General features: G+C 44.1%; 3 protein-coding genes across 10 annotated transcripts; 2 read left to right on the top strand and 1 right to left on the bottom strand.

The window, feature by feature from the left end:
* Positions 1-23,455: 23,455 nt before the first annotated feature.
* On the bottom strand, positions 23,456-34,216 carry ACTR5 (actin related protein 5). Its single transcript, XM_075059225.1, has 9 exons — positions 33,724-34,216; positions 32,586-32,815; positions 31,612-31,781; positions 30,553-30,770; positions 30,032-30,214; positions 27,256-27,378; positions 26,572-26,711; positions 25,545-25,677; positions 23,456-24,104 (listed from the first exon to the last, which is right to left on the bottom strand). The coding sequence occupies exons 1-9, from the start codon at positions 34,105-34,107 to the stop codon at positions 23,847-23,849; spliced, it is 1,839 nt and encodes a 612-aa protein (XP_074915326.1). The 5' UTR covers positions 34,108-34,216; the 3' UTR covers positions 23,456-23,846.
* Positions 34,217-34,394: 178 nt separating this feature from the next.
* ADIG (adipogenin) lies at positions 34,395-40,563 on the top strand. Of its 3 annotated transcripts, none has more exons than XM_075059246.1 (3): positions 34,395-34,675; positions 37,741-38,042; positions 39,291-40,563. In XM_075059246.1, exons 2-3 carry the CDS (start codon positions 37,746-37,748, stop codon positions 39,534-39,536), a joined length of 543 nt encoding a protein of 180 aa, XP_074915347.1. In that variant the 5' UTR covers positions 34,395-34,675; positions 37,741-37,745; the 3' UTR covers positions 39,537-40,563. The 3 variants fall into 3 exon arrangements, with proteins under 3 accessions (XP_074915347.1, XP_074915356.1, XP_074915339.1); XM_075059255.1 differs by having other exon boundaries at positions 34,591-34,675; positions 37,746-38,042; XM_075059238.1 differs by lacking the exon at positions 34,395-34,675 and adding an exon at positions 35,777-35,956.
* Positions 40,564-40,915: 352 nt separating this feature from the next.
* Positions 40,916-84,815, top strand: ARHGAP40 (Rho GTPase activating protein 40). 6 transcript variants are annotated; one of them, XM_075059190.1, is made up of 16 exons: positions 46,624-46,783; positions 47,338-47,477; positions 64,669-64,871; positions 69,274-69,494; positions 72,676-72,751; positions 73,387-73,538; positions 74,171-74,336; positions 74,686-74,777; positions 74,908-74,985; positions 75,247-75,406; positions 76,161-76,243; positions 77,440-77,646; positions 77,919-78,059; positions 79,725-79,885; positions 80,916-80,971; positions 82,221-84,815. In XM_075059190.1, the coding sequence occupies exons 3-16, from the start codon at positions 64,691-64,693 to the stop codon at positions 82,325-82,327; spliced, it is 1,881 nt and encodes a 626-aa protein (XP_074915291.1). In that variant the 5' UTR covers positions 46,624-46,783; positions 47,338-47,477; positions 64,669-64,690; the 3' UTR covers positions 82,328-84,815. The 6 variants fall into 6 exon arrangements, with proteins under 6 accessions (XP_074915284.1, XP_074915291.1, XP_074915312.1 ...); XM_075059183.1 differs by lacking the exons at positions 46,624-46,783; positions 47,338-47,477 and adding an exon at positions 40,916-41,013; XM_075059211.1 differs by lacking the exons at positions 46,624-46,783; positions 47,338-47,477 and adding an exon at positions 50,792-50,814.
* Positions 84,816-113,328: the final 28,513 nt, after the last annotated feature.

Here is a 113,328-nt window from a genome sequence, read left to right as displayed (position 1 = left end):
ACAAAGAGAGGCAGATAAGAGCCTTTGCCAGGAGTCAAAGCCAGTCACCGGAGCTGGGAGAGAAGCCAAGAAGCCTCCTGGGCCAGGGAGTGGCCCTCGGGAGCCCACGCTCACCCCTGCATGGGCTGGGAGCGCAGCAGAGAGGATTCCTCATGCTGCTGTCAGATATTGTGTCTGGGATCAGTTGCCTTTTCTGGGGCGAAATAGGTTTCAGAAGGTTTGGAGGATTAATCACCATCAGCCCTATTTCTCCTTGAGAAAGGGCCTCCGCCCAGACCTAACAGATCAACGGGGAGACAGCTCTGACCATCGAGCTGTGGGGTTTCATTAAAATGTTCTAGCTCAACAAATGCCTTTTGGTTTGAAATGTGACTCGCTCCTGTTCAAAGGACAACATGTTGGAAAGTGTTTATGGGTAATAAACCTGGATCTTTGCAATTATACATGAGTGTAAGAGTGCATCCAGAGTGTGAAAGTCTGATTAAGGTGGGAGTTTACTCTGACGAGTGTCTGGGAGCTCTGTCCAGAATTCACACATTACTGCTGCAACGTGGCAGAACCGTGTTTTAAGAGCCCAAGTGACACATGGAGACGTGCCTTAACTGTACAAACTTGTCATGTTGCTGCATTTGTACATGCAAAAATCTGGAAAACAAAGTTGATGAGAAGAAAGTACATCCATGTCCTCCTCCTCACTGGATCCACAGAGGTGTGGGTGCAGGATGGGAGGCATGGGAAAACTGTTAGCCAAGTTAAAGTTTAGTTATGGATCTAGGACTACACTTAGATCCCCACCAGCCAGAGACCTTGGCAGCTCTGGGCTGTGCAGGGTGGAGGAGGCTTTCCAAAGCGTGAGTCTGGCAGCCAGAGCCTTCGCTCAGGGCACTGGAGAGCTGAGCAACTTTGGACCAGTCTCTGAAGTCCATAATTCAGTTGTCTGTTTATTTAAAATGTGTTGTAAGCACAGCTGCTTTCTGAGGCACGTATGGTAATGATGGGGGGAGTCACATAAATAAACTGGCTCCGCGCCAGACCAGTGAGTCAGCGTAAAGAGCTGAAATGCATGTTAACAGTTAGAGGATCAAAAAAAAAAAAAAAGACGACTCATTTTCTGTTCAAATTTGGGTATGAGCATTGCGATTGTGAAGATAAGGACAGCTACCACGTCAGCAGGCTCTTGTGGTGCCCAGAGCCCAGGAATGGAGAAGGTGCAGATCTCCAGGGCAGAGGGAGGGCTGAGCACATCAGAGAGAGCCTGCAGGCATCCACATCATCCTCATTTTTGCTGGGAAATCAAAGCTCTTCCTTCAGTTGCCAATACAAAGATTTGGAGCTAGAATAGAAAGACAATTTGTTTGTTTTCTAATACAGTCAAAATTTATTGCATCAAGTTTTCTTTTTTTTTTTTTTTTTTTGGTGGGGTACAAATTAAAAATATTACAAAGATCTGGGTTAAGAAAAAGGATATTTCAAAAGTAAGGTTTCATAAAAAGCACTACTAAAACATCCAGCATTTTCAAAGACCCAGTTCTTAGCGTCTCCTTCCTCATCCAGTGTTCAATCCGATTTCACAGGTAGTTTTGGTCCCTCAGATTCCTTTCTTTAGCAAATTAGTATTTGCTGGAAAGATTTCACCCAGGTCTAAGAACAGAATTTTTCTCTTGTGCTTTTATAATACATAAGTTACTCAGCCATCAGAGTAGGTACTGGCAACTGACTGAGTCTTCTGGATTAAAAAAAAAGGTAGGAAGCTGCAGTGATTGAAGGACACTGGGCAGACCCCGTAACTTGGACACACAGAAGGAGCTGCCAGTCTTGGGCTGTGCTGGGAGTTAAAAAATGTAGAAGCGAGGGGACAGTAAAAATCACGTCCTTGTTCTGCAGGCATACAGAGCACGTGTGCTCGTGATTGCTGCTTCATTGTACGCTCGCGTGGTGACAGCTTGTCAAAACAGAAACCGGCTGAGCGTAGGTAGGCTGTAGCAGGAGCCGAGCGCCGTAGGAGGAGCTGTGCCAGCGGCCCCACGCACGAGCTGAAGGTGCTGCCCCACTTTTCCCCCCCCTCTCCAATTTACACTTCCATCTCTACAATTTTAATTCCCTGGCAAAGTTTTCTTTTCATGATCTTTCAAGGTCTCCTGACGTATTTTATTCCAGCTAAGAGTTGCTGCTACTAAGAAGCAAGGCTGATGATAGTAAGCAAGTAGACCTTGTCCATGCTTAAAGCTACTGTGAACAGACACGAGCCTCTGCAAAACAGAGGCACAACCTACACTCCGGTGTCCCAGCACCACTGAGTAATGCTCATGAGCAACATCTGGCAGCACAGCAAGGACTGGGGAGAAGAAAACAAGCCATGAGACAAGAAGTGAAGGCAGAAGTTGGTGACGGTCAGTGAACACAGGCTGCTTTGAACATTGGGGCTTGCCCAGCGCAGGAGGCAAGGCCAGCTGGGCAGAGGAGGCACAGAAAGCCCTGGCAGGCTGAGGGACATGAGGGTGGGAGAGATGGCGATGGGGGAACAGAAGGAAACGGGCAATCTCACAGTCTTAATAGCGAGGGCATGAGGTTTTGAACGGACAGTGGGAGGAAATCAGTGGTGCAGCGCAAGGGGAACCATGAGGTGCTGGCAGGGGAGAAGCAATTCAGCTGTGGGGTGGGGGTTGTCTAGAAGGAAGTAAGGAGGGACAAGAAAAGGAAACGACGCTCAAACTGGGGAGCTATGAGTGGTAAAGCACTATCTTAGAGAGATACATGAGCAAAACCACTGGCATTGGTTATTGTCTGTAAAAAAACAAACAACAAGCAAATAAACAACAGATTCAAGGACTTGGAAAGTGCTGAAATCAGTGAGAAAAGAGAATACACAGGAGGACACCAAGGGAAAGCTGAAAGTAACAGCAGAAATGTGAGACTAAAAAAGAGAGAGGGCTATATGTGGGATATTCATGCTGATTTCAGTAGAAGGCTATGAGAGGAAATCAAAGATTAAGTGAAGAATAAACCAGGAGGTGAAAAGAGAGGGTGCACAGATCTGGCTCCAATGTGGTACAAGCAGAACAAAAAAGTGCTGTAGCAAGAGAAGTCAAAAGTAACCCACCTTTCATTCTTGAACATCAAATCAGTAAAAAAACAACTTTGCAAAGGGTGGCAGGAGGGGCCCTGACCTTGAGGACCGTTACGCCATCTGTGCCAGGAAAGCCTAGGCCAAACTGGGCATGAGCCAGTAAACTGGCACAATGACTTCATAACAGTCCAACAAGTCATCCAAGTGTATCCTCACCACTACAGAAAAATTAAGACATGAGATAGCGCCAATGGCAGTTTGTACCTTGTAAATATACCAAAAGAAGAAAGAAGATTAATTGATCAACCCCCAATATTTGTACAGCTCACCCTTATCAAAGACTGCCACTCATTCCTCCTCTTTTCTGGAGGCAGAAAGGCCAACTCCCTACAAGCAAAATGTTCAGTACCAGCTCCAGCAGCAGCACTGACCCAAAGCAATGCTGTGGTGTTAGCATCCAGGACTCTCCCAGAAGGACCACTTGCAGACACAAAAGCAGGTTTGGAGAGTAAGCCTCTCCAAACACAAAAGGAGCCAGGACCAGGTTGACCTATGGAAGATTTCATGCCTTGACCGGAAAGAAATATTACAGACTGGTGGGCAAAGATCCACGGCTTGCAAGGTTACGAGTTAAAATCCCTGTGGTTAGGAGCTGGCTGCCTGCCCAGCACTGAGTGTGAAACTGTATTCCCGTTATTAACCACGTGCTCCTCCTCATCCTCCGCCTTCGGCTGAAGGAATGGGCACCTCTCGCCCCACCTTGCTGATGATGCCTGTACCGAGATCTTTCATCAGAGGCACTCCCTGCATCAGGTGATCATGCCCATAGAGTCACTTGAGTGCTTGGCATGAAATCCTGTGGGGGCTTGCTTTCGGGGGGGTGGTGAGGGGAGGATTCCTTTGGTGGTGGTTTCCTCCTCCCAACTCGGCACAGACACTGCGGTGACAAGTGAGCATTACACTGCAGCGGAGCAGAGCCCACCGGGGCAGCAGCAGACCTTCAGTAATAGTGGCTTTAATCTCATAATTAATCCCTACATCTTCTCTAATGCTTAAAGTCCCCTACTGTGGCCTCTCTCCTGCTACAGCAGAGCAATGTGTGGGGTAGGTGCCATCTCCAGCAGTTTCTGGGGGAAGACCGCCTGGACAGCACAGCATTTCTTTCTGCCTATGGTTTGGGGGCTGAAAACCTTTTACATTATCACAGCTCTGCATCTTGTTTCTTTCCTCCAATTCTCAGATGGCAGTTAGTGCCTGTTACTTACCTTCTTCACAGCAGGTCGGGAAGATTAATTAGAAAGATTGTCTCAAGGTGCAAACTTTGCATCTGGCTGGAAATTCTGAAGGTCAGAAATAAGCTGGTTTAACCCACTATCTCTGTGCTTGTGAGAAGCTTTGAGGGGAAGATGGGCTAGATACAACTTACAGTCAAGACATAAAAGCATGGCACACTTCTGGTACTGCACAAGCTCCTTGGACTAACATACTAGCAGTAGATGTTGTCTTAGGGAGTTTAAAAGTGACAGCAACTCATGAGGAGGGGAACCTCAAAAAACACCCTCCAAAAGGACTTTGAATCAGAAGCAAGACCCTCTGGCTACCTGAAAACAGGCATTTCTGGACAGCCCTATGGTCAGTGCTGAAGGCTTTTAGGAAGAAAAGATCATATTAGGCAAAACAAGATGCTCCTAAAACATCTCAGCAGCAGACTTTACTGAAGGATGGTTTAGCTTTTAGATAAAACAATGCTATTTTATTTACAGCCATGTCCACTCCCTTCCCTTGACCAAAATAAGCAATCACTCCTGGTAGTGTCCTTGAATTTCTCAGTTTCTGGCCTTGACACAATCACCCAGCCTATAATTCACGTGTGAAACAAGGGTGATCCTTCACCTATATTTCACAAAGCTGAGAGATATTTGGAAAATAATTGCCATGCTCCCGTTCTCCAGCCTGGGGTCTACACCTAGAGAAAGCAGAGACTTGCACAGAAACCCAGAACGGAAAGGTGCTAGCAAGATTGGTACATCAGCAAAATGGGGTCTACACCATCCTAAGAAACACCTGCAGCACTACGCATTTCTCTAACCTCTGGCTTCTTTTATCCGTTAAAAGTAGTAAATGCATGGAGACAGTCCAGACCCAAAGATATACCCCTAGATCACAGGAACAGAACAGCATTATTAAGTCTGGCAATAAATACAGAGAGCAACGTTGACTTTGAAAGCAAACATCAATTTTAGAGAGGACTGTGGTAGTTAGAGGGAAGGTCAGAGCACTACCAGGGGAGACACATGACATTTTCTACCCAACTATCACATACTGGTCCCATTAAAGGGCCTTCCATCTTCTATTGGGCACCCGTTGATTGGCAATTAATTCAAATATCTCCTGTGCACTGCACTTGAAACTCATCGGTGCTTTGTCATCATCTGTGAACTTTCTCCCCAGTTTAAGCAAATACTGTATGATAATCTGATTTATGCTAAGTGCACAGAACTGGCACAGTTTAGCCATAAATTCCTCTGTGGCATTCAGGTATTTGACAAGCTGAAGTGTTTAAAGGTGTGCCTGGCATTTCTGTTTAGATATACAACTGTTTAACGTATTTTTTTAATCCAATCTCAGAGAGAAACTTGGCCTCAGATCCCTTTGGAACAGAGAAACTGCAAACAGGTTTCCTGAATCATAACCCCAAGCCCTTGGTTTGGGCAGGCACTTGCATCATGTAACCCTGGAGGCGAACCAGCCATGCTACGTCTTGAAGGCAGCTCAGTCCCCCAGTTCTGTTGCCGGAGGAGCTTCATCTTCTGCTTGCCAGATAAGTTTATTCATGGGGAGTTTCTCTCCATCCACTCCCATGGCTCTGGTGCTTTCACTCAGGTCCTGCTCCTCTCCTGAGAGTCACTACACACTGTTGGTTTCCTGGACCAGCACCCCAAAGAGCAGCCCATGAACAGCCAGCATCAACCCCCTCGACTCCGAGCAAATCCTTACATCAGCGTACCAGATAGCTGTACTTGGCTGGTCTGACTTCAGAGATGCTCTGAGTTCATGAGATCTTGACCATCGGTGAAGCAAAAGAGCACAGGGAGACTTTTAATGCTGGAGCTGCTGCTCCGAGCCCTGGGCAGCAGACACACCTGCCCCGAAACAGTGATCCTGACGGTTCATGCATCTTTAATAATGCTGCTCAGCAGAGTACACATTTGATAGCTGAAGGCATAAAAGCCTCACCAGGAGCAAGAGTGTTAGAAGCCTTTGTCCATCTTTCAGGGTCAGATCTAGTTTCTACAGTTAATGAAAGTCCCCCCGTTAATTTTAACAGGACTGGACTCAAGGCCTGAGCAGCTACACGCAAGGAAACCCACAGCTCGGACATACAGCTGTGAGAATCAGGGACCGGGTTATAAGGATTTAAACACAGATCCTCCATGTTTAGGACTTTCTCTTCCATAAGAAGGGTGGCTTTACTGGTTGGGTGCCCTGATAGCAATGTTACTGTACAGACGCAAGAGACTGCTGCAGCAGCACTTCGATAACCAGGGTTATGTTCTCGGCAGTATCAGGGTCCAGCCTGTCACACACATCCAGTGTTTCCAAATCAGGATACAATGCCTTTGCTCTTTAAATCCATAAATGAACATTTAAATAATCAGCAATTAAGAACAGTGAGAACTACCCAACACCAACAGACACATCAGGAGCCACCAGAAGCTCAGCCCTTTATCAGAGTTACTTGACATTAGAAATACAGTCTCAAGGTTAAGGAATCTAGCCTTAATTGTATATTCAGTATTACACAACTCACACAGCACTAAAAGTAACACCGGGATTTTTTTTTTCCCCCTGAGGCTATTGAGACCTGGTTTAATGATGTATCAAGACAACCTAACAGAGCAGGAGAACATACACAGAACAAATCCTGTGCATAAAGAGTTATGGGAACACACAAGTCACTCCTGCCATGAACTTGGGTTTTATTTTGCAGCATCACAGACTTTTCCCACTTCTACTGAGCTTTTAGCAAAGCAAATGAACGTTTTCTCCTTTCTTAATGCATTCAGCAGTCAGTCTGGGCATGGCTCTGCATCTATTGCAGGTCAAGAGTTTTCTAATTGCTTTCATATGTATTCCAGTTAACTAGCCTTGTTAATGTTGTAGAATAAATAAAAGACCATCTTTTCATTGAGATCGTAATGAGTAAACAAAATCAAGACAACAGCTGTAACAAGAAAAGTGCTGATGACAATGTACACTGTGCTACAGTATTTACAGTGAGAAAAATTGTTTCTAATCAATAGTAATTGGAAGTTTCCTGCTCTGAGAGCTTGAGTGCTTGTTAAGTGCCTGGTTCCCTGTTGTACCAGCTAGTCTGATAACAGACATCACTCTCCTACAGAGTTTGTCTTTCTAATATGTTTTGAGACAAGGATGAACTTACAGGAAAAATAAATACTATGAAAAAAAGGAACAAAGAGCAAGATGATGGCTGTTTCACAGATGAGTTTTGTTCACATACTCCTCGGTTTCCAAAAAATAAGACTGTTATTTCTTAGTTCCTTCCAATTAGAAGATTTGCTGTCTGATCAGGCAGACTGCAGAGGACTTCATTTCAAGTTTTTACTGACAACCCGTGTCCCATCCTCCCTGCAGGGCACTGCTGCTGCTTGTTTAACAACAGAGTTTAACCATGCAGTTATTCAGCTGCTATAAAGGTGACTGTATGGACGAAAACTCACACCACTAGGGATGAAGTTACCAAAACCAAGCCTTTGCCACTTATGTTATGTTACATAAACATCTGCAACATAAACACCTATTTCAGTCTGAAAGCATTAGAGGTTTTGATTCATTAGTGAGGACATAAACAGAGAGCTACCACACTGCTCGAGTTCCCAGGAAAATAGAAGTATAGAAGGGAAGATGGCATTATAGAAATATAAAAGGACATCGGGTAAAGTTATTACAAAGCACATGAGACACTTCTAAATTTTGATAACTGCTTAGCATTTAATTTATCTTTTTTTTTTTTTTTTAAATTCCACCCACAGGCAAAGGAATAAAGCCCTGATTCTTGAAATAAGTCCTCTCTTGAATGCTCAGTGTAGAATCCCAGCAGAGTTAATGGTGTAATGACTCAGTGCTGGTTACCAGCAGAACTTGATCTGGGGACTTGCGGCACTCAACACATCCCGAAGAGATGAGCTCAGCTTGCAGCAGTACCTGGTTGCCCCCAGTGCTCTGCAAGCCTAACTAAACTGCTCTACCCTAAAACCACTCATTTTCTAAGTGTTTTTGAGAAGGATTATTCTGGAGGAGAAAGAAAGAAAGGGGAATTTGTGATGCTTAATCTGAGTAGTCTTAATTTCTTAAGGAGTTACAATATTTTCATGCTCTCAAGAGAAATACAACTCTGCAGATTCTCTACCTAGAGTTGAGGAAGAATTTGGGACTGCTGTCTCCCTGGCTGGCTTACAACAGGCTGGACTGTGAACAAGATGTTCCTCAGTTTGATAAGATGCTTTAGCATCCATGTTAAATTATTCCCAAGGGGCACTTGCAGTAGTTAAAGTGGGAGACTTCTGGTCTGCTTTGTGCCAACAGACCTCAACATCCCGGTTTGCCAGCCTGGGATGAAGGCTCTCAAAAAACAGCCACTGAAGCCTTCAAGTGTGGTGGATTAAACTACCCAGCTCTTCCTCAGAAGTCCCTACTCAGCATTTCAGGACACTAAATAACATATAACACAAAATGCTATAGCTAAGCTTCTTTGGTAAGGTCTTAAATTTTCTTGGTGATGGTGTTTTAGAGGCATATGGAGAGGGAGGCATCAGTGAAATCACCAGAAACACAGATTTATGTCCAGCAAGTCTCACAGCTGTGGCAAGTATTCTCAGTAAAAATTAATGTCTTGGCTGTGCCTTAAATCGCACTCCAAGAAATAATTTTGATACCTGGACTACAGCAGTCCAATGTTAAAATATTGGCACCTTGTATCAAGGAGATATTCCTATCCCTGACCATGAAGCAGTGAAAAAAAAAAATCTAAATCTGAAATAAAGTAGGAAGAAGTAAGGCTTCCAAAAGCAATGAATATTGGTTTAAGTCTGCTCCCACGGATATCAACAGAAGCCTTGTCTTGTTATCAATCTGAGTACTTACAAATCCCTTAGTAATGCCCAGTCCTGAAATATCAGCTCTGCTGAGGCAAGGGGCAAAATCTTGCCTTTTGCTGTATGTGGTAGGTTTTAAGTCCTCAGTCAGGGGTGTATGTGTACATAAACATACATATACCCACAGAGTGTAACAGAAGTTTCAGGTTTGAATTTCTTAAAAAAAAAAAAAGTCACGGTTTCATGCAGTTCTCATGAATGCACAGATACTGAGACTCACTTTGGAAGGCAGGCTTTGGCACACCTCCCAGCTTGGCAGCATCGTGCCCCAGTATGTGGACAAGGCCCTGGCAGCCAGCTCGCAGAGCGCAGCCTGAAGCTGGGGGAGATGTCGCAGTGCTCCCCCAGGAGCGCGAGGACTGCGGCGTTGAGGTGTGCTATTGTCTATTAAAAGGTGTAGAGAGGGTTATAGAAAAATCCTTTCCTGCTTCTTTTTACCAATTCAAGTAGGCAGCTCTTGTTTCATTTCTTAGGACAAGAACTGGAGTTAATGGGTTGCTATAATTTCCTTACTACTGGAAAGCTGATGCTTTCGCTGTCTCTGCTCGACACAGGCATGGAGCAGTATTGGAAGAGAAAAGTTAGTGTGGTTTCCTTTGGCTCTCATGCATCTATGGCAAGTGGCACTATGGCCTGGGGAAGACCCAATTTAGAGATAACCCAGAGCTCTTGAAATAACATTGGACAGGCATGAGACCTGCCCCTGCCTGGAGGGGCTGCAGGGACGCAGCAGTGAATAGGCAGAAATCCCAGATGCAGACACACTGGAGGTGTGTACCTGGTTGGCCCCAGGCTTGCCCTGGGTCACAGCCTTATTTGTCCTCTGACCATCTCAACCAGGTGCTACAGGAAACCTCTGTTTGCCCTGAATTTAAAAACAACCAAAAAGACTCCTATTCAGGGCTCTGAGTGCTCTAGCATTGTGCCCAACATAATGAAGCCTCAGCAGCGTTAACCCCTCAAGAACTCAGCCAACACCCTTCCACCTCTTCTCCACTGAGGGAATCATCCATTTCCCCTCCTTAAAGTCCAGCCAACTGATGCCTTCCACGATGTGCCAAGGTGGCCAAATCAGATTTGTGAGCATCATCAAAAACACCCAAGGTCAGCCACACCAGCATAGCTCAAGCCAGCGTCTAGAACACAGGGCATCACTAACAGAAAAATAACTTGAATAGTTCATTTGTGTCCTCCACAGTGTTCGCCCTTCACATGCATTCATGCAAGTTGACGGTCCCTTCCCTTCAGCGGCGGTGGCCAGCATGGCCACTGCCAGCCTGTGGCTCAGCGAGGCCCCAGCAAAACTGGCAGGACCATAAAGGAAAGCGCTCAGGTCTCTGCCACACCTGACTAAACTTGTTCAGCCTGAATACTCTGTTTCAGCCCAAGCCTTAACATACCCACACTACCACTAACAGACAGGTCCCTGACCTCCAAGCACCGCTTGGCACCGAGCCCGTGAGAAACAGGCGCTGGTTTCATCAGTGCATTCAGCAGCACTGCCAAAGACTGTTGCAATAGAGATATTAATTCTCTATGGGGCCACTAGGATGTTGTGCAGACACTGACAGACATGTCAAAGCAAGAGGAGAAAGCAAAGCTACAGCAGCTCTCTGGCTTTTTTTCCTTCCATTTTATTACCCTTAGCCACTTCCAGTGCTCAGCCTGGCCATGAGCTGCTAAGGCAATAGTGTAGGAGAGTTTCTGGGGGAGAAGATCAACAGCCTCAGCAGCAGGAGAAGCAAAGCATCACACAGAAGACTCCATGCTACATATCATTGTCAGCCAGCTGAGAGCTAGAGAAACAGTCGGTTGTTCTGATGCTGGTGATCCCTGGTGAAATGCTTCCCCTCCCTTCTCTTGGGAGCTCTTTTCTGAGGAGCTACAGGAAACACTGCCTGAGAGTCATCGTTAAGCCTTCTCTTAATTCAAGAGTTACCAGAACATTGGCTTAGAACTGTCTGCAGATTTCTTTCCTGTTGTTTTCTGTCTGGAAACCTGTATCTTCTATCTAGACTGAGCCTCCTTCAAGCAAAGCAGAGGGAGCCTGTGACCCTTGCAGGGTTTCTGCAAGCAGCTCTGCTCAGCTGGAGACAAAGGCCAGAGAGACCTGTCCAGCAAAAGCACCATTTGAATCCCACCCTCAGCAGCCACCCATCCACAGAGTTTAAGCCAGGCAGGGATTTGAGCCAGGGGCTTAACAGGAGTTAGAGCACTCCTTGTGAGCACCCGTGGTGGGATGTCACTGGGGTTACCCCAGTACAGAAGGAAAAGCAACAAGTGACAAAGAGGACCAATACCTGTTTCCTACCTCTCCAACAGCAGTCATCAACAAATGCAAATCAACAGACCCAGAATTTCTGAAATTACATAGTTGAGAATAAAACCTCTGTGAAATAAAGCTGTGATTCTCAGCTGGACACCCCACACAATCATTTTCCCCATGCTAAAACCCATTGCCCATGAGCTCCCCTCCTGCCCACCCACTAACTGATCCCACCACCAAGAACTCAAACCCACCAGATCAGCCACACACCCAACACAGCCACAGCTGGGCAGAATCACTTTTACTCTGCAAGGATTAGATATGCTCCAATCAAATGTGCCATGTAATTACTGCAGTAATGTTATAAAGCGAAGTGGAGGTGATGAATAGTTCATACTGCCTTATTTAGTGGTAGGTGATTAGTTAAGTTGCAGGTTTTGGGTTTTTTTCTTCATCTTTCCCTCTTCTGTGAAAAATTCAATTTGCCTCAAGGTAGCACTGAGCGCTGATACTGACCTAATCCCTCAGCAGCCCAGACCTGACCTGCTGCAAATTTCCATCTCTATCAAGAGCACAAAACCACATTCCTCTCTCAGACAATACAATGGCCCATGGATCCACTTACCTTCAGGCAGTGCTTAAAACCTGGGCTGCAAAACATGTTATATAATTGTGAATCAAAAGTCAAATCCGTGTGAGCCAGCAGGTGAAAATGCTATAATGTGTTTTGCTGGTTTGGCAAGCTCTAAAAAGCGTCATTAAATATTTTCTATAGTTTGTTCTTTAAGGGCTTACAGTTTTTCCTTCTCCTCCCTTCCCTGCTAGGGCCTTAAACCCTTTTTGCTCAGCAAACATTAATTTTCTTTTGTCCTGCTAGTGCTAAAATTGATATCTCTGTTTGTTGCTCTTCCTCTCTTCCCGATACACCTAATTGACTATTATTGCTAATAATGTTAGCAGAGATCTGGGAGGGATACTTAATACCAAAGCACTCCTGGGGAATCAGCTCAGGGAGCAACTGCAGACAGAAAAAAAGCACTTCTTTCAGCCCTGCAGAAACAGATAGCTTGAAGTACACACTCCTCCCTCTACAATCAGAAGTTTAAGCAAATAATTTGAAGGTCGTATTCTAGAGCACAAGTTGTTTCAACACCCTCTTAATGAAGCCCTGCTCAGCTGTATTCTCCCATGGGTGAAACACGACTGTAATAGTGGCCTTTTCCTCTGGAGAAGTGGACGCATGTGTGTTAGTGTGCAGGTACATAGACAGAAAAAGCACAAATGTATTTATGTTGCACCAAAAACTGGGGATGGTGGCTAAGAGCTCAGAAGGAAACCAGCAATGTGCAGACAAGGCTATACGGCACTTCGTATCAGGGTACAGATGAAGCACGTTCCAGTTGTGTAACTCTGCTCCTCCTGAAATCATTTGTGCTGAATTTCCACCAGGAGAAGATAAATGCTCCCAGGCTCAAGGACTCGATGGCAGAAGATGTGCTGTATGGGAATTAAAGGGATGGGGTATCATTGCTGGGATTCTGAATCTCGTGGGACTTACCAGGGCGTTGCAGGACGGGGCGATGGTGCCCGCTGCATGGGTTGCTTCACCTGCGGGCAGGGCAGCTGGCATGGAGGGTCTCCCTGGTTTGTACAAGTGCAAATTGTAAAGATGCACCAATGCACCTTTCCAGAGCACCCCCGATTTAGATGGCCACACCGGTGTGCTTGATGCTGCTGTGCAGGTAGTTGCAGGTGGGTGAAAATGTCTCCATGCAGTCAGGCTCCCACAGTTCACAAGCCTTTGCTGAGCTGGTACACATGCACCAGCTATGAGCCACTCTGAAAAGAATATGCCGAGGGGCTGGGCGTGACGGCAGGGTCATTTCTACTTCCCTACAAATATTCTGCTTCCCAAAATGGCGAGTAAATGTAGCTTAGGAAAAAAAGGGAGAGAGTAGTGAAAAACCAAGCATGTCTTCTGGAGATCTCTGACAACCAAAGGCTTTTCATTCTGTGTTTTCCATGAAATGAAGCTAGGAGGAGGAAAAGGGATGACTTGGGAAAATCCCACTGCTCCCCCCATGCCTCATCTGCAGCCAGGGAAGGGGGATGCCACAGGCATGAAACGAGGCTCCCTGGGCTCTGCTCTCCACATCTCAAGCAATGCGTTTTGCATTTCATATCCTGCTTCGATCCTATCGAACAGCTTAAACTTTTTCCTAAAGCTAAATTATTTAAAAAATCTTTCCATTTAGTCACTTGAGGAAACTCTCTTTTCTCTGGAGAAATTATTCTATCTTTATGTTCCGTAAGGAAGAAATTAAACATGAGCGTATTAATTATGGTTCCCCATTTAACATAAAACTATAATCAAATGGCTTATATGTCTAAACAGTTGTGGCAGCAGTATTAAGAAACTATGACATTAAAAGCTTGCACTTAAGTTCAAAATGTTTAAATTATACATCTCAGAAGAAACCGATGCCACATTTAGAGAGCTACAACCTTTTTATCTTCAAGTATGAAGGACCAAAACACTTTCAAAATACACACTTTTGCTTTAATTTCAAGGAAGTCCTTAGGATGCCTATGAAACAAAAGTAGATTGTTTTTTTTTTTTTGCCTAGATTTAAGCCACAGTGCCTTCTTTAAAAAGGAAGGGGCAGCGTGGCTGAGCATCTTCTGACAAAGCCCATGAAGCAAAAATATGCTGAGGACATGAAGTTTGCAAAATTGTCACTTCTGGCAGGACTTGGCTCACTAGGTTTCTACCAGCCTGGTGGGGACTTCTGGTGTCTGTGGCTCCAAAGAAATCAGCATCAGATTTGAGGACTGATTTCCTGAGCCAGAAAACCCTGGAGCATTTCTGTCTGCATTTCAGGAAAAGACTTCCTTCAATTCAGGAGCTGGAACTGCTCAAACACCCTTCTAGAAGGAAGAAAAATAGGAAATCGTCGGTATAGCTGCCCAGAACAAGCCATAGGGGGGTTCCTTCTGTGGGAAATACAAAATTGCTATTTTGAGTTCAAAATCAGAACAGTGGGGTTTGGGGGATATTTTTTTGTTGTTTTCTTAATATCCGCTTCTTGCTGAATAGGGATGTTCACACTTCCCACGTGGCTCTGTGCAGTTCAGTCCCTCTGCTGCCAGCCCATGCAGCGGGGTATTGGAGAGTACTTGAAAGTTAAAGTTCTCCTTGAAATGGTGACCGTCTCCTTAAACTTTCCCCATAAAGCCTGGAGCTTGCGATAAAACCCCTCTTGATGAGCCCTACTTCCCAGATTGTAAGGGCGTACTTTGATACCTGATAAAATCAATTGTTCGTGACTGCTGGCTCCTGTGATTGAAATGACGACTGCTTGTAAAAACTGCCATCCATAGCTCACTAAATTTACAATTAAAGACTCTCTGTAAGGCACACAGCACAACCAGTGCTTATACATATTTCAGATCCCAGCCTGTAAAATAGCAGAGTAGGTTGAAGGTGATATAATATTATAAAGTGCATTTTGAGTTGGGTAAACACAACAAATTGTCGTCTTTGCTGCCTAGGGAATCTGTTGTGTTGTGAGAAACAGTATTCGCTGTGATTTTTAAAATGCATTCAAGAGAATGGGCTCAGGGGTAGTATAAATATAAATTATCCCCTCCATTTTTGCATCATTATAAAAGTTGTTTTCATTCAATACTCAGACAAATGGATTCAGGCAGCGAGGGGCAGAAAAAAAGCCTACTGTGAACAGGAACTATCGCAAAAGGTATGGATGTGTAAGTTTTAACAGCACATGGGGAAGCCAAGCCCCCAGGAGCTGGGGAATTATCCCTTCCAGCCTCAATTCAGCCCTGACTAGAGGGGTCGGTGGAGCCGTGCACCCCCAGGATGCTGCGGGCAGGAGGCCTGAGCAAAGCTCCCCCAGATCACGCGTGTTGGGCATCTCCCAGCTCTTCCAGGCATGAATCTGCAGCCTGAACCCAGTACAAAAGCTCTGCAACCCCCTAGTTCTTCTCTTCCTAGAAAAATCCGACAAATTCCCATAAATGCCAGATTCTTCTTTGCATCTTTTCCACCCTCTGGTAGCACAGCACAATCAGCTGCTCCTGCCTGAGCAAGAGCTATGGGCCATGGCTGCTGCTGCTGACGTGGGATGCTGCTGCGGCCGAGGAGGGCAGATGCTGGGCACAAGTCATCAACTTGGGGACAGTCCATAATAGCAGGTGACTAATTTGTCTTCCCCAGGTGCTGGAAAGGTCCATCGCTGCATGGTGCCACCACAGCAGGGCACCAGCCTTTCTTCCCGGGCTGGAGGACGCCTGCAGGCAGCTGGGCTCAACAATTCCTGTTCCCAGGCCAGAGGACACTCCCGGGGCTGAATATCAAAGGCCTGCTGTGAACAATGTCAGCCAAAATGCATAAACAAAACCTAAAGAGAGGTCACAGCAGTTCCCACAACAAGAAGTTACCAGCGGCTAACAAAGGATAAAAGCAAAAAAACGAGCCCCCGGCCCCCAGTTCCTTCCATCCGCACCACCCTTGAGCAGGAGAGTGTCCACCGCTGGTGAAATCAAAGCTTTCCTCTCCATTGTTTCCTCAGCAGCGAGAACAGCTCATGGCCCTCTGCCACCACAGAGCCGGATAAAAGCAACCCGGGACCCCACACAACGGGACCCAGGACTCTGTATCTGCCCGGCGGAGCTGCAGTAAAGCCCCTCTCCCAAAGCAGGAGCCAGAGCTGGGCTCGCTGGCCAGACGCAGTGTCCTGCCCCGGCCCTTCACTGCTGGAGCATGCCTTGGGGCTATCACAGTGGCTTCGCTGCAGGCTCAGGAACATCGATAACACGGCGCAATGCCTCCAAGGTGGATGTTCAGAGTCCAGCGTGGTGTTGCCACTCCAAAATCCCCGTCCTTGTGGAGCTCTGTAGTTTGGATACCTTAACCTGTCCTTCCAACACATGTAAGAGGGCACAGTCCTGTGATGGTGATGGATCGCATGTACAGACAGACTCCAGGAGCACCGCGTTCGTGTGCCTCCCTGGCTATGTAGTATTAACCAGCTGTAATTATTTACAATCTTCTTCCTGTTTTACACACCTATCGCTACTGCTCCTACTCTTATAATCCTCCCTCGACATCTCCTCGAGTTCACTACCAGGACCAGGCTGCAGGAACCTTTGATCCAATGCAGCTTTATGTTTATTAGGGTAAATTAATGACTGAACCTGGAAGAAAACTATTTTGACTTAATAACCTTTATGTTGCCATGTCTATATGGAGAGTTTGTCCACATTGCAGCAACTGGTAAAACTTCAAGTGCCAACAGCCCAGGAGTTCCACTGGTGTCCCTACCTACCTTTGCAAGGATGTGAGTCTCCTCGGCTTCATCCACAACACCAGGAGCTTGCTCCAACGCAGTCTCCATCAATGGCAATACTTACAACAAGGCCCAAGCAGAAAGTAGCTATTGAACAAGGAACTAAAAAATCTGTTCACCATTACCAGCAAAAGCAAGGTTTGCCATGTGGGGACTATCTTTTGGGGAGATTTGTACACTAAATGGGGCTTTTCATGAGAAATCCACTTAGTATTCCTCTAAAATTCCAGGAGGGTGAAATCCCCCACTCCTTCATCTCATTAAGGATGAAGGAATGCCAGGTATGTGGCAGGAATCTGGGGTGAGGAGGAGGAGTGGGGTATATTTTAACCAAGCTGTAGGGGGGGGGGGGGGGGGGGGGGGGGAAGAAAAAGTGATCCAAGGATCAGGATTTGAAATATACTTCCCAGTGCCGAGAAGCAATGCCAGCCAGGAGCATCACGCTAATGCACGTGCTTAACCCAAGGGACACAAAACTAAGTTTAAAGATGACAAAAAAACCCAGAAAACCCAACCTTGCCACGTTCAGAAATCAGAGGCGCTTTTCCTAATACTAAACAAGCTATGCAAGGTGTTATGCAAGAAGCTCACTAGTAGCTCAAACCCAGCGCTAGCAGATGGCATCTACCTTGTGACAACCCTCCTCATGCACATGGTGGAATCCCAGGGGCATGTCATTGTGGATACATCTAAGAAAACAGTTTGGGACCTTCTTAAGGCATTTTGCCTTTGGAGCACTAACAGCCTATTAGTTGATGGCTTCTAGATCAGGTGGATTTATCTAAGTGTAGCAGATGAAATGCTGGAAGGCAGCTGGTGCTCAAGGTGAGAGTGGTGACAGGGGAGGTCACCCCCAAGGAACCGGAGCCCGTGTGCCCCAGGGGACTTCTGGTCATTCTAGCAGCGACTGAAGTTGTTTCTAAAATTGTGTGGAGGAGCCCTGTGAAAGTCCCCGCTAGCCCTCAAAGCAGAGCAGGAAGATCAGACCAATAGGACTGTTTCTTATCTAGGTGCTGTTGGGCTACCATTCAAATGCAGAAAAAAGCATCAGTGAGGCAGGCTAGTTTTTCTTATTTATTAATATTCTCCTTTGAAGAGAGTGAGAACACCCTGAAGAACAAAATCTCCACATCAAAATCTTTAGTAGAAAGATAAGAGTACTCAAAAACTGTTTGCACAGACTAGAACTCACCTCCAAACAAGCCTCAGACAAGGCAGCGAGTCCCCAGTCTCCCTTGCTTGTAGGGGACAGTTTTCCCACTGGGCATACAGAGACATTCAGGAGCATGGAGGATGCTCCAGGAAGAGGTGCAGAAACAAGGTGATAGTTTAGAGAGGAGGAAAATCAGCCTCAGCTGCAGCCAACAGGCTCCCACCCCTCCTGAGCATCAGGGCACTCAGGAAAGTGCCTGCCTACACAGCAGCCCTGTGTGCCACCCCTGTGTGGCACCATGGCAGCTATGAGGCTTTTGGGGCTGCAGGTTGCCATCACCCCTCAAAACTTCTCCCATCCAGAGGTCCACCACGCACCTTTTCCCTTCATCTAAGTAAGGAAGGCACACAATGCACCGTGATCTTCCTGCTATCCAATACTCTTATCATCCCTCTGTTCCCAAGTAGTTCAAACATGAGGAACTTAGATGTTTTCCAAAGGTGTCTCTCCTTTGGAATTCATTTGACATAGGTTTGAATAAAGCCGCACTTTTTCCTTCTATGTTGTAAAGCTCATTTTTCCAGCCAGACCTGCCAAGAGCAGTGCACCGAGCTTGCCTGGAGATGAGCTTCCTCTTGATGTAACAGCCCGACTATGGCTACTGCAAGTGCAGGAACCTGGATGCCTTCACAGAATCTCACTGGCAACATAAAAGATGCTTTCCCCATTGGCACAGCACATTTATTTCCTGACAGATGCTTCATACTTCACCTTAGTCCTGAAATAAATAAAAAGCTAGAGAAAATACTGTCCTGCCTAAACCCAGGAATTTTAAGAGCATAAAAGCTTCTGAGTCAGACCATAAATCCAGCTTGCTTCACATTCTAACTGACAGTGGTCAATAGCAATTGCTTAGGAATAAAAGCATACCTGCACGGAGTGATTCTTGCCATACTATATGCTTCTTCCAGCTTCAGGCAATGAGTGGTTTGAAAACCTTCCACTTGCCCCACTGCATATTAAGCATACATGGACCTTTCTCCATGATTTTCCTTGACCTCCCCTCCTTCCCCACAAACCCCTTTCCAGCCTTCCCACCACCCTTACTGTCTTCTACAGTAATTATGCACTCTGTGAAACCCTCCACTAGCACCATTCTCAGGTTACCTTTGCTGTTACAGATGCTGAGGCACAGAACTGAGAGCAAACAGCAGCAAATTATGGTGAGTAAACAGACATGAAAATGGATCCAGGTCTCCTGATCCTTGGTGCAGTACTCTCATCACAGTCTCTGCTGCATTAGGAAATGGAAACCAAGCCCACTGCTCAAAAAGAGAAAGAAAAGATCCCTAAGGCTGTAAAAAACCCAATACAATTAAAAAAAACCAAACACTACCCCACTTCCCCCCCCACCCCCCCAAAACTATGGCACTCTGCAGCCCTAAGAGGTAGGGCTGGGCTCCTGTGATGAACAAGGGGGCGGGGGAAGCTGTTTGTCTACTAAACACAGGAAACCGAGTACCTGAAAATAGGTAGCAAAAGGAGCCTGAAGAAGTCTTGGCTCAAACCCCCGGCATGCTTTGCCATTTAAAACGGAGAAGTTTTGTTGAAGCTCATGCTCAGGGACCAGCTTGCTATCTGCACAAAGCAGTGGGAGTGAGCAATGGGAATCAGCACAGCTGCTCTGTGCCTGATGTATCGAACTGGGGTGGAAATCCCACCATATGACTTTGGGGATAATGTTAAATCCATTACAGCATTCTCCCCTCCCCTGCTCATCCCACACAAGCTTCAAAACTTCTGTTGTATGACTGGCTGCTAGAGGATCATTGCAGGCTGTCTCTGGAGGGATAATCCTAAATTTTAAGTGACAGTTCACGGGCATCTTCTCTTTCTTCTGAAATGCTGTCTTACACAGCACATTAAGTATTTCAGAGATTAATAACTGGAGCAAAGAGTTCTAATCTTGGTGTCCTAGCGGAGATTTAGCAAAGAACGGTTAGTGTTTGAAGTCGCTATGGCACAGGAAACCTAAGAAGCCTTGAAGACCAAAAGCAAGGCTCTTATGCAGCTCAAACGGAAATCTGGGACATTAAACACGTGATCTATGTTTAGTCTCCAGGGCTTCTCACTGACGTGGTGTTTCCACTCGGAGCAGGTCTTAGGGACCCTGCAAAAGGTGGAACCCAGTTTGAGCTCTCTTTTAGATTAAATAGACCAAGCTCACCATGCCTGTTGAACTGCAACTTCTACTTTTGTATTTTTTGACCTGAATTAGATGATAACTGAATTGTATAATAAGGTTACAGGTTGCTTTGAACTTCATATACTGAGGACCAAATGGGAACCACTTGACCAGCTCTGAACTTGCAATTGCACTTTGTCAGCTTGCAGGACACCCGCCAGAATAAACACACTACAGATTTTGAGGCTGCTTGCACAGCAGCTCACTCAACAGCAGCCCTACAACCACTTGGCAAAGGCCCTCATAGCATCAGTTCAAGTTTCCTGTCCACAGAATGATCTTTTTTTTTTTTTTTCAGTAAACAGTTTTCTCATTTTAACAATTCCTCCTACTGCTCCTCACACAATCAGTAGTCCCATTAAAAAGGAGTTAAGCAAGTGCCTTTTTGGCCTGCTCCCCTCTCAGGTGGCATAAGCCAAAGCACAGAAGAAATAGCCCAAGCCCCTTCTGGGTTTGGTGAGCCCTATACCAATTATATGGAAAACAACCATATGAACAAAATTCTGCACATGGGTATGACAAAACCTTGCCACAAGTGTCACAGTGGTGGAGCTCCACAAGGCCTCCAACCAGCACTACTGCCAAAATAACGCCATTGCATCCTCCTGCCCTCAACTCCACGCACTCCTTCCATTTTTCTCCTGCCAGCACCAATGCTCACATAGCACCACAGCAAATTGTATCAGGGAACTGAACTTAAATGGGTAAAGTTAATCCTGTTTTGCAACATCCATGTTTTTCATGGTGCTACTCCAAGCAGCTGAATGTCCACCAGCACACTCAGAACAGCCTGTGACTGTGATCACGTTGTCAAAGTTCATTAGCTACTCCAGCTATTGTGGGGATACGGGAACAAATTAACAGCTAATATTTAGGAGATTATAAAATTATGCTTCCTTGAAGCTGCTTAAGCAGCTGATCTGGCATCTCTGTACAGAATTACACAGCTCTGCTTTGAATTAATGCAAGTGAAGTGGTTGGCACAATTTGGCCAAACATTTAAAAGCACTATAACCAACCATCCACTACAGACACCCTTTTAGGCCTTCATGCCCTCTTATCTATTTAGCAACCAACACCAAGTATCGGAACAGACTTCTACATCTTGCATAGCAACTCTGCCACGATAGCTCAAGAGGCGTCAGAAAGGGGTCAAATAGCAATGGCACATCATGTATTCTACTCCCGGTCACTGATATGAACTGACATCAGAAAAGACATGTTGGGATGTAACTTTGCCATGTTTCAGCACAGCGTGTTTTTCCACATTCTTTACCACCCATAGAATTGCCTTAATGGTCCTGAAAATTAGTATGCCTCCAGGCAGCTAGGGATAGGATCAATAGTCCAAACTTGAGGTTACCTGAAGGCAGCAAGCTCCCTTCTCCTCCTCCTCCCCCTGCCCAACAGCCTGTAAGGACCAGGCCAAGGGTCCACCAAGACCCATATCCCACCTGAGAGCAACCAGTGGTGGGCACTGCAGGAACCGTGCAAGACAGCAGGTCTGCAACAATACTTCCCTCATACGCTCGCCAAAGAATACACGACTGCAGGACCTCCTACACACAGGTGAGACCTCTGTGCTTGATAGCAGATTTTTCTTTTTTAAAATTGTAGCTCAGGTAATACTTTTCGAATCCAGAAAAGTGTGTATCACATCCTGTGGCAACAAACTCCTCACTTCAGCACCAACAAGCACCTCACATCCTTTGTTTTGAATCTGCCAGATGACAACTTATCTTGATGCTCTACAGCCCTTGGGGACAGTAAGCTGCTGCCTCTTCACCTTCTTTATAGCAGTTCTGGCCTGGATATTTTCACCATAGACTTACCTTTTCCAGCCTAATAGTTTACAGCTTTTGCCAAAGTGATGGAGTCTGCTTAGGTTTCAGTTCAGCATTTAGCATTGATTCTTCTTTCGGGAAAGCAATAGCAAGTTGTTCAGTGCAACAACTGAATCCCCAGTCAAATTTAAGCTGGAGTATGTTGTGCAGCAGGACAGGGGCCTGTCTGCAAACCTGCATTTTTCAGCAAGGTACAACCAATCAAATACATCCCCACTGCTGTACTGTTTAAAGAGGTCAAATCACTAAAACACGTTAAGTTAGTGGTAAAGCAAAAAGGTTGCTTTATTGCTAAAACAACTTTTGATAAAAAAAGTCCCAACAGTCAAGAGCTGGCCTGCTCAGCCACCACTCTTGTAAAACCACTTAAGGGCTTGTATTGGGTTTGGCTGAGATGGAGTTAATTCTCCCCGTAACAGACCTCGTAGTGCTGTGCTCTGCATTGGTAGCTAGAAACATGTTGATAACATACCAGTGTTTTGGCTACTGCTGAGCAGTGCTCCCACAGCATCAAGGCTGTCTCCCCAGCGTTTTTGCCCCCCCTCAGTGGCACGCTGGGGCTGGGCAAGATCTTGGGAGGGAACATAGCCAGGACAGCTGACCCAAACTAACCAAACAGATATTCCATACCATATGACATCAGCTCAGCTATAAAAGCTAAGGGAGATGGAAGGGTGGGCATTTTCATCTTCTGGAGCAACCACTACACGTACTGAAGCCCTGCTTCCCAGGAAGTGGCCAGACATCACCTGCTGATGGGAAGTAGAGAATAACATCATTTGTTTTCTTTTGCTTTCGTGTGCATGACCTTTGCTTTCACTTTCTTAAACTGTCCTTATCTTGACCCACAAGCCTTTTGTTTTATTTTCTCTCCCCTATCCAGCTGATGAGGAGGAGTGATAGAGAAGCTTTAGTTAGCACCTGGCACCCAGCCAGGGTCAACCCACCACAGGACTGCACAAGATTTGGCAGTCGTTCTGGACTGTGCTTTATGGAGAGTTCTGTCTGTATAGCTGGACAGTGCTTTATGTCACCAGGTCTCCAGTTTCAACCAAGACATTGATATTACTGACATAAATTAAGTCAAAAAGTATCTGATATCCCACTGCTTATTGGGCAGTGGTTTAGCAGAAAGTGTGTAGCAGGCAGGAAGTCAAACAAGACGTGAGTGCAGGCGGCCTCAGGAAGAAAGGCACAGATCAGCCTCTCTGGCCTCCAGCAGCAGGATGCATCCTGACCAACATGTCCTGACAAACGCTCGCTGCAGCGAGCGAGGGTGACGCCTGCTGGATTGACTCGCTTGAAACAAGCCCAGCTTCTGGATCATGCAATAAAAGCAGTAGAAAACCTGTACATTTTAATTAAATTTAAAAAAAAGCTGTAAAACATATACTCTCAAAAACCCCTGAGTCTTACTATGACAGTTTATAAGATAGTATTTTTCTCTGGAATGCACTTCTGTTGTGCTCCTCCTTGCTGATGCATACTCCTGTGCTATGCATGAGCAGCACTAAGCGCTGCCGGTGCTATGACCATGCCAGCTGTCACCCCAGCATGGTTTGCCCTCCTCCTTCAAGCGACTGGATGAGATGCTCAGTGTTCTTTGAGCAGCCAGCAAGGCTAGGCTGAGGCCTGCACTCCATGCACAGCTCGTACTGCACACCAGTAACTCTTCTTTTCTCTGCACTCTTATCTCCATCTGAGGGTCTGAGACAAAGGCATGGTGCTATGCCTGCTCACAAGGATTGCCTGTGCTGGATGTCAGCGCTCTGCTAGGTGCTAATGCCTCTGCTGTCCGTGGGGCCTGCTTTGGAAGGCGAATGGGAACATAGACATTTGAAGCACAGTGTTCCTTGAGGTATTCTCCCCCTTTTTCTTCATAGTCTTTTCTGGTTATCCAGCCTTCCTCACGGGTCATGTATTCCACTGCCCAATCCCTAGCCCCATACCAGGCATCTAAAACAGGACTGGAAGCAAGGTGAACCTGGATGGAAGGAAAACAGAACAACCATGTCAATTCAACACAGGAGAGAAAAGCCCTTGTTTCCCTGATTACAGTGGTATATGACACAAACCACTGAATTTCAGAAGTTTGAGCTGATTATTCAGTGCCTCTGGGGAAGAGTAATGTAAGGAATAGGTTTGAAGTGTGTTTTCACCTCGAGATCAATTCTCCATGAGCCTGCTTTTTTTCTACAGGTTGAGAAAGCACGTGGTTGTATCACATTCACTACCAATGGCCCTCACAGCTGGAAGCCAATGCTGGAAGAGTTGGTGGTACAGCAAAAGAAGTATTAAGTGCTCCAGTAAAACTTCCTCCCTGCTTGAAGTAGCAGGGAGGAATACTGCAGGCTAAGAAATAGCAGTATGTGGGCAAGAACCACACATGCTCTTTCCACTGGTGTAGATTCATACTTCCATTTAAACTACTCCTACTACTGTAGCATGAACTACTTCCCTCGTTCAGCTATGGGCTCACTAGTCTACACACCATGTAAATCCCATGTGCAATATCTGTGAAGTGACAGAGTTCTGATAGAACCACACTATGGACCATATTTTAATGGAAAGAAGGAAGCTCTTGGTCAGTTCCAAGCAGTGACATTAAAACCAGATGAAAATGCATTCATTTTCTTCCCACAGACACAAGTTACATACTCAAATCTTAGCAAGCAATATCCTTCCTAAAAATACCAAGTATATGGCTGTAACTAAGTTTCTGTCAGTCACACCTGGCTCAGAGCTATGTACAGTAACTGTACAAAACATGGCTTGTGGAATCACAAGATTATATTTGCACTGATTTTTTTTTCTCTCCCCAGTTTATAACCTGATTTTCTATTCAGGAAGATAGTAGATTTGAGGAGACAAGGTGGTTCCAGAACAGCAAGTCTCCTTACAAAATGCATGGCAAACTCTGGGACCTGCACAACTTGGACTCTGCTCGCTACTAAAAAAGTTGCAAAGGATCACAGGTTTGCAGGATACCCACTGAATCCCTTGCTGCTGTCCCAGACAGTCATTACATGTAACAAACAGAACATGTAACTTAGTTTTGAAGTGAGCAGTTTTTCCCAGCAACTACCCCTAACAAAGGTGACTTGTTCCAGACAGTAACTGTCCCAATCCTAAGAAATCAATCTGTGAATTCCAGCCAAACATGCTTGTGTGTGCATGGTCCTTTAGCTGAAGCAGGTTTTCCTCTTCCAAGGCATCGACCCTACTCTAATGTCCATAAAGAGCAACTGTATCTTTGCTTAACCTTCATCTTCTCAGGTCAAAAAAGCTGTTTGCAGTGTCTTGTCATAAAACACTATCCATTCCCATGCATGAAGTACACCTGCTCCGTACCTCTCCCAACCCAAACTACTTTTGAACATAGATGAACAGGCTGTTCACGCAAACATCATGTCAACACATGTACCTGAAAAGACGACTGGAACGGCCTCATTTCGAGGAGTTCCTTCTGGACTCTGGCTTTTAGTCCAGGGTACATTGTATTTCCACCAGTGAGAAAAACGTTCTGGACAAGAATAGCTTGTTGCTCCTTTGGATACCTACAAGGAACAAAAACCAACTTCAGTCTTTCTCAAGGACATCCCTCCTATGAGCTGAACCGCTATAAGGAATACTGATACCTTATATTCAGGATTCACTTTGAGAAACGTCCTTCACTTCCCTAACATGAAAACTGTGTTTGCTTTCTGGAAAAAAAAAATTCCTTAACCCCATAAATCAAAAACTCCGTAGAGCTGGAATTCTTACATTTCAGAAAATGCAGTCTCGTATGTTCATATAGTTCAGAGGCGACATTCTGCTAATGCTAAGTTGTCTAGAAATAGCTGTCCAGAAAGCATGCCTATATCATAATTTAAAATGTCACCCCTGACTTTGGTCTCGCACAAACAGAGAATGCCAGCTCATTGTTTCGTGGCATGGATGTTTACAACGGTTTGTTGTTTCCCTCTATAACAAGTTGGACCCAGGGTCTCCAAAGTGGGGTGTGTGCCAGACAATCCATCAGGGTACAGGAAGAAGATATGTTTTGTACCATTAATAAATAAATAAATTTAAACAGTGTTTATTTCACCTTTATCACATCATTTTTTAATTTTTATTTTTGTATACATTTTAAAACGTACATAATATATTAGTCGAGTAGTACCTGTATGTAATTTATAAATATAAATATATTGGAGGTCTGTGCCCCAAAATTTTTTACTGATGGAGTAATCAATCAAAAAAGTTTACAGACCACTGACTTAAGACAAGCAGAGTTACATGTGGTTTTCAGAACAGGAAGACATGTCTAAACTGCAATGCTCAACCCCACCAAAAAGAACTATTCAAACATTTTCTCAAATTATTGTTAAGTAACCAGTATTGCAAAAGCTGCATCAAAACAAAACTAGCTTGTCTGAAGTAAGTGCCAAGTAGCTTTGTAAACTCACCTCTCAAGGACATATTGCATGGTTTCTGCTATACCAGCCTGGTCTTCTCCTATCAGGGAGGGCTGGAAGACAATCTCTGGAGCCCTGATTCTTTCAGTGCCAAGGAAAAGCTGGTGATATTCTGCCAGGTTAAACACGGGCTTTAAAAAGATGAGATTGAAAAGTGGTGGGAAATTACCTTGAAGAACAGTAATATTCTAGAATAAGCAAAGGTTACAAACAATTCTGTACAAGAAAGAGATCGTAATGCTCTCACAGAGAAAGAGCCATGCTGTAGAAGGTTCCAAAAGGCCAAGGAAGCTGGACTTCTCCTATACTTTATTCAGTTTGGAGCCACTCAATCCTAAGGCTCAACCTCACAAGTTGAAAGCTGTGTCCACTGGGATGTGATATTAGGCTGCGGATCATACACAAAAAATACTTGAGCAGGACTTTTTTTTCCCTAATAACATCGCACTGCTACAACAGGCACTGCCTGCAGAGTGACCCAAGTGGGTATATTCACGTTCTAAACCATCAGCTAAGACTGCAAGGACTTCTCCTCTCAATGTCCTGTTCAGATAGTTTAAGCATTTCTTCCAAGAGCAGGCAAACAATATTTGCATTTGGAGAAATGTTAGCAGACTCGCTGGACAACCGGGAGGCAGCAACCTCTGGCACGAGGAGTAGATATAGAAATCAAACCTGCACTGCAGCAACAGGCTTCTCAACTTCAGGCTGTTCCTCAGCAAACAGAGGTTCAAACTCATTAATACTTTCCACATCCTCCAGTGACTGTTCACTGCCTAATGGATCCAAATCAGGAGTCTGGAAACAGAGAAGGTATATTATGGTAGGTTAGCTCAGGTGTGCTAGGCACATATATGACTTCCATTCTGGTAACACGTTTGGAAAATTCAGTGCAGATTTCCTCAAATCTCAACTTTTAACATGCCTGAAACCAAACAGGCCATTCTCCACACTGAAGACGACAATCAAAACGGCGAACAACCCAGAAAACAGACGTTAAGACAGACATTCACTCAAAGCATAAAAATCAAACACTTTCAATAAATTTATCATGATGCCAGCTCAGAAATTAAAAGGCCTCAGTCAACAGGCTGACTGCCAGGATCCTAGCCAGCCACGTCTTAAACATAACAACACACTAAAACTTAATAAAATAGCTTTTTAAATTGGTTAAAACTTGGTGCACTCCCAGCACCTTTAACTGCTCTGTAATTACCATTACATTCCCAGCCTTACTTGTGTGGGACTGGAAAACAAATATTTGCTAGCTACAAAGTCACCACACAATTCTTGACAGTTTCAACCACCTAGCATTTGCACATGGAATATACCAAAAGCCCTTATATTTTACAGAGATGTGAAGGTACTCCCAAAGCTCCTTCTTAATGAAAAGCATCACTCAAAATCCTAGAGTACTTCACTGTTGTGAAGTAGGAGCAGCTTTTTAATTATATAAATTAACTTGTGTTACAATGTTACCTTTGTGATTTCATTGCTAAGTATTTGGTTTTGTTATTTTAAACTTGAAACATTTGTTGCAATGTCTAGCAATCAACACCAGGATGAGATAAAGCTAGATTATTTAAATTCTCAAGTATCTAGCTTACATCCACTTAAAACGCAAGCAATTACTCAAACCGAAGTTTAAGCAGTGTTCATTGTTACAGCAAACAAACGGTAGTCACCTGAAGTTATCTCCAACACTTATGCTTTGCTAAATCCATTTCTTTTCATGTCTTAAAGAAAAAAACCAAACAGCAGCAACAGAAACTCGGCTAAAGACCTGGCACAGACCCGAGGACAACATAATTAGCTTTGAGACTCCTTTACACAGCCACAGAGGGATGGCCTATCTTCACAAATGGATCCAGTGATAATTGTAGGTGCTCTCACAAAGCATAGACCAAATAAAAAGGCTTGTGGATTGATTCCAAGGTCTGAGACTATTCCTAGTAAAGAAGCAGAGCGTGGGATCCAAGACAGACATGTTAGAACTTAGGCATGTTGGAACTTAGGCACAACCACTGAGCAAAATTACAAGCAGCTGATAGTCTTTCAATTATCTTTTTCTAGAACAACTTTTTTTGACAGAAGGCAGAAAGATTCTTTACCACAATGGTAAGACCATCATCTACCTCAATTTTGCTCAAACGCAGTCACTCTGATTCTTACACAAGCTTTTCTGATAAAGATAAGCAAAATATAACACCCAGAAGATATCAGCTCACCTGCTAGTTTTGGCTACACCTCAAGTTCCATATAAGACATAAGAACTTCTATATCTGGCACCACTCTCCTCTGTGCTTCAATTTTGGTTTTTTTCTCTACCTTTTCCTGAGCAAAGACTGGTAAAACTAAAAATGGTCTACCTCATGTGACTTGAAAAACAATTACAAGTAAATGCATGAACAGCCTTAGACCATCTCTTAGAAGCAGCTGCTGGGTGCTGGGCCTGTATTAATCAGGCAATGCAAACAAATAAGCTGCTCATCTTCAAGACAATTCCAACAACCAAGTGTAGCAATTAATCTTTCATTGTTAAGTAAATAAAATAGACCATGCTCCTCAGCTGCACCAAAAAAAGATAACCAGAGTGAAGGCAAAGGGTTAGTTATTTACCATAAAGTTCTCTGCACCTGAAAGGGAAGAACAGAAAGAAAAAAAAAATGCTGTTTTTAACAAAAAGCTTGATAGGTTCTTTTATACCTTTAATAGAAGGCTACTGATATTTAAGGATGGTTGTCTTAGGATTATAACCACCTGGGGTTTAAGTACTTAAAAATCCATGTCATTTAATTGTCAGATACCGGGGCGGGGACACATACACGGAATCTTTAACATACCAGGCCCACATATCTCACCAAAATTAATGCAAAAGCAGAGTTAGAAGTTTGTTTAAAGTAGGAACAAAATCATTGTGGTAGCTGCTGCATTTGTAACCTCTAAGCAAGTCAACCTTAAGTAAGGACAATGGCTGGCACATGCTGCCATGAGTTAGCACAAAGGAAAGCAGTGCTACCTTCAGTGGTACCTTCTCCAACCCACTAGGGCTATTTTATTTTTTCTCCAACTTCTTAAAGATGTGCAAGAAATTTTTAAGGAAACTTACTGATTTCACATAACTATACTTCAACTACTGTCAGGAAGCCTAAAGATTATGCTTACAACTATACGGAATCAAACTATAAGCTATGTCCCAGAGCACAGTGCAGAACAGCACTAGAAGGGTTACTGATTTCAGGCATACTCTACAAAATCAAAACTGTCACTTTCTGTAGCTGCATAGGAAAGCTAGAAAAAAGAAAGACAGTTGCCAAATTAACAATGAGTTGCAGTGTGTTAAAGGAAAGGCTTAGTTCATCAATAAAAGTCTGAAGGGGTACATTTTCAAGCATAGAAACTTAATTCGCCCAGAGATAAGAAGAGGACTGACTTGGTGAAAACATTATACCTCCGGCTTGCTGTCCACAACATCTACTTCGATATTGACTTCTGCCTGTAGGATTTTCTGCTTCGTTTGTTCAACAGACAGACTCAATTTGTTGATGTAAGACTGAAGTTCTTCTGCAGAGTCCATGTTCAGCTCCACCAAAGCTTTGTGGAATTGATCCATTTGACCATCTTCTAAAAGTTCCTACAGACAGAGTTAGCTGTGATGAACAACACAGGGTAATCGATTATCTGTCAACTGTGCATGTACAGACACTTTGCCTTCATTACTAGGTATTATGATGTGCACACTTTGGCAGCATTCAAAATACTTCACAAAAGCAGTATTGTTCAGAACCTGGAAGCATCCTCTGCATCAGTAATCTCTCCCTCTTATCTTGCAAGTAACCTTAAAAAGCTCCTATCAGAAAACACATGGGATAGTCGGAGCTTCTTTACGGTGATGCATGACCTTCTGATAAAGCTCTGAGGGCAGCCTGCCCTCCTCACAAAAGATCACACAGAAAACTTTGCCTTCGTTACCTGTACGTATAGTAACCTATCCAGCCTCTCCTGGTCAAGTTGCAGCTTCTCTTCTCGACGACGCGCATTCAGTTCTTGAAGTCGACGTAATTGCTGCTGCCGCCTTTCCTGCTTTTCCTCTGACGTCAAAGTGCTTCCCAGCAGCTTGTTAGAGAAAGGCAGCTGCATCTTGTGCATGTTGTTCTCGTAGTACTCTGGGGACCGCCACTTCTGTAGCTCTGAATGTTTTGAAAGCAAAATAACTGTTTTGCCAGGCTGAAAATGATGATTCGCATGTTGTACGCGCTCCACGCTAAGTTCAGACTTAGAAGAAAGAAGGCAACAACGGTGCAGTCTAGGATTCTGTCACCTCTTGGCAGCCAGCCCCATATTTAGCTACCCCCTCAGAGCACTACCTTCCAGCCACATACTCAGTGCACATGGTTCTTAGTGCTCTGATCTCCAGCATGCAGGAAACACAAAGTACTAAGAAGTCTGAAGTGCATGCTACTGTCTCTTCTCTCTTCCCAAGGTAAGGGAGAGTTCTCACATGTTTCTAAGGACTTCTGCAAGCTCTTTCATAAGTGACAAATTTAAGAAAACTCTTTTCTTCGGCCACTACTTAAGATGACACTTACCATGGAAATTTTAAAACTTCTTTAATTCACAAAAAGTCACGAGAAGTGTCTCTGCAATTTTGGAAACCTTAAAGCAGTTAAGAAACATGGCCAGATGCAGAAATAATCCTAACCAATTTAATGTTTTGTTGGAAGTATAAAGTAACTAATAAACTAAACTAATTTTAAATTCTTTTCCTCTGAAATAATCCAAATTCTTATTCACAGAGAAATTTGAACTAATACAGATATTTTTTTTTGTAATTTAATTTTGTTTCTCTCTTAATGTTAAATTCAAAACTGTTGTCAGGCATTTTCCATGAGGCAGATTACCAGAAAGACAGCTATAAATAGTAGTAGAGTATTTCTGCCAGAATTCCAGCCAACTTGAGAACAAGGGATAGAAAGGACAAAGCTAAGTTTGAATGAACACTATCTAGTGGTAAATTACAGCTGTTTTTACCTTCTATATAGTCCTCTGCAATGTAGCTGTGCTCATGCAGTATTTCCTCCATGCGACTGAGAGTGATGGCAGCAAAATGTCCTGGGTATTTCAGCTGAAGGAGGCGTTGAAGATACACAGCTGCTTGACACCCTCCAAGATTAATACGCTTACAGTTTTTAGCATCCAACCTGAAAACACAAAGAGACACAACTGAGGTTGGAGAGATCCACAAGTTCAGTGTAAAACAGACCTACTTTGCCCAGTATTATTTAATTTCTGATATGGTCAAGTAGACAGATAAATATTCACAGATAAATATTTCAAGATTCCGTTACCAGACAACAAGTATAATCACTACTTTGTTTATTGCAGATGCTTTCTGCAATGCTGTTCTGCTTTAAAAAACCCAAACATTAAATAATTTTGGCTACAGCAAGGAAATGTTCTATTTTAAGAAGGGAAGTGATGGTTAGTGGAGCTAAAAGTAGTTCCTTTAACCTTTTGGCCAGGTGTAACCCTTGAAAATTTGAAGCATCTACCAGGTACCTCCTGCAGTAAGGATTTTAAAAAAAAATAAAAAATAGTAGAGCAACATAGCAGCATAATCAGAATGATAAAAGCCTCAAGAACTGCAGAAGTCTCACAGAGCACTTTCATTTGTTCCAAAGCTGCTTTAAAACCTAACACATGTTTTTTAATGCCTGGTCTTACTTGGGGCAGACATCCCCTTCTACTTTTGAAAGTACAGATCTATGCATGAATAGTAACTAAAAATGCAACACATACAAGGACAGCACTGCTTTTTCAATTCAAAGTAACTTAGCAAAATCTGCAGACCTAGTTTTAACTCGTCAGTATAAATTAAGACCTGATAACAGCTTATACTGCAGGAGCTGGAATACTGAATGCTAGAGGAATGGGTATTTGCATCACTGAAAAGTCAATGAGTGACAAAGAGAGGCTGCACCGTACTTAACACGCCAAGAACTCACCTGCCTTCTAAGACAGGCAAAATGTGCGTACACTGGTAACCTGAAGATATTACCAAACCACTGCAGGGCCAGTTCTGCCTTTTATTGTGGTAAAAACTGTACAAGCTATCTACTCCATAGGACACTTTTGGCACTTGATAACATTCGAAAAGGAGTTCTGACATCATTTGTCTTGAATACAGAGGATTGCATACCGCTTCTGTCAAAACAATTGGATGATCAACGCAACCCTGTAAGAGACAAGCGAAAAGAAAAATAATAAAGGTATGAAGGGAAAATTCAGGGATACTTATCCTTGCTGCTTCTTTCGAAGGTCAGCAAGAACTCCTCCAAAACAGCAATGAAAAAGCACTTCATGTGCAGGCTATTAATCATGTAAGTTAAATTATATCTAGTGTCTAAGAGGGTAAAAAAAGAAGTCTTGTCTACAGCGAGACTTCCAATGTTAATTCAAAACTCCAAAGGGCAGAGGAGACTAGATTTTTAAAAGCTTAAACAAATTATTAAGAATCTAAGTAACCAAAATCTATGAAATGAAGAGGCGAAGCACGAGTGAAAACTGGTGGAAGTTCAGTTCGGCACCAGGTAAAGCTTCCAAACTGGTGGTGTCATGCAGGCAAAAGGCTTCACGGTCTGAGGAGCAACTCTCAACTCAACTGGGTGTAAGAAACTAGTAGTCAATGAGCACTTCAAATAAGGGCACCATACAAAATTAGTAATGCTTAAAGTCCTTCTCAAAAACCGATCCTGGACGCTGGCTCTCAGCCACAGCCTGACAAGACGCTGCAGTCCAAACCTCTCGCCCTGCATCCGCATCCTTGCGTTTTTGTTTTACCACAAAACTATGAAGAAATCATGAGAATAGCGGGGTTCAAAAGACGCCCCTGGGGAGCACCTGGCCCAGCCAGGGTCGCCACAGCAGGTTCCTCAGGGCCCGTCCACCCAGGCCGTGAGTATTTGCGAAGAGGAGGACAAGACACCGCCCCAGGACAACCAGGGGCGATGCTGGACACCCCCCAATTCCCACTACGCACCCAGGCACAACCTCCCCCAGAGAGCAGGGCCGGCCCGGGTTCCAGCGGCGGCTTCAGGGCCTCCCCCCGGCCCGCCGCCCCCCTCGCTCCCCGCCCGGCGGTACCTGCGAGGCGACGCCGAGGCGCTGGAAGACGTGGTCGAGGAGCAGCTCCTGCAGCTCCAGCTGGACGGGCACGTTGCGGTCGAAGGGCGAGCGGAGCAGCCAGCGCAGCGGCTCGGGGCTCCCCAGGTCGTTGCCCACCTGCGTCTCGGCGCCGGCCCCGCCGCGGGCCCCGCGGCTGCGGGCCGCCAGCGAGCGGAACCGCAGCAGGGGCTCGGCGGGGACGGCGGGGTCGGCGGAGGCCCAGCCCGCCCGCGTCTGGAAGGAGCCGTTATCGATCACCAGCGGCACCGGCTGCGGCGTCCGCACGGCCGCGCTCGGCTCCAGCACCGGGTCGGGGGCCCAGCGCGCGTCGCGGAAGGCGAACACCCGCGAGGCCGCCGCCATTTTGCGCCCTCCCCGGCTCCCTCCGGCCGGGAACGCCGGCAGCCGACGCACGTTCCGGAGCGCGGCGGGGCAGGGGCAGCGCCGGCTGGCGGCTGCGGCTCCTCGGAGGGCCTGCACACACACACCCCCCCCTCAGCTGCCCTTTCACGCAGGGACACCCGCGCCCTCCGGGTTGAACTTGGACCTTGAAACCTCCCCAGTGCCTGCTACCTGCCTGGAGCCCAAAACCCACCGCCCCGGCCTGTGCCAGACCACCCCGCGAGATCGCGCCCACGGCGTGTGCTTCCCCCAGGCCTCCTCAGCGTTCAGCCTGCACGTCTCCCTGCCGAAGACAGCCCTCCAGCCGCGGCTGAGGCCTCCCGGCCTTCTCCAGGAGCCTCTGCCGGATCAGCGCCCGGCACCGGGAAGACGGGCAGGCAGGGCGGGGGCAAGGGAGGCCGCCGGCCGAAGCCAGCCCTGAAGAGCCGGAGCGGAGCCCGAGAGGCCCCGCTGACGGGACTGGGAGAAACGCTTCAGCGTTACACCGGAGGAGATCACAGCTCCCGCATTCTGCACGGACAGACAAACGGTTGGTTTTCATTCAGCAATGCCACCAACCCGCAACCCCCCCCCTGTGCGAAATGGGGACTGCAAATACTTAGCATCCTTGATGCTCAGGTCATTAATGGCTTTTCTCCCTTGTTTACTCAATGCACAAAGTAGGGATAATAGCTTTCTTTTCTCACACAGGAGTGTTATGAACCTGAATTAATAAGAATTTGCAAAATTCATTTAGATCTTGGGATTAAAAGGCTCATTTCAAGGGGCTGTTACTACGTAAAACCAAACACGTGCACACAAGCAAGAACGTTAAATGCATGCAATCATTCATAATGTGCACTTACATAGCTGCTGTCTTCTCAGGTTTACTGAGAGCTACACAAACAATTAATCTAGCCAAACAACCCCCTGTGAGGTAAGCGATAGATAATGGCTTTATTTTATTGAAGGAGAAACACGCAGTGTGATGAATATCAAGTTACCAAAGTCACATATCTGTTCCTTCTCTGATCACTACTGAACTCCTTTCCTATTAAGCAATGCATTTATAGACACATATCCTATGAACCATGCTAGCTTGCCTTTTTTGGAGGGAAGGGAGATAGAAAGGCAATTAAAATACAAAAGTTTATTTTCCTAATGGATTAATTAATAGATAGAAACATAGAGAGTAGGCTAAAAATAGAGTCCACGTTAACACGGGACGTATTTGTGCTCCATGTCAAATAATAGAGCCTGGGAGAAGTAATTTTTAGCTAGTCATCCTCTACTCATCTCTGCAGTGTTGATTCTGTTTTACTGATTTCTTAAAAGCAACCTTGGCTACCCAGTTTCAAAGTGGCTGAAGTGCTTGGTTATCTCCCCTATATCTGAGGACATAAACATACCTTTAACTATTGTTTTAACATAAGCTTTGAAAGCTTCCTAACTTGTATTTATCCTTTAAACAGCAACTGAGGGAAGGACAATCAAATCCAATGTTTTCTCAGTTGTTCTTATCCTGTGTTTAAGCCTTATTACTCCCTCCCTACGTAGCACAGGGCTGCCCCTTTTGCTAACCATGCTGAGTATATCAGCGGTCTTCCTGTGATTAACACAGTGATGCAATGAGAGTTATTAAAAGCTAGTTAGTAAAGCAGAGCAGGCAAGCTGTTCTAAACTTAGTGTAACCTGAAGCAAGCAATGAAGTATCCTCTGGTTCCTTTGGTGAATGAGCTGACCTTTCCTCTTCTTTTCTTCTGGTTTTGTTTGCCATTTGTAATGCTGTTGATCATAATGATTATCTGGCTACAGCTTCTACTTAATGAAGGTAAGTTCTGCAGTTGGTCAGATAAAATGCTGCTGCATAAAGGCTTTATCTATTAGCTTCATCTTTAAAGTGCTCTGCTAACTATTTTTAGGCTAATGGCACTTGTCACAGAAGGGAACTAAAGGGTTTTTTAGTACTGTTGGTAGCATATGGAAAACCAAACTCAAACTGTTATGCTTTTCTGTTAAAAATGGCTATAAGAAAAGCTGCTGCCCACTGTTCTTCCTTACTCTCTCCCTTTTTCTCAGAGGTAATTTAATTTAAGAAAGGCAAAGGACAAGTAATTTGTGTAAACTTCTATTTTGAAATCCCCTAGAAAGCAAACCAAACCCTCTAATTTTGTACACTTTCAAACTCTAGCATTATATTTCTCTTACACTTCTCTTTTTTGGGGCGGTGGGGAGTGTTACCATGGTCCTGTTAAGGGATTCTTTTATCAATGCTGAGGCTGATATAAAGTTTTTGAAGGGAGCAGGATGTGCATTTTCATTTATTTGTGTATTTTGCTCCTCTTTCCAATCCATCACTGATTGTTATTGCTAACATGTCAGTAACTGATGACAGGCTTTGGTTTAGGCTAATAGTAGCCTTGTTGATGTACTCATGAGGATAAAGCCTTGCTAGTTTGCTCTAATGCTGGAGCATAAGCAATCCCAGCTGAGGAATCAATCTTAAGTTCAAAAGCAGTGATTTTGCCTTTGCAGAACAGCTATAGGAAGGAAAATAAGAACAAAATTTTATTTCAGCAAGCTTTTACTTCTGTTTGGTGCCCTCTGTTCTTAATAATGTGGTAGCCAGTCCTATAATAGATCCCATAGGAATAGCAACAATGAGACAATACCCACAGACAGCAGATGAACAGGAGATACTCACCACACCAAAGGCTTGTACTCCTCCCTCCTTTCCTGTCCTGCCATGTGTGTGCATGCTGAATTTTTTACTTTCAGCTCCCGTTTTGCAGGCTTAGCACACAGCTGATGCTCAAACAGCCTCTGCTTGCTTCAGTAGTAAAGTATCTTCCCTCCACACGTTCCAGTGCTCTCTTGTGGGTAACTGAGCACAATAATTAAAAAGTGCAGGTTATAAGAGGTTGTGACAATTGTACAAGGTACCCTGAGCAGCATAGGCATGGCTTACTGCTGCTGTCTGATAAGCAGGATAAAATACCTATTTTACATAAGCAAAGGATAGCTGTGCCATGTACTTAACTTGAGCATCAGCTTTTTGCCTGGACAGAGTAACTCTGCAATGTCTTGATTTTCAGGTTATGCTTACTACATTTACCTTCACAATTTCCAGCCCTGCAGTGTATATTATTAGCACCAGGCCTCCAACTATTTCCACAAATGCTCTAAATTGCACTTTAATCAATAAGACTAGACACATTACATTTTTATATACTAGTGTGCTTAGAGGATTAGAACATTGAATTGTTTCTCAATCACTCTTAAGACAGAAAAAAATGCCAGTGCTCTTTTTAATAACGTCCTGGCTAATTCAGTCATATTCACTTATTTTATGCTAGTTCACAGCAGGTACAGGTAAAAAGTGGTATATAGTTCAGCTCCTCCTTTAATACAGTTGTTGATTAAGAGCTAATTGGTTAAAAACAACCACTTGTATAGGCATCTTATTGCCTAGTTGGGTTTGGAAATCCTTTATTTCAACTGAAGAAGATTCAGAAGAACCTTGCCTAGCTCCTAGATGGAACATGCAAGGCTTGTAGCTAGGGAGAAGAAGCCGCGTGCAGGTATTTTACATGTTCTTTTTAAACCTATTTCCAGCACAGATGCCCAGTGTAGAAGAAATAAAGAAACCATCTTCTGATGATCCTGATTCTGACTCTAAATTTGAGGATGAACCAACAGAGGAAGAAACCCAGAATGACACATCCAGTACAGAAATGCAAGAGGAGATGCAATCCAGTGGATCTGTGGAAAAACTGAGGCCCAAGCCTGCTTATCTGAGTTCAAATGCAAAAAGCCAAAAGCAAAGTCTTTTTGCTGTAATCTCAGACAGCTGGTCTCAGAGCCAGAAGATAAGATATTCTCAGGTTGAGAAGAACAATTTCTGTAACATCGTGATGGTGAGTAGTGTGACCAGGCTACCTCTTTGCATATCTACTGCTTTTGTGCCTTAGCTCTGATTTTTTTCACCTCTGCCTGACTCCCTGGCATCGTGGGTAAGAGAAAGCTGCAAGATTGGTTTCTGCTTGGTTAATGACTAACAAGAGACTTTTTCCATCTTCCCTATTTGGAATGACTCCTGTTGTAGACAAAGTAAAGGTAACACAAAATTGTACAGAATAATTATCAAATGTGTGTACTGTATGAATATGTGTGTATATATATATTTAAAGGTATGTATATGTATTTTTAAAGTCCTTGAGAATTGCATTTGAAACAGTGAAAATTGCTACCTATTTCTGTAAGATTAGAAGTTTAACTCAACTGTATATAGAAACTCTCCTGGCATGTATGGCTGATATTATGTATTTTTAAAAGCTGCTTCAGATTTCTTATAGTGGAGTATGTGACTAAAAATTAGACTTATTTCACTTGCTCAATAAGAGCCAAAGCCAGAAGTCTCTTTGCAAACATGGCAGTCCCAATCCTCTTAAGCTTTATACAAAACCCCAAAGATATATTTGAAGCAGTGGAAGAGCTTAGTGTCTTGTGTGTCTTCTCTTTCCTGTGCCTTGACTGTATGTTCCTTTGCAGAAGGGGCTCAGAAGGGAAAGCTGGTCTGTGCCTCCACTGTCACTATTCACAGTCCTGTCTACTCATTTACATTGCTGGGATTTTTGAATTGCAGCAGCTGAGGTACTCACATTTACTTCCACCAGGTTTGCTGGAGCAGCAACCTTTGTTAGGCTAGAATAGCTAAGGACTGGTATAATTTTAAATTGCTGCAGTTGTTTGACTAGCGCACCCTGAAGCTGGAATAGCTCAAGTCAAAGTATTTTTGACATCGTTAACACCACCAAGGCAGTACCAAGTCAGTGTGGTAATTTTTTTTTTTCTTCATTGTTGTTGTTCAAAGGCTAGAGAAACAATGCTAAGAATGAGCTTGGACTTGCCTAGGCTACCATTTGGTTCTCCTAGAGCTCTTCACATGTACAAGTATTGATTTGAACACAGCAGTTTGAAGAACTGGGGTTTAAACTTGTCTCTTGTGGGACATAATGCTCATACTGAAAGGCTTGCTAGTTATGTTGGGTGGATGAGGGAAGGGAACAAGCATTCATGGTCTCAAATCATTTATAGCCTACTGAAAATTGAACTTCTGAAAACAACATTGCCATGACAGTTCTGTTCCTCCTTTTCTTCACCAGCTGTTATGCACCATGCTTTCTTCTCTCACCTGGAACTTCGGCTGCCAGTTGCTCCAGATCTCTAATGTCCTGAGGATTCAACTGCTGCCCTCCTCTCTGATTATCTACATGGCTCAGCTGTTTGTTTTGCTGGGTGAAAAAGTTGTGAAAATCCTGGGCTCCCTGAGGCTAGAGTTGGCTTCAGTCCTGGGGAGGAAGCTGGAACAGAGTGACGAAGCTCAGAGAACCACCTCAGAGTGGAAATAAAGCAGGTAGTCCCACGACTGTTAGTTAGCAGCAATCTTGCTCAGCATCAGTGAGAGCTACTGCAGCATGGCAGAGGGAGGTAAATTCTCTGAAAAGGAAACTTACTCGAGACTAAGTGGACAGGCACTTGGGTCACAACAGCTGCTTTCAGAGTGAACGGTATTGACAGGCTAAATATTAAATGGATGACAGCAGCCAGCCTCTTGTCCAGTGCTTGGGTGTGTACCCTGCCCCCCTTCGACTTTACAGAGGGATGAGTTCCTTTTTTCATAAGGACCACAGTGATACTCTCTGACCATTTTGAAATCTTCGAGGCAATAGCTCTTGGTAGTGGTTCTTGCTGGAGCTTAAATGCAGTATAGCCCAGTGATTATTTTACTCATACTGCAATTAGCACTTTTCTGATCTCCAACTTGTTAGTTCTCCAAGTAGGAAACAAATTTTCCATGCTCAGGTCTAACAAATGAAACAAGCCTACCTCCAATTAACAAGAAATAATTATGCCCTTAGCAGATACTGTGCATGCATTTCCTTCATTTCTGTTCAGGATATGCTTTTCAGTACAGCTGACAGGCTGATAAAAGGTTAGATTACAGCCCAAAGAGGCACTCACACCAACAACATGATTTAACCAGTTAGTGGGACCACAAGGATGTTGGTGGGGCTGGGATGAGCCACGATTTTGTGGTTTAAGGGTTTATCCAGTTGTTGGGCTATGAGCAGAAGAGCTGTTTGCTCCTGGTGTTGATGCACACATTCAACAAACTCTTTAAAAAAAGAGGACCTGAATTAGGAAGTCGCAACCCAAAGAGCGCATTGCTACTTGTGAAGAATGTTTGTCTCTGCTCCTGGTGTGAAGTAACTGTGTCCCTCTGGAGCCTTGCATGGGTAGATCGAGTAACAGCTACACTAGCCTGCACTAATTATGAAGCCTGCCTTGTTTACGTGTATTTGTCCTTCCATCCCCTGACCTCCACATGTTCAAATATTTGTCCAGAGCAGTATGCTCTTAAATAAAACTTGTTTGTCCACACCTTTATTTTTGCAGGTCCTTTATTTAGAAAAAAAAAAAAATTTGCCGTTCCTCGGCTGTTTGCCGAGGAAATCTCCGTCTCTCCGCGGAGGGTGACCTGGGCCTGGGGTACTTCTCCTTTGGCGACGCCCCGCGTCTTCCCGCTCTGCCAGCGGGGAGCGGGGCCGCGGTGGATGCTGAGGGACCGGTTACAGCTGCGCTTCTTCGCGGGGGCGGCGCCGGGCGAGCCCGGGCAGCAGTCCCGCGTGGGGTCCGCCCCGGCCCTCTCCCGCCTCCCCCGGAGCCCTCGCAGGGGCCGGGCCGGGCCCCGGGGCTCCCCGCGCAGGCGGGCGGCGGCCATGCCCCCCCCCCCCCCCCCCCGGCCCGGCCCTCTCCTCCGCCCTGGGCGGTGCGGAGGGAGGGGAAGGCTTCGCCTGGGCGCTGAGCTCCGCGCTTGTCCCGGGGGTGAGTCCTGGCCAGCGAGCCCGAGGAAGGATTGGAGCTCTCGGAGAAGCGGCGGGTGGGTGCGGGCGGTACCGCGGGGCGGCTTCGGCTGCCGTGCCGCGGTCGGGTGTCGAGCGAGCTCCCGTCTCTTCTTTTTCTCTCCTCCGGCTCGGCAGCAATTGTCTGCGGCGCTGAGCTGACCAGGTAGGCTGATGCTCGGTGGTGGTAGGGAGACTGGCTGCGCCCCAGGGGCGTGGGGTTTCTGTTGCTTGAGACGCCGTAACGGGACTCGGTGCGAAATTGCTGCTTTTCCTGCAGAATTTGGCTGCTCGTGCCCCGTCGGGGAGTGGGGTTATTGTTTCAGCTACAGCCCCCGTACCGACATCTCAAAGCTGTCTTCCCTGAGCCAGCGAGAAGAACGTTTTCTGGTAGTCCCAAGGCTTTTCTCTTTTCCTTTTCCACCCAGTCTGTGTGCGCTTAAAAACATGTTGGCAAGAAGGACTTAATCTTGCAGCTGAATCGCTGGGAATGCCTCCTGTCTCTATGGGATTTCACTTGTTTAGGCTACTTGAATACGTTGGACTCTTCATTAATCTCAGTTCAATAAGAAACCTTATTATCTTGAGGCAGTTGCCAAAATGCCACAATTCAAGTTAAAACCATTTTACTGGGATCATCACCGCAAAGAAGTAGATGAACTGAGGTGAGTAGGTAAACTATCTAAAGGTCAAGTAGAATATTGCTGCTTCTTGTATTGCATGGTGATGTTTTAAAGCCTAGTGATACCAAAGTATATGCTTTGGGTAGGTTTAGTCTGTGTAAATACACTCGGAATAGTTTTAGCTTGGCTGGGCTGGCTGTTGCTTGCAATGTCACTGTAGTAGCAGGGAGGTGGGTGCCAGCATGCAAAACCTGATTGAGAAACCTACTTTGAGGATTACTGGTTCCTGTGGAGTTCCCCAGTACCGCAGCTATGCTGATGGCAGCAGTGGTTTATACCTGGTTTTCCTGTTTCTGAGCTTTGAGAAATAATGCACGACTAAATATTTGGCTGGTAAGAATAAAACTTTTGTGTGTGAGTTCAGCTAAAAGTAGTATGGAAAGGCCATTTTGGCTCTGCTGTGGGTCCATGCTGCTTGCAAGAGGTTGGTGATGTATCAACCTGACCTGGAGAATGGGCACAGACCTACAGGCACGGGGACTCAGTTTCAACCCAGTAGACTTTGTTCTGTGGTCCACCGTTGTTAAAATATTTCTTTCCCTGAATCTAGCTGTAACGCCTGCCCCCGTGCCTATTTTTGCTGAGGATTTGGAGTTCACAGTGTGAATGTAGCATGACTTCTCAGCTGCCTTGTAGTCTGCAAGCACTTGAATAGCATCAGTGAATTTGTGCTTTAATTTCCCTTCACTGTTTTGTGCAAAAGCTGTTTTCTGGGCATCAGCAGGAGCATTGGAGCTTGCAGACTTGGATATTGTAGCAGAACTCCTGCCAGTGTGATTGTCTGCAGTGACTGCAAATAGATTTTTTTTTTTTTTTTTGAATGAAGACTTTTCTGTAGTTTTGGATTTGATTCACCAGTAAGGTCTCTTGTTCACCTGGTGCAAAGCATCATTTCTCATATGCACCCAGCAGCCTCCATCCCTGGGCGCTTCTTTACTGTAGCAAGCATGTAGTTTTTTTAGCTGAAAAAGTTTGATACCAAAACCTGGATTGAACATTTCCAAGCACAGCATTAGTGGGAGCTGTAGTTTGGTAGTTTCTTTTGGCTGAGGTTAAGCCTCCTGGGAGGTAGAAGCCTGCATTTCTATATACCAAACTGTACCATAGATGTTTTATGATCTTTTGCACATCACTTAATATCTCTTCCCCCCCCCCCCCTTCTTATTTGTAAAGCATTTGCTTTGCAGGCATGTTACAGAGGTGGGGGCTTTATTAAACATAAGACCGCGTTGGAAAGCATTTTACATTGAAAAACGTAGATACCCATTTCTTTCTCCTCTGAGCCCAAAACTCTGGAAGAAGTTGGTAAAAGATCCAAAGTCTCATCTACTGTAAGCTCAAGTGACCTAATGTGTTTTGATGGATTTAAGCGATAAACATGTCTGAAAGTAGTATGTCAAAGCATTTTGGGATAAGGTCTTGCAGCATGTTGGGATCCCTAACTTGTCAGCTGGGCCTCTCTTAGTAACAGCTGGGCGAGCTGTGGCTGTTTACATCCTTCTCCTGGAGGAGTCATGGGATGATTTAACTTGGCTGACATCTGTTCTTAGTAAAGAGGAATTGGGGTTCTTCGGTCCAGCTGCATGTAGAAAAATAACGCTGAAGATTTGGCTCATGGTCCCTTGTGCCCCAAGAGGGCGCAACGGCAGCAGCAGAGCTCTTGGTTTAATCAAGACACGGTTTTTGAGATGGTGGGTTTGATGCTGAAAGGAAAAACCCCGAAGTGTTGTCTTCCAGTTCATAGCATCTTTGATTAGTTGGATGGAGAATCGTGTCACTTGTCAAAGCTTTATAAATTGAAATGGGTGAGGCTCCAGCGTGCCTGAAGGAAAAATATCGCTCCCTGCGAGTCCAGGGGAGTGCTGAAACGGGGGCCCACGGAGGTTGTGGCACCTCAGCCCTTTGCAAGACTCAACTGGCGAAAGCCCTCGGTGTCCTGGTCTAGCTTCTGTTTTGACCTTGCTTTAAGCAGGAGGCTGGATGAAGTGGTGACCTGAGGAGCCCTTCACATGTGCTTGCGTGTGTAAACTGCTCGGCGGAACAGTGCCCTGCCCTGTCTGCACGGAGCGAAGGGCCCCCCGTCCCTCTAGTGCCGCGTTCAAAATCACTGTGCGATTTGTGCTGGGGTCCTCTGCTTTGGCTGGGTGAGGCGGGCACTAAAGGTTAGAAGTGTACATGCTGTACACTCTTAGCTTTTTTTTAATCCTTTAAAAGTTAGAGGCTACAACGTATGACCGAGAATACAGTATATTCTAGCTTTGTGTGTCTTTTAGGCTCTCAGTTCAGCAAAATGTTTGCTTAATTGGGGATGTTATGGCCCATATGCTTCTATTCCAAGCAGTTTAAGCGCTTTCAGTTGGAGACATAAAAATGTCTTAGTTGTGACATGGTGTTTGAGCCTTCCTGCTGCAGATGTAAAATCCATATGGCAATGAGTCTTAATTGAAACCTGCTGGAGTTATTTTTCTCCTGCAACATATTATATGAAATATTTTTTACGCAGCTGGCTTGAAAGGACTACCCTTAATTAGATATTTCTAATCAATTAGTGCTATTCCTTTCTGTAATTCTGTTCCTTTCTAAGAAACATGGTTTTGAGTTATATAAGGCACTTTGATTTGATATTCTACATATCAAATATGGCCTATATGATTTTTTCATTATTTTATGCCATGGACTTTAGGTAGAAGTCGTTCACCACAGCATTGTTAATCAGTAAGTCCTTCCAGGTGCGTTGTGTAGTGAAAAGCTTGTCTGAAATCAGAACTTGTTGCTTGAAAAGTTAGGTCTCTAAATAGATTTTGGATTCAGATGTTTATAATACTTTGTAGTATTTGTTGCTGTTTGGTAAGACCGTTAGGTCAGTTTGCAGGGGAGTGTGTTTGGTGATTGCAAAGAAATTTGGAGAAAGAAATACAAAAGCTGATGTAGCTTAAAGCATATTCCCCAAAGTAAATGACTCTAAGAGTCTGGAATGTGTCGGTGGGAGGCTTCAGTTTTAGTGAGATGTTGCTCCATGCATGCAGGACTCCTTCCCCTCCTAAATAATTGTTTCCATCTGCATAGCTTATTCCATCAGCCCCAGGGCTGCTAGTGCTGGGACTGTTGAGCTGTCTGCAAAATTTGGGTCTCTTGTGAAAATGAGGATCTTTCTCACTAAATCCTGTGTGCTAGCTAAGTATGAAGGGAACTTTGCTGTTGTCATACAGAAAAATAATAGGGCAACCCTCACTGGGGCACCTTTTAAAATAAACAATACTCTGGTCTTTTTTTCATGTCTTTTTAAATTTTTAGAGGGAGAAGTTTCAGGACCCTTGAATCTTCTTGCATAATGTCTAGCAAGCCTGTTATTAATTCACTAGTTGTCTGAGAGTTGTTTAGTTTTTACATGATATGTAATTTTGTCCATCTATGACAACTTGCGATGTCCCTGTCTACTTGAATTGAATACTGTGGCTTATGGTCTGTGAGATGGCCATGTGAACATACAAGCTGCCATCGTATGGTGGAGCCTGAGCGTAGGAAATGACACGGAGTGCAACATACAGTCGAGACCTCAGTGTTTCAGTAAACAGCTTGGCTGAGACCCAAGCACACTTCTAGTGCGTTTATTGATTTTGTGGCACTAATGTATTTATCCCTTTGTCCTCTTTTGCCCTTTTATAGAAGGCTCCTCCTAGGATGATGGACTGTTAGCAGCGGATGTTGGTACCGACACATGTTACTGTCGTGTATTTTGGGAAGGGACTGCCAAGGAGGTGAGGGCAGTGGCAAGACCCTGCTTGACCGTTATACACTGATGGTTCAGTGGTAGCGTAGCAGGCAGGCTGTGCACTGATAAAGCAGTGACAGGAGGCTCCTGACCAAGAGTTACCATTTTATACTTCTCAGTTATCCCTCCCTGGGTCACCTAATGAAGCATGGGAGAGACATCATTGTAACTAAGAAACAGGGGAAAGGCACAAATGCAGAGTACTCTTCACTCCCTTGCCTCTGCACTCTTCTCCCTGAAGGGTGTTATTTCTGAATTAGTTGAGGTCAGTTAAGTGCCTGTTTCCTGGAGGAGGTGGCTTAACAGATGTACTTTTCCTTAATCTTAATTTCTTGGTGAACCTTCACTGGGCTTAGCCTGCGGTGGATGTGGAGAGCATACACGCGAGGAAAGGAAGCCTGCATGTTGGGGTAGTGGGGCATCTGAAGGGCTGTTCTGTAGCACTGCTGGTTTGGGAAGATGACTTCTGTGTTTTGGCTCTGAAGCTTGTGCATGAGGCTGTCTTGCTGATAGTGGTTGCCATTCAACTACGCTCAAAACTTTTTCACCACTGCTGCCAAATAAACAGTTATGCTGGAGTCCTGGGAGCTCGGATTTCTCGGTGTCTCTGTATGTAGACAATTGAGCATGCTGCCAGTGCTTGAACCCCTGTTTCTCCTGCTTGATCATACTCCTGACAACCCTAAGCAAGTGACCGACACTGGAAACGAAAGCGGTATTTCTTGCCTTGAGGGTTTGTGTAGACTCTTGAGTGAACAGGAGCCTGTAACTCTTGCAAGGTCCATAGCAGGTGGCCAATATATAATGGAACTGGAAGGATATCCTCTTTAGGCAACGAATAAATACAGCTTTGCTGATGAAAGTTGTTTTTCTCGGTCAAGGTAAAGCTCAGACAATGTTAATGTTTGAAAACAGCAGGGCTAACACAGTGGAAGGAAATCCTTGCATGCCTCATAGCGGAAGGCAGACATGAGGCTGCAATGTATACATCCCTGCAGCTGATCTGAGATACCGTTGTTTTGGTCAAATATTCCAGAATCCTGGACTCACTCCAGCTTGTGCATAAGAAAGGTAAAAGTAGATAAAGGTAACAGCTGTATTTAGATGCAGTATTTCCTTTGATTAACAGGAGAGGAAGGATACCTCCTGGGAGCAGTCCTAACGATATCCCTAATCCAAGAGTTTCAGAGTTCATTCACTTCGTGCTTCCTACGCTCTCTTGGCCAGCGTAAAGCAGGCACGAAGCTGCCGGATGTTTGCAGGCCAGGAAGAGTTTGGAGCAAGCACAGAGCTGCCAGGTCAGTTGGGAGAATTCAAGGCTTTATTAAATACCAGCACGCATTGTGGAAAAAGCTTTTTGGAGAATGGCTTTTTGCAAAGCTTATTCTAACTGCAGTGGTGTGTTAGCTGGAAGAAAACGGGCAAATCTATAAGTAGGACGAAGGAATTGCTTCTTTAAGGCTTTCCTGTGAACTCTGCTAGTGAGGTTTGTGCAATTTTGTAATGGATTAACATTACCTCATTGTAAGTGTCAACAAAGCAGATGGCAAAGAAAAACTAGTCTTTGTAAAGGTCAAGAAGCTGCTGCTTGGTTGCTAGCTGGGGATCTATGAATATCATTTAACCCTCTATGAGTACTTTTTCTGACAATAGTACTAAGTCAAGTTTCATGGTTCGTTTGGACCTCTCAAAGTTAGAGGAGGATGTACCCTGTGAATCCAACTTTACTACATGTGCTCATTAGGTAAAAATCAAACAAGGGCTCGGTCCCCTTTCAATGGGCTGGTGTAACTTGTTAATTCTCTAATTCATTACTTCACTAATTCACAAATTCACTAACTCTCATGCTTAGGAGGAAGCCAGTTTCCCAGCTGATGGTGAGAATGCTCATCCTTCCTCCTCAGTCAAGCTGCAGGTGTCCCAGTATTGCGGTGGGAAGCCTGGGAGCCTCAGCAGTACAGATGCTGATGGGTCAGCTTGAAAGCTTTTTGGGTAAGGTGATGTACTTACACCTTCCATCATGAAAGTTTGGTTTCTACCATTCCTGTGGGTTGTTCCAGTTAATTCTGAAGAGTTTCAGTCTTATCAGAAACTGCCCAACAGTTGTTTTTGTACAGCTGCAAGGACAGCAGGTCTTATCTCCTCCTCTCCTTTGTATCTGGTGTACGTGTAGCTCTTGCTTTAGCCTAGTGATGCTGCTCCCAGCATAGATCAGGCTGAGCTGTGTCAGCATGAGCTGTGTGTTGGGCCAAAAAACTGAGCAGGAGTCAAGTTGGCAGCCACAGTCAAGTGATGCCTGTGTCAGAAAATGTCCAATGTATAGAAGTTTGGTTGTTTAGGACATACAGTCCTGAATATCAGTTTAGTTAAAAGAGTTCATCAGACTTACTAGAGCTGTGAGGTAAAGCATAGTTGCTATAGTTCGTCTGCTTGTGTATATGTCTTTAGATTTACTTTTATGAAATCTCTGTAGTTTTCAACTCACCTGTGAGCCTGAATTGAATTTTTGCTTGTTTAGCTTGTTGAATTCACTGTGCTTATTCAGAGCATGATCTATGTGCTGTCTTCTTTTTGCCTTTGCAATAGCACTGTTACTCTGAACTTACGCACCGGGTGTAAACTGAAGAATAAAAATCTGTCTTGCAATGTCACTTGACATTGATACCTGAGACTTCATATGTCTGATCTCCTCTTTGGCCCTGCAGTTAGAGCAGTGGGGTTTTATACAACAGTAAATAGCATGTGGGGATTTACAGACACTACTCTAGTCTCTGACCGACCTTTGAGATGATCTTGCACAACTAACCTCACCTGCCCTGTGTTCTTCCTTTAAAGCCTGCACTAAAGCTGTTTGGAAATGTCTGTAGCAAGCTCTTCCATCCCCTCATTGGCCCCTGAGACCTAGAACATGCCTGTAATCTTCTGATGCTGTTTTTCATGAAGATTTGTGTAATTAAACTCTGTCATGAATATTTTGGAAAAAGAAGCCCTCTCCTAATGAGTTAACAAACTCTTGACTGCTAATAGCTCTGTAAGAGCCCTGAGCTGTATTGTGCAATCAGGTTCAGCATCTCAACCAGTTTTGTTCCAGCTGTTGCATCGTTTATAGATGAAACTAGTACAAACAAGCTCTGTGTGGTGACTTCAGAGCAGGGTGCCAGCATAGCAAAAATAGTGATAGCTGACTTTTTTTTTAACTTCTGAGCCTTTAAAGCAGCAGCCCAGTTCTGTTTCTGTCCCAGCTCTCTTCTAGAGGACAAATGAAGAGAATGCCCATAAATATAAATCATGTGCCATTTGTAATCTCTCCGCACACAGAAAAGTTTGGATTTCTCCTGATAGACCTGTTAAAGAGATGACAAAGTAGAACAGAAGCCTGTTAGGATAAATGATGGCACTTTTGAGTACAAGCACAACTGTTGTTTATGAGTGGAATAATTGGCACTTACTATTGCCTGACTGTTAAATAAGAACTTCTGCTACTAGGCTATATTAAATTTTCTTTTCACTTTGGAAATAATTGAGTAATCAGGATCTGTAAAAATGCTACTGTCTTTGAGAGGGGGGTATTGTTCTGTTCCCCTGCTCAGAGGCTGATGGTTGTCCTACCCACAAATGAGCACATTTACTTTCATTCCCAAGTAGATGCTCTGTATTCACGTGTGAAGGGACAATGTGTGTGGACCTATCTGGTCAGTATTTTTCTCTGGATCATGAATTTGGAGTATTTAGGTAAGTGGATTTATTTTTTATTGTAATCATTCAACAAGACAAGCTTCAATAACACAGAGGGGGTTCCAGCCTAATCTCTGAAGTAGTTTCAGCTAGTGTGACCCAATATAAAAACTTCTGGGGAGATCTTTAAAACTATAAGATACTAAAATCTACCAACCCCCCACCCCTAAACAAGATATTGCTTTGAAAACTGCATTTGTACTTAGTCCACACTGGTCTTTAGGTGTTTCACTTTTAATAAATAGTGTAGTTCTGTAGCTATGATCAGGTCACTCCCACTTTTCTCCTCCCCTTCTCTTACCATCCTTGCTAAAACTCTAGCTTATCTGTGTCAAACTATCAGTAGCTATTGTTTAGCTGTCTCATAACCTTGGTAGTTCTGAACCATGTGCTCTGCACTGCTTGTGGGGCCATGCTGTGTACGTGACTTCTCTTTCAGGAGTGGATGTTTGGCATTCTTTGGGCAGTAACTCCTATGGGATGCCCAAAAACACACTGACTCACGGTGAGTTCAGCCCATGGAGCCCATCCCGCTGCTTGTGATTATGGTGCAGGAAATAAACAAGATGACAACCTAATCTATCTCATCTTTGGGCTGAGAACTGGGGCAGCAGAGTAAGACAGTCCATTTCTGACACTCTTCCTATTTGTAGCTCTGTTGCCCCATCCATTTCCCAGAAGGGAACAGAAAATCCAACTTGCAAAAAATCAAAATGAGGTTTGTGAAATGGGCTGGGAGGTGAGCTTTGGGAATTTGAGCTCTTGCATATTTTTTTCTATGAAAATTAAGGCGGTGCAAGCCCTCCGTGAAGGTGGTGCTGGGGGCAAGCTCTGCTACGTGGACTCCAGTCCTGCCTGAGCTCGACTGACATGGCTGGGCTGGCATGAGATGGTGGTTACTCATTGCAGCTGGGGAGGGACCTGACTGCTGATCCTTTGTCCCCTCTGCCTCTCTTCTATCACACCTTAGAAATGATGTGTAGCACTTTGTCAGCTGGTTGCAGTGATAATAAGTCCCTGGGTTTGAAGGAAGTGAACAAGCAGCTTGGTGGTTATTAATCTGGTGCCTGTCACTTCTTTCTGCCTTGAGTGTCCATCAAGAAAGATAGGTTTTTTGCAAGGCACAGCACCTGGTAGATGTCAGGCATGTGTTTGATTAGGGAGCTAAACAAGGTCATCCTCAGAAACCCGCTAAGACTTCTAATTTTATACAGTCTGAAAATGCCCAGGAGGCAGAAACATACTCAATTTAAATTAGTAAGTCTTGGTTATTCATCAGAATAAGTGTTTTTGTGCATTAAGAATAGCTGCTGTGTCTTAGCACTTCCCCCCATTGTTACAGCTCTTCCTTGAGCAGTGGAAATGTTTTGGGTGGTTTAAATTACATTTACAGTAGTAATTAGGTTTAAGCAACTTTGCAGTTCGCCTATCTAAATATACATCTGTGCCTAACGAGCGTATGATTTTTTTCCTTCTCCTTCACTCTCCCAAGCCACGACATCGTCAGACAGGGTGGGCAGCTGGAGGCAGTCATGTGTCCAACCACTGCCCCGCGCCTGGTGGAGATCTCTGCCCAGAGTTGCTACTTCTGACGGTAAGGTGGTGAAGTGGCTCTGGCTTTGGCCGCCAGCCGGCTAGTCCCGCTCTGCTACACCATTGCATCTCGCAGGATGCCAGGGGTTCCTCCTTCGCCCCGTGTTTCTTTCTTTTTTCTTAGATGTGAGACTAATAGCCATCTGCATGCAAACCATCTCAGCTTAGGAAGCATCTGTTCTCACTGTTTGTCCACCGCCTGCAGTACTAATCCTCCGTTTGTCACAACTCTTGGGCGCAGTAAAGCGTTTAAAGTGCAGCAAAGGTTGCGTGCTCTGATGTACAGCTTGTGGCTGCAGGCAGGTTGGGTTTTACAGTAAGGAGGGTCTGGCCGTTCATCGTCGCGCCTGAGCCACCCAAAGAGTGGGTAGAGCAGGGAGGGTCGAGGGGGTGATGCCGGGCGGTCAGGGACGGTGATGCTTTACCTCTCCAGTTGCGCTGAGTTGGTACCCCGGCTCCCATGGGCATGCCTGTATCTGTCCCAGGAGGATGACAAATCCGGTCTCGTCTTGCACAGTAAAGTCACGATCGGAAGCCCTTCGTAGGGTCTGCGTGTTGCTGCGGTTGTTTCTTGGCAGCAGTGGAGCCGAGAGATGCTGGTTTGGTCTCCCAGCTCGGGGCAGAGCAGAGCCAGCCGGGGTTGTGGGGCCGGCTGCTGGGAGCCGATGCCTGTTAGCCAGGCGTGATCGCCACGGAGCGCTTCGCCCCGGGACACGGCCTGGGTGCTGCCTCCCTGGCAGACTGGGAACAGGCTGGGACTTGGATAATCTCACCGCCTCGGTGACTCCAGAAACTGCAATAATCTCTTAATGCGTCCACGTGATGGCTAGGTAACGCTGCTTGAGGGTTTTCTTGATATGTGACTGAGTGGTGGGGAGATGAATTATTTTCAGGCTTTTCTAATATTATGCACACTCTAAAAATACACCCGCTGGAGGAAAAAAACTTGTGTGTTAGGGATTTCAGCTACATACAGGTTTTTCTGCTCTCCTTCACATTGCAGCGTCTTTCACTTGCATTTGATTTTCATGGTAACGAATTACTTTGGGGATGCTTGAAAAATGTAATGCTGCCAAAAGATCTCGTGATGCAGCTGGTGAACATTGTGTGCAAGCTGACCTGAAGGCACTGATGCTGAGCTCTGTCAGGCAGTGTTCAGAGGCAGGTCTCCCAGGCTGGTGGGGTCCCTGTGGTCTGGCAGAGGATTCCTCTAGTCTTCAGGTCTCCAGTCTGCATGTGCTTTGCCCAGCTGAAATTCCCAATTATCCAAAAGCATGTCGGATGTTTTCCCCCCTCCTTTTTGGTCCTGAAAAAATTGGGTTTACTGAGCGAGCCAAGTCATGTCAGTTTGGCAGGACATGTAGATACCTTCAGAAATAACTCATGCACTAAAACTGCAACCATAACAGTGTTGGGTCTGGACCGGTGATTCATTTGAACTAATTGGCTGCTGAGAGCATTGGTATGTCCATTTGTCTCCATATTTGAGTAAGATTCAGCTCCTGTGAGCCAGATGATCTCGTCCTAGTGAGCTTGGCTCATCTCTGATGATGCCAGAAAGACTGTCATGGAGCATGAAACATGCTGGAGAGCTCGGAATGAGAGTTGGAATATTTATCCTGATTCACTCCATCTGAAAATGCAGACTCAGCTGGCTTTGTGTCCTATTCCTCCACCTCTTTTCTCACAAGCTAGGAAATAAACTTGCTGATTATTCCTCTCAAATGCCATGAATAACCAAAGTCCAGACAGAAGTGAATATGTGAAAGGCTGTAGATGGTAGTGCAGCTGTTATTATCCACAGAGATCTTAAATTTTCAGTAACACTTGCATACTGCTTTATATAAGTATTCAAAGCTGCATGTACTATTAAAGAATTCTGTTTTCATTCTGGATGCTTTAAGTTCTCCCCAGTTGTGCAACAAGCCTGCCTACGTTATTACTGCTGTGTTAGAAATCTGTGACAATGAAGCTTGCCTGTACAAGTGACTAGCAGCCTGTCTGTCTGAAAATCGGCCAGTCAAAAAGGACAAGCAGCTGGGTGAAGTTATGAAAAGAAATGTAGTGAGGAGGAACGTAGCTGAGAGAGAAAAGAAATGTAGTTGTGGGCTGTTGTGCCCAGCTACTTGCAGTACTAGAAGCTTCGATGTGCTTTTCCGTACAGGAGAAGGAATGGCCTGAAACCCAACCACTTGTGTCAGGGCAAGGTGTGCTTGGTGGGAAGCCTTTTGGAAAGGCTGGGTGCTTCCTGGGGAGAAATAACGGTTTCCTGAGTTTGTAAAAACAGTGATGCTTAAAGCAGCTACATATCCTCTCATAGATTTTTGTTGTTGTCCCTCCTCTCTCTCCCCTCCCATGTCTCAAACCCTGGGCAGTTTGTGTGGTCACATATGATGGTGTATGCTTCTGTCCGATGTAGCTTTGCAGCAATCATTGTCTGTGTACCTGAATAAAAGCATCAGAATTGTTTTGATTTGCTTTTTACAAGTTGTTGAGGTCTATATTATTGGATCAATTTTTGTAATTAGATATTAGGAAGAAGTTCTTCACTGTGAGGGTGGTGAGGCACTGGAGCAGGTTGAGAGGTTGCCTGGTGAGGCTGTGGATGCCCCATCCCTGGCAGTGTTCGAGGCCAGGTTGGATGGGGCTTGGAGCAGCCCGGTCTAGTGGAAGGTGTCCCTGCCCGTGGCAGGGGGGTTGGAACTACATGATCTTTAAGGTCCTGTCCAACCCAAACCATTCTATGATAATATGCCCCCTATGTATAATCCGGTGCTGTTGTAAAAGCTGTGGCTTGTGGATGGGCTTTGGTTATAACTGAATTTCACAAGCAGGTACGTTCTGCAATTTATCTTGGTTTGGAGCTGATGGAGGAGGAGCTATATGGGTAACCTGAGTTTTGAATTTGATCCCTTATGATTCTCATTAGAACCACTTGTAGTGAATAAGCTAAATAAGAAATACAACACACAATGTATGTGCAAGGCCTGTGGTTTTACTGGGAACAGGAGCGAGCCAGGGGAGGCCAGCTCTAACTCCAGCTGGACACAGGAGCTTTCCCAGAGGCACGTTCAGTTACCTGGAGAGGGACCCATCTTCAGTGGGGTGCCTCCTTCTCGGTGTCCTCTTGGTTTGCTTCACAGTGTCTAAAATTCTGGGGGGAGGAATAACATTTTGCAGGAATTGGGGGTAAGGAGAAAAAAAGAGGCGGGGGGGGGAAGATTCCCATTAATGGTTTTGCATACTTGGCGTGGGGAGTTGTAAGCATCCCAGACCAAATATCCTCCCTCCGCCTGCCTCGGGGGGCTGGGCAGCGTTCCTTCTGCAGCAGGTCGGCTGCATGTTCACAAGGTGGGGTTAAAGCAGCTTGACTAAAGCTGTGGCTGGAAAAATAGCTTTGTTAATGTGTAAGGAACAAAACTGAGATGGCCTGTTTGCATGCTTTTATGAGGGGTTATCTCTAAAATAGCTGCTGCTGGCCTTTAAGCTGTTGGAGGCAAAGCAGGCTAAGCCATAGACCCAGCCTTACTGGGAATGTTGGAAACGCTGAGCGGGGTTATTACTTGTGCTGGACAAGCTTTGTGTGCCTTGGTTAAGGAAACTTTAAATAAATGACTTGTTGTCCCTTTCACTTTGGGATTATGAATAGTAAATGTTAGAAGAAAGGGAAATTACAGAAACACTGTGGAAGGAGGTTTGGTGGAGAGAATAAGAAGGAAAGGACAAAACCTGTTTGGGATGGCTCTGGGGAATCTGCTTTAACCCTTTGCTTGCTTGTGTGTTTCTTGTTGATGAGATTTTAAAGAAGGATCTGGATCTTGCAAAATATTCTCTGTGGGTGTTTCAGGTTTATGCTGCTCTTTCAACACCAGTGTCTTACATCCAGCTGGGATTTACTCACTGCTCAGCTAGGGCAGGAAACGCTGAATTTGCTTTTTTAATAAGCGCTTGGGTGTTTTGCTGCTCCTCCTGAGTCCCCAGGGAGATATTCTGTGCTTTTCTTGATGTTCTCTTACTTCAGAGAAGTACAATTTTGAAGAGCGAATACGCTGTTTGACTCCTCCTTCCTAACCCTGCTTTTGGGAGTTACTTTTTCACACGGCTGGGGCTTGAGTTAATGTTTAGCAAGTCTCAGCTTCAGCCCGGGCTTGGAAATAACTCCTTGCTCTTTTCTGCTTACTCTGAGCGCCGGATGCTGCCCGTGGGCTGTGTCCTTCAGCCCGCGTCCCAGGCGTGGGTGGCTCAGCCTTGGGCACTGCTGCCTTGAAGACGCAAGTGGATTTACCGTCGCTTCTGCTCGGTCCGCCCCGGTGGGTGGATGCGGGGAGGGAGGAGAGGATGCCCACGGCCACCCGATCGGCACCTCGCGGGTGACGAGGAGCAGCGATTTGTTATCAGTCACGAGGTTCGGCAGCCGCTCCTCGGCTCGACAGTGGAGGGGCACGGATGGACTGACCACCTCTCTCCTCCCCATCTGGCCATGGACAAGGGTGGCACGTGTGGCTCCAGGGTGGCCAGAAGTGGGATCCCCAGGCCCCGGGTGGTGTTGGAGCCAGCCAGCTGTGCCCACCTCGGCAGGTAGGGAGCGTGGTCGTGGGGTGCAGCGGTACGGGGTGATCACTGCTCTCCTTCCTCCCGAAGGCAGGGCGTAAAGGCAAGGCAATACTTGGGGGAGGGTAGGTTGGAAACAAGGTAAATTTCTAGAGGTGAGCAGGCTGTAATATGCTCTTTAAAACTGTGTTTTGACTGCCTTGATCCTGAAATGAAACCTGTGAAAAAAAACCCTTTTTTCTTATTATTTTTTTTTATTAACCCTATAATTGGGATGCGTGCAGCAAGCTGTGGAAATGGGACCTGGGGGTGCGTGCGTGCCTGGCGGGGCTAAAATGCAGACTATGTGCTTCCTTGTGGTTCAGTGGTAATGCTGCCCTGGCAGCATGTGGGGTTTGAGGGCTGTTCAGTGATTTGTAGAACTGTATGAAGGTAAGAACTGCTTATTTATAAATATCATGCAAAGCACACGTACTAAAGGACAGAACTGAAAATTTAACTGCTTTGCTTGACAAAGACCGTACTGTTTGTGTGCTTACCGGACATTAAATGACTTAAGACTTCATCTAATGTGTATTTACATCAGCTTAGAAGTTGCATCAAGTTTCAGAACGTTTCCCTGCTGCACTAATTAAAACCTGTTGGTTTTGTGTGAATGGACTCACAGTGATTTTATTTCTAACGATAGCTCGCATTTTCATGTTTCTGTCTGACTTCTCATTTTTCCTAGTCGGCTTTGACCTTGTGTGTAGAAGCAAGAAAGGAGGCAAAATTTGAGATGTAAAAAAAAAATAAAAATAAAAAAATAAAAAATTAATAGTCATCTTAGGGGGACTGACGCAGGAATGATGTGGTAAATTACTTTAAAATTACCCATGTGTAAGAGAACTAGACTAACACCTTGAGTACTGCAGGCTTTCTTTGATAAAAATCAAAATATTCAGTAACAACTTATGGGTTTTGCCAAACAAGTTAGTTGAGTTTCAGTGTCTGTACTGGTGCCAGAACACCTCTGTGGTCAGGTCTGAAGAGATGCTCCAGCAGGAACACCAAATTTGGTCACTAACTTTGACCAAAACTTTTAACTCTTAGCAAGTGGTAATTCGCATCTGTTCATTCAGGCCTCGCCAGCTGGTGAAATACATCTTATATGTATATGTACAACTAAGCCTCTCTGCTAGGATTGACCTAAAACATGCCTATATAATAAGGCAATGATACGCCAGCCAACCTGGTCTTCTAATTAATTGACTTTAATGACTGTTTATTTTTGCAGCAGTGACTGTGGCATGCTCCTTGGGTTCCCATTAAGACACCTACCACCTTGCCCGGCAGTCGTGGTGCTGTGCCTCCAAAGCACCGCTGGGAAAGAGCCATTGCTGAGCCAGCTTTTGAGCCAGCTTTCCCTCCCTCGTGCTTCTCCTCTCGGTGTTGTACAGCTTGTGGTACCCGAGGTGGCTCGCGGCTGGGGTCGGTGGCCCTGGGCTCACGGGCAGCACTTCTGTTATTAGTTATAGAATTAGTTATAAATCTCAACTGAGGGGAGGCTGTCAGGGCAGTGTAATAGCCAAGCACTTTGTCTCACGTGCAGTAACTCCTACCTGAGAAATCCAAGCAAGCTTATGACTGTCCTTCCTGTCTTCCTGCATCCCTAAACCTCTCACGCGTGAAGCATAGATGAATTCCAGCACATCTCTCAACCTCTCCTTACTTTGTGCTTGTCAGCAGGTTACTCCTGTGACCTCTTCAAAGTCTCTTGCCTGTTCCCATACATCTGAGCAACAACTTATAATTACTCATTCTCTGCTGTGGTGTGGGTACAGCTGGTAGAATGGGCTAGAAGAAGAAATGAGAATGAGTTCTGTCATCCCGATTTACTCTAAGTTCAACATTAAAGAACTTTTAGGACAAATATTCAGTGTGTGTGAGTCTATGCTTTTCTAAAAAGCCTTTGCATTAATGAGCGATCACACAAAAAATAAATTCACAGCCCTTTTTTAAAGGATTCAAACACTAGCAGTCTTTCCTCTGAAAGCCCTGTGGTCCCTCACCCCCTTTGTCCCGAAGCTGGGCAGCTGAGGTGTACAGAGCTTCAACACCTCACCTGAAGTCACAGCAGTGATGGAAATAAAGTAAGGGCGTCTCGTCTGACGTAGCGGTAGCGTGTTTTGAGGACGCGTTTAGTAACTGGGACGTATTGACTCATTCTGGCCTCGGCAAAATCCCTGGCAGTGTGTGCTACAGGGCTGTGACAGCCAAGTCACTACCGGCAGTCGGTCCGTGCCAGCCGCCGCGTGGGAATCCCGTGCACACGCTCAGCCTCGTGGCAGCCGGAGGGAGCCCGGGGCAGCTTCCATACTGGCGAGGGGGTAGTGGGTAAGAACAAGTGTGGGGAAGCTCCTGCCTGCAGCCCCGTGCTAACTGGTCTGTGGGTTTTGCAGCCCCGTGCTAACTGGTCTGTGGGTTTTGGCATCATGCTGTCGTGCTGATAGGTGGAACTTGAATGGCAGACTGGATCTTTGTGGCTGCTGGACAGACAAAGCTGCTTGTGTGTTTAGATGAACGTGGATTCAGTGGAGCGTGTGAAGATGGAAGTAGGGATGAGAATGCCACCTTTTAATTAACGATTCTCATAGAATCAGCAGGTAGATCAGGCTTATGAATTCACAATTCCATTGAAGATCGCAGTACTCCTAAAGCTTTGTTTTGGCCAGGTACCCCTTTCTCGCAGCCGGATTTCCGTGTCAATGAAAGCCCTTTCCTGTTTGGCTTACCGTGCTAACGCAGGGAAAGTGAACAACGGGCTCGTCTGCAGTGACCTTACAGTGGAACAATAAAACACATACAGAGAGCATGGCTTATGTCTTCTGAGGCCAAAACAAACTCTAGCATGATGGGACAGACACCCAGCTAATAGACTAAACTAAACATGGCTTTGAATATTTTTAATTTGGCTGTATCTGCATGGGCTTATCAATCCGGTGTTTGTTCTGCTCTGAGTTTTGGTCTGAGACACCTCCAGGCGGATCTGTAATTACAGGCAACTTTTGCTATTCCTTAGCTTGCTTATTAGACTCTTAATAATTAAGAGAGAGTGGAGACAAATCTATTCCAGCTGAAGGCCCGAGACACAGATGTTGAGATGGGGTGTCTTTGCCCTTAAGTACTTTGATAGAAACACTTATTGTCAGGCAAGTTATAACCTATGCTTTATTTAAAACTCCCAGTGCTGTGGTGGAGGTAACTTCTGGAGTTTGGGTCCAGCACAGAAAGCGATGGAGGTGCTAAGCTAAAGCAGCGTGTTACATACAAGCATCAGGATTCAGGTCTTTTACTCCACATAGCACTGGGCAAAGGATCGCTGGTTTGTCTTTCTGGTGTCACTAGGAATGCCAGGACAGGAGCTGGGGAGTGCCTTGTTGTTGTTGGAGTGGGGGAAAGCTGGAGCTTGTACGAATTACTCCGCGCATGCAGAGCTATCTGGCATGTCCTCTTTATCACTTGCAGAACAGGCTTCTTCAAAACAACCTTAAATGACGCTGCTCCCCGAGCTGCTTGCATAATGGAAGATCTTGATGAACTGATTGCTATGTTACTGAAAACAAGCTGTAATTTTATTAGCAAATTGTAGTAGTGACATCTTAGCTATTCTTGCTGGTGCTATACAGACAGACCTTCAAGTGTGCCGTCCCATGGGTGCAAAGTCCTCGATAAAATGCATTAATGCGAACATAAGTGGCGGTTGGCAGCAGTGCTACATAAAATAGCCTGGGCTAAAGGCACTGTAACTTCTCATGGGGATGCTCTCAGCGAAACTACTAGGTATATAAGCAAATCCCCTATGGTTAGAGATATACAGAGATGTATGTCAGCAGTGGCAGCCTGCTTCTAAGATTGCTTTAATTCTGGCTCTTCAGCTGCTTTGGTTTAGTTAAGCTAGAGAAAGTAAAGCATGGTAAGAGTATATCAGGTAAGTTGCTGTTCATTGCTGCCACAGTAATTTGATAATTAGTCAGTCTATGCTTTTTTTATGGTCTGATCCAAGGAATATGAACCAGCCATGTGCTTTTCATTTTCTCCTAAGAGTAAACTTCAGTTGTGGTTTTTTGTTGCTTGTTATGGGGAGAAAGGAGGAATTGGTAGTCTGTGGTGGTTGTACTTAGTGTACAAAATTTGGGAGATTGTAAGGGTAGCAAAGCCATGCTTTAAAGATTTACAGTAGAGCTTTCTTTTGATTTAGACCTTTGGTAGAAAAGTTGTGGAGCTTTTGTCCACAAGGCATCTTCTGGATAAATTTGTTATCTGTGTTGCGAATAGTGTTTTGTGTAATTCTGCGTGTCAGAATGAAATAGCTGATTATGCACGTTTCATCTACGATTTTGATAATAAGTAGATTGCCTTCTTCCATACAGGGACCTGTTCTTATATTAGCATTGATATCTTTGAAACATTGAGGTTTAAACTTCCAATACTTTCAGTAAGCAAAATATATACATATTTTACATAGGTATAGCTATAGGTATGTGACTTACTGCTTCAGGATTTTCTCTAGTTTTTCAAATACTCCTATCTGTTGTTTCTGGATGTCTTTTTCCTACTACATGATTTTAAACAAGAAAACCTATTATGGTATTTATTGTGGTGGGCTGGTCTTAAGGTGGTTCTTTCTCTTCAGAATTAACTGTGCAGTTCTTCATTTGGGTCTAAACTGCTTGCTTATGGTAGGAACTTAGAAGCAACATGAAGAGGGACTTTTTCCTGCATGGACTTTTTTTTTTGTCTGTTTGTTTCTTTTAATCTTGTGCTTTTGTAGCCATCAGTTGCTCTTGACCTTGAAGTAAATTGAACACCGGTAAGATGTATGTGTGCTGTGATGCTAACGTATTTTTGTTCTCTAACTTAGTGTCTTTATCTGTCAAAATACTGCAAACAGTTGATAGAATAATTTCTCACTTTTTTTTTTTCTTTCAAGAGAACTTGTGTTTCATTGTAGTGGTCTGAATTGCTATGATGCTGTGACTTGGTGTGCTGCTCCTAACTTGCCCTTGAGGTTAATTCGGACTCCTTCCATCTGTTTCTTTGTTTCATATGTGCCTTTGTGCTTGCTCCAGAAATGTCTTTAAAAGCTACGTGTTTGTTGTGTGGAAGGACTGCCTCGTATAACTTAATTCTTCTGTTCTTGTTGCCTTTTTCTCATCTTATTTTTTCTGGAAACAGTATTAAAGGAATTCCATTTTCTTGGCTTACACTTGTCACCTCCTGTTCTGTTTGAAATGTTTGAGAAGGAACTTCTTTATTCATCTGCTAGAGAGGTATTTCAATGAGGGAAGGACGTTAAGCAAGCAGTGAAGTAGTCTAGGCAGCTACAGATCCTTTGAGACGCTCTCTGATGGGAATGATTCAAGCCTGGAATGAACAAAAGCATAGCAACGGTGTTTATTTTATTTTGATATTCAAGAGGGCCAAGAGTTGCATGAGTGTTTGCAATATATTTGCCCTGTGTTGACAGTATCTAGGAAGAGATCAAAACCTACTCTGAGACTGCATATTCTAGCCCAGGATCGGTGAGCCACCATCACTCAGGGTCAGCACTAGGCAGGCACCCAGATCTTGCTAAGGGCTACCAGTGCTACACGGAAGGGGTTTGTAGAAGAAATAATAAGAAAATGAACTGTATAAGGTCCGTGCCAGTCTAATTTCTGTGTTATTAATACTGTTAAGTCAGGGTTAGACTGAAGGTGTTAGGCAAGTCAGCTGAATGAATCTCAAGCCCCATTAAAACTGGCTCTGCTCTTAACAAGAGGAGAAGGTTGCATGAGGATGATCAGTCTTTCCACAGAGCCAGGTTGTCCTGAACTAGAGCTTTCTGCCGGTTTGCTTTTTGTTGGGTTAATTTTTAAAACTTTATAATCTTAAGCTTTTTGATAGGTTAATAGTGCAACCGAGTGAACTTGATTATTCCGCCTACTCTTTGCCCAGTTGCAACTGAGCAATTAACATTTCAAGCCAAGAATCTACACTTTCAATCTAAACTGTTGCTATGTTTATATGTACGTCACAGATTGCCCTCCATTGACTTGGGAATGCAATGAGGAAGAACAACCTTTTAGGTGCACTGAATCTAAAATTAACCTTCCACCTGGGTAGTTGGATTTGTAAAGCACTGTGCACTGTGTTCAAGAAAAGAAATATTTAGACCAGAAAATAAAGCATTTTCTAAATTTACAGGCCTGACTCTGCTTTGGTGTTATCCTGTGAGACAGGAACAGCAGCGCTAGTTTAGGACTTCTAGAGCTGGGCCTTGGATCCTGCTGCTGCTGTGTAGAGCTGCTATGTGACATTAGCATCCTGAACCTTGGGGAAACAGAGTGTAGTGCATCAGTCCATGGGGCTGTTGAGATAAAAAGTTAGGATGGCTTTCGGGCTGTTTGACGCACATGTTGTTCAAGTACGGCTCTCCTAGAGTAGGCATATAGTGTGACTGGTGGTGGTGCTTTTCGGTGCAAGCACTACTAGGTCATCTGTATTTCCAGCTGTGGAAGGAAGCAAAATAACTGCGGGTGATATAGAAGCATGAGTCAGAATGGGATAGGGGTACAGCAGTTCGCTGTTGTCTGGCAAAACTGTATCCTTGCACCAGAATTTTGTTGTTTTGATATGGGCTGAAGGTGCTGGTAGACCAAAACCAGCTGCTGGCAAGGCTATAGCCTGAAACCTGGACTGTAAGGATGTTGTGACCCTTCTCAGATGTGCACCAGGAATATGTCCTAATGCCGTAGATGAGTATTACTCCACTTGGTCGTAGTATCTCCCAGACTAAAACTTGCATTCAGGATCTGGTATCTGGGTACGCCATGCAGAACATCCAAGTCAAGAGTCACCCTTTTGAAAGAGCTGAAGACTGTATTTACACTGGCTTAAAATTTTGCAGGTTTTCCTGTGGCAGGTGTGGAGAAGGGACTGTCATAGTTACATGTGACACAGGCTGGCCCCAGAGCATGTGTACTGGGTGCAAGCTGCTGCTTGGGTCTAGGGTAGGTTCTGCTGGATCTGAAAACCTAAATTCTGTTTCGTTGTGAATCCATGGAGATTTCTGGAATGTTAGATGAGCTGGCTCTGCTTTGAGCTGCTTTGATCTGTATAACCTGGATCCCATGGTAGTATGGGGCAGTAACTTAGGGCAAGAAGAGTGGTTGTGTGCCTGCTGAGTGCCTTCAGCAGAGCAGTTAGGGGAGCCTGTGAGATGGTTCCTCAGCCTGTGTAGTACTTGTGCAGCGTTGTGCATTGGGAGAACTGCTCTGTAGTGCAAGTTCAGCTGCCAGTGTTTCTGGCACTCATACCGCCAAACCCAAGCCACTCAAGATAATCTAAAATCCTCCTTCTAGTTACCTTCATGTTGCAAGTGATGATTTCTATTAACTGGCTTGTAATAGAATTCTAGCGAGATATCATGGTAAGGTATTACACAGTCTTTTTGATGTTAGCAAGGTGGCTTTGTTTAAATCTCATCCTCTTACAAGATGGCTGTCAGCAAATGTGAGAAAACGGAGAGGAGTACTAAAGATGAAGAGTTAATGTGAGGGATGTGATCTAAATTTTTAATTCCTAATGGGTAAAGATACAAATAAAAAGTTGGAAGGGGAAATAATGATTTGGGATGGTAGCTGTAGTAGAACTGAGAGAAATGGCCGTGAACTATGAAGGTAAAAAAAAGACATTTTTTTAATCTTAGATTGACTATTTAAGTACTCTACGAGACTATAAAGTGGCATCTCAACTGAAGGCCTGCTATTTGGGTATCCAGGAGTAGGAAAGGGGAGTGGGAAAGGCAGGGATGGGTACTAAACAAGCCTTTGTCAGAGGTGGGCTGGATGGCGTAATAGCTCTTTCCAATCTTTCACTTCTGTGTTCCTGTAAAATAAACAAACAAAAACCTTCTTATTCTTGTTCTCAATGCTGTCGTTGGCTCCAGATGTTCCCAGAATGATGGTTATTGCTTGAGTTCTGACCTTTAGAGAAGAAGGGCTGCCTATGTGCATGTTAGAAAAAGGTATGAGCATAATATGCATGCACATGTGTAAATAGAAGTGCAGAATATCCTACAACATAGGGCTCTTGGTTGGTAGATCTTCAAATTTATGACTTGAAATGTTTCTTACAACAGAAGCAAGTTAATGCCAGAACTGCTAATAATGGCTTTCTGGAATGAAAGGAACTAAAACTTTCCAGATATTTTGCCATCTATAACTTTCTAAGTCCTTCCGGAGCTGGGAGGCTAAATTGCGTTTGGTGGTTGTTTTGTTGTCATGGTTTTCAAGGCACAAGACTTGATCTGTGTTTTTCTTGTTGTGAGACTAGAAAGCAATTGCAATCTGGTTTTGGTGGTGGTAGCTGTTCACAGGTGTGTTTCAAACCATCCAGAGTTAGCATAGTGTGCAGTCTCTTTAATTTTGTATTCCCAAGTCGAACCACTGAGGTGTTTTCACAAGTAGGTTCCACTTATCCCTTTTTTTTAAGTCTTTGAAAAAGATATACAGCAGGGTTTAAACAGCTTGCAACTCTTTGAAGTGAATTAAAATTCATTTTAGGTGAGGTATTATTTTATGAACTCATGAGAACCTCACCACTTTCTGCAGAGAGGTTGAAAGCTGAACGAGGCCAGTCTGGGACTTTGGCCACCCATGAATTAATCAACAGGGTGGTAAGAAAATTCTGTATGTTTGGGTTTCCCAGGACACTTGTGCTGTTTCGCAGAGGAAAAGCCTGGTCTAGGCAGGAAAAGAGTGGCTCAGACATCCGAGTTGTTTATTGCACGAGCTGAAGTGCAGGAGACAGAGCTGTGCCAGTTTTTGCATATGGAGGACAAGCCTACTGGGTTCAGTCTGCTGTGGCTGGGAGTCGTCGGACTTGCTGTGCACGCCGGATAATCAAAGCACACGTGCACCACACTTGAAACGTCTTGGTCATCTGTGAATGTCGAGGGTATCTGTGCAAGTTTGCAGGGGAGTCTTGGAAGCAAGTGCGGGAGTGGTAGGTGGTGTCTCGGAGGTCACTGGAAGGACAGCATCAGAAAACCTGTGTCACGCTGTGTCCTCTCACATGTTTGGACAGCAGGTTTTCCCCTACTCCGGGGGGTTTGATCCCAACCTTGTCCGTTATTGCTAAACACGAGCCAAAGGAAGTCTAGCACTTAACCTCTGTTTGGCTTTTACTGCAGTCATTAATCAATGAAGACCGATGTATTGTGCATGCCATGTTTGAATGTGTAGTTTAATCTCTCTCTCCTTATCTCTTCCTCTCCCAGTACCAGAAATTGCCCTTGCAAAATGAGCAAGCTTCCTCTGAAGAGTCCTTTGACATCCCCGGTGTCAGAGGGCACGAATTCCAGGGTAGAGTCTTTGGACAACTTGTCAATGGACAGTTTTTGGCTGGAAGTAGAGAACATTAAACAGAGCGCTGAAGCCGAACAAGAGGAATGCAGCCTTGCAGATGTCAAAACACAAGAGGGTAGGTTGCCAAAAATGTTGGGAGCGAGGGGAGGAAGATGAATGTCTTAAAAAATTTGCTTATGAACCTGAATGATTTAGAAGCATGTTGCAATACGGTTAGAATATTACCGGTCAAATCAAAGATACTTTTTTTTCTTTTTTTTTTCATTGGGTGATGGATAATACCCTGCAGAAGTGGAGTGCTGGCCTGGCCTGGTTTCAGCTTCTGAAACAAAGCTGACTCTAAAGGTCAGTCAGGAGTACATTCAAGGCTTCAAATTTTTTCAGACAGCCCCCCACTAAGTGTGGGGGCTCTCACTCCCCGTGCAGGTGGCTGTACAGTAAACACGCTGTGATAGCTGACGGTGTTTTGGAAGGCTTGTTTGTGTACGTGGTTCTGAGTTCATCACAGTGGCTTTTATGAAAGCTGCTTTTGTGGAAGGCAGGCTTTTCTCCCTCTGATTCACTATTCAAGAAACCATAATAAACATCCAGAATGACTTGAGTCCATCCACACAAGGTTTTTCTTATATACCTCCTTCCCCCCCCCCCCCCCCGCCTTTCTTTCTTTTGAAGACTGCTTCATGTGCATGGGGTGTTTCTAATGGGATTTCTGTAGCACTGATGTTATCCAGTATTTTGGAATAACTGGAACCTGGACCGATTGCCTTTTGGCGTGGGAGGTACAATATCCTGGGCTGTTGGAGGGATGATAAACTGTGATAAGCAGCCAACGATCCTGCAGATTGGGATCACACATTTCCTGGGCCCATTTTGAAGAATGTGATTTAGCTGGCTGTACATCCTCTTGAATGGTGGGGTTTGCAGCCTGTACAGCCTGCAGCTGTTGTGCCAGCCTGATATTGAGAAGGATCCATGTGTGTAATGGGGAAATGTTTGAGTGAAAGTCCCAGTGTGTCGCCGTGCTTGGGAAGGGTAAATAGCTATCCTGGGTCCATGGAGGGGCTCTGGAGAGTGGAGTGGAAAGATCATCATCCGTATCTGCCGTAGTAGGCAAGACACAGTAAACAGTAAGGTCTGATGTTAGTGTCCCTACATAAAGGATGTAAGTTTGGTTTTTAGAACTGGAAGAGATGCAAGAGTGACTCAGAAAATGAGTGCGCCAGGAAGGAGACTCTGGAAAAGAGGCCATGCCATGAGATGAAAGGCTGTCTGGGATATCCAAAAGAATGATATGCTAGAGGCAATTTGATTACTGTGTGTAAGCAGGGACACAAGGAAAAGTGTCTTTTAATGCTGTATATTAATCTAGCAGGCAAGAGCTGACTGCTTAATTGGCCATTGAAACCAGACAGACTTGAAATAATGCTCTGGGTAGTGAAGCCTTCCTGGCAGGCTGGGGAAGGAGGTGCAGCACGCTCAGCCCCCAGGTGCCTCCTGCAAAGGACCTTAGTCAAATAAGCATCATGCTGGAAGCATTAGTGGCGAGGGGGAGCTTCAGATAGTGTGGATGCAAGATTTGACTGGTGCCTCTTGGCTTTCATGCCCTTTGCAATTTATGGTTGGAGCACCACGAGGTGGCAATGAAGCCAAAGGCACCATCGCTCTTTGCATAAAGCCTGAGAATTTGCGCCTGGGCAGCAGCTAACAGCTCTGTGTGGACAGTGTGGCTCAACCTGACAAATAGCTGATGGTAATCACAGTACGGGGACAGCGTGGAGGCTACGTGTAGATAAGGCGTTGCAAAAATGCTGACCCAATTGGAGAACGCTGGTCTCCTGCGCGAGCCCTGTGTAATGGTGGCGTAATGGGAAGCCGCTTGCGACCTGGTGTTAGTGGGAGGCCAGCGTGTAACTTTGTAGAAGAACTGGGTCAGCAGAAAGGTGCTGATGATGCTTGTGGCCTCGCCAACAGTTGAAAGGGGCAGAAAGTAGCTTTTCCCTGAAATACGAGCAGCATTGTCCTTTCTGGGCTGTCTGCTGTTTATCCAGCTCTCTCCAAGGTCTGACAGTACGGCAGACTGATAATGTACGCACTCGTTGCGGTAGTGCCACTGAAGTATCTGCTGGCATCCTTATAGCGTGTAATCATGTCTGAGAAGTGTCTGCAAAGAGTGATTCTTCTCCACCTTCAAAAACTATATAGGAAGTTGTGCTTAATGTTTAGTCTGAAATTTTAGGATGCTGTAGCTGTCCTTTAACTTTTTGAAAAGTAAATGGTTTATTGTGAATGCTATTTTTGGCTAGCTTATGTTTCAAGTAAGGTTTTGCAGTTGGTGTTCTCTAGTTTTGGAGATTTATTCCCAATTTTACCCCCCTGAAATGCTGCTTGTCTGGAACTCACAAGACAAATCTTAGCAGCTCTCCAGGCTTAAACCTGCAGCTCAGCTTCTGTGGACCTCTCGCTTCTGACCTGTTTCTCTCCGATTTCCCCCTTTGCCCCATAAATAACCTATTTTACTGGTTTCCTTTTGCGTTGCTGGCAAACATAACTGGGCCAAAAATACTAAATAGAGGAATTAAAATCTGGTGCTTTGGCATCAGATGGGGCAGTAGGCTCACACGGATGTCCGATTTAGGGCCTGCTGTTTAGTATTGTGTATTAGATTAGTTTCCTGTTATGACTGGAATTGGGTATTTTCAAAATTTGCAAGCAATACGCTTAAATTCCTTTAGTTCCTGAAGACAAAACAAACGAGAAGTCTTGTGAGCTGTGCTGCTGTGAAACCACAATGTAGGACAAATAGCTGTACAGTGAGGAGTAGCAAATGGGACCACGAGCATATGAGCAGCTGTAACCAAGTGAGCAGTACCGAGGGGATGCTCTTACCTGTTAGCTTCTGTAGAACCAAACATGGGAACAGACCAAAACTTCAGACCATGTGGGAAAGCTAGCCAGTTGGCTAGAAAATTCATTAAAAGAAACACTTCGCTTCAGGTCCAACTCTATTTATTGTAGTGTGATGCTGAAAAAAGTTCTGTTTCATTACAGCACCTAAGAACAGAAAGACCATACTCTAAAGGCTGAAAAGAGTTTTAATGGAGTCACGATATGTTTTTGCAAGTTGCATGAAAACAGAAGTTTCCCCAGAAAAATTAAATTACTTAATCTCTCAAGAAGAGCTGCATGGCTTTTTTGTTATTGATGCAGCAATAATAAAACTTGGAGCAGCAGCGGTAACTGAGGAGATACCAGTTTGCATAGGGAAGGAAGAGTAGGAATGAACTGTTCTGTTTCAGTCAGTTCAGTTTTGATTTTTCTTTTTCCCAGTATAACCTTTGGTAGAGCTATGCTGGAGCTGCCTGCAGTGAATGATTGTGGTATGTAGAATTGAAAAGATAAAGGCTTTGTGGTGTTTGCTGTATTAAAGTTGAAGCCACCTGCTAAATTGCTTCTTTTATCCTTGGATTTCAAGTAGCTGCCTTGCTCAGGGCACTTTCTCACTTCCTCAAAGGGTGCATCCCATAAGGAAAAAATTGTCTTCTGTGTTTGAAGTGTAACTTTATATGTACTGAAGAATGAAGTGAAATTGAGCTTGTTTGAGTAATGCTGCTATACCGTCTCCAGGCTTCTCACACTTCATTCTGGAACTGGAATGGTCTTTAATTTTAGTGGTTTTGAACAGGCACAGACATAAAGTGAATGCACAGAGTAAGAATAATGATTTTGCTTTTGTTGAATGACTGTATGGATACCAACCCACTTAAAAAGGTAAAGAACAGGGATGGTGCATACAAATAGTTCTGCAAGTATATTAAACAAATATGTTTGCATCTACCAGGTCAGTGTCTGGATATTTAAAAAAAAAAAAAGACTTGTTGATACATAGGCATGCATATGGATAAATAAAAATTAAAAGAAATAGCCAAACAATGGGAAGAGTACAAAAGTCAAAAGTGCAGCATTGTATATTGTGGCTTCTCACAGACCCTTTGTCCATTCTCAAAGCTGCCAGAGCTCCCCTTTGCACAAGCAAGTCCATGTAAAGGCAGATTTAAGCAAGTGCATCTGACTTTCCTCCTGTGTCCTATGAAAGCCCCCACTGGGTTCAGTACCTATTGTAATCCTTGTGCTAAATACCATGCAGAGTCACACTTGTGCCCAGCTTCTGAGGGGCCCTAGGTTCCTGGCAATAGCCATGCCTCCTTGGTTTTTTCTTCTCTTTTCCTCCCCTAGGATGAGGAGAAAGGAGTATGCGAGCAGTTCTAGTTGCCTAAAGTGCTGTCTCTCCTCTGGTTTCACCCTGATACCCAGCTGGGTACCTGGGAGTAGGGCTAAGATTTTGAGAACAGCCGTGGCTTCCTAACAGAGATGTGGGTCCCTTCCAGTGATGTCCCGTTGCCACCCCAGGAAGGGAATGGCTCGGGCTTCTGGTCTCCTCTCTCTGAAGAGTTTCAAGCACTCCGATTGCTGTTACCCCTTTCTCTTCTCACTCGCCCTTCTCCTCCCTTGCCTGGCAGAGGGAGAAGCTGAAGCTGAGTGGCTCCAGGACGCGGGTCTGTCCGACCTCCTCGGGGACCGTGCCTCGGAAAATGACAACATCGTGCTGCTCTCCACCCTGACCAAGACCCAGGCTGCTGCTGTGCAGCGGCGGTTGGACACCTACTCCCGGTCTCGGAGGAGGAAGAACAAGCATCCTGTGCGTGATGTCCGAGACGTTTTTGGAGTGGTCAGCTCAGAGGTATGTTGGTGCGGTGGGGTCTCCTGAAAGACTTTGTTGCGTTGTGGTAGCTGACTTGGCTTTCTGGGTCTAGGGCTATTCTTATTTCCAAATAGAAGACTTCATCTCTTGAGCTGAAATGAAGCTGAGATTGTAGAAGTTCTGCATCCAGGTTGCAGCACTGAGAAGTTGCTACAAAACCTGCAGATCCATAAGCATCCTAGAGACTGCTGGCAGACTTGTGTATAGTGCCTACAGCCCTGCAGCCTTGTTGAGCACTGGTATTGTTTGGAGCCCTCTTGTGTTTTCTTTATTCCAGTGACGTGTTAAATCATTGATAACCAAAAAAAGAGAACTTCGTAAGTTTAGTTCTGATAAGGTGACCTTGTACAGCTGGTAAGCCTGGAGAAAGACTGGCCACTGTCCTTTTTTTTTTTTTTTTGTAGAGAATACATAACCATTACCTTTTTAGTTGCTTGCCTGCTGTGCTGCTCCTCTTCTGGTTGTGGCCACAAGGTACAGTATCCTTATTTTTCCTAGGGGCTGCTGGAAAGTATCCCAATCAGGGCTCCTTGTGACTTTTTCTACTTGGTCAAGTGTCTAGTCAGAATATATTGAGCTTGAACAAGATCTACCTTTTTCAGTAGCACGGGCCCCTTGCTCTTTACTAGAACTGATTACTCCTTTTCCTCAGCCTGAGCCTCTTTGAAACTTCTTTTACTACACTGAGATTAACTATACACAAATAATCCCTTGAATGCCTTAAGGGAATGACGCTAGCAGTCTGCAACATCACTGGAAACTGCTGTGGTTGTGTTGGATGTAACTGCCTGGTGTTGAGGTGCAGATTGCTGCTTTACTGTGAATTGCACTGAGACAGTGTCACGGCTGATTCTCTTTTGCAGAGCATTACTTGCATTCCTTCTTGAATGGGTAACAAAAAGATTATATTTCTGGAAGCACTTGTGCTTCAAGGTTTTCTTAAGTGCCTCAGTTGAAATTTGGCAAGTTTTAAAACTTGCAGATTAAAGAGAAGCCTGTTGAATCTCTTAAAATAAAATAATTTTACTTTCTGCTGTATAGGAATAGAGATTTTTGAGCTCTTAATCTTAAGTGTCGACTCACTAGGTTGCTAATATTTGTATTTGATAATTTGCATTTGATAAGCAGCTGAGATCAAACCTGATGTTTTAAAGTGATGTTTTGATATAATGAAGACATGTAAAAAGATGCTAAAACTGCCTGTTTAAAATGCCTTAATTTAATTAGAAGTGAAACATTTTCTCACTTCTTACTTTAAGCAAGATCACTGGACTCTTTTCCAACTATGCTGCTGGAATTATTCGTATTTTCTTTGGCTTCATTTTTTTAAAGCTTTGCAGTTGCCTCTGAGATCTACAGCAGAGGTCACTGAAGCAGAAAAGTGTTGGGTTTTTCCCCTCCCATTTTAATGAAAGTAAGAACATGTATTTTAAATTAGCCCATTTGACTGTTTGTTCCTTCTTTGCTGAGTGGCCATCAGCTTAACCTCTGTATTCCTTGCTTGTCTTTTACAGTGTACACAAGGGCTGGTGTTTGCCCTCTGTATTTCATGGGAAGGGACAGATGCTCAGCTTAGGCAAATTGAGAGAGATTTCTATGTAAAATGATAAACTTCTGAGACTTCAGGGTGTGATACAGGATATAGCCACTGAGCAGAAGTCCTTTACCTTTGAGTGATTCCTGGAGCAATCCCAGAGGGAAGCAGGCTTTTGGGTTAATTTTCAATACTGGTTAGAAAAACTGTTGTCCCAGTTCCAAACACAATTTTGGGGCTCTGAAGGATGTATTCAGGAACCATAGGCCAAAACAGGCCTGGTGTTGCTATAACACTTGCTTGAGGCATGTAGCAAAACTTGATAAATTCTTTATTGCACAGAAGGATATCTGAAATCTTCACTTTATAAGTGAGGAAACAGAAGTGCAAAACAGTAAAGTTTTTTTCCCACAGTCTCAGAAATTCCTGATTTGGAGCCCAGATCCAGTATCTGTGCCTTTACTGCTCAGTCAGGTTTTGGATGCTTCCCACTACTGACTGCTCTCTCAGTACGCTGGGAGCAGAATGTTTGAATGGGCTCTACCTATCGAAGAAACTATGTTCAGCAAATTGAGCTTAAAGCTGATTCAGTTCATCTGTGGCTAGAGTGGAAGCAGCTCAGGCTGTAAGAGTGCAGGCAGTGATGTGTCGGAGTAATTTGGATTTGTATTTCCATCAGTGTTTCAAGATGGATTTGGCGTTTGCCTCCTGTCCACCTCTGTCATAAGCTACTCTCAGGCATCAAAGCTGCTGGCATTTCTATCAGAACCTTTCTATGTAGTTCCCCTATATTACTCTTCAATACAGCCTGTTTACACGATAGCTGGATCTGAAGGTGCTCTGTCATTAGTGTATGATGTGTGATTAAGCCAGATGCTAAATGAATTGGTTCTGCTTTCATGGCAGCTCACCAGTTGTGCACCTACTCCAAAGATATAGTACATCATCTGTGCAAACTAACTGGTTTTCTTCTGTTTGTGGTGACTTTGCACAGGTTTCTTTTAACTATCAGTCCTCAGTCCACAACTGCATGTCATAAGCAGATTCTTGGAAAGTTGCTAACTTTTGATAATAGAATAAGCTTTCCTACATTCTAACTACTGCTAGCAAAAGTAAGGTTTTTATTAACAGAATTGCCTGCCAAATGCCTCCTTATACTTTTAAAGATTCACTTCTCTGGACATGAAGAGGTAGCTTACTATGAAGCCCATGAAGGGAAGCTTTTAGGTGCTGATGTCTACTTAGTATGTTCTTTCTCCTGATAGATCTTGTGATCACAGGCAATGGGTGGGCCCCGTGCAGCTTGGTTGGTCCACTGTTTGTTAGCCCCTCAGTGCATGAACTAAAAGGGGGAAATTGGCTAATGATTGCATGAAAGGAAGAATTGGCTTAATGATGTGCAAATTTGTGACAAATACTGTCTATGAGATAGCCATCCATTTTCCACCTGTCTGCCAAATCCTCTAATTATAATTCTTAATTTCAGAGCAGTCTTGTAGCCCTGAGCTTGAGCAGCATTTTCTTAGACTAACAGACAATATCAGGTGTGTGTTTTCTGCGAAAATCAGGTTGTCTTATAATAACTTCTGTTTTGTCTAGGTAAGCATGTTCTGGTTTATTTTTCAGGAGTCAGCAGCAGAGAAAAAGGAGTCCAGCCCAGATCAGTTGTGGCACAATCTACGGACTTCAAATGTACAGAGAAGTAAGAAGGAAGTTTTAAAATGTAGAGTCAGACTGAACGGGCAGTAGGATCAGAAGTAGGGCTGAAACTGGAAGGGAGGTTATACTAATCTGGGGTCTGAAACATTGGCCTTGTTTGTGGGGGGTTTTTGTTGTGGGTTTTTGGGTTTTTTTTTTTTGTTTTTTTTTTTTTTTTTTAAATACATGGTTATCCACAGTTGTGGATTTAGTAAACTTTTCCAGGCTTTAGTGTTGTTATGAATTGCCACTCAAACTGATAACTGTAACTCTTTGAGAATGCAACTAGAAGATGGAAGTAAAATCAGTCTAGCAAAGAACATATGGTGAAATCTTATAAACACCATATGCAATTGTGTAAAGAGAAGTTAGCCATAGGTATGTCCTTTAATTTAAGGCCATGATCATGTCTTACCAGTGTTCTAGTGATTGTAGCTGTAATGTTATTACTGTAAGCTAATCTTACCCTATTGATCAGTCTCAGGACTGTGCTATGAGAACACTGTTTTCAAATGTTAATGTAGGATTTTTTAAAAGCAATGGTAAGCAAATCTGTCTCAAACTGCTTTTTTAGCACACTTGTTTTCTAAGATTCACCCTTCTGGTTTTCTGAAATTCAAGACAATTTCTCCTCTGTAGCAGAAACCCAGGATTACTCCTGCCCAGTTCGAAACCCTGGAAAAGAGGAGGTGTTCAACATGGATGTTGCCTACTCAGAGCAAGCGGCTGTCCTGCTCAAGGGATCATTCCTGTCTGAATCTAGGAAGTTAAAGGATGGAAATGCCCTAACTGTAAGCACTGAAGGAATTTTTCCTGTTAGAACTTACTAGTCTTTTCTTGTTGAGAGGGTTACAAGACACTTGATTCAATTGTATGGCCAGCTCTTGGAAACGTCCTCTATGGATGGTGTTGCAATGGGTCTATATTAGGTAGGTATTTTTGGACAGGTAGTGCTGTTATCCTTGCAGTGTTGGGCAAGGATAACCGTTGTGTAGTGAAGGGTCAAAAGAAGTAAGGCTTATGTGTGAAACTAGCTATTTTGATACAGATCTGGGTCGTTTCCACTGAAAAGAGGAGAATAACTGGACTTTCTTACTTGTAATTCTAACAGTTTTCTTCTCCACAAATGTACTGGACTGCTTCTAAAGTTCAAGTAGATTAGGGTAGCTATCAGTCTGTCTTTAATTTAGATAAATTGGGATCTGCAATATGATATAAGAGCAATACTGAAAAGGGAAAATATTTATTCAGCTGTGGGTTAAGTTGGAGTAGTTTTAGGCATTTGTCTGGTGTTGAAAACAGGAGAATGAATAGATGCCTGGTTATGGTAAGGAATGATAAAAATGCAGCAAAACTTGATAACCAGTGAGATTAGTAGTAATAACTTGCACTGAACCTTTTGGGTATGTGTGTTTTCCCTTAGAAATTTAAGATCCCCAAGGGTAGACTAGGAGTGACCAGGATTGGAGATCTATCTGCTCAGGACATGAAGAAGATCCCCACACTGGCCCTTATTGAACTAACAGCTCTCTGTGATATTCTGGGCTTTGAGCTGAAGAGAAACAAAGCACCAAAACTGAAAACAACAGGTTAGTTGTATGTCATCTTTTTTTTTTTTTTTGTGCCATTTTTTACAGTGACCTTCTCATAGGTTTGTGTTTCAAATGTTAGAACAGAGAGGGACTTTGATAAGAAACCTTGTGACAGGTTTGTTTTCCTTTATCAGAATTTCTCCTGGAAGTCACTGGATCATGACATCAAGACCTAGCACCACATTTATGTCTGACTATCAAATGCACTTGTCCTGTTTAACTATTCCTCTCTTTTTCTCCAGTATCTACACTTAAAAATGTACCATCTTAGTCTGCAGTGGGGGATATATCCCTTACACCTGGATTAGAGGTGATACAGACTTACAATATGTTGTTTCTGTTGTAGAGAAAAGACTCTTTGGAGTTCCACTTCACACCCTATTGGAAAATGACCAAAAACTGCTCCCCAACACCAAGGTCCCTCTGTTACTCCAGGCAGTAAGTTCTCTTCTGGTTTCATTCACGCCTCTGATCCTCAGGGTCAGGAAGCCTTTGAGGCCTGTGATAAGGAAGAGCTGACTTCTCATCCTCTGTGCCTAAAAGCTTTCTTTTTCCCCCCCTTTAATAGCTGCTGTCCTGCTTGGAAAAGAGAGGACTTGAAACAGAGGGCATTTTGAGAGTTTCTGGGTCCCAGACCAGAATCAAGGTAGGAGCTCTTTAGTAGCATTCAAAGGTGTCAGAGGTGATCAGGAAGCACATTGCTGAAGCAAGTATCTAAATAACTGGAATTGTCTCGCCTCCCTTCCCAGTACAACTAGAAACGTCCGTTGCTGGGAAATCTGGGAGTGTCTGCTGTGAGGGTCTCTGCACTCTTTGGACTTGATGGGTTGCCCTCCTAGTGCTCAGCTACAAAATTTCCCTTGTAGTTGCTTATTAAAGCATGTGATAAATCCCATCTTTTTAACAGAGTCTGGAACAGAAGCTAGAAAGGGACTTCTATACTGGCCTTTTCCGCTGGGATGAAGTCCACCAGAATGATGTATCGGGGCTACTGAAAAGGTTCATCAGAGAGCTGCCGGCCCCGCTGCTGACTGCAGAGTACCTCCCTGCTTTTGCTGCTGTACAGAGTGAGTCCCTGCTTTGGCTTTTTAGCATCAGTTTGCTGCTTTTCTGGCAAAGCTCTACTGGTCTTGGGCTCTCCTATCAGGTGTGTTGGGAGCCTGTGGATTTGGTGGGAGTACAGAGCACCATACGAACTGTAGCCAAACTCAGAGTGCAGGGTGCTGCGTGTACTATTACATACCAGCCTGAGAGTCGTAGTCGCCGGTGCGTGGTTGCATACATCTTTGCATAGGAACGCTGTCTGGGGATCTTAAGTTACGTTGTGTCATTTGAGGCTGCGAGGTTGCTACCATGAATTAGGACAAATCGATAAATAATGACATGTAGGCTGAGTTGTGGCAACTGACCAGTGTGCATGGTCTTGGCTTGTCTGCAGGTAATGCAGTGTTCTGCAAGCACCTTATTTTGAGGTTTGTGACTCAACAGATGGTTTGAATGTGTTAAGCTAACTGTTTTAATTGCACAACTGGTTTTGTTCAAGAAATGGGGAATAATGGGGTCTTTTGATGTCCTTAAAGGGCATCAGACTTGCTGGTAGACTGTGTATTCTGAAGCAAATCAGCCAGTCTTCTAAAACATAGGTAGTTCACTTCATAAGGGCAGTATGAGCTTGATTTACTTCTGTAAAACAAGGTCTCAAATCCTAGATGACAAACACTACAGTAAGTAATTGCCTTATTCCTTGGGGGATTCCCATGCTTAAAAAGAATGGTGTCAGGAGCCTGAATCCTCTGTCCTGTTGTTGCTCTCCCTCTCTAGGTATTCCAGACCTGAAGCAAAGATTGCAAGCTCTAAACCTCCTGATCCTGATTCTGCCAGAGCCCAACAGAAACACTCTAAAGGTAGCTACCTGTTCTGGATTTAACTGGAAAAACGTGATCTCCTTCCAGGTTTTTATTCAAGGAAACTCTATCAGCTTTTGTAAATAACACACATCATGCGATTTGGTTTTATTTCACTGACTTGAGAATGGAAACCAATGACGGGGGAAGCAGGCAAACCTCAAGGCTGTGCAGTGAACGTAAGCTGTAAGCACAGTCTGCGTTTTGGGTACAAATTTAAGAGCAGTAGGAATCCATGTGGTCCTGGAGCATCCTGTTTAGAAACATGCTCATCCTCTTCAGTGTGTTAAAGTACTTCACTATGCAGTGAAAGATGTATGGGTCTTACATTGTATGTGGGCATCCTAAGGTATAGGGAAAGAAATTCAGTCTTTTGGTTCATGGTTTGTGGTATTGTCGTCATCTATGAAAGACAGTTTCAATTTAAAAAAAAACAAACAAACAAAAACAAAAAAACCCAAACAAACCAAAAACCAACTACTAAGCTTACAACTTCCTACCCTTTTCTGATCAGAAGGCATTTCAAATCCTTTCGCCTACTGCTTTTTGAAAGAATAAATGCTGATGGGATCAGCTTTGCAGGCAGTGCACAACTTCTGCCTTTCTGTGCTTTATAAGAACTGTGGTGGTTGCTGCTGCCATTTTTTTTGTTTGTTTGTTTTTTTCTTTCCCCCTCCTGAGTAATTCAGCTTCCAGGTAATAAAGGCAAAGCTGACTTAGCACCCTGCAAACTTTATTTAGGGTGCTGGAATACGTAATCCAGTCAAAGATGATCTGTCATGCATCATGGCTTTGGTGGAAGCATGAAGCAGAAGAGATGGTCCAAAAGGGTTTATTTTTCCACATCTGGGAATAGCTTTGAGTGGATACTGGGGGAAGGGGGGGTGCCATCTCTGGATTCTGTAACTGTTATGACTGGACTTTGTAAATTGCCACCTGTCAAGGCGCTCATCTTCTTCCCACACAGACTCTCTCTCCTGATTCATGAATGGTGGACAAACCATCTCTCTGCCTGGTATGGTTATTTGGTGCTATCCTAATATTAGAAAATGCTCACTGAATTTCCTGGCTGGACAAATAGGATTTGCTCATGGATATCAAGAAAAAATGCTAATTAAATGATCTCTCCAGCAATTGCCACAGTAGTTTCTTGAGCATTAGCAATGGATGTCTTAAGTCTCTTCCCCTCTCTTTAGGCTCTACTTGAATTTCTCAGCAAAGTGGTTGCCAGGGAGAACGACAACAAAATGAACCTCTGGAATGTTTCCACAGTCATGGCCCCAAACCTCTTCATGCACAAGGGGCTGCCAAACAAGATCCCCGAAGGGAAGGAGAAACAGCTGGCAGAAGGGGCAGCTGATGTTGTGCGGACGATGATCCATTACCAGGATTTGCTCTGGACAGTAAGTTGCCCGGGTGTTTTGTGGTATGGTGTAGCAGTGTCTTGGTTTGGTTAGAATTGTAATAGGGGAAGGGATAGTCTTGGAAATTTCAGAGGAGTTAAATGTCTGGAGGCAAAACCTCTGGCTGAATTTCAAGACTACCTGTTTTCAAGGTATATAGATATTTTGTCGATTTAAGGAGATTCATAAAGTGATGTTTAAGTTCTTAAATGGCATCTTCATCTCTGCTTGATTTGTTTTAATTCCTGTTTTCTCCCTTCTCCGCTGCCCAGGTGTCCTCTTTTCTGGTAGCTCAAGTGAGAAAGCTGAATGAAAGCAATAGCAAAAGGTACCAGTTCTGTGACAAACGAATTAAGAATTTGTTGCGGAAGATTCATGCTGATAAAGACAAGGTGGAGAAGAACCAGGCAGAGGTGAGTTAGGGCTTGGAAAAACTGAGCCCTTTCATAACAGTGTCAAATGTTTTCATAAAAACTTGGAAAACTGTAAGGAGTGATGCTCATTAAAGAGCAAGAGGGAGAAAAATCTGCAGAACAATGAGAAACCATTTCCCAAACCCTTTTGGCCAGGTTGTGGCAAAAATTGATCCCAACAATAAGACTACTAAATAAGTTTCAGGCTACAAAACACTTGGTTAAGATGCTGCATGGTTGCAGATGAGGGGGGAAGAGACCAAGAGTGGAAATGCTGATCTTTACCTCGTGTGAAGAGCAGAATTCATATGGCTCTAGGTGTCCCATGTGTTTATATCCCATGATAAAGGCAGACTTATTTTCATGAACTTAAAGCAAAAATTTAGACTATTACAGTAGTATAAAAATACATTTTGCATCTGATTTTCTTTTTCCTCTATAATGCTGCTGATCTGTATGGGAGGGTTTGAGGACGAGGTTCTTGCCACTTAAAAGGAGAGAAGTAAGTTCTCTGATAAATGAAATGGCTCTGCTCCTTCTTGTGTTGGTGCGGACTGAGATTTTTAAACAGATGTTGCTACTAGGTCTATTTGAGTGTCAAAGTTGGGAAAAGATCCTTGGAGTCATTCTGCATTTGTGTTTTTGGTTGCCACTGTTAGTTGAATAAGTGTGGGTCTGCAGGTGCTAGGTTACGTCATGCAGTACTGGATTTTAAGTATTGCATAGCAGTGGTGGTGCAACTGGGATGCTTTAAGGGCACGAGCTAGGTGGAGTTTGCAGATAGAAATAATATGTAGAGAGCTCGAATCTGCAGACCTGAAGAAGAGTTTGTGTTCTCACAAGTCAGTACATCCCCCTTTCTATACCAGCTGGGCTCCTGAAATGATGTCTGCCTAAAATTTGGCTGGTTAAAGTGGCATGTCACTGTTGAAGGTGCTGTCATTTCAGAGAGGACAACTACTGTTTAGGCAAACAGATGACCCGATGCTTAGAACAGTGCTAACACTATTTCCTAACAGTCTCAGTGTTCTGCACTGTTTTTGCAGAAGACTCGGAATTGCAAAATTAGCTTGCTGCAGATCAGACCCCATTAGAACAGTTCAACGTGCTCCACAAAAGTTCTTGAGAAGTTACTTCGTGAGGGAGTTGATGAAAACAGTCTTAAGAAAATAGCACTTGAACTCTGCTCTGTGATGGCTCAGAGCTTCCTTTTTTTTGAAACTACCTTTCTGAAATTCAGTAGTCTGCAATTCAGTTGTCTAAACTACTTTTTCAGTCATTTAAGTGAATTCCAGAGAAGCCTATCAGACTTGTGCAAAACAGTTTGTCAAAATTTATTCTGGTAAATCCTACTGTCATCAAAGCTTGTGTCACTTCTGGTGCCAGTGCTGTATTTGAACAGCAGAGAGCACCAGCGCACGCTGATGGAGAGCGGTGCTAATGCAAGCACTAATGATTTGTTTATAATGGTCACCTTGATACTTCTATAAGCTTCCAGCCTGGAGTATGTGTGGGATAAGAAACAAACCTAAATTCTCTGAACAGCTGCCTGGATAGGTTTAATTCTCCACACTCTCCAATCTATTTTGAAACTTGATGTTTTAGCTGATAAAAGTCTGTCTTTAAGCACTTTCTTCTTTTTGCCTCTCTGCCTGCCTTGTTCAGCCTTCCAAGATTGTGAAAGTCCATGCTTCGCTTCTCCTGAAGGATTCGCTAGAGGTGCATTTGAACAATGCAACAAGAGTTGCTGATGTCTTGAGGCAATTTCAGAAGAACCTGTGCCAGAATGGCTGGAACATTGTTAACACTGTCAACCTCCTCAAGTGGTAAATGGCTTTTTCTCTGCTTAAAAAAAAGAAAAAAGAAAAAAGTACTAGGTGGTCTAGTTGCTGGTTTCTGTCTTCTGGCAGAGCTGGTGTGGTGGCAGTGAGCCGTTAGGAGACTGTTCTCTGCTCCTCTATTCTAAGCTTTGGAAATAGTTTGTTGGATGGGGCGAGCAAATGTTAGTTCAACTGATTCCATCACTGTGCTCAGGCTGTTGGGAGGTCAGTAGTCCCCTCTGGGCTGCTGGACAGCGAGCGAACTTTAGCAGTATGTGCAAAGCCTTGCTGAATGGAAGGGAAAGTGGAATAACATTGACCCTGCGAAACAAACCCTCTCTAGCTCTCCTGCAGAAAAACATCACTTGTGCAAATTATTTGCCTGGAGTAGTATTTCCAGCATGCATATGTTAATATAGGGATTTCCAAAAATAAGCTCTATGGTTCCCTCCTATGCTCGCTCCAGTGGTGAATTGCTGAAATAACCCAAAAAATGAACAGAAGAATTCCTGCCCCGCTCTGTCACCATGCCTGCAGACTGTATTTAGTAGGTAAAGTGTTTGTGCATCTCTTGACTGTGTCCTTGGGCAGCAAATGCCTAAACAAGGAGGGTGGATGGGAAGTTGGCTGAATATGGGTCAGCTGGTATCTCACTAACAAGCTACTACAGGTGCCTAAGTCTTCATGCAGATGAGCTTCTCTTGAACAGGCCATCAGCTCTAGAGGAATGCTGCCAATGAACTTTGGTATTTATGCCTGTTGTCTTCCTATTGAAAAGTTAGTGTTTGCCTATAGTGTGCTTCTCGCTAACAGCGAGGAATATCTGCCTTGTATTCTTTTTTCCAATTTGGGGTGCACTTTTCAACAGCTGCACTGTTCAGGAGGATCAGCAAGGTCTCTGTACCATGGCCTCTTGCTTCCTTGACCATTGGTGGCCTCTGAACCATAAGCAATTCTTCTGGAAGAAACATTACTAAACTACCTAACCTGCCTTTCACAGAGCTGTGTTAACTTCAATGTGTTTTTCTTTCTGCAGTAACAACTCAATGGAGTGCACAAACTTGCTCCTGTATGAAGTGGGAGGCAATATTGGTAAGTCTGGATGGCAACTGAAAATAAGGACTCTGGTATCCAGTTTTTATGCTTAACTTGCCTTAGGAGGGAGTTGTAAAAAGGATGAGATGGGGGGGGGGCTCCAAAAGTTAGAAGGCAAATGAACAAGTGTGGGTTAACCTCACCTACAGCAAACAGCACCTGTCAAAGCTCTTGTGTTGATCTTTCACATGCCTTCCAGCCATCACTGCAAAGCCTTTATACTGCAAGTATGTGGGAAGGTTGAAGCCTGGACTTCCAAAAGTACTAATGGATCTTATTCAGAAGCTGCCTTTCAAGGAAGGTGGAAACTAAAAGAGTCCAGAAGTCTTGAGGACAGAGACATGCAAAACTTTGTCCATCTTAAAAACAAACAAACCTCCCGTTCTGTTAAACATACTGTGTTAAACTCCCTCTCCCCTCAACGATAAAGGTTTGTGTTTGGAATTAAGTGTAGAACTTAAGATGAATGTAGTTTATGGTTTTAAGTAAAAGGCAACTTCATCCTATGCTACTAGGCTTTTAATTGGGTGCTTCTTAGCTGGGCTTTAAGTGTGGTAGGCTGGCACATGGCATCTGTACTAATGACTCCAGCTCCAGGTGTGAATTCTGTCTGCCTTCATGAACTTTCTGACAGAAGAACCCATACTAACTTGGGTGGAGGTTTCTCAAACCATGTAGTTAAACAAGTTGATGATGTTCATTAGTCACTGATTTCCACTCATCATTAGGATAATGTGATCAAATAGAGAGGAGACTTAAATAATATGATTGCAGCAGCAGATTAGGGGTGTCTGAAAATGGAAAGGAATTCTTATGCCCTGTTACAGCTGCTTCTGGAGACTGTCGGTTACTGGAGTGCTTTGTCTGCCTCTTAGTATTTCTCTTAGTAGCATCTGTAGAAGAAAATCTTTGTCATTGGAAACAATTCAGTCTCTGGATTTGATCACTAACGTATTTCATTATGGTTTTCAAGTGCTAAAGTTATTGGGTATTAAAGTTAGAGTACCCTTCCACAAAGATCAAAGCTTGGGTTTAATATAGTTTTAAGAAACATATATTTATTTTAACATAAATAACTAGAACTTTTCCAGATTTGTGGAAACAGTTTTGAATGGTTGTAATATTGAAATTAATGTGAGCAAATATCAGTTTTTAGGGGGAGAAAAAACCAACACCCTCCCCACCCACCCTAGCAATTATAGGACTAAGGATATAAGAAATGCTTTTTTTCTGAATCTCTTGACAGGTGAACATTGTCTGGACCCAGACACTTACCTCTTAGACTTGTACCACATCAATCCGCATGCTGAGTGGATAATTAAGCAAAACCCATCTTATCCTCGCATGTACTAAGGAAAGCATGAGCAAAAGGAAGCATTTGGCTGAAGTGTTTGGAAGGCATGGGAAAGCTGTAGAGATGTTCCTGGTATAGTCACAGACTGGACAATGCTTGTGTCTTTGAAGGAAAAACGGCTTTATTTACTACTTCCATGGCAGCTGGCTGTGAGAGTACACTACCCTACATGCTAACGGGGGTGTTGATAACAAGCAGCAATTATCATTATGTAGCAGAATTTGCAGAGGGTATGATTATTCTTAAACAAAATATCCCCCCCAAACAAACCCTGCAAACAAAGCTACAGTGGTTGTGCAGCAAAGATGGAACATAAGAGGAGAAACATCTGGTAGAAGACATCTGTTTCTTCTGGATTTGCTCTCTCTTTTGATCACATCCACATTTTGGACGAGAGACAGTCAAATGCTGCAGTGGTACTAGTGACATCCCTTGGTAAGATCCACTATTGACCATTGCACATCACCAGAAGAAGTTGCGATCCTGGGTTTCTCTAATAAGATACTGTTACATTCTTCAAAGAATGAAAAAAGGATGCTTCCGAAAAGGCCAGATAGGACGGAAGGCCAACATTCTGTATTTAATGACTACAGTTAAATACATATATGCAACACAAGAAAATAACTTTCCTTGGAAAAAAGTATGGGATGGACAGTAGCCTTTCAAATGTACAGTGTGATAGGAGAGACACCTGTCCCATACAGCTCTCCTGGTAATACAAAACCAAATGTACAGGTTGCCATTGATGAGGGTAAAACATGCATTTATTTTGCTGGACAACCTATATATCAATGGATAACCAAGGAATTATTCTGAAGTTCATTTGAGATTAGCAATCTGACCTGGCCACATGAACTAAACTTCTTTTTGGAAGACCCTGTGTGAACATGTCAGTTTAAAAACAAAACAGAAAACCCGTAAGATGTGCAGTGTCTGAAATAAGGGCTCTGTGTCTGTGTCTGGTCACACAGTGGGTACTGAATTGAGCCTTTACTGCTCTGACTGCACATTTTCATCCTGCACAGCCCAGTGTGATTGCTGTGGTCTGGGGAGAGACAAGGGTAGAGCAGAACGCTTGCACCTTGCATCAGTGCATAATCATCATACAACCTCAGCTCAAATTGGACTGTGCTTGTGGAAGAGGAGTGCAGAAGTACTGTTTTCTGTTGTGGTGATGCTGAAATACCTCACATGAGGGAGCCTACTAAGTAGTTACAGGGGGTGGAACAAGCACTGTTTCCATAAATCCTGATGTCTTTTTTTTTTTTATATACTGTTTTTAAACACTGTTGGATATTTATTCATGTGGCAGAAGCAGGGCTGCCCTGCAAGTGTATACTCCAAGTATTTCATTTGCCAAATCCTAGCTGCACTAGTGACAATCTCCAGTGTTATTTCTGTTGTTAAATGAATTTGTTTCCGTTGCTGTCTGAACTTTCCCTCCTCTGCTTTTTTCCCCCAGGCTGATGTGTAGCTATCCCTATTCATTATCTCAGAGTCCTAGTTTCTATTGTAAGGGCACTTCATTCTGTGGTCTGTCTGTGTTTCTAACCTGTTGTGGATACGGTGTGAGTGGTGCTGATGTCTTGAAATGATGTGTATAATAGAGAGTGTCTACTTTTTTTGGTTGAGATGATACAGGTGCACTGACTGGTGGGATCATCTTCATAGCTGTCTTTTTAAGAACCCGTAATAGAAACTTGCAAAAAACCCACCTCCCAACCCTAACCCAGAACCCCAATGTCAAGACTTCTTGAGGTGCCTCTGTTTTACAGGGTTTACATTTTGCCTAAAAGGGCCTGATTCTTGTCCTTGAGGATGGGTGATCTGTGTCTCTTGAAAATCAAGCTGCTTTAAAATTGGGCATTAAAAATCGATGGTACCTATTCCCTCATCACTTCTGGAAATCTTTGTTGCAGTGATGGAGCTTAGCAAAGAGCAAATGCTAGAGATGTGATACTCAAAGAAATACCTAACACATAACGATATCAGTGTAAGCTCAAAGGATCATTTGTAAGTTAAATTGCATCCCTGCAAATCCCATAATGCTGCATTTTTTGCACCCATCATATGCTGGATATTTTATTAAACATACTGGCTTCCATATGTATGAGGGGAAAACACTACATCGCTGCTTCTGTAAACAACAAATGAGTGGGTTTTTTCTGAACACCAAACAATGTGAATCAGTGCTGTGAAAAACAAGGTTGGTGGGAGGTTCTCATGAGGCAGATATCAGTTCTAAATATGAAAGGAAATGTAAAAAAAAAAAAACCAAAACCAACCAAAAAACCAAACCTCTTTCCAGATGATGGATATGCTTTTTTATTTTTCTTTCCTATCTTTGTACCAAAAAGTATGAATTTTTTCAGTCATTGATGTGCAACCTACTTCTGAATGCTAGCTTTTAATAACTTTTTAAATAAATTTTTAATTCTGTATTTAAAATTCATTTATTCAATGAAACAATAAAAATATAGTAAAATCTCTTGGCTCCAGTTTCGTTAGTGGCTGAGAATAAGTTAGCACGGTAAATGGTACCACATCTGTGAATGCCAGCAGGATTTGCCTCATGCCTGAAGAGGGAGGTACCTGGGGTCTAGGTGAGCTTGACAAGAGTTTTTTGTTACAGCTTCAGGAGAATTTTCTCTTCAGATGATCCTATGGCGTAGCTGCATGAGAATGATCCAGGAGGAGGAAGAGGAGGTCAGTGTTGGGTATAGAATGCCCAGAGAAAGGTTGACAGGGGGCGAAGGTCTGTTTGTGAGCACCAAGGTTTAGTGACTTCTGAAGGAAGAGGAGCTGTTTAAAGATTTAAACTTGAGGAAGGATGTCCATATCCCATGAGAAATCCCCTTCCCACCCCCTCGGTTCCTTCTCAGCCAAGCTGTGCTCAGTGATGTATGTGCTGGGAGGACTAGTCAAGTTGGCCAAGAATAATAGGAATCCAGTCTGAATCTCTAGTTAAATTATGACTAATATTTTAGTGTTCAATAGTCAGCGATGAAATGTGGCATAAATCCACTGCTGTTTGTTCAAAAACAGTAACAGCAGCAGCCTGTCCAGTATTGCTGATAGAAAAGCAGGACTTGCTATCCTATCCAGAAGCAAAAGGAAAGGGGGGAAGATCCAAGCAGCTTTAGAAAGCTTTCAGAGCAATTATCTGAGGAAAACACCAGCTTATCAAACTCATTTTACCCATTCATCTTTAGTAGTATCAAAGTGCTAATCTGTCCCATCCCCAAGGGCTTGTTTTGATTGATCATTACACAGCTATCTCCCCTGCTCAGAACAAAAGCCCAGTATTTATTCTGTATGCAACTTAAAGTCGGGTGTGCTGAGATAACAGGACATAGCATAAAAGAATCTTGCAAATGCTGGTTAAACATATTTGTGGATGAAGTGGAACTGAAATACTACACATTAAAAAATAAGTAATCTGCTTCAGGAAAAAATATTTGCAGAAGTCCAGGGGTCTGTCTTCACAGGAACAAATGAAGCTTCGGCTCTTGGAGAGAAACGCCGTAGGAAAACAACTAAATGCACTTCATGGAGCAAAGTAAGTAAATGACAGCAAATACTGTTGTAAACAAAATACAGCTGCATTTGATTAAATCTATTTCTTTTCCCTAGTGCACTCCCCAGTGTGGAAAACAAGACAAATGACATCTGTGTTTTTGCATGCTGAGAGAATGAAACTTTAAAATTCTCTCCAAATCCTGTCTGGTCTTGGTTGCACACAAGGGTTGCATATGTCTTCACCTTGGGGGGGGAAAGTAAGAGGCCGTAGTTCAATACTTCAAGTTACTAGAAAAGAGAATTTGTAGCTGCACTGACTTACCAGCTAGGAAATGGCCGTCACAGGATCAGTTCTTATAGTCTTCCCCTGCCATCTCTACTCCCTACAAACTCAGGCTTGTATGCTTTTCGTTTTGGTGTGGTGACAAGCATTTTCTTTCCCAAAGCAGCTGTGCACTGGCTGTCCCTTCCTCATGCCTTGTTGTTCAGGGGAAGGCAGATGACCTCATCTGCCAAGGTGCTTCTCCCCAGCACCCGGACCTGGCAGAATCCACTGAGCTCAAGGAGTTGAAGTTTTTTTCCCCACACTATGTTCTGTCATCTAGCTCTATCCAAGGGCTGGTCTAAAGGATGGGGGTGGCGGGAGGAAATTCCTTTTATCCTTAGTCCTTGGAAGGGAATTTGAAGTGGTGATGTTTTCACCTATCTAACCCTCTTCGCTGTCCCTGCTTGCCTGGCTGGTGAGGTTGAAGAAGTAATTAACTAGGGGATAAAGGAAGAAAAGAGGAAGAAAACCAACAGAAACAGAGAATGTAGGTGTACCGGTGTGGGTTGTTTGGGTTTTTGTTTGTTCTGCAGGGTTTGGAAGAGATGCACGTGCACATGAGCTCTGCTGTCCTCTCCTCGCTCATCCCAAACCTTGCTCTTGGCAGGCTGCCATAGAAACGTGCTCCTGTGGTTCCCTATCCTTTGCGGGCTGAAAACCAAAGGCTGGTTTCCCTTAACCTTCAGCTTTTGCTAGCTTGCCCCTTCTGTGCTGAGAGGGTGATGTGAGTCTTCAGTACTGAATGTACTTCATGTTGGTCCATGCGTGTGGATGGATGCTCCAAGCTGTGCATGCACTGCTTGTGACTTGTGTTGAAACTGAATCTTTTGAGCCTTACCCAGAGTTTTAAAAGGCCTGAGGAGTATGGTTATATGTAACCCACCTGTGTTACCTCCTATCTCAGCTCTTTTTATGTACCTAGTCAGTGCAAGCAGAGACAGTTGCTTTTATCTGTGTTGATGACTCTGTAGTAAGCATTCTCTGGACACAAGAGGCAGTCAGAAAGTGGGATAATTTTACTTTTAACAAACCAGCAGAGCTGGCTTAGGGTTTCAAGAGAGACAATTAAAGATATTGCATTGTTTTCTTCAAAAGGACAAATAGACCTGGGGGTTCCCTAATAGCTCTCCTGATTCTGCACTGTGCTCTCAGAGCATGTTGTTGTGGGTTGCATTTATTATGAGCCACTTATTATCCCTAATTATTTAGCAGGGGGGAGGTCTCTTACTAACAGGCGAATTTGTGACTTGATGAACACTCAGCTGTCTGTATTTAAGATAAAATTACTGTAATTAACAAATCGATCAACCCTACTTTGACTTTGCCTGGCTGGGACAGAACAAGTGGGCTAAATGAGACCGATTTACTACAAAGGTAGAGAAAGGGGTTTGCAGACCTCAGGATACACAGGCTTAAAGCTTTTTTTTCCTCCCACACACTGCTTTTAATGGTAATGTCACATAATTGTCTCTTGTTAGATAATTTTGTCTCCAACAAAAAGCACTCGCGCTGTGCTTTCTTCAGCTCAGCCCAGCAAGGCAGAGTCACGGTGCCTGAATAGCCAGGTGGGTTGTTTTGTTACAACCTAAACCTCAAGCTGGGGGTGGGTTGGATTCTCTGGGTGCTGTGCTCTCTTGTGACTCTTACCTGGTTGTTTGCAGAACTTATGTCTTTGAGAGCAAGATTAATGCCTCAGGTTGTCTTATGGTTGGCAGATGTTGCCTGCTCTGACTCCCCCAGCTGCTTCTCTTCATGTCGCTTCACTGTTCGAGGGTATATGTGCTTCTAGCCCTGGCCAATCCTTCCAGCTCTCTGGTGTGGGAAGAACTTGTCCCCAGCTCTTATTCCAGGTAATTTGTGCCTGCTAGCAGTTGTTCACATAGGAAAGGAAGTTAAATAACTGTTCTGCAGCTGCAGTTTTGCCCTGGATTTCTGGAGAGGCATCTCTCAGGCGGCACCTAGCATGTCCTAAGTGTGTTGAAATAGCACAGGGTATGGAATAGTCACTGGGCTTTGAATTTGTGCCCTGACTTAGTTCATGGTAGTTTCCTGATTAAAACAACACTTGGAGCCCCGTGCTGTCTAGAAAGCATTCAGCTACAGAAATTTGTCCCTGTCGAAGCTTTTGAGGTATGTCTGTGCACTCTGGCAAGCACACACTGCATCTGTTGTCAGCCCATCCTCACTGCCTTGTCACTCCAGGATTGTGTGGCATCTGCACATGTATCTAAGGTGATTCTGTTAAGTAGACAAGATACTGGAGGGCCAAAGAGATGCTCTCCATTTCACTGTATGCTGCTGTCCTGTAAAATAAACTGATAAAGTGTAGATCTGCTACAGAAGAAGAAACCAGCTCTGGCTGTCAGTATGAAAATGGGGAGGGTAACCAAGTGCCTTCCCTGAGAGGTGGGGCTGTCCCCGTGGTTGACTCTATGAAGGACAGATCTGACCATGATGGAGGGAGAGACTGTCCCAGTTACAAGATGGGGCTACTTTAGCATCAGCTGGTTGCTCTTACAGGAGGACGAAGATGTCTACGGGGGAAGCTGGTGCTCCTTGCCAACGATGGTGGTTCTTGCTACACCTACTCATCTGGCAGAAGAGCGGTTTGCTTACACATGCTGTGTAAGCAAATCACAGCCAAATTTATTTCAACAGATTGTTAAAAAAATAATCTGCAAGTGCTTCAAGAGACTGGAACTGCTTAATGTGGGAAGTTGTTTTTGTCCCGTCCCTTTTTTGCATATGCCAGTGGGGAGGTTTATCCTCGCTGTACTCATACCCACAGGCAGGCAGCAGCTGCGGTGTGATAAGGGTATTATGTCTGATGGATAAATGGGTGCCAGAGGTTGTCTGGCTTGGTCTGTGATGCCAGTGGCTCAACGTTTCAGAGGGCCTCGTCGTCACCGCCTTGTTCTGTGGTGTGCGTGGCTGCCCTCCATTTTGGAGGCTGGTTGTGTCTGTTGGGTGTTTTGCTGCTCTTCTCCAATCCTGTCCATTGCTCTCCATTGGATGTTTCCTCCATCCAGCTCCGGAGACATCCCTGGCTGGAGGGGACAGTGAGTAACTGCTGTAACTGTCACATACATGCAAGGAAAACCCGTGTTGAACCGTCAAAGGCAGAGCCAAGAGCATTTGAAAGCTTCATTAGCCAGGCTTTGTTCTGACGGCGCAGTCAGGCGGGGGAATAATGCTGTGAGTGTTATCAGCCATGTGCAGGAGGTGGTTGCGTAGCAACCCCGATTGGGGTACCGCGCTGCTTTTCCGACAGGAAAAAGAAATACTCATTTTCTTCAATTTAGAGGCATTGCAAACAGGAATACATTATCGACGAAGGATTCACTTAGGTTTTACATCTCGTAAAGAGATGGCAGGCGGCGTTGGCCTCGTTTTAGTATCGTGTAAGTGCAAACTCACAAGTTAAACGAACCTGGGATAATCTAGGTTTTGTTTGTATTTTCAGTTGCTGTTTTTCATCCCTTTGTCCTGCTGGGGCTCAAAATGGGATGAGGACCGGAAATTTCATTGCTCCTTTCAGACCTCATGTAAAGGCATCTCCAGGGAGCCTTCCTTGGTATCATGTTGATTATTACAGGTGAGAAAGGTGACCATGTTCCCTCTTCCCTCCAAGCCCTGTTTAGAGAGTAAAGTGCAGAAGGGGGGTGCTTCTGCTTCTGCATCTCCATGTCAGGCTGGAGAAGTGGTCAGGCTGGAGAAGTGGTCAGGCTGGAGAAGTGGTCAGGCTGGAGAAGTGGTCAGGCTTCAGAACCCCTGCAAACCTGCAATACCTGGGAGGCTGTTAAGGAGCATTGGATGTATGGATAGGAAATAGATTCACCAACCCGCTTCTTGTCCAGAATCCTAGATGGTGAGATTGAGGTAAACGGAGACTGTCCAGGATTGTTTTGAAGAGTAGCATGATTATGTGGCACAAGAAACTGAGTCCCAGCGCTGAGGAGTGGGATTGCCAAGTGTGCAGTAGGATGGGGCATCCCATCGTCTCCCTGTTGTGCTGCAGCTCTAGCTGTTTCCCACAGAGGGGGCACAAAGAGCTTTTTCAAACTTCAGCTTTGGTGTATATTGTGTAATAACAGCAATGGGGTAAAGGCAGTCCACCCTGAAAGAGGTATTGGATTGCTGAGACATGCGGGCATCCCTAATGAACCTGTCTAGATTTGGTGACTAGGTACAGGGCAGCACACTAGCCACATGCCGTTCATCTGGACAATGTGTCTGACTTTCCAAGCAAACTTGCATGGACTGGAGCATCTGCCCTTGTACACTCCTCTCTGGGTGCCTAAGATAGTGCTAGCACAGAAAGGGCATGCCTGAGTGCTACCAACGGAAGATACTAACTAGGGAATTAAGAACTACAGAATATTTATTGTGCTTCTGCAGCTCTGTACAGTAATGTGGAAATCACTATTTTATTTTTTGTTCAGCTGTTAATATCTGTATTGCCAGGGTGTCCAGATAACAAAGGAAGGGTGCTGGTATTGGCAGTGAGATTTGGGATCTGTGGTGGAGGAGATCTGAAACGAACATCCTCTGTGTGGTCTTCACTTATTGAGAAAGTGGAGGCATTTTCTTTCACTGATTAGCCAGTGCATCAAGTGACAGCAAGTAGAAAGAATATTATTTGTACATTGTGAAACTCCTTTCTTTGCTCTGTCCTCGAACTTCAGTCTTTCAATATTGAACAATAATAAATCTTCCCTTCTCATTAGCAATTCAGTTTGCAGACTGATTCAGATTAACTTGGACTTTCACTGTATTAAACACTTTAAGAATAAAACATCAGAGCTCAGGATGTTTATGAAAAGCAATTTCCTCAATGCCAGGCAGTTTAATAACTCTACAGCCATGGCATTCAGGCTCATTTATTTTAAGCTATGTTTCCAAACTGTGACGGGTCAATAATAAATAAGGCACTGGGGCAGATTTTGCATGGAAGAGAGCTCATTTCAAAGAAAAGAACACCGGCAAGTTCAGTCGGGAGTGCAGAGAATAATGTAACTCCTAGGTCTGCCAAATTTAAGGCTCATTTGAGAAATGAAATCTTCTTATAATCAATATTTCCCTGTTGAACTATGGGCAGCAAGTAAAAATTTGGAGTTGTATATGGCAAAATTGAAAATTTTGCTCCTCTCTCATCCAAACAGTTTTGTTTCTTGTAACAGTAAAATTGTTCTTCTGTGTATTGGTCTGGATTTTTCCTTTAATCAAGTTCATGGTGGAGAGAGGCATGTAGCCCCAGGCAGTCTTTTGCACCTGAGACCTCAGACCTGTTCAAGCAATAAATACACACATCACAGTGTGTTTCAAAGGACTTGTTAAAAATATTGGAAATCAGTATCTCGTAGGAAACAAAGTGAGTTAATACTATTTGTTGAAAACACCTTTTACAAACCACGTGGGACGCTGAGCAGGTCAACTGGAATGTGTAACAACATTCACCTATCTCCTGCTTCCCTCTGTGGACATTCAAGCAGAGATGTTGGTGGGTTTAGGTTTTATTATCTCCCTTTGAAACATGGAGCATGCTGAAGAACCAAGCTGAATTGCTTTGCTTTGTGTCCTGCTCCACTCATGGAAACTTTGGGCTCTCCAGCTCAGGAAGGTCTTTTCTTCTGCATCTACCATGTTCAAGATAGCAGGTTCAAAACGTAAAGAAGCTTCAAAAAGTTGGAATAGCCAGATTGTTGTTAATATACGGGAAATTGGCTTCTGTTGGTGAAGTTTCCTTTCAGATTGCTCCCTGGTAACCTGAAATCTCCCTTCTTTTCTCTGTGGAGTGTGAAGTGCTGTGGATTGTTCCTTGCTAATCAAAATATTGAGCTTGATTAAAGTGTTATCTAACTCGCTAGTATTTAAGAAATATCTGTTGGATAACTTCTGTGAATAATTGAGCAGGGAGATTGTCCCTGCCACTTGTTAAGAGCCCAGCTGGGAGGTTTCACTGTGGCTGGCCAGGGAGGTGTGCTGGCTCTGCTTTTATTTCAGTTGAACAGTAAATATTTATAAATTAGGTGCCCAGCATGAATGTTTATTTAAGAGTCCTGACTTTTTCATAATGTTCCTGAGTGCTTACTTATTAGAAGCTCACACCGTGAATCCCCAGGAATTCATGAGATGTTTTATATATCTGTGTACTTTAAATAAACCTCACAAGGGCAGGCTGCAGGACCTGGGTAGATGTACTGTTTCTGAACAGGCTTCCCACGCTAACCTTCCCCTTCTCCAGCTTGGCAGAAAAAGCTGCACCAAAATCTTGGGGTCTTTTGCCTGTTGATGAACTTACATGTGGAGTTTCTTATTTGAAACGGGCTTCAGTGGTGGTCAGGGTGACACTGTCTCCAGTGGTTGTGTGGATAATGGTATGAGCAAATCCAAAAATATGTCCATAAGAGCTAATGAGGAAATCTAGTTAGGTTCATCGCTGCCTGTTCATGACTTTAATCTATGTTATCACAAATAATGCTGTGGGTTTTTTTTATACTGGACAGTGATCTGTCTGCCTGTGACACTTGGTGTGTCATTACCCTACAAGCATGGGTACCTACAAATGCTATGTCTTGGTGCTGTAGCATTTCAGTAAGGCTGCTTCTGAGATCAAGACCTAGATCTTTAAAGAAACAAACCCCGAACTCCTGACCTTCTAAGAAAGGTCAGGCATAAAAATATCTTCACCCCCTCCTTCTTCCTCCCCTCTGTCCTAAAGCCCATGATCTCTACAACCTAATGAATCAGGACTCTTGGCAAGTATCTCTACCATCAGAGTGCTACAGCTGGTGGGCTAATTAGACAGAAATATAATCCCTTTTGAACCTGCATCCCCTCCGCTGCTCCTGCTCAGCACACACAATTTGTCCTATTCTGCCTGTGCTGTCTTGGGTATGGGCATATGCATGTGTGAATACCTACGCAGGGACATATATTGTTTCTCTGGTGGTTAAAGGGTTTTATTTTTTTAAAAGCTACCATAATAAATTGAGTCCTATAGCCTGCTTACACTGGCAATGATTAAATGGAAAGAACGCGTTATGCCTCACCCTCCCGCAGTCCTATCCGCAAGGATGTCTGTGCTCTCAAAACCATTTCTGAGTCATCGCTTGATGAATTTGGCTGCAGGGGCATTGACTAAGTCCCCAGCATAGTCCAAGGGTTGCATCGCAGTATGCCACGAAGGGATGCCCGCTGTTACATCAGGTGACCAAGAGCGTGCATTGCTGGCTGCTTCTTGGCTTCTTTTTTTTATTCCTTTGATTTAAAGGCATTCTGCCAGTGTTGCGGGGATTAATTTTGCTTAGATATGCTACTTACAGAGTTGCAGAGAGCAAGAATTGTCATCTAAATTGTTTGTAATAATTTCAGGCATAGCCTCCAGTTGTGGGTGCTTGTTTTTCCTTTCTGTTCATGTTTTGGCTCACAGGTGTTTTGCTTTCTATCTAGATTTGGAGGGATATGACTTCTTTATCTGATTTTCTTTCCCAAATATCCTGTCTACTGCACACTGAAGGCTGAGGAAAACTTCCATCTGAAAAAGTGGACCTGATTTAAGGCTTCCCTGCCTTAATCTCTGGTCAGGTAGCTGGAAGCCTATGTAAAAATGATACAGAAAGGAGATAGCCTGCCAGTTTTAACAGTGTTCAGCTCTGGCAGTGGCATCCCAGCTGTTTCCAATCTTCACCTTGCTAGAAAACCCATTTCCATGATGATAATCGTTTGACAGCTTTTAATCTTCCAGTGCAGATGTGACAATATAGTTTCATAATCTGCTTCTGTGCATTAGGCTGCTCACTTCTATTCCTGAAGATCTGTGGCTGACTAATGTATAGGTTTGTCCGACGGTATGTGACACAACTGCGCTGGCTTGCACTGCTTAAGTCAAAGGGCTGTCATGTTACAGCAAGTGCCTGCAGAAAGTGGGTGTGATGTAAATGCATCACTGTGACTTTTAGCATGAGTTGGAAACTTGAAGCAAAAAGTCACAAAACCCCATGGATAGCACCCTGAAAAACTTTTGTATGAGTCACAGTAAATAGAAGTCACTGAGTTGGTATAGTAACCCGGGAAAGAGCAGAGGAGTGACGTTCCTCATGCTATCCCTCTGCAACGTGACCGTTCTCAGTAACGTTAGAGGGATCCGTGGGCTTCAAGTCAAAAATAGGAAAAGGTGATGCACTCCCGCTCCAAAGGGGTGCAGAACAGCAGGCACTAGTGTGCTCCCCTCTGTCGCAAAGGATGCCAGTTACTCAAGAAATCCCCAGAGACGTTTCTATAAGTCATTTGTGGGAGGCAAACGTACAGAGGTGACGGGGAACAATTTGAGCATCGTGTCATGTGAGGTGTGCTTTGCTGCAAAACTTGTGGGAAGGGGATAAAGCATTAACATCTAACAAAGCTGCATCAGGAGGAGTGTGGGGGAACATCTGCTTATATGTCTGAATATTTCATTATAACTTGCACATGTGGTCATTTGACCGAGCATGCAGATCTATTTACGCTAACAGTACACTAATTTGATCTCATTAAAGCCAAATGAAAGAATGGTCAGACACTTATCCTGAGTAAGTGTCTACACATTCATTTGTTCCTAGATGACCAAGTGTGTTTAATTAAAAAATAATGAAAATTTCAATAAGTCTCAATGTATAGACAGCTTAAAATGAAGATGAAACATGGATGAAATATAATCAATATCTTGATCAATCCTTGAGTTTATTTTTGGGAAGTGGCAGTGAGCCCTACAGGAGAAAAAATGGCAAAAGACCTTTTTCTGTTGAGACCACATCCAATTAAACAAGAAACTTAGTAGAAAGAAAAAGCAATTTCCAGTTGTGCCTAATGAATCTACTAAAAAGCCTGTGAGAATGTGTGCACAGAAGGTTTTGACAAAGAATCCAGCAGTTGTTTTACTAATAGTAATAATACTCCAATATAGGTAAAGATGGAAACTAGTCCAAAGCTGAGTCTAGGTGCAAATCCTATCGTTTATCATCTGTGTTCTTTTAGAAACAAGAAATGACTGACATACATGCTTAATTCAAACTAAATAGCCTATAAAACAAGTTCCCCAAGGCTAATAATAATAATATCAGGAGAAATGAATATAAGGATGATTGAATACAGGATACACTGAAAAGTGAATATGGAATATAGATACATATCATGCTGGCAAGAACGGGCTGGTGTTTATGGTATTCTCGAAAGTCCAATCCATCATCTGACCAGAGAATGTAATGCAGTTAGAATCAAAAAAAGATGCCTCTGTTCAAAGCAATACATGTACATTATAAACCAGCAAATGCAAATAATCAATCAAAAGCAGCAAGCGGGCAAAAGTGGAATATCATCAAGCAATAATTCAGATCACAGCTGTGATTATGAGAAATAACTTTAAATCTGCTATTTAATTAATATTAAGCTTCTGACACCCTCTAGGATGGGGTGCACAAACCTTCTCAGGCTAATATAATAGTAAGAGAAAAATGTTATGTTCCTTAGACATTTCAGAAAGTGAATTAACCATTCATTGAAGGCTCTCGGGTCTGTGTGTATAAACAATGTTCTCTTCACCCAAATGCTGCTCAGGCGATGGCTGCTTTCCTGGGATCAAGCACCCCTTGTCAGAGACCCCAGTTCACCCTGGGGCAATAGAGTAGTACCCTGGTCACCTTTGGGGACCCTCTTTTGTACTGATCCACGACTACTGTGTAGCCTGGTCTTTTCTGCTCCCCATGGAAGAAGAGACATCACCTGCGTGACCCTCCTGAGCAAGACTGGCTGCAGCTGCTCCTTGTCCAAGGCTGGTGACTGAAGGTTGGTTGCCTTACTGTAGGGTGAGGGTGCCCGACTCAAGCACCCTGCTTCAGAAAAGATACTCCAATACCTTCAGTGGCCAAATATACATGTAGAGAAGCGGCTCACACCTGCTCCCATAGAAGAATGGAGCTTTTTCTAGGTGAGTCCACTGGCTGTAGATATATCTATCTTTGTAGTAAGATTGTAGATTTGCATCACTAATGGAGTGACTGTGATTCCCAAGTCTGGGAATCAAGCAGCTTCCACCACCTTCGCCTGTTTTGTGAGTATGTGTGTGTGGTAAATGACCTTTGGAATGAAAATATTAACAGAAAAGGAAAACATGATTGTAATTTATGAAATGTTAGCCCAGATGCCTCTAGGGGGGAATAGACCTTTCAGTCTTGCAAGCTGATACATTGCTGGGGTGCCTGCATTGACACAGGTGCATTTAAAGAGTCAATTAAGGGGAAACTGTGTATTTACACAGCCTGGATTAATTTCATGGTTTGGCAACTTTCTTTTTAAAGAGTTGAGAATACTGATATTGCTTAAAGAGGTTGCTTGTTCAGAAAGTGTTGGAGAAGGTACCAGAGGAAAGAGGTGAAGCACAGACCTCTGGTAACAAAGCATTTAGGTGGACAATATGCTCTGGGAGAGCATCAGACTGAATAGCCTCTGCATGTGCTGGAGCAACCCTTGAGAGTGGGATTTGGGCTCTTGGATGAAAATGATGTTGCCAAATGGCTGCAAATAATTGTCAAATTTCCAGGGATGTTATCTGAAGAACAAAGAAAGTGGGTGCTCTCCTGGCAAGTTGCTTTGTGCAATTCAATTTTCTGGGTAAAAGCCCTGAGTTTCTATCTTTCTATCTCACATAAAAACCTTAAAAGACTGTCTTTGAACTTTGAGGCAGATCAGTGCCAAACGGAATGGGGGAAAATTGTTTATTGCTGAGGAAAATACAGCACTGTGAATAATAAGGAAGAAAATGCAGCTGAGGGCTCCAATTGAATCTCTATTATGCCTATGATTAAAGATAATGTGCTAGAAAAAGGGGATTACAGAAGGGTTTCTGTGCTAGGTTGGATGGCTAAAAACACGGTGATTGTGGCTGCTGAGTCCTCATTGGCCTGGGCTTGATAGCTAAATTACAGGGCTGTTACACAGAAATGAGCCTGATGCTCTGTCTGAAATGCAGAACCCCTCCGCTCCCCAGCTGGCTGGGGGAGACTGGTCCTGCTTGAGGCTTGGAAACTCTCTGTCTCTATTTTCCTTGACAACTAAGGGTTTGTAGTACTTTGACCGCAGAGCTGGTAGGGCTCCTTCTTTGTCCTTTTGGCGGTGGTGAATAGGAGATGAGCTTGTTTGCTGCAGGAGAGCAGTGACATCCCTGGTGCTGATCAAACCCCTTCCTGAGTTACCTGTCTCTCCCTCATCTGTGGCGCTGAACTGGTGCCTTCACTCCGAAGCACTCTGCAGGGCTACGACTTGAATTATCTGAATTGTTGCTTTCCTTGAAAAGCTCAGAAATACCAAGTCAAAGGAAGGGGAAGAAACTTAAATCTGACATAGCTCAGACCCACGAGGTCCTCCCCCAGCAGGACCAGTGAGTTAGGGCAAGGGGAGGAGAGCCTGTGTTGAGTGAATGAGGTGAGGCAGACGAGCTGCAAGGGTTGGACTTCATTTTGTTTTATTGTAAACATCATTACAACCTTGAGCACATCACTGGCCCTCTTAGCAACTCTGACACCGTGTATAGAATAGGATAATAATATACCTTTGGTGTATTTTGGTCTGTGCAGATGATAAGATCTTTTGCAGGTGTATGTGTTTAAAGGTTTAACCAGATTTGGTTAAACTTTCTGGACTGTAATAAAATACAATAACTTGTACAGCATCCATGGAAAGAAACACAAAAAGTGATAGAGACCTCTTCACAGTCATGTGGAAACTATCAGCATGTACCCTGCACCCCTGTACAGTGGTGTGCATCTACAAATAAACTGCTTAATTTTACTTAAAAACTTCATGCTAAAGCTTTTTTTTTTTTAAGAGGCTAAAAAAAAAATCAAATACATATAGGTTCTTATAGTCACCTACACTCCCATGTAAACCTCCAGACAGTTCATGAGTTGACTGCTTTGTTTTAAAACTGTTTTTTCCCCTGTGTTAATGAAGCCTGTGTCCCTTTGTTGATGACGGTAATATATGGGGAGGCAGTGCAAGATTTATGTTTTCAAGAATAAACTTGCATATTTTTAAGTAGTTAGGGTTGTAAGTAATGGCTGAGGAGTTGTTACTTGGCAAACTTAATTACATTTGAAATGTATCTGGGCTTGAATTTGGGAGATACTGATTTCTGTTTAAAACTAAATTGTTTTCTGGGATGAGAAGATTTCAGTGACATGTTTTTATTTAGTAAGCTCAAGGCACTTTTCACAAACTTCAGAACCATTCAGCATCATAGTCATTTTCTCCGGGAAATCCTTCCTGCTCCCCATCCTCAGCCCCCATAAGCCTTGATCTGGGAATTGCTGCTATCAGCTGCTTGCAGCATTCTGCTCCCGGCTTATCTTCTCCTGACACAGAAAGGACACTGTCAACTGCTAATCAACCTCGAGCCCACAGATCTCCTAGAAACATCAACAGTATCTGCACTGTCCCCTCTTCTTTCTTTCCTTCTCATCTTATTGTGGGGGGAGCATCCTTTACTGTCTGCAATTTCTCTAAGCTTAAAAATGGAAGCACAATTTATTATGCTCGTGAGTTGCTACATTGACATTTAGCTGAACTTATTTTTAAGCATCGAGCTACTTAAATACGGAGTTACAGGGCACACAGTTATCCACTTGGTCTTCAAACAGCAAGGTCAGATCTCCCTCTGGCACCGGTAACACCAGCATTTTGTACCATGGCACTGGGTGGGGTAGCACTATTTCTACCCTGGCTTTGTCACCGCTTTGGGGGACGTGCTGCAAATCCTGTTCCCTTGGAGTCCCAGGCTGGTCGTTGGCTGCTTGGTGTCACCTCTGGGTCACCCTCCCTCTTAGTGCCAAGTACTTATTTGGTGACCTGGTTCTGGCATGTGGGTGCCCCACAGAGATCAGTCAGCACCTCTGCAGGTGCCAAGGGTCTAGTATGACAAACTGTAGTTCATCAGCAAAGGACGAAAGTAAAGATGCTATAGTGAGAACTACATCTTCTGCAGGAGGACAGGCCAAATTGTAATTTGGTCCATCACCCACTCAGGTATTTTGAACTGGAGTATCTAACCTGTGCTAAATGCACCCTTTCAAGTCTCTCTTGACCTTGATGTTCCTTGGATTGTTTAGTTAAGCTGAGTTCTGTTTGTGTGGTTGTTTTTCTTTCAGTATTCCTGTTGCCACCCCTATTTCCTCTACTGCTCTGGCTGCCTGGTGTGATTTAACCCCAGCCAGCACTGAAGCACCATGAGATGGGGGAGAGAATCAGAAAAAAGTAAAACTCATGGGTTGAGATAAAGATAGTTTAATACGACAGAAAGGAAGAAAATAATAATAAAATAATTGGAATATACAAAACAAGTGATGCATAATGCAACGGCTCACCACTTGCTGACTAATGCCCAGTTAGCTCCCGAGCAGCGATCCCCCCCAGGCCAACTCTCCCCAGTTTATATACTGGGCATGATGTCACATGGCATGGAATATCCCTCTGGCCAATTTGGGTCAGCTGTCCTGGCTGTGTCCCCTCCCAACTCCTTGTGCCCCTCCAGCCTTCTTGCTGGCTGGGCATGAGAAGCTGAAAATCCTTGACTTAGTCTAAACACTACTTGGCAACAACTGAAAACATCAGTGCATGTGAAAACATCAGCATTCTTCTCATACTGAATCCAAGACATAACACTATACCAGCTACTAGGAAGCAAATTAACTCTCTCCCAGCTGAAACCAGGACACTGCCTTTGCCTGGCACATTAATATCACAGTTATCATCGCTGTGCCAAAATGTGGCAGGAACAGCAAGTGTTTCTGCGGGGGGGTGGGGGCGGGCAGAAGAGGACTTGGGTTCCTGGGGACTGGAGGTGTCTTGGGAGAGCTTGGCTGATGAACCTAAGCATGTGTTTTGTGCTTCTGTGATTTTACTGAAAAATCAGGTAATATGTGTGGGGTAAACCTCTAGCTCTAAGTTCTGTGCAATTTTTACTGTCTTTAAAGGAGGAAAAATGATTTGAAGTCAGAAGGTGCAGCCTAAGCTGTAAAGACCCCAGTTGCTGGTGAGCAATGCAGCACTGGTCTGGTGTGGTTGGAGACCCATGGTTGGGTGATGCTCAGCTCCATAGTGAGGACAAGGCAATGACATCTGCTTTGTTTTATGGGTCTGGTATGACTGGTTCCTATGAATTTTCCAACATGTCTTTGTGGCTAATGAAAACCAGCGTGTGCCTGTGGTGAGTTTTAGCCTGGCTGTGCTAGACCCCAGCCTCTACCCTTCTGTGTCTTGTTATTTAATGTGAAAAAACAAGGTCAAACATACAATAGCTCCCCCCTCCTTCTTCCACAATTCTTCCGCTGTAATTTTTTAAAAGCCAGTCATGTGTGAGAACAGGCAAAGGTTAAATTGCAAGGCTTTCTTAGTCAAGGAAAGATTTGACTCCTAGCCTGAGGCAGGGGTATCTAACCTGAGTTGTTACATTGCTTGTTAGATCCTGGTTTTTTCATAGGCAAAATGTATTGACAGCATAACCTCAATATCCTTGTTTTCTGCAAGGAGTTATGGATTTTAGTAAATCTGTGTAAACCTGATCTAACACACCCTGGTAATGTTTATCCATAACCTGTCCAACTTCAGGCTGCCAAAAAATGGGTGGCATTGTACTTTTACTGACTTATACTAGGAAGAAGCGGTTTGTGTCTCTGCATCTAGTATCTGGTTAGTGGGAACTGGGAATTATTAGATGTCTTCTCAGATTTATGCCACCGCAGATGAACAAGACTTGTGTTTCTTGTGTGTGCATACAGGGCACAGAGTTGACTTGTGACACGGCTGTGAGTACTGGCTGATTGCCTCTGCTTCGTGAGGGAATTGAGAAAATTTAACTTTGATTACCTAAGTTCACCCACATTGAAATTTATACATATGCAACCTGAAGGCATATTGCTGCAAGCACCTTAGGTGGCAGCTCTGCTTGGGTGTGCTGACGGACTGAGGGGGAACCTCTAACTGAACAACCTCATGGACTTTGCTGGTCCTGATGAGCCTTTATATGGCTTTTCATATAAAAATAAAGTGAAGTTGTAGCACAGTAAACTGCATTAAAACTGCAATACAGGACCATCCATATGGACCATCTGGCAGACCCAACTGAATCGCTGAGCCTGCAGGGCTCTGTGTCCAGTGACACGCGGAGGGAAACCATGCGTAAACAAAAGCATTGCTCATTTTATCAGCAGGAACAGTGCTTAAATATGACAAAGGATTTTATAGTGACAGTCATCCTCTATGAAATCTGTTGTAGTTAATTTTTCTTCATGGTGATATAGGCGGACCTTGCCTCTACAACATGCTGTATTTTTCTTGACCCTGCATAGATGTTGCTGTACTCCATTTTGTGGTCCCTCATCTCATGATGAAGGTAATGATTTCTCTACCTGATCCTTCCAGATTTCCTGAATGTAGATTACATTTGTAACCAAGGAGGAAAATTGCAGGAAGTCCAACAATGTTGCTTAAGTCTCAAATACTCTTTGAGATATGGTTCAATAGAGCCGTATCTCAACAGACATGGCTGTTTTCTTTCTGCCTATTCCTTCTAGGCATCCTTGTCTAACTAATACACTCATAAAAGAAACATTTTGTTAATCAGTCCCCACATACTGTTGCAGAATGAGCTCCAAGCTTCTTTACAAAGCCCTAAGACCCATTTTTGCGATGAGTGCTGCAGTGGAAGTGCAGGCTGTGGTACAGCTGCAGCAGGTGGGGTGAAAGCCCATCCCTGTTTCAGCCAAGGATAAAACATTGGTAGCCACCTTCCAGGTGACTTATTGCCTTTTGGCTGCCAAATTAAAATATTTGGGAGCCCAAAGGAGCCAGAATTAAAGCTGTCTGCATCTGAGGTGAATTTTGGAAGAAAGTATAGTTGACCTTTCTTTCCCTTACGTGGACTGCTTATTTCTCCAGTATCTGTACAACATATGCCTCTGCAGACAGAAAACAATCTTTGCTTTCACATTGGGATTCAGATAAACAAAGGCGTCATCAGCTACCCCCAGAGAGGCTGGGCTGTAATTGAGGTTATTAGCTTTGCTATTTTTCAGAGCGCGGAGCAGGCTGGCAAGAAGCCAACCCCTCCCTGTGCCGACGGCATCTCCGCTGCTCCTGCAATTGCTGCGTTAAACGCCTCCCGCATCCCGACCGGCCCCTGCCTCCTCTGCTCTCTCTTCCCCAGACTGCCAATCCCCTTCACACCAGGGAGCTTTTGAAATGGCAGCGTGTCAGGTTAAAAATAAAATGAAATTTTAATGACTGCAGAATATCCCCCTTTCCACCCAATTGCCCTCTGGAGGAAGGGGGGGGTTGGGAAGTTGGGAAATGTCCAAGAGGTGATGCAGGGTTGAATGTCTCTCACGTGCTTTACTAGGGTGTGTTTTGGTAGGGAGGAGAAAATAAATAGATCAGATATTTTAATTAACCAAATTTTTTTTTTTTTATTACCTTTTAGTGTCGGGGATGGAGGAAAGTGGCTAGGGAATCATTTGTTTGACTTGGTAGTGCCATACACAGGCAACCAACTCTGTTCATATGGTTGTGGCGCAACTGGTGCCTGAACACAAAGTGTTTTGGGGCACTGACCAGCACTTCCAAATCTGCCAAAGCTTGGGCACTTTGGGAGAGCTGGACTGGCAGAAACCCCTGAGCACCAAGCACTGGCAGTCAGAGCTTCATGGTGAAGTCCCGTCAGGGTATGTGGGTGAAGCTGCCGCACTGGCATCCCTGGACCTTGCGATGGTTTTTGAAGGGAGCTCGGCACTGCGGTAGCCAGTGAAGTCTGCTCGGTGTGCTCAGTCTAGATGGAATTTGTCATTTTTCCTCTATTTTGCCCTTGGGAAACACTGTGTAATAACACTTGGTGTTTGTATTCGCTTAACCATAGTGCTGAGCCACTGCGTTGCTTCCTCCACCACTCCGGAGACCGCTGTGCTCTAACATCTCCCAGCCTTTCTTCTGGTAGCAGACCTATTCAATCATTGCTAAAATAAATGATTTGGAGACATTGGATTAAACTGTAAATCTATAGTAAGGCAACATGTCTTACCAAGATGGGGACTGGGAGGCAAAATAACCAGAGGCATTACTGTGCTCCTAGGGTTTGCTGCAGGAAGAAGCGTTCCCTGTGGCAGAGCATTGTGATGCCCTTCCACATGGGAAATCCTCCTGGGGATTTGCAAACTCCAGCGCTTTCTGCTCAGGGTTGATAAAAGGCCTTTCCCTGCCTGTATATTCTTGGTTTGAAGGCTGTAGAAAGACTCGAATCTGGAGCATCTGCCCTCAGGGAAGGATTGCCCAGCCGGAGCCGGTTCTGCCTCCTGCCCCGTTGGCTCACGTGGCAGAGCTGCTGTGGGCCCACGGCCCACGGCCAGGATGGGGCGGCCAGGGATGAATTGCGATGAGTCACCCCAAGAACCGAATCCATCCCATCGCCATGGCTGCTGGGGAAGTCGTAGGAAATCCCAGAGGTTACCCAGCCTCCGCGACCGCTCCTCTGCCAGGTACGTGCTGGCACGTTTCAAAGGGTGCAGGTCAGCACAAGCCCCAGCCCTGCGGCGGATGGCAATCGCATCATCCTGGTGGGATTCCTCTCCTTTCTCTACAAAAACCTTATCATCAGCAATCATTTTTTCATCCTGTGTTTGCTTACAATCAGAAAAGATAAAGCCACCGTCATTATTTTTGTGTTCTGTGACTTTATAAGTTAATGTGACATTTCTGGCTGCTGTAATTTGATGAGGAAAACAAGGTATTGGCATCTAGAAATTAGTGATGGGTGCTTTACAAATGTCTGGGTACCTAAAAATAGCTGCAGAAGACAGTGCTGCTAGTACATTTTAAGCACTAGAACAAGCAATGAAAGCTTTCGCAGAACTGCTCGAGGAAATAGCAGACTCTTCATTTAAGGCTGTATTATTTAATTGGATAATCCAATTAAATATATAAGTTATGTGAGGACCTGATGCAACCCCCTTTAGAAACTGCTGCATGTACATGAAAATGGCATAACAACCAAGCGTATGTGAGGGAGAGTTACAATAAATGCTATTCTTGACGCAATTGCTCTGGAGAAATTGGTGGCAGATGCATTATGCTGCTATTTGGATAAAAGGGCTGTTTTCTCCCAGATGAATCAGTTTATGAACTGCAGCAAATTGCCTTTTGCCAAAATAATTAAATCTGCGTCATTGATACTGTGTATTTTGTTTGAATTTCCTTGGTTTATTTATCCTGTACTTGATTTACATATATATGCTGAACATATATACTCTTGCAATGGCTCTGCTGTGTGAGCAGATCCAAGTGAAAGCTGCTGAAGCTGCTATTAGATCCTTGTGGTTTTGGTAACAATCACACCAGTCCTGCGAGTTGAGTAAGCTGAATATATTTAACTCAGTGCTTTTTCTGTGCCTGAGCAAGGGATTTACCATACCCTGCAGTTGGCTGTTTATTAGCATAACTTAATGGCTGGCTATAAATAGAAATAAAGGGAGGTGCAGACAGAGACCTGCCTTCCTAAGCCATCTCTTGGGCCATTGCCTGTGATCTTCCTTTCTTCTTTTTTTTTCTTTTTTTTCCCCCCCCTTTTCTACAGTGATAAATAGTTAAAAGGCAATTACAATGTTAATTTGTTGTGTTAATGTGCTACAGCAGGAAGCCAAAGGGAACTGCGCTGGTGAGCATGGAGAGCCAGTCAGTTCCCATTAACCATCCAGGCTGCCGGGGGAGTCCTCCGCCATGGAAAAATGCAGAAACACAATCAGCATCTTATCAAGTCTGACACTGAAAATGATGCAATCACGTTCAAGTGTCCCAGAAGGACCACAGCACTAAATAAAGATAAAGCCACTCTGCCTTTCCTTTCTTCACTGGGGTCATTGGGAAGGGAAGGATGTTATTAACCAAGCAATAAATCTCACTGCTGAGGCTTCTAGTTTTGGTTTTCTCTCCTGCAGCTCCTCAGTTATGCAAGGAAGGGGATGGCACCCAGCAGACCCACTTGTCCCTGCACGGAGGGTCCTCACCGGGCAGCACCACGGCCGTGAGACACTGAGCACAGCAGCCATGCAGTGAGCACCGGGGGGAGAGGTCTGTCACATCGTCCCTCCGTGGTCGTGGTCGGTCTCTTCCAGCTTTGCTATTGCCTCTACCTGTGCTCAGCTATTGCTGGAGCGTTGTCCTTTGGGGACACAGAGACCAGAAAGCAAAACTTCTTGTCTCATCCCATTCTTGCTGGCAGTGAGCCGTAGTGTGCCTGGGAAGGAATGCCAAAGCTTTGATGCTTTGCATGGACCATGTTTGGACCACATTTGTCAAGAGGAAGTTCTACTGGGGGACAGTTCCGGGGTTCATGTGCTCCAGTAGAGGTTATCATCCTTCCCTCAGGTCTATCCTTTTTTTTTCTGCTACTACTGATATGTTATCAAGGGCTCAGTCCTCCCTCACAGTGCTCTTTGCAGCTCTCCTGTGCTCCATCAGCAGCTGAAAGCTCTCCAGACCACCAAGCCATATTCCAGTCTATGCTACTCCTTAAGGTGGACAGCAGGTTTTTCCTCTCTTCTCCTCCCCATTTACTTGATGTTCCAGTTTCCCTCCCAAGAAAGGTGGCAAGAGGCAGAAGAGTTGTCTTTTCTGTTCTTGATACTGGGAAAATTTCTCTCGCCCTGGGCATCCTTTCCTATAAAGGATGGGGCTGAGGTTAGGGGAGGATGATCCACTCCAGACTGGGGGGAAGAAACAGTGACACACCTTATTCTCCCCTGGCTGGCATATGGCTGAACAGAGCTGTGTAATTCCTCCAAGAGATAGTACCACCTCTTTATTCTGGGGCAGAACAGCAAACAATTTGCAGTGGCTGCAAGATCTCCATGGAAAAAGCAGTATTTAACAGCTGCTCTTCTTGTGTGCATCAGGAATCCCTTTGTCTAGCTAAATGTTGGTGGGGACATTAATGTTTCTGGCTTCGCGTTTTTAAGCAATAAAGAGCAGGATTGTCCAAATTCTAAATGGTCAGGGAGAATTAGAAAAGGGCTGTGTGCCCTGTCCGCCTGACATTGCCTTATCTTCTGGTGGTCCCATACCTACCGCTGTTCGTTGGAATAATTTGCAGCAGAATCTTGACTGAGCTGGATATTAATGTGAAATTTGCAAACCCAGACCACGGGCAGACATGGTAATGCTCAGGTAAAGAGCCCAAGTTGTGTACTGAAATCTGAAATTTTATTCTTGGCTTTAGTGTGGGAGCAAGACCTACCTGCTGTTCTTCTTGTAGCTCCTAAGCCACTTTGTTGGGTTTTTAGCACTCTGAGCATATGAAAATTGCTTATATACCAGGGTGCTGGTAGGAATGCTCAAATTCTGGCCTTCAGCTAGTATATTTATTCCATTCCACCTATCTTTCCTTTTGCATGCTTACAGAGTAAAACCTGGTCCAGCAGAACTCCTTATAATTTCTTGAATGACAAAACATAGCCTTAATCAAATGCTTTTTGGTCAGAACATACATAAATAAGTAAACCAGTCTCCAAAACAGATGACTTGCTAGTAATAGAAAAATCCCTTTTTACTGAAGTAGCTGACCTTCCAAGGAATTAAAACTCATTAGCCTCTTCCATTTAGAAAAAAAGAAGGCTTTTAAACATCAATTTAGAATCCATTTGGAAGCTCTCTTGAGGCCCTGTATTACCACTTGGATCCAGTGAGATGTGTCCCTAATAAACAGTTGGAAAGTGCAGAAAAGCAGTAGGGGAACTGGAATTTCTGAAATATTTCCAATTTCTTTGTACTAAAATAAACAATTGATTACCAAATTAGCAGTTAAAAAACCAAACCAAAACAAAAACCAAAACAAAAAAAACCCCAACAAACTACTATGGCTCTTGCAAAGAGGAGAGAATTAGAAATACACTGCCAAAATACATAAGTGATGTAAAGTTCGGAGAGGACAAATGGCACATTCCTGCTCATCACAGCCCTGGCCTGGCACAGTGCTGAGTGCTCACACTGTCTGTTCCCCAGGGAGGATGAACGAAAGATATTGGCATTAAAATAAATGTTATCAAGCTAAAGCATATTTATTTTTCAAAAAGTACTCATTAAAGAACACATGCAGAGCTACGTTTCTATTTCACAACTTGATACTCTGAAACTTGATTTTTCAGTAGTCCAACTCCTCCAGTCTGCAATTAAAGCCAACAGGGTTTGGATTTTGAAGATACCAGTTGCTGAAGAACAGTAAATTCCATTAGACAAAATGAGATCCTGTGTGTTTCAAGTTGACTGTACAATTAAAGCACTACTTCATAGGTAAGATGGGAATAATGCTGCTGTGTCCTACTGAATCGTTGTGCAGATATATTTATTAGTGTTTGAAAAAGCTGGTTGCTCTAGCGGCCATGAAAAACAGCCTGTGGGGAAACAAACGCTCATACATTCAGAATAGTGTCTATCTCTATGCAATGGCTGAAGCTTGTGGCCACAGAATGGACAGTGAAAATAAATGAGAATGTTACTGTTTATTCTCTCAGGGAGTATTACCCTTTCCATGTGCAACGTGAAGCAGGACCCATACAGAAGTGTGTCGTTTGGAAGGCTGAATTTCGGATCTGCTTAAAGATGCTAAATTAAGGTTGTAGGAATAAGTTCAACTCTGATGCTTTTGATCTCCTTCATGGTCCATTTTGCAATGGTCACCAACTTCTGTGGGTGTGGTCTGTGTGTACTTCCCTGCCTTTAGAGAGAAAATGGTACTGGGCTTTGCCATCCCTGGTGAAAGCCAGTCGGCAGCGTGTTGGTGTGTTTATTCAGGAGGCAGCACAGCTAGTATTTAATAATCCTAATGCTGTATGAGATCCTGGCTCTATATAACTTAGTCATGGTGCAGGTTTTTTTAAAAGCATTTCTATTTTAAAAAGTAACATGAATACTGTAAATCTAGTGAACCCATCATTCCCCTTGGGATAACTGATGAAGATACTGCAGAGAGGTTTTCAGCTTCCTCACCCTGATCCTGCTGTTACACTGGAGATAACAGGAGTAGGGATTAGATGGTATGGCAACCCACAGTATCCTGTGCTAGCTCTGTCACCTCTAAATGTCATGTGCTGTGCTAAGGTGTTGCAGGTACTGGGTGAGCACAACAGAGCATGGGGACAGCCCTCCTAAAGAAACTCTCGCTGTGGGAGAATATAGGGCATGTGGCAGCTTTCCAAGGTGGGAAGATAAAATTAAGTAATAATCTAGATTAAATATTTAAATGTGGCAGCTAGTGTTTAGAAAAGATTAGTAAGGACTGTGTCCCACTGATCTTTGCAGAAGTGGGATTTGTTCCTCATAAAGTAGCCTGAAAAGAAGGGTGGTTTAAATACATCAGTACCTTCCTGATTTACAAAGATGATGTCTTGAGATGGCTCCATATGTCTGCTCTTTCCCCTTGTTACACCTCATTTTGATACCTTGGGTCCTGTTCACTTTATTGTCATCACATTAATGAGCTTGTGCTGCTGGTTCTTTCACAGTGTCTGAAAGCACCCTTGTACGCAAGAGCTAAAGACCAGGTGGTTAAAAAGACCCATCCCATTAGTGAACTTAATTAAATTAGTGATTGCTAACATAGTGTTAGTGTTTTCCTACAAACTGAGGTGTTTACAGTCCAAGTTGCAGCTGAAGTGGTGGTGATGGGAGGTAGCTGTTGCCTGTGTCTCTTCTTGGATCTGGCCGAGGGTTGGCTGCACATTTGTAACTCAGCAGAACAAACACAGCACCAGGTTTGCCGTTTTTTCTAGGGTATATCATGATAAACAGTTGGCTGACTCCAATACGGTACAACAAACACAGTGTTTAGGTTCAAAGTAGATGTAACACTGTAATTCTCATTTAGTTTGGATGGGCAAAAAAAGTCAAACTACAATGTCTTTCCTGTATATCTTTGCCATAAAATCCTATTTAATGGTAGTATATCAGCATAGTAGAGGAGCAAGGTATGTCACTTGACTATTCTTTCTAAGGAGTATTTTTCTTTTTATGTAAATTTAAACACTTTGCCACATTTGCCAAGAGAGACAGATTGTTAAAGGCCAGAGAAACCCTCTCCCTCTCTTGGCGCTCCACAGGGCCACACAGTTGGTGTGAATTCTAATATTATGATCTTAAATTTAAAAAAAATTAAGCCAATTTTAGAAAAAAAAAACCCAGACAGGATTTTCCACTAAGCCTAGCTCATCCCCCCTGCCCTTTAAAATGTTATAAATAGAAAAACATCATCAACAAACTCCTTCACTGTGCAAGAGCCTAATTTCTTCCTCTCCACTGGGATCTGGTGTGTTTTTCAGACTCTGTCATTAATTGTGCTGTATTGTGTGCATTTTCTGCTTCACTAGTTAGTCAGATAGGCAGCAAATGGAGTCAGCTCTAGGTCAGAGAACACAAAAAGCCAACTCCTGCTGCCTCCCAATCAGGTAGAGATATTGAATTGGGCTTCACATAATTGAAAACATTAGCAGGCTAGAAAATAAGCCAATTCTTAAACACACAAGTCTGAAATGCAGAAAAGAGACAAGGTCTGAAATTCCCAATGGGCCTGATCCAACTCCCCCTGAAAGCAATAGAAATTCTCCCACCTCTTGCAATGGGATCAGAGTAGGGTGCATGGAAAGAAATACGGAGGGCACAGTGATTTAAAGGTAGAGATCAAAATATTTAACAAACAAATGATCCTTCCCCAAAACCTGTGAATAAAATAAGGTTTAGCATTGCCATTTTCTTGAATAGGCATGCTGAGACATAGAAAAAGTTGTAGCGTGTTGTGCCATGTTTTTTTAAAATGAATGAATATGGGCTTTTTCTTATCTATGAATAGAGTAAATAGGCACATCTTATTTGTCCAGAGCTTTTCCTTCCCTAATTTGATGTCTAGAAGCTGCTTTTAGTAAATTTCCAACAAAGAGGAGAGTTTTGAAAGGCAGAAAATATCCTGCTGTTACATGGTGTGCATTTCCACAGCCATCAGCTCTTATTTAAACAAGACCTGGACCTCTAACTTTTCATAATATTGTTCTGTTTTCATCCTGGGCTCCTTTTATAAAGGAAGCACAAAAGCTGAGGGCTATAACCTGATGCTGCAGACGTTGACTTCAATTCGTACAATGTTTGCTAACTAGAGGCTTCAGCCAAAGGAGAGCCACGCTTGTGAATCAGACTTTGGCCATTGAATGAGATGATGGAAACTTCTTTGCTAGTCGCTCTCTTTTCCAGCTGAGGAGATCTTGCAGGCTGACCCTTTTTTTTCCCTGGATATTCCGTATCTAAGTGCAAAACAGGGACTTTTAGAAATACAGATCCGGACCGGTGCAAGACGGACATGTCCTCTGGGTACAGTCACAATTTGCACTAGCTGAGAGTGTCCCCCGTGGAGCACGGCAGATCCCCTGTAGTAGGGGGTATTTTGATGGCCTTAGGCAAGTAAATATCCCTGGGTAAGTAGTTAAATATTCCCATGCACCTATGTGTATAGGATAAGGTTTCCATACGTCCATAGCTATAAATATTTGACTTCCCTTTTCTTAGCTTGCTTTTTTGATTTCGATCTCTGAGTCAGTGGTGATGGAGATCACCTTGGCCACAGGAATGTGCAGAAGAAGAGGTTACAGTACCTCAAAATGTTCTACTTTTTATTTATAGTATAATGCAGTTGCAGGAGGAAACCAGAGGCTCTGGCACAGACTGGAGGTATGTTGAAGGTAGGGCAGGGGAAAATGGTGCCCTTGGGGATGGGCTGGTCTGTATGGAGCATCTTCAAATGCCTACACTAATTCTCACCTCTGCTGTTCAAATACGGGGAAGGGAGAGACAGAGAAGGAAATGTGCACCACACCTCTTTGTGCTGCAATTTTTTCTGGGGTAAACATCATATTGCTTCCCACAAAATAGCATGGCATTCAGCATAAATTTGCATGTTACACTGTAACATGCAAATATCAGGCCTCCAGGTCTGGTCTCCACTGTGAATGCTGTGACACCAGCAGCCAATATAGCCATTTTAATTAGAGTTAGTTGCATGTGCTTTCTTCCATATCTGCTTACATGTAAGAAATGCAGAATAACAGTTGTGGCTATGCAAAGTATGTAGGGAAAGAAACTGTACATATGTACATGACGGAGCTTCCCTTATCAGGTGAGCAGCACTGGCAGATGCGTCCTTCTGGGACCTGCCAGATCAGGGAATGGCAGAAATGGTGACGTACACTGAATGAGGGAGATAAGGCAAGGAATAATTCCCCATGGCTTCCTGCTGCTTCAGGCCTCCTATCTACATCATCGCAGCCCCTTGGTCTGTGTACACTGAGCATTTGGCAGTCCGTCACAACAATACCCATGCAGCGTATCAGCGGCACGACCAAATGTTCTGGGTTCGTTGCTCTGAATCTATTCAGCATAACTGTTTTGAAAGGTGTGAGTCGGAGCTGGCCGCTCCTCTGTTATTGGCCCCCAAAGAGCAATGTAATGCCCTGAGCAAAGGGGCAACTGGAATAAAGATGGATGGATGTTGATGAGTGGCTGTGCCTCCAGTATCTGCCCAGTAACCTACAGTAAAGTGCCCTAGAGAGAATCTAAGGGCATGGAACAAATGAATCAAATCACACCCTACTGTAACTCCACAGGAAAAAAGATGACCTACTGTAGCCACTGTATTCATATATATAGCAGTTACACCTACGTACAGGGCGTACCCGTACATTTTGCCACCTCCACATTTTAAAGACAATTAATTTTATTATGGCTCAGGCAATAAACTTGCTTCTTTCATAACGCAGTACTCTGCCAAAAGGTGTGTGCCCATTCAGAAAGGCCTCTTTACAACCTCAGGCTTTTTTTTTTTTCTGATGCAAATCACACATTAGAGGCATAGTACAGCAGCTCCCCAGTCTCATCATGGGCATAGGGAAGTGCTTTGGTTGTGCAGCTGGTTGCAAACCACAACTCACAGCATGCTTCTTCAAGCATAGAAAATGTACAGTGGGCTGTAAATTGATCAAAATGATGAAATCTGTGTGAGGTGTTAAATGTTCAAACAGTAGAACACATTTTAGCATTGAATTTTCTCAATATCACTCTAGAGAGCACCTCAGAGCTGTATTCCAGTTTCTGATAGCAGACTGCAAAGGGGGAAGCACAGCTATTATGCAGGTAATATATTAATGCTGTTGGTGACGCAAGCAGAAATCCCTTGGACGTGGTGATGGAAAGGGGGGTTGGGAACATCTGAAAGTAGTTTCCTGAGATGCTGCTACTGTCTGCACACTTCTGTGCTGCTGTGTGACTGATTATACAGCCACATGGTTTGTGAGGATCACAGAAAAACAGCTGTTTGCAAGTAACATGGCCATACAGGTGACCTTCATTAAGTTTCAGAGTAAACACCACATAGGGATGAAGGCAGCAGTTCACAATGCTCAAAGAATAGTGAAAGAGATTACTTCTAGGCTTTGCAACGATTTCAGAAAGGTGAAAATGAATCTCTACCTTGACCCAGCTGTATGCTGTAAACTGACACCTTTAACAATGTGCTTTTACTCCTGGTGTTGTTGCAGCTGAGACCCCTCCACAGCTCCCGGTGTGTGATGTCTGTGCTCAGGTCCATGTGGGAGAGCAGTTGCCACCTCAACAAAATGAGACAGCTCTCCTGGGCACACTGGCAGGGGAGTGAGCCTTGTGCTTTTACAGGTGTTGTAAATTTGGTGATGGCCCTGACCAGAAGCAAGCAGAGGATCTCTGCCTTGTTTCCAGCGACAGATTTCACCTTGTGGATAGTAAATCCCCCCTTCATCCTTCCCCAGTGCCTTTCATAGCAAGCCCCTGCATGCTTCTCATGCAGTGCTGCAGAGATTGACCAGAAATTAGCCTTCCTCCATGAGTGAGTCTGTCTCAGGGCACCGGTGAGTGGAAGAGGTTGAGCCTGGTGTTGAGGACAAGGCACTCAAGTAGAAAAAGCCCTTTTGTGGTTATTGATATGAGTGTGGGGTCTGGCCCCCCTGCAGAGAGCCATACAGAGTGACTTGAAAGCACCTGCAGGTGCTTTTGAACCATCAGGTCTCCAGTGGTGAT

The sequence above is a fragment of the Buteo buteo genome, chromosome 2, assembly GCF_964188355.1.
Source record: "Buteo buteo chromosome 2, bButBut1.hap1.1, whole genome shotgun sequence".
NCBI classification, from domain to species: Eukaryota; Metazoa; Chordata; class Aves; order Accipitriformes; family Accipitridae; genus Buteo; species Buteo buteo.
This window is presented reverse-complemented; position numbering and strand designations above follow the sequence as displayed.

Bases quoted from the DNA above. Each gene is read 5' to 3' on its own strand.
- ADIG (XM_075059238.1), top strand. From the start codon at position 35,830: ATGAAGTATCCTCTGGTTCCTTTGGTGAATGAGCTGACCTTTCCTCTT. The intron at 35,957-37,740 runs GTAAGTTCTGCA...ACCTATTTCCAG, and splicing joins ACAGCTTCTACTTAATGAAG to CACAGATGCCCAGTGTAGAA. The intron at 38,043-39,290 runs GTGAGTAGTGTG...TTTCTTCACCAG, and splicing joins ATTTCTGTAACATCGTGATG to CTGTTATGCACCATGCTTTC.
- ARHGAP40 (XM_075059165.1), top strand. From the start codon at position 55,132: ATGCGGGGAGGGAGGAGAGGATGCCCACGGCCACCCGATCGGCACCTC. The intron at 74,337-74,685 runs GTTAGTTGTATG...TTTCTGTTGTAG, and splicing joins ACCAAAACTGAAAACAACAG to AGAAAAGACTCTTTGGAGTT. The intron at 79,886-80,915 runs GTAAATGGCTTT...TTCTTTCTGCAG, and splicing joins ACTGTCAACCTCCTCAAGTG to TAACAACTCAATGGAGTGCA.
- ACTR5 (XM_075059225.1), bottom strand. From the start codon at position 34,107: ATGGCGGCGGCCTCGCGGGTGTTCGCCTTCCGCGACGCGCGCTGGGCC. The intron at 32,816-33,723 runs GTACCGCCGGGC...TGTCTCTTACAG, and splicing joins GCCTCGGCGTCGCCTCGCAG to GGTTGCGTTGATCATCCAAT. The intron at 31,782-32,585 runs GTGAGTTCTTGG...TTGTGTTTTCAG, and splicing joins TTGCCTGTCTTAGAAGGCAG to GTTGGATGCTAAAAACTGTA.